The 144179-nt window shown below is 37.2% G+C and overlaps 1 long non-coding RNA gene across 2 annotated transcripts; it reads right to left on the bottom strand.

Annotated features, from left to right (window-relative positions):
- Window positions 1-50906: 50906 nt before the first annotated feature.
- On the bottom strand, window positions 50907-121697 carry LOC102157842 (uncharacterized). Of its 2 annotated transcripts, XR_002343143.2 has the most exons (4): window positions 121459-121697; window positions 121123-121247; window positions 112758-113020; window positions 109931-110931 (listed from the first exon to the last, which is right to left on the bottom strand). It is a non-coding gene; the product is annotated as an uncharacterized LOC102157842 (long non-coding RNA). The 2 variants fall into 2 exon arrangements; XR_014843478.1 differs by lacking the exons at window positions 109931-110931; window positions 112758-113020 and adding an exon at window positions 50907-52889.
- Window positions 121698-144179: the final 22482 nt, after the last annotated feature.

The following is a 144179-nucleotide window of genomic DNA, read 5'->3' as shown; positions in this document are numbered from 1 at the left end:
TTTTGCTTCGAAGTCTTCTATGGATCCTGACTTCTCTCCAAGGAAGAACAGAAAGTGGAGGGGAGAGGATGCTGGAGGGTCTCACCCTGACAATTAGATGTGTCACCTAGAGCATGCCACACTCCACTTTTGCTCACAACCCACAGATCATGACTAGTTATGTGATCTTGCCGTACTGTAAGAGGCAGCAGGGAAGTAAATTCCTCCCAGGTGGTAGGAAGGCAACTGAACTAGATATGGATGAGCACTGGGAGTCTTGGCTACTTATCTATACTAGAAAGTGCAAAATCTGTCTTTTTAAAAATAACTATCTATCTATCTATTTTTACTTACAGGGATGTATTTAAACAGGAAACTACTTAAAAATGAAAAAAAAAAACCAGAAAACTATGCTTCTGCTAATGAAAGTCTTATATTTTACACAAATTCTATTTCTTTTTAACCACGGTGAAATGAAATCATTACAATTTCAAACCAATAATCTATATATCATGTAGATAATGTCCCATGTGTCACTCCCTGGGAAGTATCATTCTAATTTTAAAATAGCCAATATCATTTAGTACTTGGCACCTGTTGGCGCATGTTCTAAGCATTTCACATGTACGGATACATTTGAGTCTCCTAAAAACTCACAAGAAGTAGGTGTTCTTTATTATGCCCACTATAGAGATGAAACATGTGAGACCCAGTATTTTTCCCCAGGTCACACTGGCAGTAAGTAGGCAGAAGAGGAACCCTGCCAGACTGATTCCAGTGAATTCAATTTTCACTTAATCTCCATCGCTTGTATGAACAAGCAGCTGCTCTCTATGAATTCCCAGTACTGACCACACTACCTCATGTTCTACCACCTGAGTTCACTTTTGCTTGCTTATTGAATGGATCAAGAATTTCGATGCCAATATAATGGCAAAGGAATGGCACTAATTTTGTTTTGTGTTGTTTTGTTTTTGTTTTTGTTTTAAGAGGCAGGGGATGCAATGTTTTTCACTGCTCAAAACATTTTAAGTGAAAATAAAAGGTTAGTTAAATTCCAAAACTGTGCTCCCTTTAGGGCACTATATGATCTAAAGAGCTTGTTCAGATCTATCAGCATTTGCCTTGGGAAACAAGCTCTGGATGTGTGTAGCCTTATTCTACTCCCCACATCCTCAGAATGCCAGGCCACAATGACCCCATACCCAGGAGGAGACTTAGCCTTGTGACAGTCACTGCTGCTACTGTTGACATTTTCATTCCATAATTATGAACCTCAGCTCCTTCTTAAGAAGGTTATCTAGATTCTGTGGGACATGACAAGTGGCATAAGACCATGCTACTAACTGCTTGCTTTATCAAGGTAATACCAAAGGGCCAATATAAAGGTCTTTTTAGTTAGTACACATGGAGAATAAACATAAGCAAATACTTATTTAGCTTTTCATCAGTCTGATGAAACAATAATTACATTATTTGTTTTTAAAAATAAAACTGTTGCAATCTTTTATTTATTTATTTATGGCTGCACTCACAGCATGCAGAAGTTTCTACGCCAGGGATCAAACCTGTACCACAGCAGCGACCTGAGCCACAGCAGTGACAATGCTGGATCATTAACCTACTGAGCCACCAGGGAACTCCAATAATAATAGGACTTGACACCAATTTGGGTTTTTTTCCTCTTGGTTTACCCTAAAGGAAAATAGCGTCAATATAATTGGGGGAGGGGAGAAGAGCTCATACTGGGGAATAAGAAGACATTTACTGTTTGCTAGTAGCATAAAATTGTTGTCTCATTTAATCTCAACTACTCTGGCAAACAGATAGCATTATCTCCATTTTAACAAAGAGGAAATTGAGCCTCAGAAAGGTTAAGTAACTTGTTGAAGTTCACGTAGTTGAAAACATCACAAGTCAGTTTTATAGTCTCATCCCATCTAGCTTCTGAAGAAAATACGCTACTCTTTTTGGTTTGAACTGCTAGCAACAAGGAGGAACTAAAAAACAATAAAATGAGATTAAATAAAACAAAAGTAAAGTTACAGAGTTTTAAATTTCAAAAGTTCTTGCCCAAAGTGTTTTCACTAGCAGTGAACCATAAATTCTCTCTTGATTTCTTCCTATTTCCACCACTACATCGTCTATTTGAAATCATGGAAGATCTTTCTAGTCATTCTTAACAGGAGGCCAAAGCCATCCTTCATTTCCCCTTGAAGTTTTTTTTTTTTTTTTTTTTTTTTTTTTTTTTCCCCTTGACTTAGGAATTTTAGGGAAAGGCAAAGGACATGTGGAAATAATAATAATAAAAATGATGGCTAACATTTATTAAGTGCTTACTATGTGCCACAGAATTAGTCATTTAAATCTTTAGTTACACCAAATAAGATTCATTGACATTTCAAATAAAAGTAACCTTTCTTTTCTTTTTAACAACAAGGGCAAAAAAGATATTCTGAAGCACTTCACCTTAATAAAAATAGGATAATGCAGGAAAATGTGATGGAAAGTAGCCAGGAACCGTGTCCATGGCTTGGACTGGTAGTCAAAGAGTATTATTAGATCTCTGTTGCAGAAGTGAGAGGCATGGATGACCCAGTCTAGAATACAGGATAAGGTGAGAAGTAAGGCAGGAATGGAGCATAAAGAGAAACTTGTTTTAAGAAGGGGTAAGATGGAGATGTAATGGGAAGGAAATCCCAAGACCTAAAATCTTATGCTGAGGAATTCTCTCAATTGAGGAATGTTTAAAAGAGTCTCATAGTAGTCATGAGACTACCAGCAACTGAGTGATACAAAATAAACTTCTCTTTTATCTTAAATAGTGGGATTTGATTCTTCATATGTTTTTATGACTTCTGATAAGAAAGATTATGTTTTCATGTAAGCATGTCATAAAGAATTTAAAATGTGCAGGCTTTAACAAGATGCTCAAAAACTGAACGCTCGAGTTTTAATAGATGCTTTGCAAGTAGTAAACCGCAACCCTATATCAGAGGCTTGGAGCCTGCACATGAAAAGAACAGGGTTTGTGGGTGTGAAGTTCTGGAAACTTGTCTTCAGAGAAACTAGCCAGTGATTGATAACTAGGAACATTCTTGAGCAGACTCAATATGAGTTTCAGTAAATTTAAGTATTGAGAGCAAGTTACAAAGTTATGTTCAGTAAAATTAAGTCTTTTGAGAACTAAGCAAAGTTGTGATTCACAGAGTACTAAAAAGAAATTTTTTTGGGGGGAGGGAAGGGCTCATGGGGAAGGATGTTGTTATTCATTTAAAGTGCTTGGTAAAACTACTTTTTACAGCTCACACTGAAGTCTCTTAGAATGTACCTAATTAAAGTTATGTTTAAAATCATTAAAACTATTTACAAACTCTATGATAACTGAGACTGCATTTTTCAGGTTATTAAAAAATGGCTACAATGAAAAATGTATTTAATTAAATAAAACCAAAACTAAAACACGTTAAACCTCAGAGAATTTCCAGATCAAAAATACTACAACAATCAAAGCTGTTTTAAAGGAACACAATATAGTCATGGAAAGATAGCCAAACCCAACTCCTGGAAAGAGTAGAAAGTCCTCTCGTATTCATGTTTGGAAAATGTGGAAAGGGTGCTTGTTTCTTAGTGGTAAATGATATGAAGGAATCAGGTGTTCTAAAGCAAGTATTTATAATGGATGGCACTAAAATCTTGCTCTTTCATAATTTGTTTTTGGCCCCTGTATGGGAAATCACCGGTTTAACAGAGAAACTCCACTCTCCACAATTTCAGGATCTACCCAAGAAACGACCCTATAGAATTCCATCCTACAGTTCATTAGAAGGAAGCCAATGTGTGGAAATTATAACGGTGATGGATGAGTGTGCAAGTGTGGGGTGATGAGGCAATCCTGAGATTAGCAAAGGGATGAAGCAGCCTTGATAAGATAAGAAGGTTCCAAAGATGGAATGGTATAACCAAAGCCAGAAGTCCTGCTGCTGGGTCCATCCATGCTGGGACCTTGGAGGACAAATAAAACAGCTAGAGACACTGCCTAATGAGGAGAAAGGGTGGCAGTATCCCCTGTTGTCCCCTCATTCGACTCTCTGTTTCCCATCAGTGATTTCCTTTGACAAAATGTTACCTAAAGCCAGTTGGCAATGGGGCCTGGGAAATATAGGTTTTTGAGGTCAGATCCTGTGATGGAGGAAAAGACAAAGGAAGGGCAAATGGAAAACGACAGACATATCCTCCTCTTGGAAAATGTGTCTTTGTTGCTGCCAATATTCTTACCCTCCCCTAATTTTTTTTCTTTGAATTATTTTTATTTTTTTCCACTATAGCTAGTTTACAGTGTTCTGTAAATTTTCTACTGTACAGCAAAGTGACCCAGTCACACATACATATATAAAAGTTTTGGTGACAGAGGCTTCATATTGAGAAAACTTCAATATTGATATGCAGATAAAGTGAGAATTCTACTGGAAAATGGTGCCAGAACTCAAATGGGAACCATCAAATATCTTCATAAAGGTCTTTCAATACTCAACATAGAGGAAATCAAGCATCATTCTAATGAAAAAACTTTCTGAGGCCTGGGGCTGAATGGAGAAGATTAATAGCACTTACGTTCTTCAGAACTTTTTTAGGCTTATCTCTTCTGCTATTTTTTGGGAGGGCTGGAGTAAATGTGTGAAAAAGAGACTCTTTAAATATGTTTTTTAAAAACCACCATTTAAAATATATATATATATATTACCACATACTTGTAGGCATGTCAGCACATGAGACAAATTTGTAAACATTAGCTCACTTAATATTTATAATAAAGTGGTGGAAAAGCATCCATAGCCTATTTTACAGATGGTAAAATTGAGTCTTAGAGCTTTAAGTATCATCCCCCAAATAACACATCTGGTAAATGCCAAAGCCAGAGTACAGATCCACGTCTCAAAGACTACGAAGTCTATACACTCAACACTTAGCTTCAGTGCTAATGTATATGCAAAATATTGGTAAATTAGTATTGGATAGAAGTGATTTTTTTAAAAAAGTATATTAACTTGTGTGAGCAGAGGCATCATACTTAATTTTCATGCTTTAAACAGCTTCAGATTCCTTATTTTTTGTTTTGTTTTGTGGTTTTTTAAATTTAATTTTATTTTTATGAGTATAGTTGATTTACAGTGTTGTGTCAACTTCCATTGTAGAGCATAGGGACCCAGTCATATATATATATATATATATATATATATATATATATATATATATATATACACACACACATTCTTTTTTTATACTATCTTCCATCATGTTCTATCCCAAGAGACTGGATATAGTTCCCTGTGCTGTAGTAGGACCTCACTGCTTATTCATTCTAAATGCAATAGTTTGCAGACTCATTTTTGCTTTAATGAAGAGTTTGCCTTTTCAGTCACAGACGTAGGAGTTTGTTGGAGGATTCTCAAAATTATATTTGAGATTATATAGAAAAATCATTTATTTCTCTTGGCAACTAGAGCTAGGTTGAAAAGAGCCAATAGTCTTATCCTTTAGATACACATTATGCACTGGAGAGCTTGGAGGTGTGAATCAATGGCAATATTTGAATATATGTTATTAGAATGAATCCATAGCTTCATTGAAAAAAAATGCTTCTTATTTAATACTTAATGAAAGCTGGTTTAGGAGCCGTTCCATGGATATAGTAAAAATAACTACTTCACCGAAAAAAAAAAAATTTGGCTGAAAACTAGAAAAAAAAAGTGAAGCATTATTTTCTTTATACATTTGTTGAAACAATGTTCTCCTGTACTTCAGGGAAATGACTCCAACTATTATAAGTTCTAAAGGTAAAACTGATATTTCCCAATGGTAGTCTTTCTTAAAGTAGTTCCTTTCTTTTGGGTGATGGTCTCTGGTTGAATATCTGCAAGATATTCCAATGCCTCAAATGATATCCATACTAAGAATGATATATAAAGGCAACTTCCTGTCTCTGTTAAAGTTTCCTTTAGCAATCAAGTATTTGAAACGTCTGAAAAACTGGTTCTTTTCTGGCTATTCAGTTTTTATTACCATCTTTCCTCCATTCTTTAACAAGGTTTCAATTATACTTGTAACATTCTCCACTGTGACATATAATAGAAAAGCAATTGGCCTTTCATTTTGTCTTTCCCCCTCTTTCTTACCATAGTTTTATGATCACATAATAATTTCAGCTATCATTAACTTGTTTTTTGAATGTACAAACTGATATTCTGCTTACTCCTTCCCTAGGGTTGTTCATCTATATTAAACATATAAATACTTTTAAAACAAGCCTAATAAACCCTTAAAGAAATCAAATTGGAACCAATACAGACAAATCACTTGGAAAATTATGTAGGTGTGGTTCGTGTCTAACTTACGGTCATTATGTTAAATCATGATGTCTGGGGCAGCTGGTTGAATTTATATATTAAACATAAATTTTCTAAGTGACACTTTTTCTAATATACTATGATTCTACCTTTCTGAATTTCAAGTCTTATTTCATTAGACTGACTCAAATAGCTACACTAGCAACTCACAAAAATTTTAATCAAATTTAAGGTTTATAGAACATGTCACCAAAAAGATGTAAAAGCTCCATTGTTCTCATTTTTTTGTTCCTGCTATTTAAAATCAAAAGACTTCTACTTGATAGAAATGGAGAGTAAAGGACTGAATGTGAACATATTAGAAATCCAAATATGAACAAAAATTACTTTGTATTCTATTCAAATGACTAGATCATTTTTTTATTAAACTATTGAGAGAGATCGATTTATTTCAGGATACGAACACTTTCTGTGAATATAGATTATAAAACAATTTAATTTTACAAATGAAGTTATTTTGAATTAATATTAATTCAGAGGTTAGATTACCCGTATTATTTTCTGTATAAGACTTCCACAAGTGATTGAAAGTCAATGGGAAAAGGCAATATTTAAGTTGGGAAGAAGAATAATGTAGCTGAGTGGGTGGGAGTTGTGGGAAGCATGAAAATACATCCAACAGAATGGCCATTATTATTATTACTTTACTTATTATTATGGTTTTTGTTGTTCTACCTGCCTTCTAAGGCTGATCCTTTGAAGTGGAAGGCCTTTATTAAGCTAAGCACCTTAATACGTTTGGTTGTGCAATCCTAAAGCAAGGAATCAGAAGAGGTAAGCTGGTCTGCATAGTAGACGGAAAAAGAAGTGAAGAGGAAAAGAGAATGACCTACTTAGTGTAAAATGTGACATCTTCTTATGATTCCCAATCTGCTCTAAATTCTACTAAACTTAGGGAAAAAAAGCTTCTTAGGACTGAATCTATTGCAGAAATGGCTGAGGGGGTTGAGCTATGTGTCTGGACTGGATGTAGGCTACAAAGGCAGATGGAGCCACGAAGACAGAATTCTCCAGAAATAAGAAGGGTTGTGGAAAAGGCTGTGTGGACTTCCAAGCTTTTAAAAATCATATTGGGAGTTCCTGTTGTGTTGTGGCACAGAGCAAATGACTCCGACTAGTATCCAAGAGGATGTGAGTTTGATCCCTGGCCTTGCTCAGTGGGTTGGGGATCTGGCATTGCCAAGAGCTGTGGTGTAGCTGTATTCGATGCGGATCGGATCCTGCATTCCTGTGGCTGTGGTGTAGGCTGGCAGCTGTAGCTCTGATTTTAACCCCTAACCTGGGAACTTCCATATGGTGTGTGGCCCTAAAAAAGCAAAAAAAAATTAAAAATAGTCCTTTCAGCAACTGTGAAGCTAGGAGATTCCAACCAGGAGGACATCGGATCTCATTGTTCTCCCAATCTTTCAACCCTCCCCCAAAGCCCATCGATAAAATGAATTGATCTCAAATAAATAAATAAATAAAAATCATATCTTTTCTAGAGTCCTTAAAGGAAGGGGACCATCACTAAGGTTGTGGTAATTTCCAAGAGGTCTAGAAACTGCCAGCACATGTTTGCAGCATAGCATTCTTTCTGCCTCCTGCATAGTAAATAATCAATATGTATTTGTTAAATGAATATTCCTTCTTCAGCTCAAACTATATCCTTGCAGTAAAAAATTTCAAAAGTAACCAGTACCATTTCTTCCTTTCCCTTCACATCTTTTCTATACCCATCAATCTTTGGCACTTCTTCTCTTGCCTTAAGCAGGTAATGACAACACGCCAAATTATCTGGCTGAAAAATAAAAAGTTCAGTGAGCCGTAGGTTTACTATATTATAAATGAAAATTATAAGAATGCAGTGATTTGAAAAGCATAAAATATTTATTGTTATTAATCAATTGTCAATGTGGTTTTGTAGGCAATGAAATTTATTTTTAATCATTTTCCAGCTCTCTCTGTCTCCTCTCTTGAAATCAATACTAAAAGGATCAGTCAGGCTGTTCAAATTAGTGGAGATTTGAAGCAACTTAGAAAGAACCATGAAAAGGAAACTAAAAACTCCACACCCGCCCACCTGTGTTTCAGCTGCAAAGCTTCCAAGAAGAAAATCAACAGAGAGAAAGAGACCAAAAGACAGAAATGGAAAAAGAAGAAAGATGGTCTATGGAACCGTCCCTTGAATCAGAAATGGGATATCCCCTTGACTCTTTGCCAGGGTGCTGCTGCAAAATTACATTGTTCCCCAGTGCAGTTTTCTTCAGTGAATCAGACTGTATAATCCTAAGTGAAATCACACAGAAAAATCGAAGATTTTAAAACTTTATCATCTCACTAGAAAACTACTGGCTGTTGAGACTGAGCCACTGGTAGCTTCCACCAAGATAACGGTTTTTTTTTAAAAAAAAAACACACATTATCTCTGTCAAATCGTGGACGGTCTAGTCTGTTAGACCATGCACCTCCTCAAAATGAATTATAAAATAATACCAAGGAAGAGAATATTAACATTTCAGCAATGCAATTTCTTGGTCCAGATGGGAAACCACTTGAGCTTAAAATGTAATGAAAAACGAAAAAAAAAGATGTAAAACTCTGTGCATATTATTCAATTCATAACCCGAATTTTCAGATGTGTGCTTCCTTACAATATTTCCAAGTCTAGGGTTTGCTTCAATGATATATTTTAGTAGAACTATGTGGCTGTCCATTAATCCATATGCAAACAATAGGTCATAGGGTAGTGTGAAGTTATTTCTTAAATCTTCTATGTGGAAAAACAGAACGTGAAAGTGCCCTTATCCAGACTAAAGAACAAAGTCTCATCCCTCCAACACATCTGATTATGTAGCTTGTCCTTAACTGCTACAAGGATGATGATTTCACAAGCTTTTGATCCCTGATTCAATGTTCATTTTGCTTATTGTCTAGAATTTTCCTGATACATTTTAAATGATCATACTTTAGACTGGGTTATTACCCTGAACCCATTCCTCAGGCGGCTGGCAGCCCAGAAGAATCTATTCCTAGATTGTTAAATTGTTTGCCCATATCCATATCTGTTTTCTCCAAGTAAATGTTAACTCAAAAAAATTTTTTGGAGATAATGAGATAATTTCAATGGTACAGAAAGTTGCCAAAATAACATGAAAATTTCCCATGTATCCGTCATCCCACTACCCTTTGTGTTACTATCTTTTTTGTTTGTTTGTTTTCTAGGGCCACAGTTGTGACATATGGAAGTTCCCAAGTTAGGGGTCAAATCAGAAGTACAGCAGGTGGCCTAAGCCACAGTGACAGCCAAGCCAGATCCGAGACACTTCTGCGACCTACACCACAGCTCATGGCAATGCTGGATCCTTAACCCACTGAGTGAGACAGGGATGGAGCCTGCATCCTCATGGATACTATTTGGGTTTGTTTCCCGTTTGCACTGAGCCACAATGGGAAGACCATTATGTTAATATCTTATATAACCTCAGGCCATTAGGAAAAACTAATAAATGAATCTTGGTCAAACATATTAATTAAACTAACAGAATTTCTTTTGATTTCACTCATTTCTCTACTAGTGTTCTTTTTCTGTTCTATAATCTAATGCAAGATTCCACATTGTATTTGGTTGTCACGTCTCCTTCTATGCCTCCATTCCATGACAGAAATTTAGCCTTGTCTTTCATAATCTCGATACAGTTGATGAGTACTGGTCAGTTATTTTGTAGAATGGCCCTTGATGTGGGTTGGTGTGGATCGGTTTTATCTTGATTCTATGTACCTAGGCTAAAGGCGCTGGATCAAGGTGTGTGTGCACGTTGTTGATCTATGCCTGCTGATGTCAACCTTGGTTATTTGGTTGAGGAGATTTCAGCCAGGATTCCCTGCTATAAAGTGACGATCTTTCCCTTTGTAACGTCTTAATATTTTGGGGTAGATAATTTAAGACTGCAAATATTCCACTTCTGCTTAATCTTTAGCCCACTAAACTTAGCAGTTTCAGTGGGCTTTGCCTGTAGCAGTTATTATTGTGACGTTTTAATAGTATTTTCTATTTCCCTCATTTGTTCCACATCATTAATTCACATACGTCTCTAAGGAAGTATAATCTCTTGTTGTTTATTTGTTTCCATATGAACACTTTGTTTTATTCTTTAAACCAATATCAACCAATATCACCATTATCTATATTTTCGCTAAAGTTGTTCTTTGTCTGTTGGAAGTTCTTTCAGGTTGACCTCTGTGCCCTTTTGACATGCTTGCATCCTTATATTTCTTCTTTCCTTCATTCCCTTCCCTCCCACCTTCTTTCTCTGTTTTTGTACTGCCATACTTTGTATCACCACAAGATGCTCCAGGCTTATCTTATTTTCCTTACCCCAAATCTGGAATCAACCAGTTCTCTAAGGAGCCCTGATTTTTTTTATTTAAAAATGTTATTTACAAACTAAGATTTGGATGCTAGGTATAGCTCACTGCTCTTGTGGTATTATTACTTCTAGTTCCTTTCAGTGGGCAGGGTAAGGATAATTTTATTTTTTCTTTTTAGGGCTGTACTTACGGTATATGGAAATTCCCAGGCTAGGGGTCCAATTGGAGCTACAGCTGCTGGGCAACAACACAGCCACAGCATCACCAGATCTGAGCTGCTTTTGTGACATACACCACAGCTCACCGCAATGCTAGATACTTAACACACTGAGCAAGGCCAAGGATTGAACCCTCATGGATACCGGTCAGGTTTGTTACTGCTGAGCCACAATGGGAACTCCAAGGATAATTATCATGATTAAATCCAAACAATTAAAACAAATCCATGACTCCATATTGCTACCTCCGATTCCAGTCCCAAAACACAGACCTGATTTTAGCCTTCATCCTTTCCTTAGGTAACTTTTTGGAGGAGGCCATCAAGCAGATGTCTTCGACAGTGGACCCTTAAGCTGCACCCATGAAATAGGAGCCTTCTATCCCTTACCCTGTCCTTGGAATGTATGTAACACCCACTAGGAGTCACTTCGAGGATGCAGCCTTGAGAGAGTAAGGTGCTATTTTGACCACCTGGAGAGTACCCATGACTGAACTTGGCTAAGATCTCTGTATTAACTTAGGAGATTCTGGTAGGTGGCTGTGGAGATCTACTTGTCTTGTGGCCACCCAAGATAAGTCTCAAATGTAAACTTTCTTGCTCTTTAAACCTGCTACCTACCAATCTAGAGTGGTTTGCCTTGTCCTCTGGTCTTCCTTTGTCCTCCATGTAGAGGGGCCAGTTTTGTATTTCATGCAGGAGCTTCCAAGGTTGTAACTTCTTTCTCCAAAAGTGAGTAATCTGTTTTTATTATCAGCAATATATTTACTACTTGTTAAACTCTCATAAGCATAGAAAATAATTTCAGAATTGCCAGCCCATGCCTCTGTGAGAAACACATATACCAATTAAAATATAGGATTTTTCTGACAGTCCTTTTGGTCTTCAGCCTTATATTATCTAATCAAATGCTCTCCTTTCCAAAGTAACTTTGGTCATCTGCATTCTTCCCTCTCCTCTTGAATATGGCTCTGAATTAGTTTTTAATATAGTTAGGTTCACTTGTCAGAGTCTGTTCATTTCTCTGCCCTGTACCTATCAATTAACCTATAGGATTAGTTTTTTATTTGTGTAAAGTAGAATTCCTTCTTCGGAGCATAGCTTGTTTTCCCAGTTTCCTTTTCCCAGCTGTAATGAGTCTTTACCAGTGCCTAAATGGTGAGGTTATTGGTTGCTCTTCTACCTGAAGAATCAGTCTTTGCTTCCATAAGTGAACACTCTTCTTTTTTGCCCTGCCTGCATGACTATTGTTCTCTTCCCCTACTTTTACACCACAATGCAAACTTCCTTAGGTCTCTTTTGATATTTTCTGTGAGCTCACTATGAGTTCATGGAGAAGGAGTTTGCAAAAAGGTATGGCTTCTACCAATTTCTGAAGCACTCAGGTGGTTTCACACAGTAGAGTCAGTCTAATCTCAGCCTTTATCGAATAGCTGAGGGTATCTGTTCTAGAGAAATAGGTGCAAGGGTTGTCTCTCCTTAGATTTTTGCCAGCTTGGCTCTCTGATGGGATCAAAATGAGTTGTGAATTTGAAGTTAATCTGGCTCTTATTGTAAAATTGGGAGTGCTACTGTTCTAGCTTATTATACCCTAGAGCAGAACTGTTCCTTTTATTAAATACTCACACATTAATATATTTCTAATCAATTTGCCTTTAATTAGAAAAATCACTTCCATTTACTTTGAAATCTAAAATGTGCATATGGACATTTAAAAAAAAAAGGGAAAGAAAAACAGTTACAGAAGTGAAAGTTCAATAATTCTGCACACATGGGAGAAAAGAATTGATTTATTTTGTGTCTTAGTCTGGGTTAACTATCATTTAATTATGAGGCAGAGTGAGGAGAATACTTGTAATGGTGGAACTGGAGGTGAGAATGAAATAAGGGTGATTTTAGAATAAGGATGAGAAGATGCTGTTCTGTTACAGGAGACTGAAATCCCAAAAGTCTCTCTGTCTCGACTAATTGTCCTTAGTAACATATAATGCCTGGGATAGGAGAGAAATGTTGTTATTCCCAAGTATCCTCTTTTTTCTTTAGAAGAAGTAAACGTTTTCCAGACTGTGTGTTCATTTTTTTTTTTTTTTCAAGAAACATTTGTTTTCTAACTAACAGCATGCACTATCTTTAATGTTGGGACCACAGAGTGAACAGAATTTACAGCTCAAAGAATAGAATTAAGGGAATATAAATATCAGCTATGTGATAAATGATATAATAGAGTAGTGCATAAGATTTAATGTGGGAAAATGAGAGACACAGTGGTTGAGAAAGTGGATGCCGATGGAGGTTCCTTAGAAAACTAAAAATACAACTACTACATGATCCCGCAATCTCGCTCCTGGGCATATATCTGGAGAAAACTATAATTAGAAAAGATAAATGCACTCCCATGTTCTTATAGCAGTATTTACAGTAGCTAAGACATGGAAGCAACCTAAATGTCCACTGACAGAGAAAGAAATGAAGAAGATACGGTATGTAATATATATACATACACACCACATAATATATATACACACCACAATATTCCATTTTGTGGAAATGGAATATTACTCAGCCATAATGCTATCTGCAGCAACAAACAGAGATTATCATGCTAAATGGAGTAAGTCAGACAAAGACAGACAAATATCAGGTGATGTCACTTACATATGGAATCTGAAAGAAAAGTTACAAAAGAATGCTGTTCATTTACAAAACAGATACAGACTCACAAACAGGGAAAACAAATTGATGGCTATCAAAGGAGGAAGGCAGAGGGAAAGAAAATTAGGAGTTTGGGACTAACATATACACACAACTATATATAAAAGAGATAATCATTGGGGACCTACTGTTAGCACAAGGAACTCTACTCAATATTCTATAATAACCTAAATGGGAAAAGAATCTGAAAAAGAATGGATATATGTATATGTACAACTGAATCACTTTACTATACACCTGAAACATAACTTCGTAAATCAACTACACTCCAATATAAAATAAAAATTAAATGCATTTTTAAAATTTAAAAGAAGAAAAGATATGCTGGAGTTAGGTTTACTAGGTTTGAATTTTGGCTCTATCACTTGCTTAATTATGAGCAACTTAATGAACCTCCTCAGTATCCTCCCCTTAAAATGAGAATAATAATAAATGTCACCTAATAGAGATTTGTGAACAGTCAACATGTTAACATCGGATTGAAACATACAAGATATCAACTCTTTTTGATTTATAAAAGTGGCAATTTTGTATGGTTGAACTTCATGCTCTGTAAGGGTTTAGCACAACGTTAAAAGATGGTGGTGTTGTGTTTTTAATTGTGTCCTCCCTCTCAAAATATGTATCTATATTTTAATACATGTATTTATATATATATATATATGTATATATATATTTAAGCCCTAATCCATGGTGCCTGTGGATGAAACTTTATTTGGAAATAGACTCTTTGCATATATAATCGATGAGGTCATATTGGATTAGCATCAGCCCTAAATGACTGGTGTCTTCGAAAGAGAAAGAAGAGGGAGACATGGATCCAGAGACACAGAGGAGACACCCAGGGAGGAAGGCCGTGTGAAAGTGGAGGCAGAGATTGAAGGGATGCATCTACAAGCCTAAGAACATCCACGATTGCCAGCAACCACTGAACGGTACAAGGAAGCAGGGAAGGATTCTTCTCTACAGCTTTCAGAGGGAGTATGACCCTGCTGAGACGTGTTTTACATCCCTAGATTCCAGAAGCATGAAAGAATAAACTTTGTTTTTTAAACCATCGAGATTGAAATAACTTGTTACATGGCCCTAAGAAACTAATATAGATACAGTTGCTCTTATAGTTAGTGTATCATTGAAATACAGAGGGGAAATGATTCATTTTGTCAGAGAAGCTGCTGCTAAAGAAAGCCTTAAGTGCTGATCACTCAAAAAGAAGGGGGAAAGGCCATGCTAGATGAGGAAATATCATAAACAAATGTGTCAAGAAATATATGTCTACTTCTACACAATTTGATAGGAAAAGTGCAAGCGGACAACAGAAAAGCAATTCTAGGTATCAGTGGTCTTTGATGAACTTCTTATGCTTTGCTAGAAATATGGTCTTTGTGCTATTAACAATAAAATTTCAGAGTCATTTCGAAAATATGAGAGTTATGCGATCTAACTCATATTTTATAGATAGAACTCTGACGGCAATGTGTGCACTAGATGAGGGGTGAGGGAGGCTTCAGAAGGCTATTGAACTTGTCATGGCTTAGGATCATATAGTCCCAGAAGGAGAACAGGCGAAGAAGAAGATAGAAAAACTATTTCAGGTGTAGAATTTATATAATAACAGGCTATTTGAAGTGACTTAGAGGAATAAAACTATGATTATTTCCAGATTTCTGGTGTAGGATATTGGGTAGTCTGAGGTAACATTTACAAAGAGATGGAATTTAAAAGAATGGATTTCTTTAGTAAGAATAACTAGAGAAAAAATTGAAGCTGAGGAAAAGATTCAGGTGCAAATTGTCAACAGCATTTGGATATGCGGATCTGAATATCTGAAGAGAGGTCTTAATTGGAGTTACAGACTTTAGAGTTACTAGCTTTTAGATAAACGTTGAAGAATTGATAGTAGGTGCACTGGCTCACAGTGATTTGCAGAAAAAGAAAGAAGACTGTTGAGTAGAAAAGAGAGACTCTATTCTGAAGACTGAAAAGTAAGAAAAAGAAATTATAGCCTAAGGAAGGGGAGATAATGGAATGGTAAAACCTTAAGGAGACATTTCAAGAGGAGGATTATGTGAAATTCGACAAAGTGGTTGTATCAGTCAGGAGGTGTTGAAGTAATGGAGTGGTAACAACAACAACAACAACAACAACCACCAAATCCAATTTTTTTTATGGCTTAACACAGCAAAAATTGGTTTTTTTCTTCATGTACCACACAGACCACTGGGAGGACAGAGATTAACAAAACCCCTTGGGGACTAGGTTTATGAAAGCTTCCGCTTGACATAGACGTGGAAGATCACTAAAGCAAGGGAAAGGGAACATGATGAATCATGCACTGGCCCTTACAGCTTCCATACATGGCGACACGTTACTTCCACTCACATTTCATTGACCAAGTCACAATGTCTAACACGGCAATGCCAAAGTTACCAAGAAGAAAGTAAAGGATACTTTTACCATGTGCCAAGAAGAAGAAACACAATAGGTTTGTCAAAGTCCTAAAGAAGAGGACTTGGGGAGAGGGGGGAAAAAGATGTGGAAGAGTTACTCCAGGAAGTAAGAAGCACTGGTGGTGGGATACAAGCAAACGAATTGCTGATTGAGACTGAAGGGTGCACTGAGATGGGGGACATCCATTTCTAATGGGCCAGGGTACTAGGTTTATGGGATTTTCTCAACCATTTTCCAGTGACTCTGTCAGAGAAAGAAAGAAAACAGAAAGCTGGATTTGACACAGGCTGGTTACTGATCCAGGAGGTCAGCCAGTGAGTGATGTATGTCTGCCTGTGACAGAACAGTTAACAGAAATGACCACAACTTCTGGCTTCGTTGGAGAAGAAAATAAGGGTATGATGGACAGGTAAGCTAGAAAAATGGGGAGAGGCCAAGGAAATAGAAATCATCATGACAGTGGTGTGGATGTTAACAGATTGTGAAGGTCAAGAAAGATACAAAACTTTTTATAGTTTTGGTTGTTTTAGAGGTGGGCTATTGAAGTGCTCTGCCAAAGGAAAATGAAAGAATTAAGGTACTTAAGGGAAATTAAAAAACATATGACTAATTTCCTAGGATTCCTCAATTCCATCTGAGATCTCCCCTTTCTCAGACCTCGGATTTAGTGTCCTTTTAGGATTGTGTGGTCAACTGTAGACTTTTGTATAAATCAATGTACCTCAATGATCAGAATTCAGGCATTGAAACAAAAGCCATTCGAGTTTGAATTTTGCTCCATTTATTACTGAATTAGCCTGGACAAGTTATTTTATCTCGCTGACCTCTTGTATAAGGCCTCTTGTACTTTTCATGTATATAAGTGGTGATTCCTTCAACAAATATATATTAATTATCCATTTAAGATTGTCTACCATGTGCAAGGCATTCAACTTAGCCTGGAATATAGTGAACTTGCATATATGGCAACTTCGCCTTTATCACTGAAGGCCCAGCTAAAAAATCGGACCCTTAGGTCTCTGATCATATCCACTGTTTGAAGAATCTCTATTACTTTAAGACAGCTATGACCCCCAGATTCAAAAGCTCAATTATGATGGGTCTCAATCAATATTGGCATTTTAGTTTTCTTTTGTCAGTGTTTGATCTAAAGATAAGTATATGGCCCAGTTCAGGTCAATGAGATGTAATTGGCGTTGGCTAGAGGGCTTCTAGGAGACACTTTTCCTGCCTTAAAGAAAGGGACAATAAGAATTGCACTTCTTTTTTATTACCATCCTCTTTATTCAGGTGAGGGTCTGTCACGTGAGAACATGTTGCTAGAGGTACCTTACATATTTTGAAACCACAACGTAAAAGCTAAAAAAAAGTACTAGGTGACCTTTCTTATATTATTGAGTGGTTGGACTAAACACATACATCCAGATTTCATGCAATGCAAAATAATTAAGTGCTTCTGTTATTTACAGCATTTCAAGTTAGATATTCTGAGACATAGTCAAACAAAGGTGAAATGATTCACTCAGTGAGAACAAATAACTCCTCCCTCTGTACCCCTTCAGTGTCTTATCATTTATTTAGTTACTTCTTAATTGCCTTTAGCATCGTGTGTGTATAGGGGCATGTTCTTTGCTAGCTAGACTGTCCACTTCTTTTGCTGTGAACTTTTTTCACAGCAAAAGAAGGTTTTTTTTTCAGTCAGGAATCTTTCCCATCTCATCCACCCAGATCTACAACTTCAAAACAGCAGAAACTGTCTGTATTAGTTTCCTTCCTCATCCATCCTCATGCAGTCCATTTGCAAGACCTATCAGTTATTTCTAAAATGTGTCTAAAATCTGTTACCATCGTCACCCATTGCAAACCATCATCAACGCTGGCCTTAATTAGGGGCAATTGACTCCTAGTAACTGGTAGGTCTCCAATCCCCCTCCAAACCTTTCCCAATAAGGCAGTCAGAATGACTTTTGAAAGTGTAAATTCAATCATATCTCCCACTTCCTAAAATGTGTCTCATAGATTTACATTGTGTCTAAAATAAAATGCAAAATCCTGGCCTTGGGCACAAGGCTCTAATATACTACTCCCTGACTCCAGCTCTCATTTACCGCATTCTATGTCCTCCAGTCACGCCAGCCTCCTTTTTGTTCCTCAAACCCATAGAGCTTTTTCCTGTCACTGTGAATTTGAACTTGCTCATCCTTCCATCTGAACCACTTTCCTAAGTGGTTCCGCAAATAGCTGTCTCCTCATTATAAGGTCTTAGCTCAAGTGGTACCTTCAGAAATTTGTCCTGTGACCACTGATCCACCCACGTGTACTAGGGATTTCCCCTATTCCTGTCCTCTCTCACCATCACTTTACCTGCATTTCCTTTATAGCTCTAGATGCAGGTAATTGAATATTACCTTGCTTATTTCCTTTTGAATTTTTATTGCTTATTGTTTATGTCTCACCCAAGTAGAATGCAACCTCCGTGAGATCGAAGACTTCTCCCCTCTGGTTCCTAATACTGAATCCCAGCATTTAAAACAGTAACTGCTGACTAAGTATTACTTGAATGAATAAAACTTTGTGTAACTCTTTCTCCTCTTTATCCACTCCAGCACGTAACATAGAGACTCATATGTCAGGCCTACTCAATAAATACTTACTTGTTCAATACATGTTTATTGAACATTTTATATGAGAAATTTTGCAGAAGCCACTGAAGATAGACTGATAAAGAAGAAAGAGAATCAAAATTCTGTTTTCCTTCCAACTATGCTTCAAAATATTCAGAAAAAACTTAACCTACTCTCTGTGAGCTGCAGGACCTTGATTTGTGCTGATTTCCAAGGTGTGAATGTAGTTCACATCCAGAACAGCCTTAATTTTTATGCTTCAAATGCTTGTACATCCGTTTTTTCAATGTCAAATGAATCACTACATTTTCAACACTTGATGATCCTTATTATCGTGAAATATTCCACAATTAACAAAAATATTTAGACAACATTCATTTGTAGAATCATAATATAAAGTATTCTCTGTTTTAAAATGAAATATTGCCTAAGGCTAGTTCTTACGAGGAGTCTGTGCTTCCACATTACATATGCATTAATAGTTTGTCTGAACTCGACAACAATTTTTAATTTTTCCTTGGCAATGCAAGTGTTTCTCTTACATTCATGAATCTCAATGATCTCTTCTGGTTGCTGATCTCAAGTCCACAGCTTCTCATCTCTTTTTAGCACTGCTTTTCTTTACAACTGCTGTTAACTCCTTACTTCCAAGACAGTTGTTTCTTTTAACAAACTGCTTGTTCCAACAATGATTCATTTCCTCAGAGAAAAGTAGAAACTGGATGTGGAATAAGCAATGGTGCTGATTTGCCTTCAAATCATGCAATGATGGAAATATGACCATAAATAGTAAGAGAGAACTCAAGGAACATAAAAAGGAAGTCAATTCAAAGGATTCTTGAAGAGTCAACTTAAGATGATTTATATTGAAGGGCAGAGAGATACTTGGGATATGCAGAAAATAAGATAGTGACACATCATCACAGCTTCCCAAGAAAAAATTGGAGCAGATACTGGGCACACTAGTTGTTCTGAAGATTTGCAAATAAAAGAGAGAGAAAGTTGGAAAGCTATAGACCTAAGATAAATAAGGCATACGATAAATCAAAAGTAACAAATATATATATAGTTATATAAGTTCATATACTTCACATGAATGTAAATGTTTTATATGGAGACATGTTCCTTTGTGGCTCAGTGGATTAAGGCTCTGGTCTTGTCACTACAGTGGCCCTGGTTACTGCAGCGGCACAGGTTTGATCCCCATTTCAGGAATTTCCACATGCCAATAGTATGGCCAAAACAAAACAAAAAATAAGGGGACTCACCACAGGTTTAAAATTTTAAAAAGGAGTTCCCTTGTGGCACAGTGGGTTAAGGATCTGGCATTGCCACTGCAGCAGCTCAAGTTGTTGCTGTGGTGTGGGTTTGATCCCTGGCCTAGGAACTTCTGCACGCCACAGGAGTGGCCAAAAAAGGAGAGAAAGGCAAGAGTAGGCTTTATAGACAGTGGTAAAAGCCTCTGGTAGACGAGAGAGAAGGTTTGAGCAATGGCCAAAGTTGGGTAAATTAGTTTGAAAATGACACTGAGGATAAACAAGTTTGAGACAGTTGTAGAGTATGGTTATTTCAAAGAATAAAGCAATTACATGTTTTAAAACTAAATAACTTAAAGCCATAGGAGACATAGCAGAGCAGGATATTAGATCTGGATTCAGTTTAGTTTTATCCATAAACTCTTATTCATCCTTTAAGACCCAGCTCAAATATATCAAGTCTCCTTTGAAACTTTATTAAGGATTATACTGTTGCTCCTGAATCTTTACTCATATGTCTATTACAGAATTTGGGTCCTTGGATTCCCCATGTGACTTTACAGTATTTCTCACTAGTGCAAATAGGATATATTTATTTCACCCATGAATGTTGAGCTTGGCCATTAGACTTCCTTTGGTCAATGAAATGTTAATGGGTGGATGGAACAGGACCAGCATCTTTAAACATACTTGTGCAGTTTGGGTTGGCCTCTTGCATGACTGTGACTTACTATGAAAAGAGAACCTCCCAGTAATCACTCCCCTTTAGCCAGGTGTAAGAATGAAGATACACATGGCAGCCCTGATCCTGATAGGAAGCTTGGAGTCCAGCCTGGCCCAGATGTAGCAAGACAAGGGCAGTTAAACCACAGTTGACTTGGCAGAACTATTAGCATGAAAGTTAATATTTGCTGTTGTAGGCCGCTAACATTTTGAGATCGTTACATGGAAAAAATTATTCAGCATTTTAAACATTCTCACATACAGATTTTTTTTGTTTGTTTCCTATCATATGTGCCTATTGTACTCTGAATCTGTATCTATTATAGTATCTATCAACTGGTAAACTCTTGTGCTCAAACATCTGTCTCTCCTAAAAAAAAGCTTTAAGCAACTCTACTATAAGGACTTAATTTATTGGTGTTTTTATTTCACTGCTCTCCAACTAACCATCCCAAAGCACACAATTGTGTATTTGTAATAGAGCTGCTTTCTACATGTGAATATTCAAAGGGAGAATATCAAACATACTTATAAGACAGACCCCATCTGAGAAGTTTTGAAGCATCCATATCTTATCCATCACATATTATTTTATTTCAAGCTTTGTAATCTCCACTTTAAAAACAGAAAATAAAGCAAGGAAAAGAGTTAAACTATGTGATATCATGAAAAATATTTTCCTGGCATTCATAAAGTTAGGATTGTCAGTTTAAGTGCTAAGTCAATCCTAACTCATTCTCATTTATGGAGGCCTATTAAAAAGCTAACGATTACTCTATTCTAGCCCTATTTTTGCATAACATATTTCTATGTTGCTGAGTAAATTCTATTTAGACATTGGCTTTTGCTCACATGAACTATTTTTGAATAGATAAAAAGCAAAGAAACGAGTTCCCAATTCAGAAGCTTAAATTACTCACATAACTGAATAGCTGTGGATGTAAATACATGTTAGGATGAAAATGCAGAACTTGTCTGTATCATTTAGGAAACCAATTTTATACTGCATCCTGAATGTAGGGTTAGAAAATTACAACAGAATTTGATTTATACCAAAGCGAATAAATTGAAAGTCACAAAACTCTTAAGCCCCCAATTTTCAAGCAGTTTCAAACATGAGTCCATTAGGCTCTTGGCTATGATTTCTGTTTTCTTAGCGCTATAAGACAAAATAATACTTATTGACATAGGACAGTTTAAATACACTATCCAATGAGGTGATCTTACGTTTTGTTAAGTGAAGTAGACATGGTGCTATATAGTTAGATGTCCCCTTTAGACCTACAGGAATTTTCCTCTGAGACTTGCCCTCAACTGAATTGGACATCCTCACTCAAGATCATGTCCTCCTTCCTTGTGGAAGCCTGAATTCAGTGACTGGCTGATGCTGGTATATACATCTGTCTTCAGCCCCAAGTTGGGACCACTCCAAAGGGCCATCTCAGCTTTAGATTTCCAAGAGTCAGATGGAGATCTCCATTGAGACTGCATCAGAGCCCCTGCCTAGAGATACTGTCTTTAGTCTCCCAAGTTGCTGGTCCCAAAAACATACCTTAAAAACTTCTGGGAGTTCCCTTCATGGCACAGTGGTTAACGAATCTGACTAGGAACCATGAGGTTGCGGGTTCGATCTCTGCCCTTGCTCAGTGGGTTAACGATCCGGCGTTGCCGTGAGCTGTGGTGTAGGTTGCAGACGCAGCTCGGATCTCGCGTTGCTGTGGCCCTGGCGTAGGCTGGCGGCTACGTCTCCGATTCGACCCCTAGCCTGGGAACCTCCATATGCCGCGGGAGCGGCCCAAAGAAATAGCAAAAAGCCAAAAATAAAAAAAAATTAAAAAAAAAAAAAACTTCTTTCACATAACCAATGTCTCATTCCTGGGAGCCTGGACTACAATACAAACCAAATCATGCCTAGTACATGCAACCCAACAACATTAACTGAGTTGACTTGAATCACTCTTAATTGGACCGGAGGTGAGGACAAACAAAGATAAGATGGGGAAGCCTTGCCCTTTAAGAGATCATAGTTCTAATAAAGAAATAGAGACATAAACACAGACCTCATAAGATGAGGCAAGAGCTAGAAAAGAGGTTAACTGATCATGACTTCAGGTTTAACTGTTACCTGTGGAAGTGCTATCGACTCCCCCTTACATCGGTTATTACCAAACTACAAGGTCTGGCTTTGCAGTGAAAGTAGAAGTGACATGTTCTAGTTCCAGGCAGAAGCAGTTTTGAGCTGGAGGTTCATTCTTTATCTCTTTATTTCCCAGTTGTAGCAAATTGGAAGTCTCAAGTTGGGATTTCAGCACAATGAGATATAAGTGGTCTGCCTCATAGTTGGCCCTTGCATGGAGGAAAAATAAGCTCTATGATGCATGCAACACCAAGATCAGGAGATAACCTAGCCCATTCTGAACAACAGATGGCTATTTATATATACCCATTTAGTAGGAAGGTAAGAGTTAGAAGGAAGTTCCCAGATCTATGATATTTAAAGTGAGCACTGAGTAAGTGGTAATTGGTTCCTATGTAAAGAAGAGAATTGCTTTATTTATTTATTCATTCATGCATTCTTTCATTTATTTTTAGGAAGAAGAAACAGATTCAAAGTGGAGTGACTGGATTTAGTTGTCAGTATGCAAAGTTCATGTCTGATGATAACACAGGAAGGCCAAATCTAGGGGTGCAAGCCTGGCAGGTGGGAAATGTCACAAAGGAATTTGTGAAAGTTCCTCTCTTTACTTCTTTCAGTTTTTCAGTCATGAGCTGAGCCTCAGTTTGCCCATATGTAAAATTCAGATATTAAATTTAACATGATTCTGTAAGTAGGTAGTAATTTCAGAAGTACACACTCAAAAAAGATTCAAGAGCTGACAATCAACCCTGCATATTTGATTAGAAGAGAGCTTATAAAGCATGGTTATAACTATTATTATATTCTCGGAAAATGAAACATGCCCCATGTTTTATTATATTTTGCTAGTGTGACGTCCCCATGGTTTCTGGCACATTTATGATTTCTATAGGAACAAGTGCAGAAACTGTCTTGGAGATTGACATAGCCCATCTGCTTTAAAATAGCTTGTGCTATAAAATGCCATATTTTTTCCCAACATCCTCTTACACTAAAGCAGATTAAAAAGTTAGTATTATTGAGGAATGATCTTTTGAAATAAATGTCTATGTAGGATCATGAGAAACTTTCTTTAAACAGAAGTAGTTTGCATGTAGAGAATTGGTTAGTTCAAGTTTTCTCCCCAATGTAGCATCATTAGTGCTTGACTAATGGTGCATACCAATTTTGCCTTTAATAATGAGCTAAAAAGGTAATTTACAGCAACACAAGAAAATAAAAAAGAGTACAGGTTCTGCTCCAAGGAGGACATGCTTTTCACTTCAGAATGCTGGCATTCCAGATTGTGATTCCAGTTAGGTTCTGAAGCAACGAGAGACACATGTAAGGGATTTTTAAAAATTCTTATATAGATACAGGGTTTGGGGGAGTAGCGAAGGGTTTCTTTAAAATCTAGTGGGTTTTTATTGTTGTTTATATTTTGATATGCGGTGGTTTTAATCTTTCAGGTAAAAAAAAAAAAAACTCACAACGTCTATGCAGATGAACTGTTTGCATTTCAATGTAAAGTAATGGTGTGAGCAATTTCATTCCATTACTTCCAGCTCCAGTATGTTCACAGTGCCCAGGTTAATGCCTCCCAACAAAACACAAAAGGAACAAAGGCTTCTAATTTGTATAATGGGCTTGAGTGAGATGATAGCTTTCACCTCATGGATGAACACACTAAGCAATTAAAAATTACAACCCAGAAACATACAGTTTGTCAACATCACATGCCACTGTCAAATATACTGAAGAGAAGCAAAATCCTTTTCATTACAGAGATGTCTTGTCAATCTGCAGTTACTAGGAAAACTCATTCATGTTGCATATTTGCTATATCAATAGGTCACATAAATGTTACTGAGTCTGGGTATATTTCCATAGGAATGAAAACAGAAGGACCAGTAAAAAATGAAACTTCTAATTTTTTAAAACCAACGTGTGGCAATTCTATCAGTAATATCAATAGGGTCTGCTCAGATTAAATGCTACCATGATACTTGTAAAAGGAGCAGAGAGATCAAATGCCTGCAGCTGGGCAGTGTATAGAGTGTATAAAATGCCATGTAATCTGCTAAGGCATTTTAATAAGTAAGAATTGGGTACAGTTCACAGTTACTTCAAAGATTAATACTCAAATATTCTGGCAGAGAAATACAAATTAGAGGACTGCTCATATTGTCTTCCCATCTCACTATGTATTTTTCCCATTAAGATGAGTCAGTTATTTGAACACACAGTACATTTGTCTTTGTTTCTCTTTATCAAAAGTATGTTCTACTTCCTGATTTGGAAATCAAAGCATGTATTGTAAATTACCTTAAACAGGAAGATTCAAAATTTGCTGCAAATAATTTCAGACACCACCTAAAACATGTAAGTGTATCTAAATACAACCTGATTAATAATACTTACTAGAAAGCTAGTCCAAGAAAATATTTCAATGACCTCCATGATAAAAATATGCTGTTTCCCAGTATTTTCTTTGTTTGATAAATGTAATAGACATGACAAATATTTTTCACATCATATTAAATAGGTTATTTCTTTATGAACACACACAAGGAAATAAAAAGGAAAGCTCTGCTTAAGTCCTTAGTCTTAACTTGCATGGTTAAACTAGATTTCTTCAGGCTTGCCCATCTAAAACCAATACAGTCCCTTACATTATTAGGACAGCATTTGCTTTTCTTGGAAATAAGTAATCTTATAAAATGCTGGTAGTGGTATTTCTATATGATGTCAAAATATCTGTATATAATTGAAAAAAATTTAGGGACTATGTTAAACTGTTTCTACATTTGACTCATGCAAATATTATTTCATCTTCAGATTCATTCATTCATTTATTCAATTAATATTTATTGAGTGATTATCATTCTAAATGACTGAAGATAGAGGGCAGAACAAAATAAAGTCTGGCCTCACAGAGTTCACATGAAAGAGACTGGAAAAAGTTTTAAATCAAAATTATCTATGGGGGAGTTCCCATCGTGGCACAGCAGAAGCAAATCCGACTAGGAACCACAAGGTTGCGGGTTCGGTCCCTGGCCTCACTCAGTGGGTTAAGGATCCAGCGTTGCTGTGAGCTGTGGTATAGGTCACAGACACAGCTCAGATCTGGCTGTGGTGTAGGCCGGTGGCTACAGTTCGGATTGGACCCCTAGCCTGGGAACCTCCATATGCCTCGGGTGCAGCCCTAAAAAGACAAAAGACAAAAAAAAAAAAAATTATGGAGCTTCCACTGTGGCTCAGTGGGTTAAGAACCTGACATAGTAACTATGAGGATATGGGTTTGATCCCTGACCTTGCTCAGTGGGTTAAGGATCCAGCATTGCTGTGAACTGTGGTATAGGTTGCATATGTGGCTTGGATCCCAAGTTGCTGTGGCTGTGGCATGAACTGGCAGCTGCAGCTCAAATTCTGCCCCTAGCCTGGGAATTTTCATATGCCGCAGGAGCAGCCCTTAAAAGAAAAGAAAAAGACATGCAAATGTAAATAACAAGATACCACTATACACCTATTAGAATGGCTGAAATCTAAGAAAAAGTGACTATACTAATTGCTGGTAAGGAAGCAGAGCAATATTGCTGTTGGGAATGCAAAATGGTACAGCTACTTTGAAAGACAGGCAATTTCTTACAAAGTTGATCATAGTCTTACTACACAATCTGGCATTCAAAACCATAGGTGTTTCACCAAGTGATCTGAAAACACATCCATACAAAAATCAGCATGTGAATATTTAAAGCAGCTTTATTCATAATCACCAAGCATTGGAAACATCCAAGATGTCCTTGAGTAGGCAAACGTATAAACAAATTGTACATCTTGATAATGTAATCTTTTTTTCTGATAGAAAAATGATGAGTTATCAGGTCATTTAAAAATATGGATAAATCTAAGTGAAAGAAGCTAGTCCAAAAAGGTTATGTATCGTATACTTCTATACGACATTCTGGAGAGGGCAAAAGTAGAGCTATGATAAAAAAAAAAAAAAAATCAGTGGTTGCAAGGTATTCAGTAAATGGGGAGAGAGAGTTGAACATGTAAAGCACAAGGAATACTTTTAGGGCAATGAACTGTATCCATTTGTCAAAATCTACAGAACTTTACAGCACAAGGAGTGAAACAATAGATGCAATGCAAAAAAAAAAAAAAAAAAAAATTAGGAGGTCAGGCAGCAAAGGTGGGGAGGAAGAAGGGATACAAAAATAGAATGCAGAATGTGGCAAAATAACCTAACTCTACTACAAATGTATGAGATGACTTTGAAACGGGTTGTGGGAAACGGTCCTGACTTAAGTGACATTAGATATGAGTTGAGTAAAACTAAAAGAAAAAGGAAGTGTACATAATCACCCTACTCTGGTTTATACATTGCTGTCCCAAAGGAGTATGGGTTAAAAATTCTGAAAACACTACATAGGTATATTAGAAATGAACCATTAAATGAATGGATGACAGACTGGGAGTGGCCAGGTTTTTCACTACTGGGGTGGGAAGTTACAGATAAACATTGAGAGAAGGCTAGAAAGATCCATTTGGTAATTTAAGTTGGAGACATCAGCAAGAAACACATATTTAACTTAATATACAGATGGCTACATACAGCATATTTATAGATACAAGTTGACACACACCCATATATTTGTCCCTCTGTCAGCTGAGAGGACCTTATACAAAGAACATCTCAGGAGCAAGGAGCATATATCTATGTCTTAGATGCTGTTTTCCAACACCATTCTCAAATAAAAGGAATCAGGAATCAATGGAGAAAAATAGCTGCTTCCAGGACTGAGACAGGAAATTCAAGGTAAGTCTACAGTATTTATACTACCAGAATCTGAGGAATTACTACAAAACACTGTTTTTTCACTGAGGGGACTCAGAGGACTTCTGAAAGTGCTTCCAAATGACCAAAGCTGGAAAAATTTGTGCAACAGAATAAGTAAAATGATATTGGATTATAACTCAAAGTGTAAGACAAATAACCACGAGTCCATAACAATATGACTAAATCATTAAATAAGAAGAATAGACAAATATCCCTTATAGAATAATTCCAGATAATTCATGTAGATACGCTATCCTTAAAAAAATGAAATATGACTTGCTGATCCTTATGTGTGGGCTACACAGAGTGACTTATTTCCAAAGAAGAAAACATAGAAAGGGGGGAAAAACAACTTTAAAATTTTAAATGGAGCTATTAGACAAGTAGTATCTCAACCAGGTGATCTCATCAATGGTGATAAGCAGTATCTCATAAATCAGGTTGATAATATAGACAGTTGATATGACCTGATGACAATGGCACTTGACCTCTGTGTTTTTCTCCCCAAATCCCATAACTCCAGTCCAATCAGAAAAGAAAATATTAGACCAATTCCAATAGAGGGTTCCCTACAAAATACTTGACCGATACTTCTCAAAACTGTCAAGGTCATCAAAAACAAAGAAAGTCTGAGTAACTGTCACGGCCAACAGGAGCTTAAGGGTACATGGTAAGTAAATACAATGCAATATTCTAGATGGGATCCTGGGATAGAAAAAGGATGTTAAGTGAAAACTACAGAAATCAGAATAAAGTATGGCCTTCAGTTAACAATAATGAAAAAAATTTCCCACTTAATTTCAACATATTCCTCTCATCCTCCCCCTTCTCATGACTCATATGTTCAGAGAACACAAACAGCTGTATACTCAGAGATATCAGAACTCCCAGGGAACTGAGATTTCTCAGGAAACTGATTATTCTGCAGAAAATGAAATCTTTGTAAAATAATCTTCCCTACCTTTTCAAACAGTATATACCCAACTTGATATAATCTTTCCTTGATGACTCAAAGGCTTGATGTCTTTAGGAATAACAATTGTTGGATGATTTACTGAGTTTTGTTTTTGTTTTTGTTTTAGGGCCCATTGTCTTAACTCCAAGTACTTCTGAGACAGAGGCAGCATCGCTTAAAAATTTTTTTACACACATGCAAAGGTACTACTCTCTTTTGTGAGCCTTGCATTGATATGTCCTTAGCTCACCCTAGTCTCCCTTGGTTTTGTATTAAGCTTCCTTCTTACCTTTTGTCTGGTTCTAGGTGTAACTATCTGGCCTGACCTGAGGATTACTACAAAGTTGCATCTTATAACTGGCTCCTCACTTCTACATGTGGCATTCATGGCAGGGGACATACTATGGCATGTCTTTGAGCTGCTTCTATGGGAGCCTTGGTAACTCCTGAGCCCCATTTGTCATGGTTACGGAATCACTGATGCCTTTGCACTGGCTCCTTTTTCTTTCTGGAAGGATCTCCCTTAGGATAATCATATGACATGGTCTCAAATACTTCTTGTGAGAACGGCATTTCTTGATGACTTTATATAAAATAATATCCCCTTCTAACCATTTAATCCTTTTTTCTGCTTTATTTTTATAGCACTTATTACCACTAGATTTGCATATCTATTTGTTTACTTGTTTATTATTTATCTTCCCCATTTGAATGAAGTTCAACAAAGGCAGGCACTATGCCTTTCTTATTCCCTGCTCTAAACGCCATGCTTACAATAGTCCTAATCAGTAAATATCTGTTAAATAAATGAAGATGGAACTTTCTAGGGTCAGAACCTTCCTGCGTGTTTCTGAAAATGTTTGGAAGTTTTGTTTCTTTGCTTTGTCTAATTAACTTCCTCTACTCTCACAGTAGTTACAACCACCATTGATGAATTCAATTTAAATAAACCCTGGTTGAGGGGCTATGATGATCTCAGATAAGGAAGTATCTGAACTGTGTGTATGGACATTATGACATCAGTGTCGGCCACTCAAAGGTCTTAAACTGTCTTGGCCACATTCTGGAGGATTTATGTGAAGTTGCTAAATTTTTATGCTATGAGTCAAAAAATAGTTAACTGCTAATTTAACTTAATCCTGAAGAAAGCATACCTAGTACAGGGATATTCTTGGAACTGAAAAAAAAAAAAAAAACAGTATATTCCAAAGCCAAATGTTATATGCTATTTTTTAAATTTGTGTTTTTTTTTTTAAATCACATATTTATGTCCATCTTCTTTAGAGAATGTAATCAAGAGGAGATTAAATTAACATTGGCAAATGCCACTGATTTTATTTCCCCAAAACACTTTCAAATCATAAGTAATATTCCTAAATCCACAGGAACCACAAGATCACAGATTTTGCTTGAGGCCATACTGCCCCTACAAAAATAATTTTAACAAGCTAAACTGTCACTCAATTTAGAATAGTGCAAAATGCATTTCCTTTTGGCAATAAGCAATATTTTCATTAATAGCCAAGACTGATCATTGTAAAGTTCTTTTATCTTTTTATATAATACTGTGCAGCTCAAGGTAGTATTACAAGGTCAGAATGAATATAAAACCCATCTTTATTCAAAATACATTAACAAAGACAGTAGGAACATTCTGTGCATAGCCCAACAATGAAACACACCAAAATGTCAGAACGGCTTTAATTATGTGAGAGTACCAATTGTTCTTAACACAAATCAAATGTGTAACAAAAGAAATAAAATTACTTTTAGCTTCTTCACACACCTACTTATCTCACAAAATTTAAATCTTCACAGGGCTTGAACTCCTAGCTTTATTCCCCCTCCTTTCCTGGGCACTCTAGGTTTAAAGACTGTTTTTCTCACATTTTTCTCTTTGGAAAGGCCCTCATTTGGCCATTCTCATGAATGTGACTCCATTCTCATGAAAGTGGGTCATATAAACACAGAATGTTTCCTTAGCTGAATTCCTTCCGGTTCCATTGTCCCTTTCTATTTATAATGGCAAAACAACAATAAAAAATCAAATGTGCCCAGGCAGCATCCTCTTTTACTTTAGCTGCACAGCCCCTCCTGTGGGGATAAAGTGACCCAAGATGGCAATGAGCCTCTTGGTTAATTACTTACAGGTGTCGTCTTCTCATGCTCAGATTCAGAATATGGGTCTGATGGAGCCAAAGGATGTTTATAAGAATATGGACATTATCAATTCCAGTTCATGCACCTAAGGAAAACAGAAAATGAGAAGTGATCACACAGAAGTATACATCAGCACAAAACCGTGAAATGCACATATAACTAAGGTTAATATGTGAAGCAGAACAACACTAAGAGAATTCACTTTTAGTTAGGATTTGCTACCCATTTCACAGAAGCGGTTTGCTGTCCACACAGATTTATGCTATGCTGCTATATTCAACTGCCCAGACAAAGACTGTCATTTGTAGTGTCCCCTCCTCTTGCATCTAGGAATGGACATATCACTATTTTTCCAGAATGAAATATGTGTAGAAGTAATGTGGATCTCTTCCAGGTCGGGAGGTTTAAGAAGCAGGTGGACCTTCCATTCACTGGCCGTTTACAAGAGATAAGCTCCCAAGGGGTAATGGAATTACACTAAAGATGGCCCTGGAACCTCCTGAACCACCATGTGAAGAAATGGCAGCCAATCAGGAATACCTCCCACATCATTACTTAAAGGACAAATACACTTCTACAGTAGCTTTAAGCTACTGTAATTTGGGGGTTTGTTTCTTCTAACTGCCAGTGCTAGTCTAATACATACTTTTTTTTTCCCATATCATTTAAGATTTTATTCTGGGTTCAAATCTCACCCTCTCTGTTAACACCTCTCTGTTCTTCAAAGAAGAGCAATCTGAAAATTCCAACTTATGCTGATTTTTCCTTTCCCTCATTTCCCCTGTATTGTCTACACTAAAACCCAGAGGTCCCCAAACCTGGAAAGATATTGAAATCACCTTGGTAAGTTTTTAACAAAAAAGCAATTAAGCCTCACTTGACCCAATGATTTAGATTTTCTGATGATGCAACTTGTGAATATGCATTTTTAAAAGTTCTGCCAGAGGATGTGGCTATACAGCAGATATTAAACAAATAACTTATACAACTCAACAAAAAAGCCAACAATCCAATGGAAAAATGGGCAAAAGACCTGAATAGACCATTCTCCAAGGAAGATATACAGATGGCCAACAAGCACATGAAAAAATGCTCAACATCCCTGATTATAAGAGAAATGCAAATCAAAACTACCATGAGATACCACCTCACACCAGTCAGAATGGCCATCATTAATAAGTCCATAAATAACAAATGCTGGAGGGGGTGTGGAAAAAAGGAACCCTCTTGCACTGTTGGTGGGAATGTAAGCTGGTACAGCCACTCTGGAGAACAGTTTGGAGGTACCTTAGAAATCTATACGTAGAACTACCATATGACCTAGCAATCCCACTCTTGGGCATATATCTGGACAAAACTTTCCTTTAAAAAGACACACACACTTGCATGTTCATTGCAGCTCTATTCACAATAGCCAAGACATGGAAACAATCCAAGTGTCCATCAACAGATGATTGGATTAGGAATATGTGGTATATATACACAATGGAATACTACTCAGCCATAAAAAAGAACAAAATAATGCCATTTCCAGCAACAAGGATGGAATTAGAGACTCTCATACTGAGTGAAGTAAGTCAGAAAGAAAAAGACAAATATCATATGATATCACTTGTATCTGGAGTCTAATATACAGCACAAATGAAACTTTCCAGAGAAAAGAAACTCATGGACTTGGAGAATAGACTTGTGGTTGCCAAGGGGGAGGGGGATGGAGTGGAATGGATGGGGTGCTTGGGGTTAATAGATGCAGACTATTACCTTTGGAATGGATAAGCAATGAGATCCTTCTGTGTAGTACTGGGAACTATGTCTAGTCACTTATGATGGAGCATGATAATGTGTGAAAAAAGAATATATACATGTATATGTAACTGGGTCACCATGCTGTACAGTAGAAAATTGACATAACATTGTAAACCAGCTATAATGGAAAAAAATAAAAACCATTATGTATAAAACAACAACAACAAAATTTAGAATATATTTTATAACTTTTCACTCAATAAACTTGTTCTCTTTTATTTCTTCTTTCATGTCCCCTGACTTCTTAGCAATATATACTTTGAAATAATACCTAAAAAAGTAAAATAAAAAGAAATCTAAAAGTCTTCATATTCCTTTGTTTCTGTGCTTCTCAATATTTCTTTTTTTTTTTTTTTTTTTGTCTTTTTAGGGCTGCACTTGCAGCAGATAGAAGTTCCCAGGCCAGGGGTCTAATCAGAGTTGTGGCCGCTGGCCTAGGCAACAGCCTCAGCAATGCCAGATCTGAGCCACATCTGCAACCTACACCACAGCTCACGTCAATGCCAGATCCTTAACCCACCGAGAGAGGACAGGGATTGAACCTGCATCCTCATGGATGCTAGTCAGATTCATTTCTGCTGAGCCACAACAGGAACTCCAAATCGACAATTTTAAATGAACACATCTTCACCTTTATTCATACTTGTGCACAGATACAGAGTTGCCCATGTGGGAAGCATCTCCTTCTTAAATCAATACTTGGCAAATCTCTTGAGGATGACCACCTGCCTCTGCAGTGCACCTCTCATAGGAGTCCGAAAGGTGAATTTCACATATGTGTCATTTTAAGAAAATTATCTTATCCATACCTTCAAATTTGGTGATAAATAGAAAATATCTAAAATAATTTTATTAATTAGAAGATGAACTGAACTCATGCCCATGCTTTCATGTTTGTCTTCTTCTAGTAAGTGATAATTTCCTGAAAGACAGGATTCTGCCTTAAGCTTTCTAATTTCACTTGTATCTTGCCAGACTTCCCAAGTTTACAGGGACCAAAGGCGTCATGTTTCTCTTCTATTCTCCTCGCTGGTTAATGTAAAGAACTAAACTTCATGTAAAATCCCTTCCTTTAATTTCTTGGAGTCCTTAGGGATGTCTGACGTTGTTATGTTGTGCATTTCTTTGAGAACTTGAAACACCAATGTACTTAACGGCTGAAGAAAGAATCTCCTCTTGGGCACAAAATGGGATCCTTTTTCATTCTCATATATTAGCTCTTCCCATATGTTAAGACTAGACTCCTAGAGGTAGACCAGAAGACCAGTATATGATAGAAACCTTAGAGTTGTCTCTAATTCCCCTCCCATAGGCAATGAACTCCCTCTTTCTAGATCCTTTGGCTTCTACTGTCAAAACCACATACACAAATTAACTCCTCTCTGGCTACTTAACTACAGAAAGAGATGTAAGAGACACCAATGTTTCACCAACAGAATACTAATAAGTAATTCAATTAAATTTACATTTATATTGTTAATAGCAGTGCTTAGTATTATGTCTCTGAGTTATTCACATCGTAAACTATTTTTTTAATGGCACAGGACATGTTTAACAGTAAAGATAAAGGCTTATTTAGTAGTGTTGGCTAGATATCTATAATATAAATATGGGTTTAATTTTACAAATTATTATACTTTTCTATTAAATGTGAACAGAGTACTATTCACGAATCCAATCCTTGAGTTTCTCTATTGGCCATAACCCATATACAACATATGTGTACACTCTTAGAGACAGTCATAACAAGGTTACATTTATTTTTTATTACCTTCAAGTGGGCTACGCCTTTAAAATTATCCTTAAAATATTAATAACTTGATATTTTAATATCAGAGCTTCAATTTTTCTTTGCTCTATGTCCAAATAAGTTTCATTCCATACCGAATTTCTTCAGAGTGTTTCATATGTTTACTAGCCTTATTTTCATTTTCATCAGCTTTATAATGCTTGATATATTTAAAGTTGCAATAACTGAAATTTGGTTTAAATTTTTACGTTAGTTCGTTTCTCATTATCAGTCTTAAGATCTCCCAAAGTCAAATAATAGTTAGGTTGGCTTCCTTTTCTGAGTTAACATGCCTGGTAGTGATTTAACTTTTTTTTCATAAATAACTTCTCTTTTAGGAAAAATATTCTTGTTTCACCACACAAAAATAGGTCAAAACAGAAACCATATTTTTCCCCCCAAGATCATGAAAGGAGAGGCTAATTTCTAGGCTTCTATTTACTAGTTTCTTGTTATACCATTTTAGTAGACTATGTTACATAGGTGACGACATAAATATCACAAATTACTTAGTTTTATTCAATTAGGAAACAGAATTTGGTTGAATGAAGGAAACTTCACTGGCCAAAAACACCATTTTACCAAATATCATCTTAAATACTACAGGCCATTCTTACAATATGACCATTTTCCAACATGTAGCTAAACATTTCTGTTTCCTCATCTTATATTTACTATAATTGTTGGAGTCAGGTCTAATTTTAATAAAAGTGTAAAATCCTCTTCACACTGTCGGTTACAAGATTCTCAGTACATATTAGTTACTATCCCCTATTTCACATTTTAAGAAGGTAAATTACATAATTTTATAACTAAAGTATCCAAATTTTATAATTAAAGTTCAGATCCTTTAAAACAGATGTTATTCATGCAACTGTACCTGTTGAATTTAAGATTTTCTATCACATTTTCTACCAGTTTACTTAACTATTGCTCAGCAATTTACTGTTTTCTTAGTCACTCATCTGCCAGTCAAATGGGGAAATTCTGTATTAAACCAGTAAAGAGCTTTTCTTTGTGGTTTAATAACAGCTGGACACACTAGTTATTTTTAAGCGTTCATGATAGTTGCTATCTGCCCTGGAACACATTGAAAACATAGCTCTGAAGAGAGAACAGCAGAGGCTGTATCTCATGATTCTAATTTAAGGGTAGCCGCACATTTCAGTGGAAATGAAAAATAATTAAAATCTTCCTTCAAAATGGTGAGACTTGTCCTGAGCATGCTATAGCAGATGTGCATAAAACCAAAAATAGTCAATTTCTTCTCAGAAACCTTAAGGATATTTTCAAATGGACAAAGAAAAATATAAAACTGTGAATGAACGTTATATTGAGTCCCATGCATATCATCACATCACCATAAGAATAAATGGATAGAGAGAAAAGTTATAACATTTCAGCTCCTGGGAAAGCCTGCCCCCCAATTTACCTAATATTCAGAGTTGTTGTGACATTCTTGTGATCCGATACATGTGAAAATTCTTTGCAAGCTGTAAAGTACTCTCCACAGGATTAACTGCTCATAGAATATAGGGCATTGAAACATGAATAAAAAGACTTTAGTGACTTTAAAAAACTATGTAACATTTAATAAACATATAAACATATAAAACTCTGACTAGTGATTCTAAACTAAATTCTCAAGACTCATTCAGAATTTTTAAATCAGTTTCAGTCCCAAAGAGCAATTTCAAATAATCCTCTTTGACACACAAAGTCATTACTCCTTTTTATGCAGTACTTTGGAGTTGGGTCTTTAACTATCTTCCTATTTCTTTCACCTCTCTTTAAAATTCTGCTGGCAGCCAACTGCGGCTACAATCAAAGCAATGGGACAGTTCAAGTGTTTGCAACAGCACAGCGTTTTGTTATGCAATTGAAAGATAAATAGGGCTTTATCTTTCCAACTATCCAGCTTTATTTCTGCCAAAGAGTGGTAAAAGTGAAAAGGAAAATATTTGTGGGCACATGGGTGAAAATAATGAGAAATGTAGCAGATACAGATGGTATCGCTCAAGTCAGAGATTTCTTAATTTGGAAATTTTATTTAAATAGGTTGTCTGGCCACTTCCAGCCATACCTTGCAAAGTGGGAGTTCCAAGACTGACCTCCGTTTTGCAGCCCCAGAAATGTGATTTTTGTCATCGCTACTCAAAGAACAGTCTTCTGGGAATTGATTCATGCTAAGTACAACCATCAGATTCTGACCAGAAAGTCACTAAACTATTTACAAAGTATGAATACTTGGGTCTGCTTAGTAGTTATGTTAGCTGCTCAATATATTGCTCCCTCCAGGAGCAAATTTGTAAGAAAATTTAAATTATATCAGAAAGTTACTTGGTAAGCAAGGGAAAGGAACAAATGAAACTCAGTTCAGTCCAATTCTGGCTCTACTATAGTCTAGGTATTGCTGGGCACAGAGTACACTGGGATACGACAAGACTGCACGCGTAGGAGATCAATGAAGTGAGGAACTGAAACCTGAACACATTATTGTATACCAGCCAGCACTCATAGCCGCAAGTGAGTGAAACCAACTATAACTTTTTTTATGCATAATAGTTTATTAAAATAAGAATGAGTTGCCCCAGGAATTGCTAGAAAATGATGTCAGGGCCATGTAAAAAAGTATAATGCCCCAAATGACATAGCAGAACCAGTATGATAAGGACAACTCTGCCACCAGCTTCAACCAGGAAACACTTGGTTTTTTGCCCTCTTTAGACTCACTTGAATGATACACTCCCCCTGCCCCACTGCCATTGTGACCCCAGGAGTTTGAGATGTTTTCTACCAGTAATGCTGAGAGAGTTCCTATGGTCTGTGCAACTATTAGGTCCCTACAACTAATTGGTGAGAGCTAGCTACATCATGTGTTTGCACATCACTTCTAAGGGAGTCTGGGTAAGCAAACATGTGGCATTTTCAACTTCTACAGTACATTAGGCACATTATGTATGTATTTCCTAAGCAGAAGGGGGAAGCTGAACTCTGTGCAACCATTAACAATGGCCAAGGTCTTCTACAATTTCAATATAGTAAGTGAAATATAATAATAGAAGCATACTTTAATTGCCATATGAAGGCAGAAGATACTCATCAGTGAACTGGCAAGATAATTTTCATTGTTATGGCTAAAAACTATGATAATCCTATACATCCACCTCTACTGAAGTCAAGACAAAGCAGCAACAGCAAGAACTGATGTTAATCTAGTACACATGTAGTTCAAAATATTCTTACAAGGAATAAATTATTCTTTCTATTTTGTAAATGCAGATGCCAAACTTCAGTCAGATCAAGCAGTTGTATCCAGATTGGCAACTGATAAGTTAACAGAAAAAGGTGCCAAGATAGGCATGTCTAATTGTAACAAATCTGCTTTTTAATAGTATATCAAATGCACCTTAGGATGTATTTGGTTCTAGTCAAGCAGAATTTATCCAGAATTGATTAGTCAGAGGAACTATCTCATGACAACTAATACATGAGATTGATAATTTTTGATGCTGAATATTAAAATCAAGTACTTAATCAATACGCCCTCGTCTCTGGACAGTATTGAAAAATCTACTGATCTAATCTTACAATTCTTTTTTTTCTAGACACCCTGCGGCTAATGTTTTCTTGAGAGCACATTCTTTTTTTGTCTTTTTTTATTCTTTTAGAGCCGCACCTATGGCACATGGAGGTTCCCAGGCTAGGGGTTGAATTCGAGCAGTAGCCACTGCCCTACACCAGTCACAACAACGTGAGATCAGAGCCTCATCTATGACCTACACCACAGCTCATGACAACACTGGATCCTTAACCCACTGACCAAGGCCAGGGATCAAACCTGCATCCTCATGGATGCTAGTCAGATTTGTTTCCGCTGAGCCATGACGGGAACTCAAAGAGCACAGTCTTTGCTGATGAACACAAATAGTAACTAAGTGGATGATTTCTTTCAATGTTCATCCCATTTCAATAATAAGATATAACTCAGGCACCTGAATTAATCTGGGGTATTTCCCATTTTCCTCTGACCCACGTTTATAAAGTTTATCATATGCTGGGAATGATTCTTGCATGTGGCCAATCTTTCTTTTATGTATTGATTCCTAATAGTTCTAGTTCCAGAAGATAAACGTATTTCTTATTCCTACAAGTGCTTATAGTTGCACTACCCTGCAGCTTCCTATATTGAGAACATATTCTGTGCAAAAACTTGAGACCTGCAGTTTCCATAAACATCCACAAAACTATGCTCCAGAATAAAAGCATATCAACTCTGCCAAAGAACAACAGAATCTTCTGCATGTCAGGTCTCAGATTCCTCCCTGTTCCCTTCTCTGACTTTCTTCCAGAGTGGAGGTGGCCAACTCTCTACGAATTACATTTCCCAAGTTCCCCTTGCCAGTGGCTTCTTGTGGGTTCCAATGAGGGTAGACACTGACAAGAATCTGGAAACTAGGAAAAGGAAAGGAGACAGAATATTTCTTCTCTGACCCTCTTTTGGATTTTTATCTTGGTGATCCCAGATTCTACTAAAGACTCTGATAACACCTCTTTCCCTTTGTTGTTCCAGCTCAAGAAATTTCAGTGGCTTTCAGATGTTGCTAATCTTTAGACTGCCTCATTGTCCTCTATCTGCCTTACTGATCTTTTACCATCTTTGTAAGCAATCTCCATGTTATATTCTCTTCATTCAGCTGCTTGGTATTGGTCCTATTTTTCCATCTGATCTCTGACTGATACTTTTCTCAATAGTATATAAATTGCCAGTGAAAAGAAATATATGAATGTTGAAATTGAAATGAGAAAAAATAAAATAATGATGAAATAACAGATAAATTTTAAAAGTGCATATAAGGAGGAAAAAAAGACCATTGTAAATGACAGATTGAATCTCTTAAATTTTAAAAAGTCCTGTGCCCATGTAATTTGATAATAATAGGCTAAAACTGAGACAAAGTAATAGAAAAAAAAAAAAACCTAGGAAAAATATTTTTGGTTAAAGATCGGCAGCATCAACTAATTCCAGAGGCATATAAGAGCTTAAGACCATAGAGCCTGAAAGAAGAAGTACTTCTGCCTTATGCCATTCCTTAAGCTCAAGGCCCATACAAATCTGCCATCACCAAAATGAGAAGCAAAGCAGCAAGAGAGGATGCTGCTGAGTTTGCTGAAGACTTTTAGATACTTCTCGAGACCAGTAAGGTGAGAAGTCACCTGCCTGGGGGATAACATGGATTGAGGATGATGCGCAATACACTGGATATCAGCAAGGTAGAGAAAGGTATCCTTAGCTTTAAAGATTCAGTGAAGAACTCAGCTTCAAATTTATGGAAATAGTTCCAGAGATTGACTATAAGATTGAACTCCTCCTGGTGACTTAGGTCTTACAGAGTAAAACATTTATGGAAAGGTACTCTTAAGGGATCTCACCCTTCCATTAGAGGAAAATCACAAATGAAATAAGCAATATTAAAATATAAAAGTTCATGTTAAGTATTTTCAGCTTTAAAAATGAAAATTATTGGTATTCTGTGGAATTAGCTTTCATGTTGATTTCTATTTAAGAGAAAATTGGAGGCTGCACAGCATAAGAAATTTGAGAAGTGTTGTGAATGGCATTAGCCAATGGCTCAGCATTCACTTTTGGTTACTACTCTGCCATTTCCTCCTTACCCATGGATATAATATCCTTGAAGTAATAGTTTAAAAAAGAAACAAAATCCAGCCATGCAAAAGGTAAAATTTTAGTAAGATTTTAAAAGTTACAAATGCTATAACACATGGGAAACGTGTGACTAGTCCAGATGTGATTTAGGAGAAAGCTAAGAACCAGGACAAATAGTTCTAGAATATGGGGATTCAAGAGTTTATCAGGGGAAAAGGCACCCAAAAACTGAATTAGGCTGTTTCCTTCACCAACATCAGAGGCTTAAAGAAATTTCTTTTGATGCAACTAGGAATAAAAATAGCAACAGAAATGAATCCTAGATACAAAGAATTTACATATTGAAATTCTTACATGATACAGAGATGGTTTCTGAATCTCAAGATGCTTTATTCACTTGATTCATTTAACTTGTTTTTTTTCTCCTTTGGCCAGACAAGGGCATTTTCTTAATAAATATATGAAAAAAATTTTTTTCAGTTTCAATTGGCTCTTACTCAAAAACTCAAGAAAGTAATGTAACAGAAACTTGCCAAAAGCCAACAAACTAAAGATTTGCAAAGCAAACAAAAAAGTTCTTTCTCATTTCTTTACTAAAAACTCATTGCTTGTCTAACGATGTATAGCCTTCAATACAGCTTCCAGTTTAAACAGCACAGCGTAGTAAGTACAGCACATCGTAACTGCAGAAAGTGCATCAGAGCACTATACACAGTGAGTGTGATGGAAGAGAATAATTCCCTTTGGGATTGCAACTATTTTGACGCTACCTACATCAGGCAAGAACTCTGCTGTTACAGCCACATACTGTGGCTATTGTTAGAAATTCTGACTGTCTGCATTTAGCAACAGGGAATATGAAAACAAACATCGTTCCAACTAAAACAATAGTCAAAGTAACCTTTTCAATTGAATTGTTGCTTGCAATAATGGAATTGTAGTACATACCACTCCATGTATTTGCAATCATTTCAGCTTGCTTTTTTCTCACTGAAACTGCTTTACACATCTTTAACAGCAATCTTTTTTTTTTTTTTTTAAATCAGACTACTTGGCAGTCTTCACAGTTCCCTGGGCGCTTTTATTTATCTTGAAGGTTGTATCTATAATTGACACAAGAAAGCAGAAACTAGGAGAATATAACCAAGCAGATCAGAAGGTGGAGGGGTCCTACTGTGCCGTGGATTCAGGTGCAGGACTTTCTCTAGTGTGAGGTGTCTTGGGACCACTGGCAACACCTGACTGGAACACTGTGGATAACTGTCAGAATTCACAGTGATAGTCTTAGGTTTCCAGGCCAACCTTTCACAAAGACTTGGGTGGTGAGCTTAACAGCAAACCTGGCTTAGCTTTGTTGGCACTTGCTATTTTGAGAAAATACTCAAAGGTCCTTCCTGTCATAAAACACTGGATAGAGGAAAAGCTAGCAGAAGTCCAACTTTAATTTCATGAATTTGCACTTGCAAAAACACATATCTTCACCAAAAATTAAGAAGACTTGGGAATTTGGCTCCAAGCAAAATTCCACTCCTGGGACAGCAGGATTGAATGCAGATTTCTGCTGTGGGCAAAACCTCACTATTATTTCTAGACAATGGGGCTTTCTGTAGTGAAAATGGTGGCGCTCTGCACATAGAATGGCCACCAGCCAGTTCCCAGTTTTCTCCAGTGAATTTGCCAGATTGGCTAAGGGAGAGAATATTTTCACACAGACTGGTAATATGTCTGATGAAACTTGGGGGGAAAATTAATCCAGTTAACTTTAAAAAAAAAAAAAAACTAAGGATCTGAATACTCAGAAAAAAAATTTATATGTATAAATTACTTTCAAGGCATAGAGGCGAGGCCTAACTTTTCTCTGCAATCTGGAGGAAAACCAACCTCTAGTAAGCTCTGCGTGTATTTAATGTCCTCCGGGTAATATAGCTCAGTGCTTCTCTCACTTGATTGATATGAGTCACCTGAGGGTCTTGTTCAACTTCAAATTCTAACGCTGGAGGGAGACCTGAGATTCCACATTTTAACAAGCCCTACATGATGTGGGCATGGCTGGTCTGCCCATTACACTTTGAGTAGCATCCTTATCTTTTTTTTTTTTTTTTTTTTTTGGCTATACCCACAGTATGTGGAAGTTCCTGGCCCAGGGACTGAACCTGCACCACAGCAGTGACCCACAATGCTGCAGTGACCACACCAGATCCTCAACCTGATGTGCCACAAAGCAACTCAAGTCTGTCCTTATCTTCACCTGCGGGGGAAACATTCCAAGACCTCCAGTGCTGCCTGAAATCACAGACAGAACCAAACCCTATATATACTAGGTTGGTTGTTTGTTTTTTTTTTTCCTGTTCTTATGTACCTCTGATAAAGTTTAATTTGACACAGTAAGAGATTAACAAGTAGTAATAAAACAATTATGACAATATACTGTAATAAACATTATAGGAATGTGCTCTCTCAAAATATTTTATTGCTCAAATTTAATGCCTTTTCCACATTAACTAAATACCACACTGTGGCTGTAATTTTGCAGTTTTGAGTTGTGCCAGCAAAACTGGCACAAATTTATTTTTTCTTCTTCACAATTCCATGGATAGAAGATTCATTCTTACTGTAGATCTTAGCAACTTCGGTGTATGATTTTTTTCTTTCCTTGTTGAGAACTTTCACATTTTTACCTAAAGAAACACTTTACAGCTTCTCTTTGGCATATCTGAATTTGCCGGCATCACTTCTTTGTGCTTTGGGGCCATTATTAAGTAAAATAAGGGTTACGTGGACACAAGCACTGCAATACATACTTTGATAGTTGATCTGACAACTGAGATATCTACTAAGTGAATAATGGAAGGGATAATACATAGGACAAAGGGATGATTCATGTCATGGTGGGAGAAGGATGGAGGTGGAGGAGGATGGTGGGAGATTTCATCATACTACTCAGAAAAGCATGCCATTTAAAACTTATGAATTGCTTATTTCTGGAATTTTCCATTTAATGTTTTCAGGCCAAGGTTGACCACAGGTAACTGAAACCACCGTGGGAAGTGCAACCACAGATAAGAGAGGGACTACTGTACCCTTAATCAACTAAAGAAGATAATTGACTGAAAAGTGATGTTACTGGAGAAGGTACTTATGTACCATGGACCACGATTCAGCAATAAAAAGACAAGTACTATCAATACACACAAGTTGAATGGATTTCCATGGAATTACACTGAGTGAAAAAAAAGCCAATCCCAAAAGCTTACACACTAGGACTCCATTTATATAACTTTTTTTTTAAGAACACACTTTTAGAAATGGAAGACAAATGAGGGGTTGTCAAGGGTTAAGAGTGATGGTGGGTGCAATTATATGCAGGTACTGAATTAGAAACTAGAGGTATACAGATGCACCAGGAGACTGGCATAATAGAATGTCCCAGTCTCATAGATGACAAAAGTATAATTCAGACTCTTGCTGCTGTTAAACAACCAAATTATCTTTAAGGAATACCCAATTAATCTTATTTCCAATTCACTCTTCATTCTACCACTTAACATAATTTATATGATAGACCCAGCTCTATTGCAATGTGAAACATTTTCAAATTTCAAATTTTGTGAAATTTACTTAAAACAGATCAAAATGTATTCATCTAAAATGTAACTCAAGTTTCTAAATCTAGCACGTATTTTAAATTTGTAAAGGTATATCCTAATAAAAAATAATCATTTATAATCTCGCATAGAATCCTCCTTAGAGATCAGGTAACAGTTATCCCAGCATCCCTTGCAAAGGTGTTTTGTCATAAATTTCCCACCTTAAATGTACCTCCAGACTGTCACAAGGGTGGGTATGTCAGATAGTATTGTTTACGTCCACAGAGATATTTTTCTCTTCCCTTCTAGCAGTATCTCAATCTATTCTGGTAGCAAAGTGTTCATCCCCAGAAGATTAAGTCAGGCAAGGCAGTCTGTGCTGAAAGCTTCCATCTACCCATCCAAATCTATTCTCCCTACTTCCTCACGCTGTTCTCTACCCCATAGATTGACCCCCATGACCTCTGTGGAATATCAATGGATTCTTTAATCATCTGGCTTTGAGTTGGAGTTAGCCAATAGGCTAGCTGGCAGTCAGGCAAGGGAGATGAGTAAGGCTGGGGTATTTTCTTCTCTGGTCTTTGTGAGTTGCTATGTGCTGGCTGTGACACACAGCCAAAGATTATAACTCCAGTTACATGTGACAGAAGGTTATAACTCCAGTCAGTTGGTCCTTCCACATGACCCTCTTTGTCTTCCGTTTCAATAACCATTTCTTCCACCTTTTCTTTCTCCTTCAGGGAAAGATGAGAGTCGAACATCCTTTACTCTTACAAGCCCCCAAGGAAGGCACAACCCTTTGTGGTTTCCCTACACCATTCATATCTTTGATTCATATGTGTTTGTTTTTGCCTTGTCAGTTATTCATTTTCTCAGCCTCCCTTCAGCTAGGAGTGGTTAGGTGATCCTGTTTCTCCAATGAATACATGAAGACATCAGCTATAAAGGTTAGGAAATAGGCTTACTCCTGGATAAAAGACATAGCAGCATTAGTATAGTAGCTTGTCTCTTTTCCTCTCATCTTAATTTAGATGTTTGGGGTAGTATATGATACATGGAATGACAAATCTGTAACTATGAAGTATCAACCTGAGAATAAAAGCCAGCACGCAAAGGACGGCAAAGGGGAGAAGGATGTCAAAGAGTCTAGGCTTAGATGACATCATTGATCTACAGAACTGCCTTTAACTGACTGCATTTAGACTTCTTGATGAAGATGCAATAAACATCCTTAGGGATTAAATGTGTATTAATCAGGTTTTCTTTATTGGTAACTATATCATTCCTAACTGCTAGAGTAGTTTATCTTTATTGCAAATATAATCTTGCCATTTTCCTGGTTAACACATCCCAGTGGTTCATCATCATCTACAGAAGAACCTCCCAGCATAGTTTGCAAAGTCTTCTATGCCTTTACCCTTGACAGCATCTCCACCCTGGTGTGTTTCACCTTCCAAGTTACACTGCCCATTCCGATCTTCTGGAGTTCCTCAGGACAGGGCATGGCATGTCTAGCCTCCGTGTCTTTGTTTGTGTTGACTGCTCTCCCATGTGCATCTTTCCTATCTTCTTTATCTCTTCTGCATCTTTGAAGAATATACTGAACAGAATAAGCCATAATTTTAAATTACAGAGAATGGAAATCTATTCCAGATTACTCAAGAAGTAGGACTGATGGAACCAATTATGAGAAGTTTGTAGAAAGCTGTGAGAAGAGACTTAGGAAGTGAACAGGAAGAAGAGAAATTAAGAGCCAGAAACAACAAAGCTCCGGTGAAATATGAATCCAGTGAGGCTTTCTACACCCTTTCTGAGGAATAGACACCTCAGTTTACATCACAACTAGCTGTGGTACCTCAATGTGCTGCTCTTGCGGCCCTTTGATATAAGAATGAAGACTCCGTGGTCTTTTCATCTTTGTCTCACCAACTTCCAGTTCCAAATTTAGGGAAGATGCATCTGATTGGCTGAGGCTTGGTCAAGGGCCGATTCCCTAACCAAGTGTATCTAGTGATTATATTTGTTTTGGAGGGAGGTATCAAATTAAGAAACATATATCAAGACATGTGCCTGCTGTAAGAAGAGGAAGGGTTCAGTTGACTTGTTGAAAAGCATGATACGAGCTCAATATAATTTCAATTAAATGCACTAAGTACAATAATTGATATACAAATGGATTCAACTGGAATACAGGATAAGTAGCTACACCCAGACCAAAGTTGTGCAATAGATAATGAGCAATGTATGTAGATTATTATTTCCTAGTAGCTACATTTAAAAAGTACACAAAACCAATTAATTTTAGTAATATATTGAACCTAATAAATTCAAAATATTTTTTCAGCATTTAATCCAAACGAAATTATTAATGAGATATTTTTACCTTACTTTTCATTATAGATTCATTGGAATTCAGTGTGTATTTTGCACATATAGCACATCCCAATGGGGCTATTAGCCCTGTTTCAAATGCTCAAGAGCCACATGTGACTAGTAGCCATCATATTGGATAGTGGAGACCTAGACAAACCAGCAGGTAGGAGGGGAGGAGTGGTGATAAATCATCTACCCAGGAGGTAACCATGCATATTTTATATTTGACTTTAGAACACCAGGCAGACCTTGTTAATTATTGTTTTGCCCTGGCTTAGAAAGCCATCTAATGTGATGCACTTAGCACTCTGCTTGGAGCTATGAGAGATAAAGAAGATAGAAGGTCAAAGTAACTGAGTTGGGAGACAGAGCAGGATTTTGGTAGCTTTGTCATTTAAATTGTTGAATTTCAGGTGCTTGACCAGTGCTATCAGAATGCTAGGTTTAAGTTCTGATGGCATTTGCATTTCGGTTTAGGCGGGGGAAATGATGAGGTTTACTAATGAGAGAGTGCAGAGGTGGGAAAGAAGGTCAGTGATGAGTCCCTAAGGTGCATCAACATTTAAGATTAGAGAAGAAGAGGATTGAAAATCGTGAGCATTTTGGTAAAAAGAATGTGGAATAACTAGTTTCTTAGCAGTCAAGGGTCTCATTTGCAAAATTATCTTATTCTTGGAAAGATGACTGGATTTGAGGTCATTTCCCAATACATATGCATAGTTCCACTAAAAATTCAACTTCTTTTTTTTTTTTTTTCTTTTTAGGGCTGTACCTGAGGCATATAGAAGTTCCCTGGCTAGGGGTCAAATCGGAGTTGCACCTGACAGCCTATGCCAGAGCCACAGAAACACCTGATCCAAGCCGCAGCTTGTGGCAATGCTGGATCTTTAACAAACTGAGGGAGGACAGGGATCAAATCCGCATCTTCCCAGACACTATATTAGGTTCTTAACCCACTCTGCCACAACAAGAACTCCTCGACCTTTTTTTTTTAAACTTTAATTATCTACTCTATAATAACTTATTTGTTCTTAGTCAGTTCCCATTCCCATTTCACACAGAATTTCTCCTGAAACTTTTTTTAAAACTCAATGAATTTTATTATATTTACAGTTGTACAACCATTATCACAACCTAACTTTACAACATTTCCAACCCAGACTCCCAGACCGTCCCTCCCTCCCAACCTGTTCCCTTTGGTAACCATAAGCTTTCCAAAGTCTGTGAGTCAGTTTCTGTTCTGCAAATAAGTTCATTGTATTCTTTTTTTAGATTCCCCGTGGAAGTGATAGCATATAACCTTTGTGTCTCACTGTCTGACTAATTTCACTTAACATGATGAGTTTCCAGGTCCATCTATGTTGCTGCAAATGCCATTATTTCATTCCTTTTTATGGCTAATATTCTATTGTGTACATGTACCACATCTTCTTTATCTACTGCTCTGTCAATGGACATTTAGGTTGTTTCCATGTCTTGGCTATTGTATATAGAACTGCAATGAACACTGGGGTACATGTATCTTTTTGAGTCATGGTTTTCTCTGGATAGATGCCCAAGAGTGGGGTTGCCGGATCAAATGGTAATTCTATTTTTAGTTTTTTGAGAAATATCCATACTGTTTTCCATAGTGGTTGCACCAATTTACATTCCCACCAACAGTATATGAGGGTTCCCTTTTCTCTACGCCCTCTCCAGCATTTATTGTTTGTAGACTTTTTTGATGATGGCCATTCTGGCTGGTATAAGGTGATACCTCATAGTAGTTTTGATTTGCATTTCTCTAATAATTAGTGATGTTGAACATCTTTTCAAGTGTTTTTGGCCATCTGTATTCTCCTGAAACTTTATCAGTTTCTTTCCACCTTTAACCTACTACTTCCCTCCTGCTCAATCACTAGCTGCTCTTGCCTTCCACATCAAAGAAAAGATAGAAACTTTCAGGCTGAGATCCCTCTTCTTTAACACCTTCCCACACACAAATTATTTCAATCCATATCCATCCTTCCTTTGTTGGCATATGGAAGAGCCTAATAAATAATACCACGTTTCTTCCACTGTGTGGACCCCACCAGCTTGGAGCCAATTGAGAGACAGACCCAGGTGTTAGGCAGAGTGCAAAAATCATCTCAATTAATGACCAAACTGCTAGGGAATGTAGTTTAGGATTGTGGCAAGTTGGGTTTGAAGTCTCCATCTGTCATATTTTCTTCTTCATTTGTAATCAGGTTTCTAAAAACTATTTCTACTTCCTCAAGCCCCAAACACCTCTCCATTCAAAGCAATGTGGCTTTTGATCCAACTATTCTCGTGATGCTCTTTTTACAGATGTTACCATTTACACCACCCCCCCATAGCTTACACCCTGGAAGACTTGCTCAGCCTTACCTTTCACTATTGAAAGTTTCACATAGTTGGCCACTCCCTCCTTTATGCAACTCCCTTCTAGATTTTTCTTCAAATTTTCTTGGCTGTCTTTTCTAAGCTTCCTTGGGCTCCTCTTTCTCTAGCTATCTTGTAAATATTTGCATTTCTTAGAAATTTATCTCCCACTCTTTTCTATATTATTTGCTTCTATCTTCACAAATCTCCCCAAGATTTCCATCACTATTTCCACGTTACTTTGAATCCCAGCCTTTGTACTGCCTATTTCAGCTACAGTCTTCAGAGTGATCTTTCTACAAACCAGTTGTGATTATGCTTAAACTTTTCTTTGGCTACTGGTGCAAACATTTGTATCCAACTCCTCATATTTTCTTGGGGCAGAATATAAACTAGCATAACACTTCCGGCTAATCTCTACCACCTCTCTCCGTATTAGTAGAGAAGAAGAGTGGTTTAATTTTTCCACTTAATTTTGACAAAGGCACTGGTCTTGAAAGAGTTGGCACGTTCTGAATCATTGTCTGACTTTGGAGAGGGTGGCTATTCTGCCACATGATGAGGCGCTGCCTCTATGGGAGAGTCACAGTTTTGGAAAAAGTGTGGTTCAGGAGAGAATTAAAAGATACCAACTCTAAGTTCATGATCTGCAGACTAGTTTTTATCCATAGGAAAGATATCTATTTCATGTCCATTGTCCTGACTTCTGACTCTTTAACAGATTGACTACTTTGATAGGTAAGCTACATTTTTATCTATAGAAAACAAAACCAAATGGAGATCATTGAGGGGAATTCTAATTTCCCATTATTTCCAAATTGAGAAACTTCCTTTACACATTACTTCCAATCTTTCTCTACATCCTTATTCTCCAAAGAAGGAACACTGATTTACTTTAGGTGAGTTTGGCAGAACAGACTGGACATGGATGGTATTGCCTCTTCTGGGACTTCAGGATCCACCTACCTCCACAAATGGAATCTTCTAACCTGCTGTTCCCCATACAGAGAGAGACCTATCCTTGTGTAATGTGGGATGTATTTTTACCTTAGCAATGTTAACAAATCTATTCAACCATACAAGTAACCTTCTTTATAGTGTTTCTCAATAATAAAATTCATGTTTTTATATTCATCTGATTCTTTTATCGCTCTCTCAATGAGTTCCAAATTCAGCCAGAAAAGGAATATTACTATTGGATTCTTACAAATACTCAAAATTTCCCATATATTTATATTTCTTAACAGGAAGTATGAGACCATCTTCCCTCTCTCCCCCACCATGATCTATGACATGGGATAATATACAATTCAACAGTTATTGAACACCTATTAATTGGCCACTCTGCCTGGTTTTAGAGATAGAAGATAAATGAAATGTGGTCCATGCCTTCCAGGAGTTCACAGCTCAGCAGTATAAGTTTGTGCTGCCAATTACGGGTTTGGGGTATAGTTCCACGGTATAAGAGAACTCATCAAAAGCTGGACTCAATTATGATCATTGCCATAGTGCCTAAATTGATAAGGATGGGAGGACAAGAAATGAGGTGAGCTCCATAGTCATATGGCCATGAAGACGGGGATAAATGAGACAGAGAAAATGAGAATAAGATACAACACATCATAACCTAGTTAACATCAGAAAGAAGATGATAAAAATGCATAGGAATTTGCAACTGAGCACCAGTGAGAAGTATATAGACATTTGTATTCAGTAGAAGCTTATAACATCAACAGAATCATAGCAAGCTGTACTCCTGTTATAGACTGATTGAATGAGACAATATTGATTACTTTAGCCATGACTCAGGCCATTTTATAAGCCACAGAAAGATATGTGTCCTCTTTCCACACAGAAAAAGACAGTGGAAAGAGTGGAGACAGTATCATACAAAATGAATAAGTTCTGGTAACTCAACCTAAAATTTCTCCTACTATTAAAATTTGGTCTCAAAGAAAATGGTGACTCTAAGATGTAGAGGTCTTTGTCCTACTGTGTTCACTTAAAAACAGTGTGAAACAGTTGGCATGATATGCCCCAAAACTATTTTCAGGCGTCAAAACAAAAGCCACTTTACAGAAGGTTCACTGGATCCTGGGAAACATGTATAAGTACTTTTGCATTAATTTCAGTAGAGTTAATTCTTCTAAATCTCTTTGTACCTCATTTTCACAAATTCTAATTTCACTCATGTAAAAAAAATAATCAAAACAGGTGATATGATTTTTTTCTGTGTTTTAAATTTTAAAAGTCCCATCTGTCACTAATTACACATTTATTTCATTATGCAGTACTGTAAAAATAATTACTTGAGGTTTTTTGTTGACAATTTAGAGTTTAAAGTAAATACTAATTATTTTTGTTAGAACTGTGTATTAAATTAAATAATTCACTGTGAGACATTTTTGGGGCTTCAAATAATTTTATTGGAACCACATAAGACAGCAATTATATAATTAGTGACACATCTGCCAATCTTATAAGTCCATCTTATAAAATCTGAAGACATTTTTTTCCTTTTCATTTCTCCTTTTTTTAGAAACAGAGACAGATACTTCATGTGCACTCTCCAGTATTTTGTAATGATGTATGTGGCCTGTCCGGCCAGCTGGTCTGCACAGTCTCTCTATCAAAGTAACAAAGATTCTAAGCAATTAACTAGCTCATGGCTATCATGGCCTTGAGTTGAAGAAAATTTATCTAGATAACTGCCATGCTTTCTACTTTAAGTAAATTCTTTTAGAAATCAAAATATCTTCCCCCAACTCCAACCAGAAGTTGCTACAAGTTCCATTTGGAACGTGTGCTAATAATAATATTTTCTGGAATAATAACAACAGGTTTGGATTTAATTAAATATGTTGCTCACTGAAGCATCTGTTTTAAACATTAATGAATGGCAGCTCCTATGGGATATCCAAATGGAAGTGTTTTCACTCCATAACACTATCCTAAAGTGTGTTTTGGAATTTTCAAATCATTAGTTGGTCTTTGTTTTGAGAGACTTATCCAGGATAAAAAAGCAGTCTTTCCTCAAATCATATTGATAGATGGAAACCATTCAGGGAAAGACAATCAATCACAAAAGCAGTCTCTGAAAAGCTGTTATGCAATCCACAGTATTAAGAGTCAAGTTTTCCTTCCTGTTCACACGTAACTCCCATTATCATTCATGAGAGTTAGTCTGTTATCAAGAAAAGGACACATCCCTTCCCAATTAGGCTAAGCTGCTTTGGGCAGAAGCCATTAAAAACAGCAGACATGGAACTCCAGGGACTCTAACTAATCTTGCAAGAATTGGAAGCCACCTTTGAAATAACTATTATTAACCTGGTTTGCTAGGAAACATTATGTGAATAGAAATTTTCTGACTCCATGGCTTGTTCACCACTCAAAGAAAAGCATATGAGTAGGAATTTTTTGTAAAATGGCACTATTCTTATCACTCTTTATTAAAAGTAAGTTGCTAGACTTAAGTTCCATAAAGGCAGTTTCAATGTATTGCTTATCAATCAATCTCTCCTCCCCACATAGAACAGTACTAGGCAAATAAGTACATGAAGATATTTGTTGAATAAAGGATTAAGACAGACATGGTCAGCATGCATCAATTGAGGCTCTCCTTGATGCTAGATTCCACCAGTGATTGAGGATACAAGATTGTATATATATAGTATAGTATATATACAAAAAGAGAAAAAAAAAAAAGAGAAATTCTGCTGTCAAAGGGTTCACAATCTCTCAGATAACAGACACCTAATTATTTGTTACACTGCGATTATAATAATGCTATGATAAAGGAATTCTTAGAATTCTACTACAGCACAGATTTACATGAGGTTACTGGAGGCATGGCACATGACATCTTAAACAGTTTGATCTGCAAAGAAATGTTAAGGTCTTACTGAAATTTATATCACTCAGACAATTTGAATTAACCAGATATGAAATGTTCTAAGTATGATCATCAGAATCGGTATCCTCATTTTGAAAAATACATTTTCAAAAGAATGAAAGAAGACTTTAATTATATACTTGACAAAAAAACTGCTAGGCTATTTATGAACTCTTTGGGAGCATGATAGGTTGATGCCTTGGGCAGAGAATAAAGAATTATGCTAGAAGTCACATGTACTAAACTGAGAACGCCATGTATAGATATCTTTAGTCACACTTGGGGAATGTTTATGATTTATAGCATCTTCTCCAGAAAAGACAGTGATATATCAAACACGATCTCACAGTTTTCAAAGCATTGGATACTCACAATTTCAACCAATGGCAAGAGGACTCGTACTGGATTTTCTGACAAATAGGTATTTAATAAGATACCTTCCATTGAGTTATGACTGATTGTCACAGGGGGAACTCAGAGGATTGTTTCTATACCAATCTAAGGGCCTCATACACTGCTGGATTCATTGTGGTAAAGTGGGTCCAGAGCATTCCTTGAAGGAAAGACGCACGTATGCATAAACTCAGATTCATCATCTGTAAAATGAAAGCGTTGAATTACTTACAAGGTTCCCTTCCTTACACCTCCCTTTTTTTCCCACTTCCCTTTCTTTTCTCCTGAAGTTCAAGGGTCAACAAGTTGGGTTCATTGTGTCTACCTTCCATATGTTTCCATAATCCCATCTTTTATTTTTCTTCCTATCCTCCTGAACACTGAGGAGTCCCTTGAGGTCAGATACTTTATCCTATGAATCTTTGTATTTCTATGTCTAGTAACAGATTCAGGCACATACAAGATGTTCAATGAGTATGGACTAAACGAGGGAATAAACTGGGTAACATCTATACAACAAAGAAACTGCTTGAGTTTCTTTGAGTGATTCCAAAGCAATATATCATCTCCCATCTCCACGTATCATCTGCTCTATTCAGGAGACAAGGCCTTTTCACATGTAGCGGCAAAGAATACAAACTTGTTCATTTAATCCTCACAACAACTATAATGCCACAAAAATGATAACAATAGCACCTGGCATTTGTGGAGGACTTATTTTATGCCCAGCATCTTAATCGGATTATTTTATCTAATCCTCACAACAATTATGGTGTAGATACTAATGTTATCTCTATTCTTTAAGTGCAGAAACATGGACTTAAGAGTCATTTAGTAACTTGCCCTAAGCCTCATAGCTGAGCCAAGATTTGAAAACAGGTGTTTGATTACAGAACCATATTTTCAACCTCTGCTATAGAAAAAAAGAGGGTCTATTCTAAGTATTAAATAAACACACACACACACACACACACACACACACACACACACACACACAAACACACACACACAGATTCCCTATGGAGTAAGCTCTTCAGTGGCCATGTTTTGTAACTCAGAGCAGTTCCCTGTCTGCCAAGGTTATTGCACCAGTGCTAGATGCCTGATCCAAGAGCAACCAATACAGACTGGCCAGCATCTGCAAATTGCCTGGTACCAAAACTCTGATCTCTATAGCCAATATTAATTAATTAAATCAATGAAATTCACTTATTAAGAATCTTATAGACAGAGATAGAGCAATTAGAAGGCAAAAATGGAGGAAAGCTGGCAGCAAAGGCCTGTAGCCAACACAATCAATGAGAAAGTAGAGAAGAGGATGAGGTAGCTGGTTGGCACTGAGATTAGAATTGGAAAGACAGAAAAGCAAAAACACAGCATGACTGACCCATATTATCAATAACGTATGAGTAAGTAGCAGCATAGTCCTATAGCAACAGCTATAGATAAATTGTAAACCAGAGCAATGCTGGATCTCAAAGAATCTTTTAGTCGCTGAAGAAACTGTTCCACTTTCAAGCCCCTAGAGAAACTGGTCTTCCTTTAGGACTGAATCAGAACAGTGTCCTTGGGTTTCTGTAATACTTAGATGTATGGCTTAGTTGTCTGCAGTCTTATTATTACCTGTTATTATTTCCTATTGCTATGGTTACAAACTATCACCAACTTAGTGGTTTAAACCAACAGAAACTTACAATCTCACAGCTCTGGAGGTCAAAAAGCAAAATATGGACCTCCATTGGCTAAAATCAAAGCGTCAATGAGGCTGTTGCTTCTGCAGGCTCTTGAGCAAAATTTGTTTCCTTGACCTTCCCAGCTTCTAAAGGTGGCTCACATTTCACGGCTCATGGCCTCTTCCTGCTTCTTCAAAGCCAGCAGGAAAGCATCTTCAAACCTCGCTGACACGGACCCTCTTGCATCTGTCTTTCACTTGTTAGAACCTTTATGACTATGCTGAGTCCATGCAGAAAATCCTGAATGGTCTCCCCATCTCAAAGTCAACTGATGAGCAATTTTATTCCATTTAAATCACCTCTAAGTTGCCTTTATTAAGAAGGTAGCCTTAATTCCCCTTTGCCATGCACTATCACATATTTACAGTTTCTGCGGCTTAGGATGTAGACATTCATAAGGGAGGAAAGTTTTTTATGCCTACTACACCACTTATATGCTAAAAATAAACTTTATGTTATTTGAGAAAAACTTGAGTGACTTATAACCAATGGATGATATTTCACTCGTTTGACCAGGGCTTCTGTTGCAGCTAAGAATGTCTTGAGTTATAGGATTTCAATTCCACATATTTAATTAGTACTATCTTTCTGTCTGGTTTGCCTTTTTTTTTTTTCTCTTGCTTATTTCCCTCTTGCTCTCCTAATCCTTTACTGTGGAAATTCAACTCAATCAGGGCAAATACTATTATGCAAGGCAGCAAGAAACGGGTGATAACAGGATAAGAGATGGAAGCAATGTCCAAGGGAGCACAGAACTGTGGATGGGGGATGATCTTAGAAGGTGTCACAAAGGAGGAGATGGTATTTAAGTTAGACTATGCTGGTGGGCCATCTACATGGAGAAGACCCATACTAGACAGAGGATTAATGCTAGACAGAAATTATACCTAGGTCTTCTGATTTCTATTCCATTGTTCTTGGTAAGTGTTTCCTTATCTATGATGGTTTGGGTATACCAAGGGCATATCTGTTCAATGAACAGAGTGAATAAAAGAACAGAAGAATTAAATAAATGAATGAGTGAACTGGAGTTCCTGTTGTGGCTCAGCAAAAAGCAATTTGACTAGTATCCATGAGGACTCAGGTTTGATCTCTGGCCTTGCTCAGTGGGTTAAGGATCCGGCATTGCCATGAGGTTGCAGATGCAGCTCGGATCTCGCACTGCTGTGGCTGTGGTGTAGGCCAGCAGTTACAGCTCTGATCTGACCCCTAGCCTGGGAATCTCCATATGCCACAGGTGCGGCCCTAAAAAGACAAAAAAAAAAAAAAAAAAAGATGAGTGAATGAATAGAATATGATGGAAGGCTCAAAGCAGTTGTAAAATATGGATTAAAGCAGGTTCATTCTAACAAAAAGTGAGTGAGAGATCTGGATTTGTGGGTCCCATTCGGCCATGAAATCAAATTTCTAAATGTATTTTAATTAATATCATATGCCTCATTTTTAAAATAAATTGTGAATAATAATTACCTACTTATTTTATAGAATTTCAAGTACAAAATAATACACTACATGAAAGTGCTTTTAAAGGTGAAAAAAATGGTGGATAAGATAGGTAAAAGATAGATGAACATAGAATTTAGAATGTTTCATCTTAATCATTAATTTTATCAGTTTTAGGTTACTTTATTTTTACTTTGTCCTTGATGGCATTAAAACCATTTTCACACGTATTCCTTAACATGAATTCACTAAAGATGAATAAAGTCAATGTGGAGACCAAGGACCTGAAAATAAAGTTAGTTACTGAGGAAATCACGGCAGATTCACCAAGACCAGTGAGGTATGTTTAAAAGGTAATTCTAAGATCTTTCTTTAAGAAATTTATCATTGATCATTAATATAATTCTTTTCATAGCACTATTTCTGTATTATTTTATTTATTTGTTGATTTATTTATTGGCTGCAGCATGCAACAGTTTGATGTGGGTGTCTTGGTTCCCAGACCAGGGATTGAACCTAAGCCGCAGTAGTGAAAGCACTGAGTTCTAACCACTAGACCACTAGGGAACTCCCAAGCACTTGCTATTTTCTATGAGATATATTATCATTACATTATTATGCTGACTCTAATATGACAATTAATACCAATAGCAACATTTATTAAGCACTTTCTAAAGAGCAGGTACAAAGCTAATCACTGTATATTAATTCACATATTTTTTATGAAAATCCTGAGAAGTATGGGCTATGGGCTATTATTAGTATTTTACAGATGATCCAGTAAGTGACCAAAGTGAATTGTGAATGAAAGACTGTAACTCCAGAGGCCATGCTCCCTCCACTGAGACATAATAACAACAATAATGATTGTCATCATTATCATTGTCATTATCATCATTGTCACAAAAATAAGAGTTAACTTTAATTATATTGCCATCTACTCTCTCTATATTCTCTCTCATGCTCAGAGGTTCCTGCAAGAGTTGTCATACTGTTTCACAAATAATTTAGTAGAGATTCAAAGAAGTAAAGTTAGCTGCCCAAAGTCTCACAGTCAACAATAGATTCAGGGGCAAATTCAGGTCCGTCATTTCACCAGGTCAATATGCTTCTCAAAATGTTCCATGTTGCTTTATTAGTTTCAGCAAATTTGTTTATTAATTTGAGCAAAGAGCTGAATGTCAGATCTGTTGGCCAGAGCTTTGTCAATCTGGCTTCATGACTCTATTCCAGTGAATTTTAAAATGATTATTTTCTGAATATTTCAGAATCACGCGCAAAATACTTAGAGCTTTATTAAGTAATAGTTTAAAATTAATGTCTGGTAAATAATTTTAAACTATCACTGTGAAGGTTGATCTGATTAAAGACAGCCAAGTAATCCTCTGATTTTATGTTCATTTTTTTTTCCCCTAGTTGTAACACAGGATCTAGGAACTGGCATCAATCAAGTTTTCTTTATGTTTTGAAATAGTAATTGGTGGTATCTCCCTGCCCAGAATTATCAGGAAAATTCTTGTTTGTCATGAAATGAATTTCTTTCCTCTTACATAAATTAATTGCTATATTTACCTTCACAATGTCTAAACTAAAATAATATAGGTAACACATTACCTCTTTTTTAGTGTGATATTTGCATTAGTTTTATCATAAAGAGGATGGCTTTTGGCTCCAACCACTGCTCTACCATTTACTAATCTGAGTCCAGTTATTTTTCATCTCTACGGGCTGATGTCTTCTGTTATGAGCATCATCATGCTCATAGGATTATTGACACCATTAAAAAAGATAATGGATGTAGAATGCTCAGTAATGTACTTGACACATGGTAGATAGACGGATCTCTAAAATCATTATTTGTAAACTCATTTTTTATCTCTTTTTATTTCATTAAGTTAGTCTCCATTTTCCTTGGCATTAAACTATTCTTCCTTCATTCTTCCCATCTGATTAAATGGCATCTCCATCCATTAGAATGTTCAAGCCGGAACCTAGTCATTTTTTATAAACACTGTGACCACCTTCTAGATAAAATCCATCATGTATCTTACAATCCTATCTCCAAAATGTAACTGATTCTATTCACATGTATCCATCTCCATTGCCATCACCAAACAAAATAGCAGTATTTCAATAAAGCTTTTTAATAAAACATTAAATGTTAATACAAAATTTACACAGTGTGCCAAATGTACTCTATTTTTCTAAATAATCAGAGAGATCTGCATAGTAATCTCTTATAGTTACAAGGTAATAAGTGTTTCAAAGAGTAAACTTCATTATACATATATTTATAAATTTATGTATATATATATCCTTTTCAAATATATTAGGCATCAGACTTATAGAATCTTGACTATAATCTATGCTGTACTTAGCCCTACTTAAATGAAACTGAATAGTGCTTAATTTTTGCAGCACTTGACCTTAAATAAAGCAAAAGCCTTAGACTGAACTGTTTTCTGTGGCTATGCTTTTGGTCTTTTAAGCATCTATCAAAAGTGCATTTAATTACTGTAACATGGGTTGTATTTATATAAAGGTTCAAAATGATTTGCATATTTTAGAATGGAGGAATACACAATTCTATAATAAAAAGAAACCAACCCAAACGATGGTTTATCTTTGATCTTAAACCCCATTTCTACAATTTTTTTTTAAAGGAAGGATCAGCTAAGGTAGCCATTGTATTTTTACTGCTTTCTCTTGTTCCTGAATTCTTGTAGATTCTTATTAACTAGAGGTTATCTACAGATATGAAGATCAAATTCAAATACTCTTAAACAACTATAAGGAGCTCTTGTGAATACAGATCTTATAAATACAGCTCTTTGGAACTTCTGACACTGGTCTTTCTGGAAGTTATAGGCCTAGAATAACTAAGTGGTAAAGAAATGAGACATGTTCTGTAACTAGAACAAAGTGATGATATAATAGATTTTAAGAGAAGCTTTATTATATAGAAGTCTTCCTAGTAATGGAAGAGTTATGGTTTCCCATCAAATTCCCCCACAAACTTCAAAGAAGTCTTTGTTGATTTAGTTACAATACACTCTTTATGTGGGATAATCTAGTACAACAAAAGCCTTAAACTAACCGAGTCACTGGAGTGTTTAAGCTTCTAGAGGAGACAAAATTATACCTCATTTGGATCCTAAAAGTTGCTGGCTAAAAAATGAATGGGCAGTCTGAAAGTTTGAACTGAGTTTGTTTTGATAAAATAAGTGAGTTTAGGGAACTGGTGGGAAATGACAATGGGATGGAAAGTAGGAATAGGAATTGGAGAAAAAGAGTCCTTCCAGAGGACGTGTTGTGAGAGCTGAAAGAACTGGATAGAAATGGCATCTCCCTCTTTTTCCTCCTTTCTTTGCCGTTAAACTCTCCCCCCTTGCTTTGTCCATGTTATTCCCCACTTGACAATGATCCCTCTTTCTTTTAATCTTCAGGATTCTTTTTCTCAGACCTTATCAGCTTCTGATACTCTTAACTTGGCTTTTCCTTATTCCCTCTGTCACTTCATCTGTTTCCCTCTCTAAAATGCACACATTTTATATTTGTTGAAAAGAAAGTTTTATAATCCTAGTTTTAAGGTCAGCAAATTAGACTGGCTTTCTGATGTTTTTTATTCTTGTTCTTCAGAATTAAAATCAAATGATGCTTCTTACATACATTCCTGCACAGGTTTTGTGTGCATTAGTGTTCCACCATAGAAAAATACATTACACGATCTTGTGCTAAATCTCTGGTTTGCACTTAAGTTATTTTTTATATTAAGTAGATGACCCCTTTCATCCCCCTCCTCCAAAAATAAATTTTCAAAAAGCTAGCTGATTTAATTAAAATTTTTCAAGCAGTGACTTTGTGTAATAGACAAGATACCCTTAGGAAAAACTCTATAACTGGAGGTGGGAGTAAATGATTAGCTTTTATCTTTATTTATGATTATTATGGTTTTTGTTTTAGAACTTTTAAAAGGAATTGCTCAGTAACATGTTTGTGAATGATTAAATAAATATATAAATGAAGGCAAAATATTCTAATATAAACATGATAAACTTATATCCCTTCATAAAGACCAAAAAATAAAATAGAAAAAGCGAAGCAATATTTTTCTCGACAGAAAGAATAAGAATTATTATCAAGTATAGTAGGTTATAAAATTTCCCAATATTTATAGTTCCTCCACACGAGTAATTTCATAACTGTTTTTTTTTTTCCTCCAATGGATTCTCTGGTTCAATGTAAAAAAAAGGTAATTCTATAATGTATGTATATCTTTATGTATATTTCTATAAATATATATACATGCATACTTTAACTACAGATATCTATCTATGTATCTATCTACCTATCTGTGGTTTAACAAGGGACTTTAAAGAATCAACATTATCAGAGATCCCATTGTGGCTCTGTGGTATCAAACCTGACTAGTATCCATGAGGTTGCATGTTTGATCCCTGGCCCCACTCAGTGGGTTAAGGATCCACTGTTGTCATGAGCTGTGGGGTAGGTTGCAAACACGGCTTGGATCTGGGGTTGCTGTGGCTGGCAGCTGCACCTCGGATTTGACCCCAAGCCTGGGAACTTCCATATGCAGCAGGTGCAGCCCTAAAAAACATTAAAAAAAAAAAAAAGAATCAGCATTATCACCAGTGATTGGGGTGAAGGAAGAGGGGTTTTGCAGTTATAAAAATTATTTTGGAAAATTTTCTCTCTCAGAGATTAGAAGATACCTTCAGGTGAAGATGCCAGAATGCTTATAAGAATGAAGAGGAAAAGAGTAGAAAAAGTGGCATGTGTAAATTCAGAAAATTCTGAGTTATTCTTATAACTTCTGATTGATATTACTGGTAGATAGTGTTAAGTAGAAGAAGTCACTAATAAATCCACTAATCAATCAAATAGCTCAAGACTTCTTAAACACTCAACTTCTCAAAGTTGAAGGAGATTTGATAATGAGACTCTGATGATATGATCTTAACCATTTAGGTACAGCTCACACTCCCAGTTTATGGGTGTGACCCAGTTCTAAGCAAAGAAATACAATGCATGATTTACATAAATACATATTTACTAAACAATTTTTAAATTCCAGAATATCACGTTTACTGAGCCCTAGGAGAGAGTCCCATCCATTTTAATAAGATTTGTGGAATCTAGCTTCCCAATTTATAACCACAGATCCAGTTAGTTGGAAGTGATATTCATCTTTCAATCATTTGCTTGTCAACATTATAAGGCTAGTACTAGCAATTAAATATTGTGCCAATGTCTCAAGCATCTAGGCTGGTGGACCATTAATGCAACAAATACTTATAAATAGGAGATTAGCTCAACTACAACTGCAACAATGCAGATGAGATATGGTGATGGCCTGAGTAAGTGGGGTGATATGGGAGGGTGAAAGAAATACCTAAATATTTTGAAAACAGAGACAGCAGGTTTTAGTGATGGTCCAGTGGGAGAGAAAAGGTTGAGGATGACTCCAAATAAATGGAAAGGATGAAGGAGAAGGTTTTAGGAATTTAGATGGGGCAGGGATTCAGTCTTTAAAAAATTTATTATAAAATGCTGATTAGACATTAAAGTTAGAGATGGTAGGCAGATAGCTGGATACAAGTATCTGGAGGGAAGGGGAGAAATATGAGCTGGATATACTCATTTGGAAGTCCTCAGACACAGGATGGCATGTAAAGCCATAAAACTGGATAACAAGGGTCTGATTCTGCAATGGCAGCATAAATCTACCACAATTCAACTTTTTTTCTGAGTACAACTAAAAACTCTTAAAAATGCTACAGCCAACCACCTGAGGACAATAAAAAGTATACAAAAGCAGGCAGAATACCAAAAAGCCTCAAAAGTTGGAGAAGCAAATATATGGAAATGAGCAAAGTAAACAGATCCTAAGGGCTATGCGTGATAATATTTTCCAACCTATCATGTGTGATAAAAGGCCATAGAGAAAGGAGAAAGAGATGAAAGAAGAAAAAAACTGAAATAAGGGCGGAAAACTCCCCAAGTTTGGTAAAACACATACATCTACAGATTTTATTTTATTGATTTACTTTTTTGCTTTTTAGGGCCACACCCACAGCATATGGAAGTTCCCAGGCTAAGGGCTGAATGCGAGTTGCAGCTTCTGACCTACGCCACAGCCACACCAACGCAGAATCCGAGCGGTGTCTGTGACCTACACCACAGCTCACAGCAAGGCCAGATCCTTAACCCATTGAGCAAGGGTAGGAATTAAACTTGCATCCTCATGGATATGGGTTCATTAACACTGAGCCATGATGGGACCTCCCCATTTACAGATTTTAAAAGTTCAGCAAATCTTAAAGAGTATAAACTCAAAGAAAACTATGCTTGGATATATCATAATCTAACTGTTGAAAATCAAAGGTCAAGAAATAAATAAAACCAGGAATACCAGGAACATTTTCAAACTAATTAAAGGAAAGCTAGAAAAATTTACAGCTAATGGTAAAAAAAATTGGGTATTTTCCTCCCCGATATCTAGAACAAAACATGAATGCTCATATTACCACTTCTACTAAACACTGGACTGGCAGTCCTAGCCATTGCAAGAAAATAAGAAAGAAAAATTCAAATCATAAAGATCAGAAATTAAGAAGTAAAATTTTATTTGCAGATGATATAATTTTTTAAAATAGAAAATCACAAGGAATCTTCAAAACAAAATCTCAAATGGTAAATGAAAATAGAAAGTTCACAAGATACAAGGTTAATATGCAAAAGTAAAATACATTTTAGTATGCATATTAGGCAATGAAGATTGGAAACTATAATTACAAAAATAATAAAATTTACTATTAATGTCAAAAAATAACTTGCTGCATATTTAGGAATAAGTCTAATTAAAGATATCTATGATCTCTACATGAAAAACAAATTGCTGGAGAAAAATAAAATTAAAGATGGCTTAAATAAATGGAAATATATACCATATTCCTAATTTGGAAAATTCAAAATTGGTAAGATTGCAATTCTCTCAAAATTTGTATTGGAGTCAACACAATACCAGTCAGAAGCCCAACAGGCTTTAAAAAAAGTGACGAAATATTCTAAAACATATATGAAAATCCAAGTTTAGAAACAATAAAAAAAACTTTATTTCAAGGCTTATTATGAAGTTATCATAATCAGGACAGTAATGGAATAGAATAAAATCCAGAAAAAAACACCTATATTAATTGAGTTATATTTAGTCAATTCAACTGGGGAAAAAAAGACTTTCTACAAATCTTGCTGAATCAGGAGCTTGAGTCGTGGCTCAGTGGTTAACAAATCTGACTAGGAACCATAAGATTGCATGTTCGATCCCTGGCCTTGCTCAGTGAGTTAAGGATCCAGCATTGCCGTGAGCTGTGGTGTAGGTTGCAGACGCGGCTCTGATCCCAAGTTGATGTGGCTCTGGCATAGGCTGGCGGCTATAGCTCTGATTAGACCTCTAGCCTGGGAACCTCCATATGCCGCAGAAACGGCCCTGGAAGTGGCAAAAAGAAAAAAAAAAAAAAAATCCTGCTGAATCAACTGGCTATCCATATGAGGAAAAAAAGTGAACACTGACCCTTATCTCAAATCATATGCAAAAATTTACTCCAAATGGACATTAGGTCTAATGTAAACCTAAACAGAAGCACTGTGGATCAGCAGTAAAGAACCTGGCTAGTATCCACAAGGACGTGGGTTAAGGATCCAGCATTGGCCTCACTCAGTGGGTTAAGGATCCAGCATTGTCATGAGCTGTGGTGGTAGGTTGCAGATGTGGCTTGGATCTGGCGTTGCTGTGGCTGTGGTGTAGGCCAGCAGCTGCAGCTCAAATTTGATAAATTGATAAATTGGACTTCCTTAAAATTAAAAGCTTTATCCTATGAAACATGTCATTAATAAAATTAAAATATAAGCCACCAAATGAGGAAAAATATTCATATCACTATATCAGACAAAGGATTTGTTTCACAAGTACACAAGAAATTCATACTTCAGTCAGAAATAAACCAAACCAAACAAAGCAACAAACAAAATATGCAAATGGAAAAAGATTTAAACAGAGATTCACATAAGTGAATGACAAAGAAGCCCATGGAAAGGAGTACAATCTCCCTAGTCATCAGAGAAATGCAAATTAAAACCACAACTATAAATCACCATAACCCATTAAAATAGTTAATTTTTTTAAATGACCACATAAAGCAGGAGTAAACCTTTTTTATTGTTTGTTTGTTGCTATTGCAGTATTATAGTCTTCAGTAGCCATATGGTCTTTTTTTTAAGATTTTTATTTTTTCTATTATACTTGATTTACAATGTTCTGTCAATTTCTTCTGTATAGCAAAGTAACCCAGTCACACATGTATACATACATACATTTTCTCACATTATCCTCCATCACATTCCATCGCAAGTGATTAGATAATAGTTCCATGTGCTATACAGCAGGATCTCATTGCTTATCTACTCCAAATGCAATAGTTTGCACCTATCAGTCCCAAATTCCCTGTGCATTCCCCTCCCCCTTGGCAACCACAAGTCTGTTCTCCAAGTCCTTGACTTTGTTTCTTTCTTACTTATTTATTTATCCACTGTACAGCATGGGGACCAAGTTACACATACATGTATACGTATTTTTTCCTCCCATTGTTGTGTTGCAGTGTGAGTATCTAGACATAGTTCTCAATGCTACACAGAAGGATCTCATTGTAAATTCATTCCAAGAGCAATACTGTGCATCTGTTAACCCCAAACTCCCGATCCCTCCCACTCCCTCTCCCCCTGGGCAGCCACAAGTCTATTCTCCAAGTCCATAAGTTTCTTTTCTCTGGAAATGTTCATTTGTGCTGTATATTAGATTCCAGTTATAAGTGATATCATATGGTATTTGTCTTTCTCTTTCTGACTTATTTCACTCAGTATGAGAGTCTCTAGTTCCATCCATGTTGCTGTAAATGGCATTATGTCATTCTTTTTTATGGCTGAGTAGTATTCCATTGTGTATATATACCACTTCTTCCTAATCCAATTGTCTGTCAATGGACATTTGGGTTGTTTCCATATCTTGGCTATTGTGAATAGTGCTGCAATGAATATGCAAGTGATGTGTCTTTTTTAAGGAAAGTTTTTTCCAGATATATGCCCAAGAGTGGGATTGCTGGGTCATATGGTAGTTCTACGTATAGATTTCTAAGGTACCTCCATACTGTTCTCCATAGTGGCTGTACCAGCTTACATTCCCACCAACAGTGCAGGAGGGTTCCCTTTTTTCCACACCCTCTCCAGCATTTGTTATTTGTGGACTTTTTAATGATGGCCATTCTTACTGGTGTGAGATGGTATCTCATGGTAGTTTTAATTTGTATTTCTCTAATGATAAGAGATGTTGAGCATTTTTTCATGTGCTTGTTGGCCATCTGTATCTTCCTTGGAGAATGGTCTATTCAGGTCTTTTGCCCATTTTTCCATTGGGTGGTTGGCTTTTTTGCTGTTGAGTTGTTGAAGTTGCTTGTACATTCTAGAGATTAAGCCCTTGTCCATTACATCATTTAAAATTATTTTCTCCCATTCTGTAAGTTGTCTTTTTGTTTTATTTTTGGTTTCCTTTGCTGTGCAAAAGCTTGTCAGTTTGATTTGTTTCTTTTCTGTAGATAGGTTCATTTGTGCCAGATTCCATGTATTAGATTCCAGATATAAGTGATTTCACATGGTATTTGTCTTTCTCTTTCTGACTTACTTCACTAAGTATGAGAATCTCTAGTTCTATCCACGTTGCTGCAAATGGCATTATTTTGTTCTTTTTTACGGCTGAGTAGTATTCCATTGTGAATATATACCACATCTTCTTAATCCATTCATCTGTCAATGGACATTTAGGCTGTTTCCATGTCTTGGCTATTTTGAATAGTGCTGCAATGAACATAGGGGTACATGTATCTTTTTCAATGAAAGTTTTGTCCAGATATATGCCCAGGAGTGGGATTGTGGGGTCATAACCATAAGTCCATAGGACCGTTATCAAAACTGTTTAACTCTGCAGTTATAGCATGAAAGCAACCATAGATTATAAGAAAAAGAATGCACCTAGCTCTATTATTTACAAAAACAAGCAGAAAGCTGGACTGAATTCTTGGGGCACAGTTTGTCCTAATATAAAGTCTTAGTATGGACATATGCAACTAGAATCCTTACACACTGATGACAGGAATATAAAATGGTACTTGTCGCTGTCACTTTGGAAAGTAGTTGGGCAATTTCTTAAAAACTTTAGCACACATCTAACAAAACCAGTCATTTTACACCTAAGAATTAACCTGAGAGAAATGAAATCATATGTTCAGACAAAGACTTATGTACAAACGTTTGTAGCATGTTTATCTGTAATAACTCTAAACTAGAAACAGCCCAACAACAGAGAAGTGAATAAATTATGGCATTCCCATACAATGGTATGGGTGCAAATGATTGCTCAGCAATAAATGGCAACAAATTATTAATACATACAACTACATGGGTGAATTTCAAAATCATTTTGAGTGAAAGAAGCCAGGCCAAAAAAAGGGGAGGGAAACGTACTGTATTGTTCCCTGTACATATAAAACTCTAGAAAATGCAAATTACTCTTTAGTGACAGAAATCAGATCAATGATTCCCTATGAACTGGAGTGAAAGAATTCAAAGACTGCAAAGGGAAATAAGGAAATTTTTGAGGAGGAATGGAAATGTTTCTTACTTGGATAGTGATCATTTCATAGGTGTATACATAGGTCAAAACGTAAATTGTACAATTTAAATACCTGCAGTTTATTATATTTTAATTGAACTTTTCAAATGTTTTAAAAAGAAAAAAAAATGAATGTAATCACCAAGGAAACATGAGTAGATAAAGGAAGCAAAAGTTTCCAGGCAAACTCCAGTACTGAGATGTGGAGATGAGGAACAGCAAACAAAGGGGACTGAAAAGGAACAGCCAGTAAGGTAAGAGGAAATCTAGGAATGAGTGAGGGGTTTGAAACTCAAGGGTTACAAATGTATCAGTGCAAAGAGTGTTATCAAGTGAATACTGATGTTGAGTCAAGTAAGATAAGGGCTGAAAATTACCATAGAATTTACTAACATGGACACTGATGCAGACAATGAAAAAATAATTCAGGTAGGAAAGTGGAGGAGTTTCGTGATAAAGGAGAGCAGAGAAATAGGGTGATAGCTGAGGGATGTGGGTGTCAAAGAGAAATTCAGTTAGTTCATTTATTATTTTTCCAAAGAGGAGGAACCAGAGTACATTTGCATGTTGATAAGAATGAGGGAGAGTAGGAGTTCCCGTCGTGGCGCAGTGGTTAACGAATCCGACTAGGAATCATGAGGTTGCGGGTTCGGTCCCTGCCCTTGCTCAGTGGGTTAACAATCCGGCGTTGCCCTGAGCTGTGGTGTAGGTTGCAGACGCGGCTCGGATCCCGCGTTTGCTGTGGCTCTGGCGTAGGCCGGTGGCTACAGCTCCGATTCAACCCCTAGCCTGGGAACCTCCATATGCTGCGGGAGCGGCCCAAGAAATAGCAACAACAACAACAACAAAAAGACAAAAAAAAAAGACAAAAAAAAAAAAAAGAATGAGGGAGAGTAGATGGATATTGATGTGATATCCATGAGTAGATGAGAGAGAATAAATATTGTGTACACAGGGAAGGGATGACATTGACTATAACCTCAGAGTTCACTGAAAGAGAAGGTAGAGTATTTAAGAATAGGTACTGGTACGTAGATACATTTGGTGATGGGAATTTGTAGAACAGTGGTTCTCGGTTCTCTGTATTAGAATCACCTGAATAGTATTCTAAACTTTTAATGCCTAGGTTCCTGTTAGGAATACCTTGAGTTTCTTATTTAATTAGTTTGGGTTGTAGACTAGGTATTTTTCCTTTGGTTTTGTCTTTGTGTTTTTAGTATGAAGGAGATTCTAGGGTGCATCCCAGATTGAGAACCACTGTAACATGGAAATCTTCTTATGACGGCTCCAGTGCTTTTCAATGAAATAAGAAGTGAAGTCTTCAGCTAGGAGGAAGTATTGTAGTTTCAGGTGATACGCAAAAGACACAAACCCAATTTCAACGAGGCAACTACAAGTGACATGAGGTCCTGATGCAGTGTGAGAGAGATTAAGGCAGAACTGCATCAGAACAAGGCTTCAGAAAGCAATGTGGAGGCAGGGAGGGAAAGGTGAAGACAGCATTTATAGGAGAAACAGAGCAAGGAGTAGAACTAAAGGGGATGTGTGACAAAGCTAGGTTGTAGAGATGCAATAGAGCTCTTGGAAGGAACAGGGAATAGTGGAAGGAGTCAGAAATACAGGATTATTATTGTAGCTACACAGCTTGAGGAACACTCGACACTTGTCACTGGAGTTACATTTCTTAATATGGAGAATCAGAGTTGTAGTTAAACTACACAATGCCTAGTAAAACATCCACAACAAAAGGCTAGGCTAGAAAGGTTTGAAAGAGTTTCTTGGGGATCACACAATTTTTCCATGCCAGTCTAAAACACTTGGCCTCTTCTTTTTAGGAAGTGACCCGTTGAGGGGTTTCAAATAGAAATTTGACATGGTCAAATGATGTTTACAGAAGCTTCATCTGGAGGTGGCATGAAGGAAAAGATTGCGGTGAGTAAGGAAATTATTGTTTATCTAGAAGTGAGGCAATGAGTCTGCAGCAAAGTGGTGGCAGTGGGAATGGAAAGGAAATGATGGATACAAGTTAAATTTTAGAGTAAAATCCAACTAATTGGATGACTAATTGGATAGAGAGAGCAAGGAGTCAAGAATGACTCAGTTTCATGCTTAGTTGACCGGGCAATGGTGACAGAATGAATAAGACTCAGAGGTCAGGATGGAAGTTGGGAGGAGGAGCTAAATTTAGGCAGAAAAAATGATGAATTTGTTTTTTGACACAGTTGTGGTTTTGTTAGCTATGGACATGCCAATAAAACGCCCATTGGGCAGACGGATACTTGGAGCTGAGCTCTAAGCACAGTAGAAGACATGGCCAGAAGATGGAAATTGATGATTAGCCACCAAGGACTTAATGGTTATAGTAATAAGAATAAAATCCCCCTAGAGAGCACACTGAGAAAAGCCGAGAGTTAAGAGGGAACTGCTGGGCCTGGCATTAACCCTTTTGTAGGTGGAGTGTGAGTTGGAGGGAGGGATTCCAGCAGATAAGCTGGTGTGGAAAGAGGCTACTCTGAGGACTTCAGAAAGTGGCTGTTGAGAAACTTAATTGGATTTTTTTTTTTTTTTCCCGCTTTTTAGGACTAAGCCTGCTGCATATGAAGTTCCTGGGCTAGGGGTCAAATCAGAGCTGCAGCTTCTGGCCTACACCATAGCCACAGCAACACCAGATCCAAGCTGGGTTTGTAAGCTACACCGCAGCTCACAGAAACACTAGATCCTTAACCTACCAAACAAGCCATGGATCAAACCTTCATCTTTATGGATACTCGTCAGGCTTGTTACCGCTGAGCCACAACGGAAACTTCCAATTGGAAATATTTTGATATTTTAACAACTTGCTTAGCTATATCTGTCTTGAAGACTGAATGTCAAGCCCAAGTATAAAACTTGATCTTAAGTATTAGCTTATAACAAATAAAGGGACATCCGAGTCATTCTTTCTGGAATTTCTACCATTAAGGGCCAAGGCAGCTGTGCTGAAAGCAGCAATGAAGTGTTTATCAGGTAGTACTGTGGTGTGGTGAGGATCAAACCTTGGCATTTCCAACAAGCACCCCAGATGATTCCAAAGCATTGTGGCATTGTGGCATGTCAGCAGTAACATGTGTGCTGTTTTTAAACAGATTTGCCTTCCAAAGCCAATCAAACAATATCTGAATCCAGGTTGACCCCTGAGGAGTATTTACCACACACCAGAAGCCCCAGTAAGGGCCACCTTACTAAGACAATAAAAGTCTTACTAAGATAATAACAGTTTCACAATCAAAGTATCTGATTGGTGGACCAATTTCTGTGAGACAAACATATTACTGCAAATACAAGCCAGGGAAACAACAGATCAGGCTGCCTCTGTTTCCAGGTTAATCTTTTCCCTGGTTGGAGGCATTCAATTTCCCACAGGCCATTTTTGTGAAGGGAGGACAACCATTCTGGAGACTGCACCCCTATTTTTACAGAAGGTCTAATTAAAACACAAATTAAATCCAGGTCCTAAAAAAGATAGGAATAAATACTATTCTTCATATCAAAAGCGTGCAGATGTTCTGTAGCTTTATGTAGTCTGAGTCAATTTCAGTGGAAATAAAAACACTGAGAGTGTCATAGAAATAACATTCGCTAAGGGAAAGTTGAGCTGGCAAGACTGATCTAATTCTGATAAAAAAAAATATATTGGTTTGAATTTACAGGCTAAGACGGTTATAAACCACTCTGTGATCTGCCGTGTTTTGCCTTAGTGGTAGTTTTGTAACTTAGAGAAGACTCAACCCTGTGACTGAATAAATAGTCTGAATCACTAAGCAGGTCCAAGCTAGGATGTGTTGGCAAAATACATGTGCAGTGGAACACATGGGCTGTATCTGCCGTGCACACTCACCCATGGGATCTGAGAACTGAATAACAGCACATCCCACAATATGTCTGCAAATGCCAGGAAAGCCTCTTAGAATCAACCAATACCACCTACAAGGGAGGCCGACCTTCTAAAGGATTTAGAATCTTCAGAATGCTGTTCCCAAGGTGCCAATAGCTTATTGGCTCCAACTGAATTAAAGCGGAATTGCATGCATGGTGTTGACTTTAGCTCCATTTCCAATCTCCTTAGATAGAAGTGTGCTTATGAGATACTGGGAAGATGAACTTCCCCAAAAGTGGACAACCAGTGGCCTGTTGGTTTTTGTTGCAAAAACTGAAGGTGTGGAAAAATCTTCCTCCCCGCCACCTCCAATATCTTGCTCCATTTAACAGATGATAAAAATCAGTTTTGTTCATTCTAGCATGAGCAAAGAAAACAGGAAAAGTGCATTGTTATAAAGCAGGTTTCAACAGATATGGACCACTATCCTGGAACCCTGGAATTATGCTGAAATGAGATTGGAGCCCTGGGACTCTGTTATAGGTGAAAGAGTATTACTGAAAGAGTGTTACATTAATATTCTCCTCGACCTTGTAGCACAGAAAAGAATTTTATACCCCCTTTCACCCTTGAGTAGGAGGCAGGTTTCTATAGCAGACAGGGTTTCTTAGATTTCTGTTAGATTCTGACAATGTGACAGAACCTTATAGGGAAAAGAAAATTAAGATAATTCCTGTGTAAACCTTTACGATCCAACGTACATCTATAATGCATGGAATCTATTCAATCAGATAAGAAGCTATCCTAAGAATGGCAGTCTGGAGAGTATACACCCTGCAAGGTGGGAAACTACCCCAAGGTAACAAATATTTGTCATGTGGGCCACCAGTATTCCATAGCAGTTACCATCAATTGATTATGGCACTCTCTTCCACTCAGCTTGGATGAGCCACAGAATTCTTTTTGGCAGAGCATCCAAGAAAGTCATTTGGTAAACAAAATGAAACCCATTTTTTTTTATGAGAATATAGCTGATTTAGTGTCTTGTGTCGATTTCTGCTATACAACATAGTGACCCAGTCATATATATCATAGATATATATATACACATTTTTTTTTCTCATATTATTTTCCATCATGGTCTATCCTAAGAGATTGGATATAGTTCCCTGTGCTTCGTGGTAGGATCTCATTGCTTATCCACTCCAAATGCAATAGTTTGCATGGACCAACCCCAAACTCCCTATCCATCCCACTTCCTCTCCCCTCCCCCTTGGCAACCACAAGTCTGTTCTCTATGTCCACGGGTCTGAAACCCATGTTTTATCTTCAGTCTAACATATTTTGTAAACAACTTGTAGGGAAGGCACTTTCCTAGCATCTTTCCCTAATTCTTTTCCACACAGATATTAATTAAATGAAATAATTCTTTCACATAGCTCCTTCATTCACTTATTCATTCAGCCTGTTATTGAGCATCTCCTATATGCCAGGGACTATTACGTTTTGAGGACATAGCAAGAGCAAAGCAAACAAAAATTTCCCACTCTATAGGAGCTTACATGCTAATGTTCATGAAGTTAGGAAAGTGAAGCCAATTGATATTTAAGGTTACACTGGCCTCTTCTAATTTATTAAAGTGGCCACCCATTAACAAAGCCATCCTAGAAGCTACCAGTCATAGCATTGCATGATCAGTTTTTACTCTGTATCCAAATATAATCTGACACATGGTTAGGACATTCTCTGTGTTACACAAAATGATAACAACCAGTAACCAACCAGTAGTTCAAGTATTTGACTATGATTAGTATTATATTTATAGCCTATCCAAGCCCCTCTTGTGTCCAGGTTGTTGCGAGTTTGGGAGTTTATGGAAGGGTGGCACTTGGGAGATTATGGAAGGGTGGCACTTGGGAGTACAGAATGAGACCAGAGTAAGTATAAAGGCAATTATTCCAATAATGTAGCACCTGAAATTTATAACTAGGAAATAAATTTAGGATTCACGATTATCTGCATCTTCTAATTAGTATGTTTTCAATTACTGCAAGGTGACTTTTGTTCAACTGGGTTCCCGCCGTCTCTCTGACCATGCAAAATATTGGTTCCTCCCTTGCAGCTGATCACAAGGGGCTGAAAGGAATGGTTCTGCTACATAGTTCAGTACACCAGCTAGATATATTGCAACCATGTAATGGTGCTGAATGTTTACATTTCTGCCTAGCAAGGTTGCCCTTGGTCTGGCTTTCATCTTTCTCATATATCTCATTGTTCTTTTAGGGTAAGAAATACTTGACAGCTTTATCAAAAAAGGCTGACAGTCCTGAATCAAGAATTTTACATTTTAATGTCATTCCAAGTTCTTTAAAGGAGAGAAAAATTCTCTCCCCAGCATAAAAATATTTTCACACAGAGAAAATGCTTCTGATCAGTTCAAATAGCCAGAATTGTTCCTTTGAAGCCCTGAATGTGTATGCAAAAGAAATCCCATATAAAGAGAAGTGGTTTCCCTTAGAAAATTAATCATCTTGTAAACGAAATGCTTTTGAGTTTGGTTGGCTTGGAGAAATTTCCTTTCATTGGAGTAATTTAAATCTGGATATTTTTCTCATGAAATTAAAAAATGACTTTCTAGATTTTCTTTATGACTAAGTTTTTGTCTGAGATGGGATATTTGTGTATTCCGAGGTAACCACATCCTTACAGAGTGAAAATATTTGGATTTCCTAGCAAAAACATGCTACTTTGTATTTGTTGAATTAACATTCCATTTAAAATACATTATTGGAGTTCCCTGGTAGCCTAGCAGTTAAGGACTCAATGTTGTCACTGCCATGACTCAGGTTTGATCCCTGGCCTGGGAACTTAAGCATGCCACAGGCTTCATGACTGATGTATTTTCGTCTAGACTTACACATAACTTGTGGAAGTTTGAATTCAACAAGTTGCTTGCTTGACCAGTATAAAATAAATTTGTGACTTTTAAAATACATATCCTCACTTGTTTAAAAGGAGAACATGAAATTTTGAAAATTATAAAGCAATAAAAAAACGTGCAATCTAATGTAAGCAGATTGCCATCAAAACAGTTCCCTTTTTAGGATGGGAATTTAAAGTGTTAGTAAGTTATTATTATTATTGTTATTATTTTGCTCAATACATACTTAATTATTTCTATGTCCAGTGTTTCTGTAGAAACTTGTGGCTACATTAAGAAGGATATGACTTGAGTTTCCTGGGGAGAAGTCTGGAGAAAAGAGGGGAAGATGCAGAGACAGTGTGATAGAAACAAAGCCACAAGCTGAAACCTGGCTCATCTTCACTGGCCTTTCTACAGCCAACGCTCCAGGTCCAGAGGAAAGATCCAGCCTCTGGCTTCTCCACTTGAATTCCTCTGATGGCTCAGATCCCCTTTTCATCTTCATGAATTCCCACATGCACCCCACAGTTTTAGCATCATGCTGAGGGTGAGTAAGTGTTTGACAAATGGCAGCTATTTTTATTGCATGATACCATATATTTATGGAAACAAAAAAAAAAATGGAAAAAAGGAAACTTAAGGTATCAGCCATTTATCTCCAGTACTGCATTTTACCCCCCTACCTCTCTCCCTGTCCAACCCCTGCTCAGACAACCTCTCCCTGTCAGGAGTCGGGTGACTCTGGAGATGAGAAGACAGAGCAGAGCTGTAAGGGAGCCTGGAGACGGTGAGTGCTACCTGAATCTAGTTAGAGCTCAAGGCACCCTCCATGTAGACTTTGTAACCCCTAGTACCAACAAATCCCTCTCTTGAAAATTTTTGGCTGGGGCTGTGGCATGCCAGGGATCAAAGCTGAGCCATAGCCGTGAGGACACCAAATCCTGAACCGCTAGGCCACCAGGGAACTCTTTGTTTTTATTTTAAATAGTACGCTAAGTCAGGTCTCTTTCTTTCACCACAGAAAGAGTCCTAACACAACTATAATTGCTGATCTTGGTTTTGTTTTTTGTTGATTCTTTTTTAAACAGCCAGAATTCTTAAAATGAAATCCCTCTTCTCAAATATTTATCCAATAAGAATTATCTTTTGATCAACGTAAATTCCATGGCTTTTGGTTTATTATTTTGTTTTTGTTGTTATTTTTGTTCTTTGATAAAGACTGAAGCCAAGTCAAGACAGATAAATAAACATGGAAAAAATAAAAAAATTAGGTCAGAATATAAGAAAGCTAGAACCGGATTATTTCATAAAGTAGCAAGGTCATTCCTTCATGAAGGATTAGGTAAATGCATAATTAAAATTATAAAATATGATTGATTCAGTTATTTCATACAAATCCAGAGTATGGTTTCTAGGCATAGGATTCTATATACCTACCATAATTCATAAGAATGAGTTTTCTAGGGCAAAAATTCTGTGGGAGCATAATAACCAGTGATTTCAAAATTATGTCCTCAGTATAGCCATGAGGCTGACTTAATTTTATGACTTGTGCGTATATGCATGCATGGCCTGTGTGTGTATACCAACTACTTCTTATCTGATATTTTTCATCCTACAGCTCTATCTCCTTACCCCTTTACAAAGACAGTCATATGTGGATCATTCTGAACATTATATATATTTCTGTTCTTAATAATGTAAGGCATTTATGGAAGTGTAGCATAAGGAAACTTCTAATTTTGAAAGATACACAGAACGTGGTCATTTGTATATGTATACATTTCCATTACAGATTTAGGTCATCTGCAGCCATCTGTTTGTTTGTTTTTTTATTTTATTTTGCCATCTGTGTCAAAATTATAGAGTTAACAAATTTTACTAATGCATATGGATATTCAACCAAAATGTGGAGAAAGCTGAATTAAAAAAAATTTTTTTAATGTCCGGAAAAGAACTACAAGGAGTAACAATACTGATAGAAAGAAAATAAGAAAGGAGAAATGGAATTCAGAATGTACTATATTATTAGGTCTAGGATTTTTTTTTTTTTTTTTTATTAGGGCCACACCCTCAGCATATGGAAGTTCGAAGGCTAGGGGTCAAATCCAAGCTACACCTGCTGGCCTACACCACAGCCACAGCCCAGGATCCAAGCCATGTCTGCGACCTACACCACAGCTCCTGGCAATGCCCGGATCCTTAACCCACTGAGCAAGGCCTGGGATTGAACCTACATCCTCATGGATGCTAGTCAGATTTGTTTCCACTGAGCCACAACGGGAACTCCTTTTTTTGTTTGTTTCGTTTTTAGTTTCAAATAATAAAAGACAATCCAGAATAACCTCAGCAAAAAAAGTTGCTTTTATTTTTCTGAAAAAGTATTTTTTTCACAGAGAAGGTACATTAAGAGACCCTAAAATGAGGATTAACCAATCCCTGATAAGGGGAGGCCCCAGGGTTGCTTCAGGGACCTACCAGTGGTGTTCATGAGATATCTCTTTAATAACAACAATGGCAGCTGTAATAATCTTAAGAACTTCATATCTATTGAATATGCAGTATGTTACACTTTAAATAAATTCCCTTATGTACATTTCATAGTAGTTCTATGCTCACATTACTTTCTCCTATGTTCCAAATAAAAAAACTAAAGACAAAGAGCTTTAATAAATTTCCCGAGACTATGTTGCTAGTCAGTGGCAGAGCAAGGCACTGAATTTACTCAAGCTGGTATGAGAGCCCAAGTACTTAAACAGCAGGATTTCATGACCCCCCTTCAACAATCCCCAGGTTCTGGGGTTCACTTCAAAATTAGGAGGAAGGGATGCTTACGGCTCTAGCTTGGAGCAGGTATCTCATCTGGACCACTTCCTCAGACAAAGGGCTATGGTTACCATATAGAAGAAGGGCCCCTTTGTGTTTTGGGAGAGTTGAGAACAGCTGAGCAGCCATGCCAAGAGCGCCTCTAGTGTATCCATCCTACCTCCATTCAATCTCCCCAGTCCCACGTGACTGCTCCCTTCCCAGAAACCCAGCACTTTGTCCCCTTCTTAATGTCTCTCAGCAAACTCTGCCTTGTGTTATAGTGATGACCTTGTCCATCGACACCTCTAGAAAATTCTGGATGCAGAGAGTTTGCCTCCCTTTTAGATATCCCCTGCTGAGTCTACGAGCTACTGGCCCATCGTAGACCATTTAAAGATCAGTTGTTGGATTTCAAAAGTGACTGACTGGCAAATGAAATGGGAAGAATGCCACACCCTCTCCAATCATAAACAAAGACCAGGGAGCACATGGACGAAGGCAAACCGAGGGAAAAAAAAAAAAGTAGAGAGTAGAATATGATCTATGCATCCATTTTAAAATCAGCACATGAAAATGACATTATTTTTAGCTTCAGTTTCATGATTCAGCCTTTCCAGTGTAAATAATTTATAAGAGAAGCGAGACAAATATCAGGTTTGTGGGAAATGTAAATTAATTTCCATCTAAAATTAGAAGAACGCCTCCCTCCCCTGGATGGATGACAAGGGGACAAAAAGGGCAAAAGGAATCTGAAGAAAACACAGTGGAGAAACCACAGAACCACAGAACCTAGCAGGCTGATGGCCTTTTGATATAAGAAATAGAAGAGTCAAATGTTCAGAGTGGCCAGAGCTTTTCACAGAAAGACAAACAACACAGGGCAAGAAAACGGACAGAAAGAGGACATTGAATTTATGATATATTTGCTTTGTAGACCTGGTTTGAGGTTAAAGTGAAAATTAGACATAGATTGTATTCAGGCATCCAAATCTTCCATTCTGTGCCCTTGGGGGCCCTCTGGCACTGCCTCCAACCTTTGTACCCAGTAGCCTTCTGGTCCCCAACTTTCCCCCTATTCTCAAGGGAAGATGGGATCAGGTGTCTCTCATTGATATGCTAGTACAAAGAAGTCAGTCTGGATGTTACAGCTTCCTTAAATGTGAAAGGAAAAGTTTAATCTCTGTTCAAGAAATTCCAACAGCAGCAGGTAACTGGGCATATTTCAAAGGCACAGGATTCCTGAATCAGATACTGTGTAAAGCTGACCCTCCCTTGAGGAGAATTCTTAAGGAAGAGGCTTATTCTCTGCTAAATTCTCCTTTGCAGAGAAAGAACACGGTCCCATGGGGGATGGGATATTTTGATGCTGCTTAGCCACTAAATACTGCATGAGCGTGGGTAAAATACTCAACTACTAAGCCTAACTGTTTGCTTTTTATGCCTCAGCTTCTCTTCCTCCATGAAGTACAGTGCAGAAAGGAAAAACAAAACAGTACAGAGTTCCCTGGTGGTCTGCAACTTAAGGATTCAGTGTTGTCATTGCTGTGGCTCTGGTTAATGCCACCAGGGGGTTCAGTCCCTGGCCTGGGAACTTTTGTATGCCAAGGATGCAGCCCCCCCACCCCTCCAAAAAAAACCCCACAAAAAACAAAAAACTACTGCCTGGGGATATCGTAAGAATGGCTATGTGTAATTGCCTAGCTCAGTTAGGATGTGCTCATTAAACGGTCGTTATCACTTTTATCTACACTACTACTGATGTCATTTTTTGTTACATCTGGTGAGGGATATCCAGAGGGGAATATCAGAAACTCAGAGTGGATGTCTGTGTTGAGATGTGGGCTGGAAACATATGAACTTACATTAATGTATGTATGTATATATATAAAAGCTAAAAAAAGAAGAAATTAAGTTTTACTAATATTTTAAGTATGGATAGACTCTCACATTCTCAATCTCTGTATTGCTGCTCACTCACCACATAGGAAGGATCACCCTGTGTACCCTGGGACAGAAGGGGGCATCCACAGTGTTGAGAGGTTACTATGGCCCTGCTTTGTTCGCCAGCTATGTATTGCAATTATTTATGAATTAAGTTATTTCATTTTCAAGAACAATTTACAAAACAAACAAGCGGCTTGACAGAATAGCCTGAAAAGAAACTATGAACTGAATTTGGTATTAAAAGTGCAAAACTTCAAGAAAATGACATATTCTTTATATGATCTCCTTGTCTGCCACATTGTCATTGAAACACTAATAGTTAATAAGAAGGCAGAGGCAAAAAAAAAAAAATTGTCCGTTGGAAATTGATATTCGTTATCATTAACAATGCACCAGTAATAAGCAAAATGGCTGTCATCTCTTCCTTCAATTTTTCTATTGCTCTGACTGTATTTCATTTATGTCTAAATAAATATTTGAATGTTAGAGGTGTGTACTTGAAAATTTTTTAGGAGGCAACACTTAATGAAAAATGTTTGGAAACCACTCTGCTAAGTCCAAGAGTCTCCTGCCTTTCCAGGATTTTTAACTTAATGGCAGGAAGAGAAAAACAACTGTAGTTGAAGCTGGGAAAAATTTTAAATATGATTATTTTATTCCCAGGTAAAAAAGCAATCATTAATATTTTATTTGAATTCATTATTAAACACAGTAAACACCCTAAAAGTATAACATTTTGTTATCCCATCTTCTCGAACTTAGTCCTTTAGGTCTAGTTCCCAAAGGTATCACAAAATCCTTTAATCCTTCTGCCCATCTTATGTCAGAGCCACTGGGAAGCTTTCCAGAGCCCAGGAGAATCTGAGATCTCAAAGCCTGAATTTATCTCTAGAAAATAAAGGAAATAGCACTGAAAAATAAAAGTCATCTTCATAAAAGTGTATCAGGACAGGAGATCGGTCCCTTAATCTTAAAACTCTTCTTTATTCTTAGATACATATCTCTAACGGGAGATTGATGGACTGAGTGAACCATCTACATCTGTATCTATAGAGTGGGTCCTATCTTACTCCCTACAATGCTACTTCCAGAAAAATTTATTTATTCTCTAAGAAAGCTCATCAGCTTCGCACCTTTTGTGTTTTGTGTCCATGTGCCCTCAGGTTAATGGAAGTGATGTTGTTCAATAAAAATAAGATACACTGGTATCTTCATTCTGAGGCATCACTTTTCTCTACTGAATAAGCATCCAAATTGATATCATATTCTAAAAAGGCTTTCACACTTCCTGGTTCTTCTCAGTGAGGCTTTAAAATTCTCTTCAGCCAAATCTAGATTCTGGAAACCACAGAAAACTCTCTTTACCTGGACAGACTTTTTGAAGCAAGGATGCCCTTCTAATTCTACTCTGTAGTTGATGGATTCTGAGATGGGAATTTGTGCATCTACATGTCTCTCTGTGAGCCTGGGAGTTACCATGAGTAAAATAAGCATCATCATATCAAAATGCCCACGTTTTTGAGAGAAGTCCAGAGCGACCAAACATCGCCTGGTGCCGCAGAGTCCTTGGGGAAAAGGCAGGCAGGACATTCGCCTAAGATTGCTATCAGTGTTCGTTTCCAAATTCTGGAGCTACACTGAGTTTACTCCTTTTCAAAATTTGTTCAATAAGTGCTTACAGGGCTGGTATGGGCTCCTTTGTTTTTCCTGGTCACCATGGAGCTGCTAGTTTCAATCACAGCGCATCAGAGCAACTGGGAAAGAAGAGAGAGTGCCAGAACCCACTGGCAGTCTTTGGAGAAGCTGAAGAGTGAGTAGCAGGAAACAGTAAACCAAAAACCATAGCTGCCAATAAATGACCTAGACACTGTTTTCTTGGCATTTCTGTTTGAGTTCTTCATGGCCAAGCAAATCAAGACGAAGGCAGCGGTGGGGGGAGATAGAGTTCTCTCAAGGATTTATAGAGGTGAGTCTTTTTGCTATAATGTGAGTGACATTCTTCTATAAGAAGTTCAGTTCCGGCAGAATAGCAGAGATGGATCAGAGTTTGGATTCTGAATCATTTAGGCTAGGCACGTGGATCAAACTTCACAAATCTCAGTTTCTTATCTGTAAAATGGGTATAGTAATATCTACCTAAAGAAATTCTTTACTAAGGTATTTAAATTGATAAGCACAGTGCCAGGCTTATAGGCACCACTAGTAAGTGACCACAGATTTTTTTTTCCCCAACACCTGCAGCATGTGGAAGTTCCTGGGCCAGGGATGGAACCTGTGCCACAGCAGTGACAACAACGAATCCTTAACATGTTGTGCCATTAGGGGAACTCCAGATTTTGTTATTCTAGCCCTTATAAATGAGAGTATTCAACATTAAAACAAAAGTGTACAACAGGATAATAATTTCATGCTGAGTTTTAAGGCTTTCTCTATATTTCACTCTATAGTTGAGAAGACATGCCACTTTAGAAAAAAAAAAAAAAAAGGCCATATGATGTTTCACAGTATTTAAATTTCCGAGCCTGTGAAACGCCAGCACTATCTAATTTTAGTAGCTGCTAAGTTTTATACATCTTGCTTTGCTTGGTTGGAAATCAAATGCTTTCCTTGACAATAATCGTTTTTACAAACACACTGTCTGAAAGGCAATACATGTATATTTTTAGAGGATCACTTTAAAGCATGATTGATTTAACTCCCCCTGTGTTCCAAAGTAGATACTGCTCCACCCCTAAACTGTATGATCCGGCTAGGATTAAAGATAGAAAATCTCCTGAACAATATATCAAAATTCATAAAGCTACAGGAGAGAAAAGTCACCCCAGTAATTTGGGAAATTCTGAGCCAAAACACTTTCTGGCTAGTCTTTTCTCCTGTAGAAACAGCTCCCCTTCTTAATCATCATATGCTTCTATTGTTAGTTATTCTCTCTCTGAGCTCACCCAGAGCTGCTATCAGTGGGTTTTAATCCCATCCTCTCTTTTGAAAACTTTGTTTCCCTAGAACTAGAGGCTTATTTTCCTGCTATTGAAGTTCCTGCGTGTCACTGAAGTATGCCGGCTCAGGGACTTAAAAGCTGATCCTTTCTTTATCATGGTTAAATTCTTGATAAGCAGAGAAAGGTTTTGACATTCAAACTGGCCCATTCTGGAACGTTTTAAAGGAAATGCTCACTCCAGTCTTTTATTAAAACGCAAACAAAAGATTCTGGATTTAATAATATGAAACAGAAAAATGATTCCCCTTACCCAGAACTTTTTAGCTGCCTTGTTCAGATATGGTCAGATGGCAGGCGCTGGGGGTGAGGAAGGAAAGGGGAGAGGTGGCGGCTTGTTCTATTGAATCTCTGGAAATCCAGGTACCTCTTTTGACTCTGATTCCTCAATAGAATGATCAGAGGGAGGTCTGGCAGGGCAATTCTTGGACCTGTCTAGTATATACAGTGTAAATGAAAGTGTCCTTCCATATGGAACACAATTACCAGGGCCATTGTGAATTCAATGATTCCAAGGCACTCTGTCTCCCAATGGACTCTGTTCTTTTTCTTTTTTTCCTCTCTCTCCTCTACCGCCCCCCCAAATATTCCTGAGCATGAGGAGCAGAGGACATAGACTGATAAACAGATGCATCAAAGACAAGGAGGGTAGGGGACTGATGTTCCATCCATCACTTTTCTTTTTCCTTCTTTCTTTCTTTCTTTTTTTTTTTTTTTTTGTCTTTTGTCTTTTGTTTTTTTAGGGCGACAGCCCCGGCACATGGAGGTTCCCAGGCTAGGGGGTCTAATCGGAGCTACAGCTGCCAGCATACACCAGAGCCACAGCAATGCCAGATGTGAGCCGCATCTGCGACCTACACCACAGCTCATGGCAACGCCGGATCCTTAACCTACTGAGAGAGGCCGGGGGTCGAACCAGCAACCTCATGGTTCCTAGTGGGATTCATTTCCACTGCGCCACGATGGGAACACCCTCATCATTTCAGTCTACTATTTTATCACCCAGATAAGAGAATTCAAAAATTTCTCATCCCAAGGATATTCTCTTTCATTCAACAAAAGGAATATAAGAGACTTTTACAGCAAAACAAAAACTATGTGTTTCTATGAACTGAAAATCTACCTAAAGGAGTGGTGAGAGAGAAAGCTCATCTACAGTAGCCACCTGATTTCACAAAAAAAAAAAAAAAAAAAAAAATTCCTCTTTGAAGGCACTCTGGCTGGGTAACACAGTAGAATCTCTACTTAACTGCCAGACTTAAAATGGAATAAGAACAAAGGTAACAGTTCCAAACTCTGAAGTGTTATTGCTAGGAGACTTAAAAATAATCACAGTAATAATAAAAGGAATGAGTAATCAAGTCATTAGCTGTTTCATAACTCTATAGTGCAATCCACATGTGCAAAACTGCCACCCTCTCTTGCTAATTCTGACCACTCTGATGTTTCAAAGGCCCGTTTATTCATGAAGCTCCCTCGGTGGCCAAACTACTATCACTTGCAGATATCTCCCCACTTTTGTTTCTAGCATTTCAATCGTATTCAGGATGTCCAACATATAAACAGAGAAGGTTGGTGTTTGGATCAAGGTAGCTTAATTGTAATCCTGCTTTCTAAGTCTTGCCCATTTTCTTTTTCATTTATTCTAACAAAATGAGACAGTTGGGTACTGCCTGTTGTGTGTATTCTCCTTTTTTCTTTCTTTCTTTCTTTTTGAGTTGTAGATACAGTGCTTGATTGTATTAAAAGCAAAGGAGAAAGTCCTTTGGGTTTCATTTGAAATTGCACGATTAAAACAAGCTTACAAACATCTTTTTCCCTCTACCCGATCCTCTTGCTTTTATTGTGAAGACTACAATAAAATAAAAACACAAATGTAAAGAATTATTGGTTTAGATGTTTTGGGTCTTTCTTTCAAGCTATCTTTTGATGTTTGCCTCTAGAACTCCAATGTTGCAGCCACCACGGCTTGAAGTATTTCCCCCACTGCTTGTGCCATTTCAAACATTCTCTTAGTATTAAAACAAATCAGAATCAGGAGGTATCTAATTGTGCTGGTTTTGATTTTGTTAATACAAAGTGAAAGATTAAAATGGAGCAGTAACAGCAAAAACATTTCTTAAAGCGGCCGTCACGGCAAACCATTAGAAGGCAAGGAAGCTGAAAAAACCAAAGCCTTGAAAACTTTATAATAACCAAACCAAAAGAAAAAAAAATCAGGAAAGTACAATCATTACAGAGGTTGTTTCATAACCACTTTATAAAAATGTTACTATTTGGCAAAAGGCACTACTGTGAAGGTTTTCAAATAAATCATAACTGCTTCCCCCTGTAACATTTACAAGTTTACATATTACATTTGTCACTTTTGGTGGCAGTTGGCCTGTTCTGTAGTGGTCTGGGTGCTTCTCCAACATGCCTCTTCTGTTTTGTTTTCTTCACATTTTGCGTGATTTCAGATTCACAGTTACTCCCAAACTTATCCTCCAGCACTCCCTTTTTGCAGTTCCTTCATCATTCTGCCTGCGGGACAAGTCTTAGGTGTCTCTGTCTCTCTCCCCCTCTCCAGCCCCCAGACCCTTAATGGAGTCTTGGATTGAGCATCACATGAACTAAAGGGATCTCAAGAGTCACTCTGACCTGCTCTTTAAGCTACATAGTACTTCCTTTTTGTCCTAGTGATTATTACTTCAAATCTCACTTTACACAGTTGCTAGGGGTGCTAGTATGAATAGATCGAACTTGCCCTGTTCAATGCTTGCCAAAATAAATCTCTAATAGAAACTGAATCAAAATCTCCATTTCCCTCACCATCTTAATTTCCAAAATTCTGGGACCTTAGGCCATCCTCATTCTCTCTAGTGATCATTCTGTCTTACCCTAAGAAGTGGGGGATGAGCAGCCGTGCAAAGTAGTGGAAGTCTTGCCATGACTTGCTGAGCACATGGATTGTACCCACTGGCAGAAAGTTAAGAAGGATGAGTCCCCTTCAATACACTTTGCTTCCTTTTCAAACTCCTTTTGAGAAAATGTAAGTGATCCCTGGTAAGCTGAATCCGCTTCACACCTTGGCTTGAAATAATCACCTACCATTCTCTGGGACAAATTTTTCAAACCCCAAATTGGAACATGTGGTTAGACCACAGAAAATTGCACATTTGGACTAGTCGCTATAATTAGCACCTATTATGCATTCAATCACAAGTGTATTCATTTAACGAACAGGACAAAGAAGGCTTGAATCAAGTTTCGAAGAGGAAACAGGAGTTGGTCAGACAGACAAGTGGAAGAAAAGTATTTAGAGGAAAAGGAACAAAAAACTATGAAGAGAGAGGTGTGGGAGTGTGGGCGACATTTAGAAAGCTACAGGAAGCTGCTTATTATAAGATTGCCAAGGGCTGTAGGATGAATGTCAGGAGAAGAAGCTGAATACATAGGCAAAACCATCAAAGGCTTTGTGTGTTGAGCTAATGAATTCAAAATTTCATCCAGCAGGAGAGTGGATGAAGGATTTTGAGCAGAGGAGTGAGATGTTCAGATTTGCAAGCCTGGAAGCAAAAGCACGTGGGAAGCCACTGTAAAAGAGAAATGACAGATCCTGAGTGTCCCAACTAAGACTGTGAGAGTGGGAGAGATAGGGCAGGCAGTTTGGGGAAACATTAGAAGGAGAGAACTGGCAGAACTCAGGGGCTCATAAAATATGAGCAATGAGAGAGAGTCCTCGGTTTTCTTGAGGCATTTCGTCATCAATGGAGGAAATGTTGACCCTATTGGTAAAGCTGCCTCTCCACTAATGTGGCAGATCCATTTCTCTCTTGTAGTCAAGGACTTTCCTACTTTGAGTACACATCCTCTCTCTCTTTACTTTTTCTCTCTTTACTGAATAATTCCTATCAACATAAAAACATGGCACAATAGCTCTTACCTTATTAAAAAAAAAACAAAAACAAAACTCTTCGACTCCACTTTCCTCCCCAAGCACTGTCTGATTTCTCTCCTCCTTTTATAGACAAATATCTTGTGTGAGTTGTCCAAACTGCTCATTTTCTTACTGTCCAATTTCTGTCAAACTCACTCCACACAAGCTTTTGCCCCCAGTGTGTCATTCAAACTTCTCTTGCCAAGTGTCCGGTAAAAATAACTTTTCTTCTATCCTCCTGGGCACACCTGGAGAAAGGATATGCAGGGTTCAGTGTGGTCTTGCTCAGGGGTCTGTAGTATTTATACTCTGGCATCTGCAGCAGTGGTGAAGGGCCATCTAGGGCAGGGCGGGGAAGTATACATTCCTAGTTCTCCCTAGCTTTCTGTGTGAGGCGACAAAGCAGGTTGCTGAAACCTGAGACAAGTTTTCCTACAAAGAGATGTAATCACTGGCTGTTAGCAAACTGTATCTAGTCACTTATGATGGAGCATGATAATGTGAGAAAAAATAATGTATATATGTATGCGTAACTGGGTCACCTTGCTGTACAGTAGAAAACTGACAGAACACTGTAAACCAGCTATAATGGAAAAAAATAAAAATCATTATATTAAAAAAAAAAAACAGTGTTCACAAAAACGGCCTGGGGAAGGGGTACCCAAAGTGTGGTCCCCAAACCAGCAGGATTGCCATTGCCTGGAAAGTCATTGTAAATGGAGATGCTCTGCCCCCACCCCTCAAATTACAAGCTCTCCACGTGATTCTGATATACATGAAAATTTCAGAACCACTTCATAAAATCTTTGTGAGAAAGAAAATTACACTCTCCCTCTTGGACAAATATGGAGATTCCAAGAAATTTCTGATCCCATTATATTGACCATGATAGTCTGACTCCACATTTACTAATGCAAACTTTAAAATCAAAATTATAACATGGATGAATTTTTATTGAGAAAATATCTTCTGCAGTAGTCCATATCATACCAATTTATTACCTGATGAATTTTTTATACATTACACTTTAGTCTTTTCCTATTGATTTAAACATTAACATCACTGGAATTAATACAATTTACTCTGTTACTTTTATAAAGGAGCTTCAATTTGTCAATTAAAAATGTATTTTATCCACTTCAAACGTTTATGGTCATACATGTAGCCACTTAGAAATTTGTTTTGGGGCCATTATCTTGATGACGTCAGTTATCTTCCAGACCAAATTTTGCAAACCTACATTTTGCCAACAAGAGTCATTTTGTCAGTAAATTTTTCCTCAGTAGCAAATTTTACAGTGAGAAGTTTTAACTATCACCTTTTTTGTTTCTGTTGGTTATTTCTATAAGTTGTAAGTTGTATAAAATACTATGTTTATCCTTATTTCTCAGTTAATCCATTAAAAAAAAACAAAGTAAATTGTTATCAAGGATTACATTATTACCCTATTTTCAAAATTCCCAAATTATCATAAATTATTTTCAAGGCATGCAGTTTTCCCTTAACCTCTTACCCTTGAGATTACCTCAAATGTGTGCTCCTAATTTCTTCCAGAATGAATCTAGTAGATTTTATAAATGCAGAATGTGGGAAGCTGAGCTCTCAGAATTCTGCTGGCCTAAAACAATGTGGAGCGTCAACAAAGTGGTTTTACCCCTGTTGTTTGCTGAGTGCAAATAACAAACAGATTTACTATATGGAGGAAACAAGGGGATTACTGAATTTTCCACAACGTATGCACCCAATCTCACAGTTTCTCTCTCTCTCTCTCTCTCTCTCTCTCTCTCTGCTTTGTTCTAACTACTATACCAATAATGGAACAAAGACCAGTAGTGGACAAATGTGTAGGAGCTTGGTCAAGATCTTTGACTCTGTTATAGAGCCCAGACATGCAAACCCATCTTTTCATCCTCCTGAGCATACTACATGGCCCTGCCCTCCTCCACAATTTTCTGGGCACATGTGACTCACTTATCTTAAAGAAATATGAGGACAAGTGAGATATATCGCTTTCACAAGTGAGATATATGTTCTCTTCCCCTAGCTCACTGACATGGAGACAATCTAGGGCGATGTCAAGAGTTATGTGTTTCAAATGGCAGAACAAGAAGAAGAAAGAAATCCCAGGCTTCTGAATCACTGCTTAAAGGAAAGTTGTGCCAACAAGAATACCCAGTTTAGAATACTATACTAATGAGGAAAGCAATTGCACTGTTTTAAATTATTGAGACTTCAGTGTTTTTTTGTTACAACACCCAGCATTAACCAAACTAACTCTGGGAGAGGTCATGAAATAGTAGGGTCAAAACACCATGGTATGAAAAAGAAAAGAGAAGTTTGTGGATACTAATCACTGGCTTAAGGCAAGCCAGCCATTCCAGTAGAATTCAAAGTTCCTCTAGCTCCAGTGTCCAAACTAAAGTATTGCACAGAAAAAATATTCAAAGATTTGCAATTTATAAAAACATGAATGTGTGCTCCACTGTTTATACAACAGTGAGTAAAAGTACAAGCTGTAAAAAGTCCCAACTGCTACATCATTTTCATACACAGACACACACCACCCCTGCCAAGTCCATGCACTGCTGCCTGTCGGCAGGTTGTACTGAGACGAGAGCTCCAGACCTCAAGCCATCACCGAGTCCTAATACAAGCTACCTGTTGTATTATTAAACTCACAGAAGTTTCTGCTCAGCAAGCCATGAAAATAAAGGTTTACAGGCATTCGTTTAGGAGGAATATCAAATTAAATATTTACAAGTTATTTACAAGAAAATAGTTATTCAGCTTTAGTGGTGAGACTCTTAGCAATGGAGGGCTTAACTTGTATTATAAGTAAAAATTATCTTCTAAGACATTGATAGCCACTTATGACCAAGGATGACTCAGAACCCAAATTCATTGTAAGGCAAGATATAGTTTAACCTTATGCATCTTTTAATTCCACATCACGGGCTCCCATAAATGTCGTGGCTATCGCTTAAAGGTGAATTTTGAATGATCAAGAGACCTGCAAATAGTACAGACAAAAATGTTATTTCTTGCCATTGTTTGCATTTGGTAAAACATAATATTAATTTAACTGCAGATTTAGTATAATTCTCCACCTCACCCTACCCAGCTCCCAACATCAACCATCCTGATATAGAGTATTCAACTGCACAGTGGAGGCACTTGTTATACCCTTGGTCTTTGGGAATAATAGGATATAGAGAGACAGTTGTTGAGAGCATGAACTCCAGATCAGACTGAGTCCAAATACCTCTCCTGCCACTTGCTAGCCAGGTGGTTTTAACAAAGCATTAGTCTGCTATGGGTCTATGCATGACTCAAACAAGTCTAATAAGTCCAGCAAGATTTTTGTAGACATTGACAAGTTAATTATAAAATGTATATAGAAAGATAAACGGTCTAGAACAGCTAAAACAATTTTTAGAAACAAGAGTAAAGTTGGAGGAATCGCTCTTCCTGATGTTAATGCTTACTCTATAGCTATAGTAAACAAGAAAATATGGTAGAGGGGTTGACATGTAAAACAGAATAGAGATCCAGAAATAGATCCATCTGAGTATGGCCAACTAATTTTTAACAAAGTTGCCAAAGTTATTCAATGAACAAAGAACAGCCTTTTCAACAGATGGTGCTGGAACAATTGGACATCCATAGGCAAAAACGATTAATCTAAAAATTCAATCTAAATCTCTTTTAAAAAAATTAACTTAAAACCTATCACAGACTTAAATGTAAAATGTAAAATTATAGAAAGAAATTGGAGAAAAATCCTTAGGACTGAGAGCTAGACAAAGAGATTTTAGTCTTCATCCCCAAAGGATGATTCATGAAAGAATTGATAATTTGGACTTAACAAAATTAAAATACTTTGCTTTGCAAAAAACCTGTGACATGGACAATAAGAAAAGATACAGATTGTGAGAAGATATTTGCAAAAAGCAGTATCTAACAAAGGACAGGCATGTAGAACATATTAAGAACTTTTAAAACTCAGCAGTTTAATAAAACTCCAATTAGAAACAAGGCAAAGACACAAAAATACATTTCCCTGAAAATGCGTACAGATGGCTGATAAGCACATTAAAAAGTATTCAATGTCATTAGCCATTAGAGAAATCTGAATTAAAATCACAATGACATATCACTACACAGTTATTAAAAGGGCTAAAACCTAAGAAATGATAAACACCAAATACTAGCAAAAACGCTATGGGGTTCCCGTCGTGGCTCAGTGATTAACGAATCTGACTGGGAACCATGAGGTTGTGGGTTTGATCCCTGGCCTCGCCCAGTGGGTTAAGGATCTGGCACTGCCATGAGCTGTGGTCGAAGATGCAGCTCGGATCTGGCGTTGCTATGGCTCTTGCATAGGCTGGTGGCTACAGCTCCAATTGGACCCCTAACCTGGAAACCTCCCTATGCCACGGGAGCAGCCCTAGAAAAGACAAAAAAAAAAAAAAAAAAAAAAAAAAAAAAAACCTATGTAATTGGATCTTTAAACACTGCTGATGGAATGTGAAATGATATAGCCACTTTTCAAAAGAGTATGACAATTATTTACAAGACTAAATATACAATAACTATATGTCTCAGTAGTTGCAATTTTGTTCATTTATCCCAGAGAAATGAAGATGTACATCCACACAAAATCTGTCCACAGCAGCTCTATTCATAATTGTCCCAAACTGGAAACAACAAAAATGCCCTTTAATGGGTAAGTAGTTCAACTGTGGTACATTCATACCATGGAATATTACTCAGCAATACAGGAAAAAATTAGTGACACATGCAACAGCTTGGGTAGAACACTAGGGAATTATGCGAGGTGAGAAAAGTAAATCTCAAAAGGTTACATCCTGTATGATTTATATAACATATTTGAAATAACACAGTAATAGAGTTATTTTGGTTGCCAAGACTTGGAGGTTGGGGAATGAAAGGGATGAGTGTGGCTGCAGTTGTGTTTCTTGATTGCTTCTAGTCATATGATTCTGCACACATGATACAGTCACATAGAACTATACACGTAGAACACACACACACACACAAGTGCATGAAAAACTGATGGAATCAGAGCAAATTCTGTGGACTCTATTAATGTCAATTTCCTAGTTTTGAGATTGTACTATAGTCACCAATGGGGAAAACTGAAAGAAGGACAAACAGAATCCCCATACATTTTTTTTTGGTAACTTCCTGTGAAACGTTAATCATTTCAAAGTAAAAGTATTAAAACTATATTGATTGAATTTCCATAAAAGGTACAAAGGGATTTGACTTAAAGCAAGAAAAATCCAGTGCTCTGTGGAGTATTATCTGAGGGGTTCAAGGGGTGCTGCCTGAGAATAAAAGTGGCTGAGGCTTCATTGCAGAAGCTGTACTTTGGCTTAAGCTATTGTCCCTAGTTAAGTGCTGATCTGCTGAATATATTTAGTTGTTAACATCCCAATATGAATTTATGAGATCCTTTCTGAGAACCAGTTCTGATTTTCTCTTACTCTCTCTCACTTTCTCTATTTCTCTCTAAACTCACCCTCTTTTTAAACAAAGGGAAGGGAGAAATTCCAATATTTATAGAATCTTTGTAATCTTTACATATATATATATATATGCATACATGTATAATATTTATATTCATATATTTTTAAACTTATAATTGTATGGAATTCCTGTTGTGGTGCAGTGGAAACAAATCTGACTAGTAACCATGAGGTTGCAGGTTTGATCTCTGGCTTTGCTCAGTGGGTTAAGGATCCAGTGTTGCCATGGGTTGTGGTGCAGGTTGCAGGTACGGTTCGGATCCTGTGTTCCTGTGGCTGTGGCGTAGGCACGCAGCTGAAGGTCCAATTCAACCCCTAGCCTGGGAACCTCCAAATGCCACTAGTGCGGCCCTAAAAAAAAAAAAACAAAAAAAGAAGGCAATCAATCAATAAATAAACTTATAATTGTAGTGTATATATATGCACATATATATACATATAATCTTTATAGTCATATGTTTTATTCTTAAAATTATAATATATACACACACACATACACACATATATATGTACAATCATTATATTCATATATTTTGCCCTAACATCATATTACTATCCTGGATTGAGTTCATTTTCTATAAGGAAAATATTTAAATGTTTCAATATCAAATATATATCTAAGTACTTTGAAATTCAAGACTTTACACTGGAGTTTTTGCTTGAGAAACCAGTTATTAAACAGGAAGGACTGAGTTGCTAATGTCACGTCTTTGTATATTGTGAACTGTTGATACTTTTGAAGGAGTAAGTTTTTGTCAACAGTCTGTTAATGACTGTTTAAGTGGTTAAAAGTAAGCTGTCATACTTGAGAAGATATGTGTTGACAAAAGCAGGGAGTTTGCTACTGTCTCCAGTAATATTATCATTTTATCACTTACATTTTATGAAACGTGTGCCTCACCTTAAAAAAGTGAGCTATATTTCATTCATTTAAATCTAAAAGAAATACCTGAATCCTTTAATATCTTCATCCTAACACTTTACTATCATGTCATGATATGCAGCCTCCCAAAAACTGCCCCAGAAGACAAAGGCCAAATTTACTGAAAGCCAATGTAAACAGGTGTGTCTACCACATTGTATTTGGGGGGGGAAAAAAAAAAACATGTTATCTACCTAGTTGTGAAATTTCTACATCACTGTTTAATCCTATCCACACTGATTTATAATGCTCTGGTTTCCTCATCCATCAAGAGGGATGGGCGTCCAAGATGAATGGCCTCCTCTTATTTTAAAGAAAACTTCCCACTCATACATCTCTTCCTTGAGACTCTCAGATGGCACTCTGAAAGATGTTCCTGTTTAACAGGTCTGTAGCACCTTTCTCTGTGGTTCATTCAATGACCTGCATCCTCCAGGATTTGGCTATTCATCTTCCAAGCCAAATCTTTGTGGGAGTTAAAGCAAAACTGTCTCTTACGTTCAGCCCTCATAAATGAACAATACTTGTTTTGTCTCTTCTGAGTATTTAAAAGTGAAACAAAACAAAAATCAGGATCACCTGGCATGATATTAACAACAATTTCTCACTTAAAAAGAGACAAATTGGTAGAGTTGGAAGGAAGAGAGCTGAGAATTAAGAAAAAGACTCCCAGCCTCGCCCCTTTCCAGGCTGGAGCTTCCCTCAGCTACCACGTGGCATGGGAGAGACCCAGAAGATGCAACATGTCCCTGTGGGGAATTTAGATTGAGCTGGGAATGCTGCCTGGGAGGTCCCCAGGGCACTGAAGGCCAAATCACTCTGGAGCAGAGGGCTGCAGAGTGGAAAAGTCCAGAGATGGAACAGTCACAAATTGAGTTCATATCTGCAGGGCTGGTGCAGTCAGCAGGAGGAGTGGACAGGCTGCAGGGGCAGCGGCTCTGCACCACTCATACCTAGAGGGAAGACTTGATGTGTCAGTGGTGAGCAGAGCAAGGTCAAAGGCAGACTCTTAAAGACCAGGTCAGTAAAAGATAGGGAGGACTGGAGGACGCTGGGGGCCCCTGGTATCATGTGGTATGTTAGGCTTGCAGAACTAGGACCGATAAGATCTGGAACCACGGGAGGAAGAAGAAGCAGGAGAGCAAAACTCCACAAAGCTACCTGCCCTAAAAGACTAGCTTAACCTTCAAGTGACAGAATGAAACTGAAAGGGATAAAATTATCCCCAAGTAGAATTAGAGGCTCATGAGCAAGATGTTGTATTTTTACCTACTAACACTATAAGTATAATTTTTAAAGCTTTACTAACCCCTTGGTGGGATTTTGGACCTCAAGGAACCAGTAAGTAAGTTTTGCCAAAAGTGTGGGGTTTAGATTTTAACGACTTGGTTTCAGGTTCTGTATATTTGTATGATATCTCCTTTCCACTAAACTTACTTCATTCAAGAAGCTGCTTAAAAATCATCTCTTCAAAGAGGCTTTGCCAGCCCACTCTGTCGAAAACAGCCCATCTCCATCCTCCCTCTCTTCCTATCCTGCTTCTTCTTCTTATGAGCATGTACTACCATATGGCATTTCGTTATGTTATTGTCTCTCTTCCCTACTAGATTGTAAACTCCGTGAGGGTAGGAATTTGGTTAATTTGTTTACTATTGTTCCAATGTCACATAGTAGTTGTTCACTAAATGCATGTTGAGTAATTAATGAATCCAAGGTATGTTACCCCACTTTGCTCTTGCTTTCTCGGTTATACATTGGTGCTGATATTAATGTTGATTCATCAGAATTGAAGAATAAATGAGAGTACCTATAAAGGTGCCCCCATGAATTATAAATCCATAATAACTGGCAATTAAGTGTTTTAATGAAAATCATGAAAATGCTTGACTTGGAAGCCTTCAAATGACACCAGCAAAATCCAAAATGTTTATCCGCTGTGCCCACGCAAAAGCAAGTTTTGCTAACTGCAAGGTGTCCACTCCCTCCTTACTCTGGATTAGCAATAAGAATGTAGCCAGATTTTACTGCCATTGCTTTAAGAATAAAAGTCAAACTCCTGACTAATGGTAAGATCTTGAATAATCCAAAATTTTCTGTTTCTTGAACAGTCCAAGCTTTTTCACCCATAGAGATGTTAAAACCTCTTCTACTTGGAAAAGCTTCTTAAAGAGCTTCACAAGACTGGTCCCTTTCATCATCCAGGGTTCGACTCAAACCTTAATCTCCTCAAATGATTCTTTCCTGATCACCTTGTGCAGAGTAGCCCTCCACAGCCATCAACACACATACCAATTTACTGAAGTCATTCTCTTTTCCAGAGCCCTGTGTTATTTTTGTTACTTTAGATCAAAACTTTAGATTTTTTTATGGCACTTAAAATTTTTAAGCACTTAAGTCTCTTGGTGTCCTATATCAAAGGGAGTTCTTTAACATAAAGAAGGTTCTTTATTAAAGTTTTAGTTAGTACTTTGAGTTTAATCTCTAACTTTTATGAAATAACTGCTACTGAGTGCTGGCTTTTTTGTATTATAAATAATTATTTTTTTAAAAAATTATTATCCCTTACAAGAGTTTAAGTGACAAGTTCACAAATCTATGAAATAATTTATTTTGCTTTTCATGGGAGCAAATTCAGTTTTTTTCTCTCTAACATGAAAAGAAAAGAAACATTTCAAAATATTCTAGATATAAAAATTAATATATTGAGGTCTTAAAGTAGCCTGCAGAATAAACCTGTAAACCCTTTTATCTTCAGCTAATTATATGTGCTAGTATCTGACATAGAAATAGTTTGATAGATCAGAAAGACTACTGAACGGCTTCTTCATTCAATAAATATTTATTGAGTGCATACTTTACGGCAGTCACAGGATGAGTAAAACAGATGTTGGTGTACTCTTATTGCTTACTATCTCAAAAGAGACACATACTAAACCAACATATATGCAGAAAATATATAATTTATTATTATAAGAAGAAGATAAATGGGAAAAAAAGAACAGAGAAAAAGAATAATAAATATAAACATAATTTATGGGGAAGGATAAATTAGGAGTTTGGACTTAACATTTATATGCTACTATATATAGAATACATAACCAACAAGGACCTACTCTATAACACAGGGAACTCTGCTAAATATTCTATAATAATCTATATGGGAACAGACTCTGAAGAAGAATGGATATATGTAAATACATAACAGAATCTCTTTGCTGCACACCTGAAACTAACACAACACTGTAAATCAACTCTACTCCAATAAAATTTTTAAAAAATTTAAACATAATTTAAATCAAGGATAATATTTCAAGTGAGTCCTGAAAGATGATTTGAATTAAAATGATTAGAATTAATGATCTAATCATTAACATGATTAGAATTAAACTGACAAAGAGTCTGCATAAGGCATGCAAGGCAAAGAGAACTGTATGATTCCAACTATGTGATATATTATAAAAGGCAAAACTATGGAGAGAGTAAAAACATCAGTGGTCACCAGGATTTAGTGGAGAGGGAGAGATGAAGACTCTTAGGAAGGGCACAGAAGATTTTTTGGCCAGTGAAACTACCCCGTAGTATACTATAATGGTGGATACAAAAAATGGTGAATTTATCCAAACCAGGGTCACCAGTGTAAACCCTGAACTTTGGGCGATAATGATGTGTCAATGTAGCTTCATCAATTATCAAAAAGTACCACTCTGGGAGTTCCCATCGTGGCGCAGTGGTTAACGAATCCGACTAGGAACCATGAGGTTGCGGGTTTGGTCCCTGCCCTTGCTCAGTGGGTTAGCGATCCGGCGTTGCCGTGAACTGTGGTGTAGATCGCAGACGCGGCTCGGATCCCACGTTGCTGCGGCTCTGGTGTAGGCTGGCAGCTACAGCTCTGATTCGACCCCTAGCCTGGGAACCTCCATATGCCGCAGGAGCAGCCAAAGAAATAGCAAAAAGACAAAAAAAAAAAAAAAAAAAAAGTACCACTCTGGTGAGAAGGCTAATGATGGAAACTATGCATGTGTACGGGCAGGGGGTATATGGGAACTCTATACAGAACCACTCAATTTTTCTATGAACCTAAAGATGCTTTGAGAAATAAAGTCCATTAAAATCAGGTTATGAAAAAAACACAGTATAATGCTATATAAACAGCATCAAGGCTGCAGGTAATGTTTTGGCAGTATTTATGAGACTAACCTCATAGACAATAATTATAAACTCTGAAAAATATAAAAAACTGTTTATTACAATGAAGAGTCATCATAAGCAGACAGAAACTGGAAGAGATTTGACCTTTGAAAGCAGAGAAACATACTGAAAGATTTCCATATTTGCACAATGATTCTCCTAAAGGTAAAGAATAAATCTTTTAAAACATCTTTGATGTTAGGGAAACCCAGTTACACAAGACGAACAATAAGAAAGACAGATAACTTCTCCTCATCAGACACAATGGAAGGCAGAATATAGTGGGATAGCAACTTCACAGTGATGAGAGTTTTTTTGGTTCTTTTTTTCATTTCTATCAAACAAGAATGTATACCCAATAAAAATATCTTTTAAAACTTAAATTGAAATAAAGATGCTTTGAGAAAAACAAAGTCGAAATACTGTTGCTAGCACATTTGTACTAATAAATAATAAAGCAAGGTCTTAGGATAAAATAAATAAAACCTGATGGAAATTTAGACGAAAATTTAAAAACATTGTAAGTGGTAAATATGTGGTTAAACATTATAGATTATTTTTCTTTTATTTATTAAATTATTTTAATGCCAACTTACTATTAAAATGAAAATAAATTTTAATAGATTTAAGAGATTTTAATAGTTAGAAGTAAAATATATAAAATTAGTAGCTCAAAGTGTGAAAGGGATGTGAATAAAAAAACTGTTGTAATTTCTTATAATAAAGTAATATAATATTGATACAAGATAGAATGTGGTAATCAAAAATGCATAAATTATTCATGAAAGGATCACTAAAAACATAATACAGGAGTTCCCGTCGTGGCGCAGTGGTTAACGAATCCGACTAGGAACCATGAGGTTGCGGGTTTGGTCCCTGCCCTTGCACAGTGGGTTAACGATCCGGCGTTGCCGTGAGCTGTGGTGTAGGTTGCAGACGCAGCTCGGATCCCGCGTTGCTGTGGCTCTGGTGTAGGCCGGTGGCTACAGCTCCGATTCAATCCCTAGCCTGGGAACCTCCATATGCCGCAGGAGCGGCCCAAGAAATAGCAACAACAACAACAACAACAAAAGACAAAAAGACAAAAAAAAAAAAAAAAAAAATACAAAAATTACTGGTAAAAGTCAATAGAAGATGATTGAAATACTAAAATATGGCAGGTTAATTCAAAATGAGATAGAAATGAGTAACAATGGAAAAAGAACTACTTCTGCTACAAAAAATTCAAGATTATAGGCAAAAATCATATCCATACCTATGTTAAATGGGTAATGTCTCCATTTAATAGGCAAAGATGGTTACAGCACTTCAAACATACAGGAATCAACTCTATGAGACTTAGGAAAGGTATATTTTCATTTTTTTTAATTTTATTCAAGTATAGTCGATTTACAATGTCATGATAGTTTCCACTATACAACAAAGTGGCTTAGCTATGTCTATACACACATGCATTCTCTTTCAGATTTTTTCCCTCATAGATTATCATGGAATACTGGGTAAATTGTCTGTGCTAGATAGCAGGTCCCCATTGGTCGATTATTCCATATCTCAGTGTGCATATGCCAATCCCAAACCCCTAGTCCACCCCTCCCTAACCTGTCCCCTTTGATAACCATAAGTTTTCTAAAGTCTGTGGGTCATGTTTTTGTTCTGCAAATAAGTTTATTTGTATACTTTTTTTAATGATTCCACATATAAATGATATTATGTTTGCCTTTCACTGTCTAACTTCACTTAGTATGATGATCTCTAGGTCCTTCCATGTAGCTGCAAAAAGCATTATTTCATTCTTTTTTATGGCTGAGTAATATTCCATTGTATATATGTACCATATCTTCTTTATCCGTTCCTCTGTTGTTGGACATTTAGGTTGGTTGCTTCCATGTCTTGGCTATTGTAGATAGTGCTACAATCAACATTGGGAGTGCATGTGTCTTTTCAAATTACAGTTTTCTCCAAATAGATGCCCAAGAGTGGGACTGCTGTTTTTTTAAGGAACTTCCATAATGTTTTCCATAATGGTTGCACCAATTTACATTCCCATCAACAGTGTAAAAAGGTTCCTTTTCTCTGCACTCTTTCCAGCATTTATTGTTTGTAGACTTTCTGATGATGGCCATTCTGGCTGGTATAAGGTAATATCTCATGGTAGTCTTGATTTGCATTTCTCTAATAATTAGCAATGTTGAGCATCTTTTCGTGTGTGTGTGTGTGTGTGTGTGTGTGTGTGTGTGTGTGTGTTTGGCCATCTGTATTCCTTCTTCAGAGAAATGTCTATGCTACATCTTCTGCCCATTTGTTGATTGGGTTGTTTGTTTTTTTTTTGATATTGGGCTGCAGGAGGTTTTGTGTATTTTTGAGATTAATCTCTTGTCAGTCATTTCCTCTGCAGATAGTTTCTCCCATTCTGTGGGTTGTCTTTTCATTTTGTTTATGGTTTTCTATGCTGTGCAAAAATTTTTAAGTATAAAGACACAAACCAGTTTGAAGTAGAGGTAGAAAACAGTATACCAAGTAAATAGTAAGCATAAAAACTTGTGTGGCTATGTCAGTGTCACAAAAGAAGTAATCTGAAGCAAAATTATGATCAGAGATAAAAAGGTGATTGCATAATAAGGGATCAGTTTGTCAAAAATATAGGGCAATCCTATGTATGTATACATCTGCTAGCCAAGCTTTAAAATACATGAAGCACAAACTGACATAACAAAATGGAAAGCTACAAATCCACAACCATAACTGAAGACTTTAATAACCCCTTTTTAGTGAATGATAGAAGTAAACAAAAATCAGTAAAAATATAGAAGATTTGAACAAACCAATTCAACCTAATTGATAACCAGCAGAATATGCATATATACATGCATATATAATGGCTTAATTACCAAGGGAAACTATATCAAGTCACAAAACATATCAATGTTTTTTAATTATAGAGATTATTGAATAATAATGATAGCACATCAATGTTTGTGGAATTAAGCTAAGCCATTCATAGAAGGACAAAATTCACCAACCATTCATGTAAAAACTTCTGAGTAATTAAGACTAGAAGCAAACATCCTTAATTGTGAGCGTTTTTTGAAAAACTAGCGTTAACATTATATTCATGGTGAAAAAAACGAATGTGTTCTTCCTAAGACTGTGAACAAGCAAAGATCTCTGTACTTATATTCAACATTGTGCAGGAAGCCTTAATCAGCGCAATAGGGCAAACAAAACAAAAAGGCATCCAAATTTAAAAGCGAGAAGTATTTCTTTAATTTGTAGAAAACATGACTGTTCATGTAAAAAATCCTAAGGAATCAGCAGAACTAATAATAAATTTAGCAAGCTTGCAGATACAAGGTCTGATTCTAAGACTTACCATAAAATTGCAATAATTAAAACAATGGCATGAGCAGAGACAAATACATTAATGAAACAGAACATAAAATTAGAAATAGATCCATACTTATATGATCAATTGATATTCGACCAAGGTGCCAAGGTTATTCAAATGGAGAGAACAAACTTTTCAACAAAGGGTATTGGTATTATAACAACTGCACAGCCACCAAAAAACCCCAAACAAACCAAAAAAAAAAAAAAAAAAAAAAAAAAAACCCTCAACTTCCATCTGATTTGAGATGAATGAGAGAACTAAATATAAAAGCTAAAATACATAGGAAAGCATCTCTCTGATAGTTGAGATAAGCAAAAAATCCTTTCAGAGAACAAAAAAAAAAAAAGAGTAAAAACAGCAAAAAAAAAAAAACCACTAAATTTTAAAGAATTTATCAATTTAAGTCTATGTACACTAAAATTGCTGTTATTCTCTGAAAATAAGTAATCAGTTTTTTCTCTTAATGTTTGATTTACAGAAACTTGTATAACTGAATGTTGACTGGGACTTTCTGTACTGTGCAGGAATTTTAGTTAAACGCCAACTGTAAAAAAAGAAAAAAAGAAAAGAAAAGCTCCATATTTCAAGGTTAGAGAGCTAGTTAGGGCCCCTGACTCCTGAGAACATACCCTTTCTATCCTACCTAAGTCAATATAACATGAATACTGAGAGAACTGAAGCGGGGTGAGATTTCTGGAGGCTAAACTACAAAAGAACCCGTCATAAAGGGAAGAAGTCTCTGCAAGGAGGACCCACATGCTATTCTGTGGCTGAAGAGCATGGCTCATTCTGTGGAGCCCTAGAGTGGAGCTTGGAAAGACAGTTCTCAGAAGAGCATGAAAAATTAGGAGTCGAGCATACCATTGTTCTCAGAACTTCCCATCCCATGTGGGAAAAGAGAGGGACAGTTCCAGTGTCCCCGGACATTGGAAGGCACGATTGAATAAAACACTCCCACTTACTTGTTGCCTGGGCCTACTGCCTGGCCCCTTCCAACTAAATTTGAAAGGACTGTACTGTAGCCTAGGCAGTAAAAAAACCAAAGTGCACACCGTCTCCGCACTCTGCAGCCCACCGAGGGAACAAGAAAGGACCATGCTGACTTCAATGGAACTACTTGAGAAGATACTTGAAGGGAAGAATCTGCTTATTCTGATGCCCAACAGGAAGAAAACATTGGGCTTATACCTCTGGAACAGCTAAGGGCACACATGCTGCCCCTCTGAGGGAGAAGTTGGAGGGGATTGAGTGAAACAAGAAAGCCACAAACCATTCCCACAGACAGTCTCTACATAGGCCACATCAACATCAGAGGCTGCCAGGAACAGAAGAAAGGACACTTCCCCACCCCCCCATATGAAGTCATTCCCATGCAAAAACCTTTGCCAGAATTATGCTTTCTTCCTGCCACCAGTATTGGAAAAGCTAGCGCCTCCCCTAAAAGGGAGAAGAATGAGGTGTGAGACCACTTTCCCTCCTCTCAAGTAGCCATGCTATGGAGAGAACCATGGAAGGAAGCTCAAGATTTTTTTTTTTTAGAAAAATGAAAGGTTCTTAAGTAAAGATAAGTGAGTATTAAATATTAAATGAGATTATCCTATAACCCAAATGACTGAGACAATTTTAAACTGGGCCACTAAATGCAACTATTCAGAAGGATACTGGACAGAAATGAAACCATTTCATATTTACACGCTAATGAGTAGATGCTTCAATAAACCTGTTACATACCCCACGGTCATTTCATAATAAAATATGTGTGGACTTTATTTTATTATAAAATCAAATTATGATCAAATAAATTTGGTATTATTTAAACTAGAAGTTAAGATATAGCTCAGACTGTTTTGATATATATTAAATGGGAGTTTCTTCAAATCATCATTTGGCTAGTAATGTGAGTTATACAAATAATTCTTTTTCTGGTGAGATATTTCTTCATATAGAAGATTCTAATCTTCACATAGAAAATTCTAAGAGTTAGCTGAAAAATTTAGAGATGCTATTTTTGTGTGTATCTCCAAATAAACTCTATGAAAATAACTTTAAAAAGATATTCATTTGCAATAATTATACTTGAATCCTCCATAAGGAATAATTTAGTTCCATGAAGGTTGGCTTTTTTGATCATTTTCAAATGGAATCTTTTATTTAAACTAGAATCCATCAAACTCATCATGAATATTGAGATTGATTTCTGAGGCCACAAACCTAAATAGCAATTCTGCTATAATTCTTAGAGAGTTGAAGTGTACTTTGCCTTTCAATATATAAGCTTTATTGTGTATCTAAAACTAAAATCATAATCAAAGGGAAAACTGAATTATTTTCTCTATTATATAATAAATTTTACAGTTAAATCTAAAGTTAAAGAAGCTCCCAAATCTTAAGTGTTATGAACAAGCTTCAGAAAGTAAGATTGTCCAGACATTAAGAGAGATGAGTAAATGAACTCTTAAATTAAGAATAAAAAATTGATTTGCCTGGGCTCATTGTCAAGTGTGAAATGATCAACAGCTGTAAATGAGCAGATGAGCCTGTGTTTCATATATCTGGATAAAAGTAGGAGACCTAGATTGTGTCTGTTTCTATATGTTTGGCAAAATATGCTTATGACATCATATTTACAAAGTCTTCCAGGTAAGCCTAATGCCAAGAATTTGTTTCCTTAATGGACAGAGACACAAAAACATACTCTACTTGGGATTCTATTTGTGGAGAAGTTCTGCCTAGAAATTATCTTTCACAAAATGGTTCTATAATTGCTCTTCTGTAACCTATGTTAACAGAATTTATAGCTAGGTAATGCCAAAACTGGATGAAAAGTAAAACAAGTTAGTCATCTGGATAGTTAGTGTTAGCATCATGAGGACAAAAGTTGAGGTCTACACTGGTAAGAAATCAAAGTCCAATCTGGCCCTAGAGTGAATAGCCACGTAGGTATTATACTGCTGAAGGATGTATATTTTCATAAACTTACTTAGATTACATATGCTCCCCCTCATGCCGCTCCTGGTTTATTTGTCTCTTTTTGTCTCCCTACTCTTTCCTGTCTGCTACAGTACATTAAGAGTTTTTATGCCTCTGTCGGTTCAAACTGCAGTTTGATCCCTCTATCCATCACACAGAAAGAAAAGTTTGCATCACTGTACACTGAGCTAGTAAGACAACTCAGTTTGGTCTTACCATAAATTTTGAAATAGTAATAAGGGGAGGAAAAAGCTGTCATTATCTGGAGGGGTACCCTAATTGAAATCTCTGTTTTACTTGGTCTCTCAGCTCTTATTTCCTATACGACATTCAGAAATACAGACAAGAGTAGCCCAATTTTATTCTAAATCCAAACTTTTCCAGCAGCATGTCTCACTAAACAGTTTAGCATCCTATGCCCTATTAGGAAAGTACACTTAGTTGGTTTGTCCCTTGACTGAAAAAGTATTTTTCCTTTCTCAGAGCCAGTCTCAGGAGGAACAAGCCTAGAGCGATAAGAAGGGGAAGTGGGCACTGCCTGGTCATTCAGGGCAGCAGGATTGATCCTGGGAATCAAAAACGGACAGGGGCCCTCTCCGGAACCTCCTCATATCTAAAGGAAATATGAAATCTAACACTGGCCCCACAAACTCACAAAGCCAGGCCAATGATCTATTTTTTGTAGCACTTCAAGCATTAGATGGATTTTTTTTAATTGGACCTTGTTATTTATCCCTTATATATACAATATTTTGTATTAGATGAATTTTAATCATGGTTATTATTCACATCCTTGGACCACTTTGATATTTGTTCCTGAAATTACTGAAGGTTTTTAACACTTTTTTGTGTGAGGGTTTATGGTTTGTTTAATTAATGACACTGATTTTTTTTTTTGGTTGGGATCCCCCTTTTATGGCCACTTCCACAGCATGCAGAAGATCCTGGGCCAGGGATTGAACACATGCCACAGCTATCTATAACCAGAGCTGCAGCAGTGACAACGATGGATCCTTAACCCACAGGAACTCCTTTTCTTCCCCTTTTTTATATATCAGCACAGTTCTTAAAAAACAGTATGTCCTTGTTTAAAAAACAAAACAAAACAAAAAAACGAATTTCTAAATTTAAAAAATTCAGTTAAAAAGTGAGGTGATGATAATTTCAGTAGTTCAGTCATCAGTTTATGATATCTCAATTATCCAAAGGTAAGAGATAAACAAGTAAATATAAAGCATGGCCATTTTTCTTCTTTCTATTCAACCCTGCTGGGATAATTAGCATTCATGCCTCATTTTTAACTACTACAGAATGGCATCATTCAGATTAATACAGTTTTGGATTCCTGAGCCACAATATTAATTGTCATGTGGTTTGGGGAGGAAAGAATAGCTGTATTGATAAAAATCTGTAGGAATTTCAACTTCTACCAAAAGTGTTAATAAATTATAGTAACTCAAGCATCTAGTATTAGTTAGGGAAAAACCATTAACTAGAAAGTTTCATTCTTCTTAGAATGAAGTAATTCAGAAAAAATAGCTAAATGATGTGGTACAGGAATGGTATTTGTCTGGAACAACCTAGCAGTTACACCTCAAAGTTCGGAAATTATTTCTAGTAAGGCTTCCAGAAAGAAGATGTCACCTTTCACTTTCCCAAACTAGACTGGAAAAAAGGAAGAATAGCAGGGGAAGCCAAAGTCTGTTCATTTATTAATCATGCTTTATTATATTTGCTTTGTTTTGAATAAACTTACTATCTCAAAACATCCCTATCTTGATGGGTGTAAAAAACCTGGTGAGTCATCACAACAAAGTGACCTCAGCTCAGGAATCAAAAAGAGACAGGGTTTAAAGGATAAACCACATTCTGCAAACAATTTCTTTAAAGGCAGTTCCCTTCAGAAAAGCAACATTAATATGTTTTTCTCCTTGCAAAAAAGATGGAAAAGAGAATCCATTTCAACAAATGTCTATTTCAACAGCAAAAGCCCTGCACTAAGGTCTGGTTTAAAATACAAACGAAAATATTGTCAAGATACCCAGAACAACCTATTTTACCAGCAGACCAACAGCTAAGAATGAAAGACTTATCACGCTCCTGCTAACATCTTATTTTAAAATTTGAGTGGTTTTTTCCTTCCCACGAAATAATGTGCACTAATTAAAGCCAGCAAGTCTCTGATTAGTATGAAAATGTTACTCTATTATTAAATTAAGAGTAATAATGCCTTCTGTGCATGTATTAGGCTAAAACCTGAAGGATTCTTAAAAGAGGTTTTTTTGCATGTAGATTAAAGACTTCATCAGTATGAAGACTAGGAAAAGGATGATAAGAACAGCGGACCTTTTGAAATGGTGAGGACAGTTTGCTTACTTGAGAAACTGGCAAGGCATATTCACTCAGAAAAAAAAGTTTGGCAGATTTAGCAACAACAGCCTTGAGACTCAGGATGTGCCTGGCAAGGAAGTCATTCAATCCCATTCTTTAACTGTTTTATTTAATAATTAAACTCAATACAACTAGTCAATTGCTAATCCCAAATTTCAAGCCCTCTTAGCCTAGCCCTTAGCCATATTATTGATTCCTGCTGACCTTCAGAAACTATTTAGGAACTAATGTATCCAGCAGCTTTGGATAGTCACTGAAAGTCTGTTGAACTGGATGGTCTGTCTTTTGGTCCTGTATGAATAACTTTAAGATATCCATAAAGTAAATACTTAAGAGTAAACCATTATGTTAGAAAGAAGCTGTGCACATTTTCTCATGGAACAATTAACTCATTTTCCTTGATGGCACTTTCAGAGCATCATGTACCTTCCTAACAGCTCATGTAATAATTATAATTTTACACGCATTTGTACAGTCAGTCATGGCTCTATCATAACTGCATAGCACAGTATTCGGCACATTATGAGTATACAATATGTTGTTCAATAGATAAATGAATGGATAATCAAGCAGATTATTTTGAGCAAAGAAATATTCTTCTACCAAATTGTAAGACATTAAATTTGCACATGTTCACTTTATCAAAAATTTCACTAGATTTCACATATATGGAATCTCTGCACACCTACGGGGCTTTCATTTTCCTTTGACTTGTCCTTGACCTAAAAGTTAACTAAGCAAATTGATTGTGTGAGCAAGTTTCCAGGAAGTGTAAACAATATTTCATAGAATGCTCAACTTAGGAAGGTCAAAATCCTTTCAACTTACTTGGAAGGCATCAAACTGAATTTAAATACTATGCTATCTATTCACTACACTTTAATTCATAAATCTGTAGGTTATTTCCAGATAACCCTTCTGCAGAAGTTACCTCTAGTTATTCTGTAAGGTCAAGAGCAGTAATGTTGCATTTCAAGAAGCACCTTTCGCTGAATGGCCTTTTCTTGAATTAGGGAAGTTTTTATGCATATTTATTTAGGCACATGAAAATAACTCTCAAAGCAGGAGGGAAAAGAATAATCATGGTCTGTTGATAAGTACAATCTGGGTCAAATGGATTCAAGCCCTACATTTTGAGTTTCTGGGAAATAGTACATTAAAAATGAACCTGGACAGAGTTCCCACCATGGCACTGTGTATTAAGTACCCAATTACAGTGGCTCAGGTTGCTACCGAGGTATGGGATTGATACCAGGCCTGGCCTCATGGGTTAAAGGATCCAGCATTGCTGTAGTGAGGCGTGGGGTAGGTCAAAGCTGTGGCTCAGATTCAGTCCCTGGCCCGGGGAACTTCCGCAAAGAAAAATAAATGAATGAAATAGATAAATTAATAAAAATGAAGCTGGACCCAGAATGGTCCAAACGAGAAATTGTTCTATAGATCAGAACTGCACAGTGTGGCCATCAATGGGAAGCTTTACAAAAATTTAGAGGCGCTATCCAGACTCAGAAGTTCTGCAATAAGGCTTAGGAACCTATGTTTGAACAATCTTTTAAGTGTTGGAGTTTAAAAATTGCTGCACTAAAGCACTGGTTTCCAAAGTGGCATGTCCTTTCCTGAAGGATATGTACCAACAAGCAAACAAAAAAAGACTAGAATTTGTTTAATTAAAAAAAAAAAAAAGGAGGAGGAAGAAATACATCAGTTTTCAATTTCCATTTGAATAAATATTTTACAGTATTTTACATAGAAGTACAAGTATATAACAGAAAAATAAATGAATATGCATTGTAGGATGCCAAAATGATTTTACTTATGGAGCAGGCAATCAAAAGTTTGAAGACCTGAGATCCAGAGAATAGCATCTAATCAATCTTTTGAATACAGTCCCTTGTAGCTGTGTAAAAATACCTTCAAATGTTTTCTTTCTTGGTCCCTGACCCACCTCAAAAAAAAAAAAAAAAAAAAAAAAACAAATAAAACAAAAACCTAAGAATTTGGCGTGGATGACTAGGATTTTGTGACTTTGCCTTTAAAGATAAAATGAAAACTATTCAACAAGTACATGGTAAGCATGGTTTTCCATGGAAGGTGTCAGGAAGGTTTTTGAAGGTGTGCTTCTGAAGGAAGTACCTATGGTCAGTCTAAATAGAGTCAGGTGGTTGAAAACAAATAAAGGATTAGGCACTTAAGGGAAAAAAAACAAACAATGGAAGTAAACAAGGGTTTAGACTCTGCCTGTCCGATGTCTAGGAACAATTAGTTTGGAGAGCTGCAGGGACATCTGCAAACATAAAGTAGGTGGAGCAAGCCTATAAGCATCAGATTTAGTAGTCCGGGATGCGATCCGGTAACAAAGAACCCAGTAACTGGGTGAAATTGACTTCAGCTGTCCTCATGCAGTGAGCATGGGTCTTGATTTGAAGCCTAGGGAAAAATGTCTTGAAAGCCTGCCGAGTATGATCTTCTCTTTGTTATTTTTTCCCCTCTGTCTGTCTTGTGTTGTACTCTGCCTTCGATTTAAGAAAAAAAAATAAATAAAAAGAGGCCTGTAATTGAATTAAGAACAGGGAGTCCCAAACTGCACAGTTCTTCACGTGAGACCAAAAGATTTGGTTTTGATCTTAGAGTAACCAGATGCCTCACTTTTAACAGAGTCCCCTGACTTCACACACACAAATCCTCACCCAGTCCACAAAAAATCCTATATAACAAAATTAAGGGGGAGGGAGTGGGTCGAAATAGCAAATTCTCCCTCCCCCCTTTTTTTCCAAGTGTGGGAAAAGAAACAGTCCCTTCTCTGGTCTAAACATAAGTTTGCTTGATTTGTGATAGATCAGAGAGAGTCAGAATATTGAATATAAGCACAGAAAGACTAATAAATAAGTAAAATTTGGATAGGTTTGGGCATACATTAATTTCTTTTTTTTTTTTTTTTTTTTTGTCTTTTTGCTATTTCTTTGGGTCGCTCCCGCGGCATATGGAGGTTCCCAGGCCAGGGATCGAATCGGAGCTGTAGCCACTGGCCTATGCCAGAGCCATAGCAACTCAGGATCCGAGCCGCGTCTGCAACCTACACCACAGCTCACGAGCAAGGGCAGGGACCAAACCCGCAACCTCATGGTTCCTAGTCGGATTCGTTATCCACTGCGCCACGACGGGAACTCCTAATTTCTATTTTTTTGTAAAATGAGAAAAAAATCCTGCCAATCATTGGGATGTTGTTCAAATACACAAATATTTTATATTAAATGGATATCTGGCTCACTTTTTGTCAGGATTAAGGATTTACGTGGTCCTTCTTTTCAGTATAAGATTTTTCAGTAATTATTTACTACAGAGAACTTAGTTCACGTGAATGCTTATCCAAATGCAGTATGACAATTATTTTATTTTTTGTAGGCCATTGTGCTCACTTAAAGATTATATAATAGTGGAGGAAAAAAAAAAACCACAAAACTTCCCTTTTTGACCATGTCCATGGCATAAGAAAGTTCCATGGGTCAGGGATCAAACTCAAGCCACAGAAGTGACCCAAGCTGCTACAGTGACAGCACCAGATCTCTTTAACCCACTGAGCCACAAGAGGACTCAAAAAAACACTTCTTGAAGAGCAAAGTGTCTTTGACTTAATATAGTGTTTGCTTTACCACTTTATCACTTTGCAAGTTGATGGTGAAGATTCCAAACAAGTCACTCCCAAAAGAATTATTTTTTAAAATAGTCCTATCTTTCATTTTCTCCTTTTATCTTTCCCCCTCTCTCTCTTTCTGTCCCCCCTCCATCACTCAAAGTAATAAACCCAAGGGTCCAGCAATAAGAAAGCTCTTGTTCAAATCTCCAAGAATAACAGACACACAGACAGGGAAATGTGCCCAGGGGTCTAGAGAAACAAAAGTGGACAACACAAAAAGAATTTCCATCCTTTCTCTTTATTCTCCAAAGGTTTTCCTAGTAAATGTGTTGCAAGCCGGGGTGGGGGGCGGTGGCGGGGGGGGTCACAGACCTTTATTAGCAATTGCTAAAAACTTATCTTGAAGGCACAGCTGATCTCTGGTAATTGTGCATGGCTTCTGAACCAATGTTTCATGGGTGTAAAATCAGATGAAATATGTTTATGAGGTTTTGACCCAGATATTCCCTTCTATGTTTTGCCAAGATGTTATATGCTTGGCTCTTTTACCATATTTGCTTATATAAATAAAATGAGGTTAAGTGTAGACTTGACACTGAAACATGCTATAATTGTACTCTATCAAAATACCACACGTGGAACTTAGCTGTGTGTCTGTGTGTGTGTATTCTTTCCTATATATAGCTTCATTTGTTTTCTGAGATCAAGCTTACGCAACTTGAAGTGGAGTACTTGTCATTATGCAGCAAATTTCATCTGATATACCAAATTTCAAAACTAAAATTCACTCATAAACACCAAATGGTCCAAGCTACTGTCAGTGACTAGCCACCTTAAAAGAACATTTCAGTTTTAAATCTCTTTGACAAAAGCTGTCATTAAGATTCAAGACTTAAAGATTTTTTAATGAAATGATGTGTAATACACAAAAGATCCTAAAAAAATAATTCCAATAGTAGCTTCAGCCATGTTTCCTTCATACTTTCTGCCACTACAATCTATTCTATATTCTCTCTCGTTCATCCAATGGGGTGTCTATAGTCTATTCTTTTAGTGATCTTTTTTTTTCCTAGCCTCATAGGCATTTTCACCTGAGAGCAGATAGTAATTTTGCAAATGGTGGTCAAATGTCTACTTTGCACTATTTCATGTTCATGTATTACAGAGTAATGCTTAAACTCAATACAATTTCCTAAAACCCCTGGATCTTAAGTACTATTCATCTGCTCATACCAATGTAATATTTGGGCAAGATATTTGGTATATATCTTTAATAAACTGTGACAGAACAAAATTTCCAAAGCCATTTATAGGCAGAAGATTGCAAATCCTCAATTTGATGACTACGAAAATACAAACTCTTGTGTATAAAGAACATAAAGCTGAGCCAAGGCTGGATCAGAGATTAGCACTCTGCTCATGAAGACTGTTATCAGCACTGAAGGGGCTTGGAGTAAACCACTTCGTCTCTTCTCTGTCTTTATAGAACAGATTAATTAGTTACTTGCTTACTTTCCACTTCACGTTGTGATGTATAAATCTGGCCTAATGGTGTAATGTCTTGTGAATATGAATGTAACTGAAAAAAGTCAACAGGGAAGCAAAATCCAGCCCTTCTTCCTCTTCTGAGGTTTTCTATCTGGCTCCAGCTCCTACAGCACCACCGTGAATGTTACTTCCTCTAGACGGCTTGGACCATAATTAAAGATATTATTAGATAACTAATATAGATTTCATTCTTGGAAAAAAATTTAAATACACATAAATAAATGAATAGAATATGAACTTCCTCAACAAGCGATAATTTCGTACTCTTTATTGACATAGATCATTTCCATTTTTTTTCTGTAATTTAACATCACTTAAAAATTGTTGCAAATTTTTCATTGTATGGGTGTCAATATTTATTGCACTAATCCCCTGTTTTAATATTTAGATTAGTTGCCTTTTTCACTATTCAAATCAACCTACAATGAACAACCTGATGGGAAGTTGTGGAACAACTTGTGGACATTTTTGATTGCTATGAAGACAAATTCAACCGAATGAAAAAGATTTGGCATGCTGGAATTTTCTTCCACAAAGTTTGTACCAATTTACCTTCCCAATAGTGGTGTTTAGGGGCATCTGTTTCCCTGTCTCTTTGGTTAATAATGTTAGAAAATTAAACAAGAAACATAAACATTATAGTAAGCCAGTTCTTTTGCTCAGAATCAAATCACATGGGAAACTTTTTAGGTTAGACTGGTTCTGGCAAATATAAGAAGAAAATTTCAGGACAGGAATTCCCACAAGCTGGGGGAATTAGGAACACTACGGGTAGAGCCCAGGACGTGGTCTTCCACTTGGGTTGAAAAAGGAAGACTCAGAGGGGAAAACACGCAGGGTTTAGACATCACCAAAGACAGTGGCCTCAGAGCTGAGAAAAAAATTGCTCTTTTCAACAACTGCTACTAACAGGAGAAAAACTATATCTTACACTAGGGCCCTCCCATCAAATAGCAAATACAGGAATGATGGCGATAGGAGAGGGGGCAGGTGAGTTGTCAGGCAGATTGGTTTGCAGCCAGATGTCTGCCGCTGTGTTTCCAACTCCTCCACATTTTCCTTTACTCTTCAAAGAGCAAGACATAGATCCGAATGCCATGTACCGTAAAAGAGTCCCAAGGTTACACCATCTCTGTGAGAGTTCTTAGGGGATTGTAGTTTTCCTTTCCATTCACTCTTTTTTTTTGGCTTGGCCTTTGCCTTGGTGGCTATGGTTCCTCTCATGGTTCTGTATCATTTCATCCCATTTATCTATTCAGAATGACTTCAAAATTAGGCTTTTACAGGAAGCTTAATACAAAAGGAGTATTAAAGCACGTCAATATTGAAAACAAGCTAATGTTAATATTAATTTTCAATTACCTAAACATTCATCCATGAATTTTCACTATGTTTTTTTGTTTGTTTGTTTTTTTCCACTGACTGAACAGGTGATATACTGAGAGAGATCTTGAGGGCTGTAGAAGAGTTAGCAGAGATCTGGAAAAGTGGCATTGCAGTCAGGGGTGTTTCAGGCGTGAGAGGCTGCAACATGGTGGGAGAGCCAATGATAGTAGCCATGTTTGTAGGCTGCACTAGATGAGGCTGGAAATCCAGCAAGGAAGGCAAATAACAAACTATGTGTGCCATGCCAAGTATTCGGAATGCATTCTGAAGATGGGGATTTCCTGGAAGGTTTCCAGAAGGGTATGACGTGATTAGATTCTTGCATTTAAAAAGTGCATTCTACAGGTAGATGGAAGATGCTGCCGTCAGAATTTGACTGGAAGTAAAATGATTTATAAGGAAGCTATTAACACAGCCCCAGCCACAGCCTCTAAACTAGAACTGTAACAGCAGGGATGTGGAGAACAACTTGAGAGGTATTTGAGAGGACGAATTGATGGGCCCTGATCCTGTCATAAAGAAATATGAAAGATTATAAAAAAAATTGTTGTCTAAAATTTCCAGCTCAATGCCTTTAGAAATAGCTAGCAATTTGCAAGTTCCTTATGTAAGCCAGATTTTTGCATTTAAAAACATTTATTTAGAAAAATGATCAAGAAAGAAGGCGCTTCTTCTTTAGATGTCTGTTGATATGTATGATGAAGTTTGAGAGAATCAAAATCATTCCTTCTGGCTTTTTTTTTTTTTTTTTGTAGTTTGTGTCCTTTAAACTGAATCCAGATCTAACAATTTCAGGCTATTATTGTAAGAGGGAAAGCATAAAAGCATTTTGCCAAAGCCACCCAAAACTATACATCTTTTAGGAGATCTACCACTAAGCAAGCAAGAGAGAGAAAATCAGAGAGCAATGCTTTTAAGATGAGAGACAAAGAAACAGATCAAACATTTTGGGTTGAGGTTAGTGCTGTCAGCTCCTTCAAATACTTGACTTGCATTAGAAAGATCTGTAGTAGAGACTGGAAGGCAGAACTGGGTTCTAAATTTGGAACCCGAGTAGGAAATTATTCTAGTTATGTGATTAATTTATGCAAAAGTAGAATCATACCAGCTCATAGCCCAGGCTGGAAACTGAGTCCCTTTGTAAGCCTTTAGAGTTTCTAACATTAGTTTGCAAGTTATCCAATCACCCCTCCTCTGGTGAGTGATTCTGTAAACCCGAGTCAGACATCACCTTCACATAGACCTTGCCTAGGAGCTGGTTCTTTTCTTCAGCTGGTATATGGTTTCTGCCTTTTATTTAATGTTTCCAAGATATGTTTCAAAATGGAGGAGACATAATTTCCTGGGCCTGAATGTGAACAAAACAGCAACCATACTAACTAGTCCTATGGGCTTCTAGTTAAGAGCCTTAAAAATTTATAATCTTGACCTCAGTTCTCCTTGTAGCAAACGAACACCTGTGAGTATCTACATGAGAACATCATTGCATTTTGGCTGTTCTTTGAATCCCAGTGTAAATCTATCGCTAAATTTCATCAATTTCAGGCTTTTGATGCAGGTCCAAGGACACACAAAAACTTCTAAAAACTACTGGAGAAGTGAAACAGTGGCTACTAGCCATGGTTCTCTTGCCACAGTAATGTGTTGTACTTTGTTCTTTCAGTTCTTAGGCTCTGAAGAGTATCTGGAGTGCTCCAGAAAAAACACCTCACACCTCAACTCTTACTTACCAGAGTTTCATATAATATGCATGTACTCTTTTTCCTCTCCTTCTTTTTTCTTTGCTGCACTTGCAGCATGCAGAAGTTCCTGGACCAGGGACAGAACCTGCGCTACAGCAGCGATCCATGCTGCTGCAGTCTTAAGACCAGATCCTTAACACACTGAGCCGCCAGAGAACTTCCAAGGACAATCTTCTGTATTTATGTAGCACACACATCTCTTAAGGAGTCGTTTGGGATTTTTTCTTTAATAACTTTAGATGAAGTATAATCTATAAAAATATCAAATCACACACAAGAAAGAAGAGAAGACAGAGCTCTCTCTGTATCCATAATGTGAGGACACAGCGAGAAGGCAGTTATCTGTAAGCCAGGAAGAGTTTTCTCAGCAGGAACGGAACTGGTCGGCACCCTGAGTTTGGACTTCTCAAATACCACAACTATGAGAAAACAAATTTTTTGTTGTTTTTGAAGACAAAAGTTTGTTTCCTTGTACAAAGGTTTTACATTTTATGTTCACTTTAAGCATTTTTCTGTTTTTCATCATAGGAATTTTCTTTGAAACTGTTAAAAGGGTTTTAGTATCTGTTCTCTTGAAATACACATTAATAGAGAATTACTGAAAAGAAACACTATAATTAGATTGCCATATAAACTCAGTTAGCTAAATCATTCCATACTCTTCTGAAACAAGATAATATTCTTGTTATAGCAGTGTTTTTATAGATACATATATAAAGGTAAAGGGGCCACACCAGCACATGCTATCACACATCTGGTGTTTACCCGATGACCCGGTCTGGTCTCTAGGACATGAAGAAAGATGGGAATGGTGGTGGTCATGTTCAAACTCCCTTCCTTCTCCTTCCTCTCCCTTCCTTTTCATTCTCTCTTCCCCTCTTCTGCAAGACTCTTAAATATTCCATTCAGGCAAGGGAACTACTAAAGGTCCTCGAGTAATTGCTATTCATTTTCCCACACTCACGTGCAAAGCCGTCTGCAACACCGCAGCCTTGCTTTACGGCTGCCCAACGTGTTCAAAAGACAGTGCTTCTCTTGGTACCTGCTGAAGAATCGCTGACTCCTTTAACCTCACAATTCTGTTTCTCAACAATTTTTAAAATAAAATGAATAGAAATAAAATAATATGAATTCTGTGTGTAGTAGGTGCTGAGGAAATATGATGAGCAATACTTCCTCATCTTGACATTCTTCAGCCCACACAGATACTGTCTATATGGCAGGCCTTCCGATTTATAGGATGGAAACCTGAAAGGGCTGAGCACCCATCACAGTGGGTACCCAATGGCTAACTTTTCCATTGGTTGTTACAGCTTTGTATGTTCTCATCTCTGCACCAGAGGCTGAAATCTTTGAGCTCCAATGACAGGTTTACACTGGGACTCAAAGGGCCTCATGTCCCTGCTCTGACATCTAAGGAAGCAGCAGCATTGGTTGTTCATTAGAATAAAGCATAGAAAAACATAACTGGGAAAGCAGGAATGCCTGAAATATCTGCATGAGAAGCAGCACCAGTACTTCGAAGAGAAACTAATGTGAAAACAAGGCCAGGCAGGAGGTGGGGGTGGGGAAACTGATTAACAAAAACAGTTTGGGGACACTTTGGGAAAGCATAGCACCCTGAGGGAAATTGATAAATATAAAGAATTTTTGAGATCTGTGGCTGCACATCATGTATCATAATCCTCCATCTGCCAAATTTAAGGGGCCCCAGTAAAATGTTAATTGTTTACAATGATAGGATTTTATTTCTTCTGATGGCAACCCTGTACTGAGTATTGCTTGTGGGGTGGCATGATTTTTTTTAGGGACTTTATTCTTGCTTCTACATTGCCTTTGAATTGTTTGCTAAGTATTTTGAGTAGATCTGTTTATTTCTTTTATATAAATTCAAATCATTCAAGTGTTATACTTCTTTCCTAACTTGTATACACAGTGCCAGGCACATTGAGTTATCCATAACAACTGCTTTTTTGTTTGTTTGTTTTGGTGGTTCTCACTTTTCTTTTGAGAAGGACCCTTTTCCCCACTCAGTGTTGCCTTGGTGGGAATATAAATCCAAATAAGCCTTGCCACATCTGATGCTTCCCATGCCGTGCCCTGGTGGGCAACATGGCCTTAACAGTTTCCTTTCCTTAGAGCCTTTTCCTTATAAAGCTTGTAAAGCTTTGAGATGGAAATCATTTTTTAAAGCCTCTTGCCAGTTTTACAACCCAAGACTATCTTTCTCTAGGACCTGGGAATCATCCTTTTGAAATATAATCATCGAGAAAGATAGAACCCTCATCTTCAGTCTCTGTGGGAAGGTAGGATACTAACTTTGGTGGTAGCATTGCTCCAAGCTGTAAATTACCTCCTGTCAGGAAGGTAGGAGAAACTTTCCGTTCCTTTTGGGTAAAGCCAATTAGCAAGCACAGATAAGCTACATCTACTCTTCATCCCACCCCTCAAAAACCCTACTCCTCTTGTGTTTCAGCAGAGTTGAGGTCTGACCAAGTTTTCTCCTCTCTCCCCTCCTGCAACAGCCTTGAATAAAGTTTCCCCTGTCTGTTTAGTTTTGTGCTGTGCAATTTTTACTGTGACACTGGGCTCATCGGATACTTTGTTTCCCCTGGGAATCTGGATCCTGAATAGAGTAATATAAGGACATAAATCTTGTAGAAATGAGATAATATAACGGCAGCAACTTGAAGACCCAACCCTTTTGGTTCTTTCTCCCTAGATCTCTGGACCCATCCTCATTCACTATCCTTTTAATCATGTGAGTTGCCCCATATCCTTCCAATGAGTTCTGTTCTTGCTGCCTGGAAATTGTTTAGAAACTATGCCCACTGAGGAAGGTGGGTTATTTATACTAATCCTCACAAAACCTCTGTTAGGTAATGAGTATGGGTCCAATATTAAAAAGGATTTAAGGTTTTTCAAAGTTTATTGTTTTTACAAAGGTCACCAATTAATAAAAGCAGGATTTTTTTATTTTAATTTTTATTTCTTCATATATATTTTTTTCTACTGCACAGCATGGTGACCCAGTTACACATACATGTATACATTCTTTTTTCTGGCAAAGGACCTGAATAGACATTTCTCCAAAGCAGAATTCTTCAAGTATACTCTTCACAGAAATTTGTCATTAAAACTCACAAATACAGACACCCCTACGATTGCAGAGGACAAATTTACCTCCACTGTAGAGTTTTGCTTTGTTTGCTTTGTTTAATAAATGTCTCCCCTCTGTCCTTCCCACACTCCTCATAATAACTTTTGTAAAATGTTAGTATCTCTCAGGACACCTCTTAGTCTGTCAATGGGTCCAACTATGTTAGTCAGTGGGACTTTTTCTTTCCCTAAAAGTTTTAATATATGCAGACGTGCTTGAGAGAGAGGGAAATACTTAGCTCTGATGACTCATGCCTTGGTCAATATCGATTTTGTTTACATTTCAATGGAGGGGATTATGCTTCATCTCCATACTTGCCCTGAATTTCTGCAACTGCAAACTCATCTCTTTCCAAACTCATCTTCATCACCATCTAATCAAGAACCTTTACCATCTTTCTTTTCATCCAAAGAAGCAGAGGGTTTCAAGTCTTATGACACAGCTCCGTATTCCATGTTAAACAGTATTAGGACTTTAACAGACACGGCCTCTATTCTGCCAAATAGTTCATCTCTTCCTTTCCCTGCCTGCTTCCCCTCACATACCATGTTCTCTTTCATTTTGCTAATTCTATTCATTTAGTTTGAAAGTCTACTTTGATGCTCTCTATGCTGCATTAAGGATCCCAGCAATTAGATCATCCTTTATAGATCCATTTCTTTCTTGAACTTTAATTGTATTCCTGGTCAGCACAATTTATCCATCAATTTTTCTCTAATTGGTCGAAAGTTCACTTATCTTGTCTCTTTAAGAACTGGGTCATAATGTGGTATATTCCTGGTGAGCTGATGAATAAAAAGATTTGAAGTCCTTAATCAGTGATTGTTTTCTTTAGAAAGAACTAGGTAATGAGCTATAAAGGCATTAACCAAATGCCTAAATCTAATGTATATCTAACAATGCTATAAACTATAGTATACTTTACATTTTATTGAAGTATATTGATTTACAGTGTTGTGATAATTTCTGTTGCACAACAAAGTGATTCAGTTACACATATACAATATGCTTTTGAGAAAGTTTTTCTTCAGATTGAATAGGAGGACAAACTAAAGAGAATTCTCTTTAAAGACACCTGAATTCCCCAACGCTTATAATATATCGGTGACAACCCTGGGTAGTAGTGATTATTAACCATCCAGGCAACAGAAAGAAGTTAAGGAACTTGCCCAAGCTCAAATAGGTAATATAGTATTGGGAACGAAATACGAGTCTATTACACGGTACATCCACATTCTTGCTTCCACCTGTGGTAGGCAGAATATTGGACCTCGAAACGCCCACACCCTAATTATCAGAAAGTGTGACTACATACATGGCAAAGGGCAATTAAGGTAGCAAATGAAATTAAGTTGCTGATTAGCTGACCTTAGACTGGGGAGGTTATTCTGGATTAACCAGACAGGCCCAGTGTAATCACAAAGGTCCTTAACTGGTAGAAGAGGAAGACAGAAGAGTCAGTGTCAAAGTGATGGGTTCCAAGAAAGACTCAACGAGATGTCTCTGGCTTTGAAGATGGAAGGGAACTAAGAGACAAGTAATGTGGTGGGCAGCCCCTAGAATCTGGAAAAAAAAAAAAGAAAATGGATTTTCCCCTGGATCCTCCAGAGATCCTACAGCCCTCCCACACCTTGATTTTACCCTAGTGAACCTCATTTTGGACTTCTGATCTCCAGAACTGTAAAATAATCAATTAATGTGACTATAACCTGCTAAATTTGGAATAATCTGTTTAAACAGCAAAAGAAAATTAATATGCTACCTAAACTAATATTTTAAATATTTCAATGGTTTAAGAGTTGTTAACTAATCATAAAGGTATATGATTTTGATCCCAAAAGATTCTGAAGGTGTAGTTAAACCACAGGGAAGCTATATTCAGGATGTTTACTGTCTCTCTTGGAAAGAAATTCATTTTATGTTAGAGAATACTTCACTTCTTCAAGAATAGTAGGAGGCTGAGGCAAAGTGAAACACCATCCTGAGGCAATGAGAACATCTGAAATATCCACTTCCGGTTCATATGGATGAATTTGCTCTCATTCAACAATTATCAATTCCTAAATTTAATAGTCCCTAACAATTAGAGATAGGAGTACCTTTTAATGCAATACACATTGTCTTCCAGAAAGCTTCTAAAAGTTACCAATTTATAGCTAATATAATGAGGGAAGGTAATACAGGCATATGAACAGATTCTCCTAAGTTATACAGTTAATTACATAGACTAGGCTCTGTCTCATTCAAATTAAAATAGCTGTACATAAACTTATAGACCTCCCAGAATACCCCAAGTGAGGTTATATAATAACCCTAAATCATTTAAATTACTAATCCAACAAATATTCAACTAACACACATTACATAGTCTATATTATACCAGGTAATTGAGACACATCAGAGATTCACTGTACTTCCTAGAAAATTATTTTTCTTGAGAATTTAAAAAAGGATTTTGTTTAAACTTAACTCCTAACTCAAACAGTGTTTCAAGCTCCATAATCCTGACCCTAAATTCTATTCTATTTGTTATACTTAAATGTCTGACATAGTGATTCAAAAAAGTGATTCAGAAAGGGGTTGGATTTTAGACACAAGCACCTACTAGCTGGGACACTGGGCAAGCTGCTAAAAACAAGTGTTAATTTTCTTTCTATAAAGTGGTTGTAATAATCTTTATTCCATAGAATTCTATGGAAGTTTTAAGCAAAATTAATACATTATGTATATAGCATCTGACATTGTATATATCAAGTATACAATAATGACCATTATTGTCATTATACTTAATAGCATATATATATATCAAGCATACAATAATGATATATATCAAGTATACTATATATTTGTATATATCAAGTATATATACAATAATGATCAAGTACATATCAAGTATACAATACTGATCATTATTGCTATTACACCTGTTATGTTGTTGTTATTTGCCTACTATAGGCCTGAGAAACAAAAAAAAAAAACATAAATCCTAAAATATAGAGGTAATTCTACTATGATATTTATTGACCTTGCTGATTGGTAGTTTATCTGCACCTACAATTACAACATACCAATTGATTGCGAATGAGTCGAGTTTGCTTGTGTTTCCCTAAATCTAAGCAGTCTGATCATGCTAGTCACTGAAAAGCGTGTCTACTGGCAAATGGGGATCAGAGGAGGAAACATCGCCTTAGAGACATTCAACAGCAAAGCTGTTTCTTCTACCCATTCCTAGCAAAGACTCATCACAGTAACACCTAACCTTGCCTTAGAGTTAAGGCCAGGTATCCACAAATCCAGGGAAAGATAACCAGTTTTGCAACAAATCCAACAATATGGAGCATAATTTGGGCAGCTAGATTGTTTCCATAGCTTAAAAAAAAAAAAAAAACCTATAGCAATTTTGAGAAGGATCTGGGATCATCTTTCTAAGCAATTGAAAAGAAAAAAAATGTATCTGACACCTACATGTCATTAACTCATGTAATTAATAAAATTAATTAATTATGCATCTATACCTAAATCAAGACTTCTTATTATCTACCTATATAATCTTATTTCTATGTTTCCCCTCTATTCAGTTCTAAATAGTATTTTTTGTGATATTGAAATAAAGCAGTTTTGTTTCCATGTACATATTTTTTAATTGGGCAAATGATTATTAGAAATATTTCATTTTCATTGACAAGTATACTTCTTTCTTTTTAACATTTTAGAAATTAGGCACAGAAATACAAACATTTATCATCCTTTGGCTGGGATGCCACAGCTCCCCATTGGGACCCAATAAATAGCCCCTTAATGTTTATTTGATCAATAAACAATTAAGTTGGGATCCAAAGGTCAACAAACATACAGGCAAAAATCCACGACTGTGTTGCTCTGATTGGGAACCAGCCATTCAGCCTAGATGCATACACTTCCCCGCTGAAAGCAGGCACTTTGCACATAAGCCACACACTGTGTTGATCTGAGAAACTCTGAGCTGAAATCCCAGTTGACAAAGCACACCTGCAGTGGCTCAGTCTTTCAACACATCTCCTCCGGACACTAACCAGGTAGGGAAGTGGGTAGGGTGGGCCAAGGTGGGAGGTGAGCCTCCAGCCCCTAGAGTATATCTCCACCTTCACAGCATGAGAATGATTTAACACAAATCCACCCAGCATCTTGGAGTAAATCATTTCCATCTCCCACGTTGCCACTATCAAGCCAAAAATGTGGTATTTGACGTTGTGGACATATATTGAAGACAACGATATTTTCAAACAAAAGTTCCTGAGTAAAATGTGTAAGATGACAGAAGAATGTTTTCATTCAAAGTCATTCCTTCTTTTCCTTTTTTTTCCCCCTTTTGTAAATAAAGGAGACTTTATATTTGTACTGTCTAGCAGAACTTTCTACAATGATGGAAATGATCCATATCCAAGCTGTTCATTACAGTAGCCACTAGCCACGTATAACTAACAAAAAATGTCTAATGGGACCAAAAAACTGAATTTTCAATGCATTTACATTTAATTAGTCATATATTATTAGTGGCAACTCCATTAAATAACACAGCTCTAGATATTTATGACAGCATTTCACATTTTGAAATTTCAGGTTAATGAGAATTCACCAAATTATAACATTCTGGCAAATTAAATAAAAATTGATGTAAGGAATGAGAAGGGCAAAATCATTATTTCAGCTGCAAATAATGTAAGTTTTCAGTGCAAAATGTAAGCTCATTCGTTTTTTTTTTTTTCTTTTTTTTTTTTTTTCCCTTTCAGGGCCACACTTGCAGCATATGGAAGTTCCCAGGCTAGGGGCTGAATTGGAACTGTAGCTACCAGCCTACACCACAGCAACAGCAACTCAGGATTCGAGCTGCATCTGTGACCTACACCACAGCTCACCACAATGCTGGATCCTTAACCCACTGAGCAAGGCCAGGGATCAAACCTGCATACTCGTGGATCCTAGTTGGGTTCGTTACCACTGAGCCACAACAGAACTCCTATGTGTTTCTTAAGTACAAACTTTTCTTGGGGCAACTGTAAATATTTTGTTCTGGTCAACTGTCTACAGTATTTTGATCAACTGGAAGTTACTAGATACCATGGATTTCCAGTTTGCAAATGATGCTACCCAATAATATATACAGTTCTTATAAAAAATACCCTCTAAGGGTAAAACTAGCAAAAATAAAAATACCTTGGTTTTGCTCATCTGTTTCATATGATGGGAACAAGAAAGCTTCTTTGCTACTCTACTCAAAATAACACTCCATCAAAATGATGTAAAATGGTTTTTCTGCTTATTCCCCTCAAAATAACACCCTGAAATAAGGAGAAAAGAAAAGAGAGTCAGCCTTCACCACCAAAGCAAATGAGGCCTTAGTAACCCTTATCCTAAGACTATAACGATACAAATTATGGGTGGGAGGGAGGGGAGAGAGGTCTGAGAGCAGGCAAGTCAACCCAGTATTCCCACAGGGAAGGTGGGGAGAGGGAAGGGAGGCTAGGCCAAAGTAGAATTTTGCTTATTTACCTCTAGACGCCCAGAAGGTCTCAGGAATTAGAGGCTGTAGGTATCACTGAGATCAGAAGTCAGGTTGGAGATGGCAAAACTGAGGGACTGTCTAAGAGCACGAGAAGTTATGCCATGCGGTGACAGACTTCTCACTCACCTCCACGCGAAAGCAGTGGTTCTCAAACTGCAGTCCCCGGTGCCTCACATCTTGCAGCTTTTTGGGACTGTGTTGTCTCCAACCTCACCCCAGTCCTACTGAAGCTTTGGAGGTGAGGCCCACTTATCTGTGGTTAAACAAGCCTTCCAGGTGATTCTGCTATCTGCTAATGGCTGAAAACCACTGCTCTAGGGTAACTGAACCAGAGAAACTCTAGCCTCTTTAGCCCAGCCACAAGGCTGTCATTTAAATTCAATACTGAAGACAAAGAAAAAAAGTGAAAATATTTTCTGGAAGATTTCAGTTTCATAAAAGCAGTAGTCACACAGCCCTTCACAGAACACCGAAGGATCCCCTACTAATAAAGCCAATTACCCCAGAGAAAACTAACCAATTCAAAAGTTGTGGGCTACCTGATTGCCCTACAAGTCCACAGCACTAATCAATTAGGCTTTAAGTGCCTGATTTTAGATCTGATTGGATAGACAAGGAAGATCAGCTATTCCAGGAAAATTTATCACAAACATCAAAACGAACAGAAAAATGAGCCTCTTGAGGGAAGCAAATGCTGTAGTGACCCGAAGAAAACCTCAAAAACATGTAATTGATGATCTTCAAAAGAGAAAAAAGAAAATGCTGCATCAAGGAAATAAAAAATATCATAGCATACACAAGATACAATTGTAGAAAAAATTATAGCTGAAACTTAAAAATGTGATCACTGAAATTAGTAATTCAATAGAAGATGTAATAGAAAATTAAATCAAGAACTCTCTCAATAAAACAGAAAGTGGACAATAGCAAAGAAAAATTAATTAGGATTTACCCAGAATATCCAATATCTAACAAATAGGAGCTCAAATAAGAATGGAAAATGATGGTAATGGGAAAGAGGAAAATTTCAAAGCAAGCATGTAAGGAAATTTCTTAGAACCAAAAGACATAACCCTCTTCCTGAACATCCAGCCTAATAAATGAGAAAAAAAGTCACATCACCATAAAGTCTCAGAATATTAGAAATTTTTTAAAAGCTGTGATCATTTCCAGAGATGAAAAACCTGGTCACTTACACAAACTAGGGAATCAGATTAGCATCTTCCTCCTCAAGAGCAATATTAGAAAATAAAATATATTGGAACAATGTATAAAAAATTCCTAATGAAATGAAGTTCAATCTAAAATGTGCCAGCCAGTCAGTCCACCAAGCAAGAGACTAAAAAACAACAATTTCAAATGTGCAAAAAGGTCAAAAGAATTTTCTTCCTGTGTAAACTTTCTTGGGGAAACTACTGGAGAATTCATCCCAATCTGGGTTCTAGAGCAAGATTCCCAAAAGTGTAAGGTAGAAATGCATGATATTTTCATGGAAAAATCACAAATTTTCCCTTCAGTCAGACTCTATTGATGGGGGTTTGCACAGGTTCAAAGAGAGGGGCCATGGATTCAGCTTCTCAATGGAAGAGTATAAAGATTCTTTTAAATAAAGACAAAAGAAAAGGAAAAAAAAATGTAGGGGACAGGAGTTATTGTTGCAGTTCCCTGACTTTTTAGAAATGAAGATTTGGTAACAGGAGTATGAGGAAACCAACATGGACTGTACAAAGAATTTTTACTAACTCATCCTTTTTTAATAGAGTCTCTAAAAAAAGGATGCAGTATCTAGGTAACACATATATGGATTGACGTACTCTTAGATATAGCATTTGACTGACTTTGAACCACCCTCTAATGAAAGAGTCCGCTGTGAAAAGAAGGTAGGAGCTAAGCTTTAGCACTGTGCTCCTAGAAGACACAGGCACACACACACACTCACTCTCTCTTTTGTTGCTGCGCCAGCTTATCATTTTGTAATTTATGCACTCTATTTAAGAAATGTTGATTGAGCTCCTACTATGTGCCAAGGTTATGTGAGACAAAAATGAGTCTGTGTGTTTGAAAAGGAGCTTTAGACTGACCATATTTTCAGAGTCACAAATTAGAATATGTAGTCTAAAGTAAGATTTCTCCCTAATTTGTTAATGTATTTGTATCAAAACTTATATAACACCTAAACATATCTACCTATTGAAATGGATTTATGGAAAAGAACACAATTACAGAAAATTACAACTCTCCCAATAAATAGGGCTGTCATATTTATCAAAGTTATAGCACATATGAGTTAAATTTGAATTTCAAATAAAACAGGACTAATTTTTTAGTCTAAGTTCCTCCCATGCAACTTTAGGGATACACTTATACTAAAATTTATTCATCGTTTCTCTGAAGTTTAAATTCAACTGGGCATCTTGCATTTCCTTTGGCAACCCTACCGGTAAACTTAGACTGTATGGTCAACCTAGATGGTGTGGTCATAATGAAGCAAACGTATTATTAATGTACTCTGGGAATTACAAAGAAGAAAAATACCAAAGGTACTGAGTTTTGCTTATTCTGGTCTGCTACAAAATGAACTGTATGTAGATTAGAGTTAGCTTAATGCAGTTAAAGGACAGTTGTCCGAATCAATAAAATTATTTTTCAGGTCGATTTAGTTCTAAAGCAACAACGCAAGGAAAATCTGTCTGTGTAGCTTTTTCTAATCCATGAGGCAAATTAATAATAAGATCTAGGGTCATGAGGCAACAACTAACAGCATTCTCAATTCCAGGCATAAAGATTATTTGCACTGTCTTCCAAGATCTTACTTTTAAAGCTTGAAGAGACCATTTGGATCAACAGACCCCCACTTCTCTGTATATGAAGTGAATGATCATTGTTGCTTTATTTTCCTGACTTATAAAGTTGAGCCAATGCATTAAGTGAAAAAATTGGGAAAAAGAATTCCAGGTTAGAAAAGTGACCAAGGACTTGAAATCAATTACAGCCATATTCTCTCTCTTGTAATCAGAAATACCCCAGGCTCAGAAAACTGTCTTACATCTCTGCATAAACTGAAGCAGTGAAAAATTTCAGCAAATAGTAATTTTCTGGATTTACTACATGACAGAAGCATCAGTGACTGGCTAAATAATGCAAGGCATACAAAATTAATACAAATCTACTATAGGCCTGCTCATCATAGAAATAGGAATGGCTGCTGCCCCATCACAATTTTTTATGTCTTCTGAGCTGGGAAAATAGAAAGTCTTATCGTGTTTATTGACAATCTGACAACCCTCTGAGATGTAGTATGAGTCATTCCCATACTTGGAAAAGGGAAGCATCTATCTCCTTTCAAGGTATTGATGGCAAGCATGAAGTCTTACTTGGGATGTTTTTAGTTCCCTTTGAATTAACAGTAGCATTTAAATTCTAAATCAAGCAATTCAAGAATGTAGGGGTCCAAAGCGATTGCACCTATGGCAAGACCAAGGCAAAAATTCAACTCTTGGTCATGTGAAGTTCAATAGCAACTGTGCCTTCTGCAAAGGCAAATCTCCCTAATTACCAGGGCCCACCCGACTGAAAGAGTGGTGGGTTATAAATATTGCAAAAATTATTGTAAAATGAATATAGATACATGAGAAGGAGACAGATATAGAGACAAAAAGAGCGAGACAGAAAGTTTGTTAAGTGTATATATAGGAGAGAAGAGATGAAAATTTTACAAGTTTTTGAAATTTCTTCACTTTTATTTTTTATTTTTATTTTTTTATTTTTTTTGCTTTTTAGGGCCACACTCGTGGCATAGGGAGGTTCCCAGGCTAGGGGTCAAATCGGGACTACAGCTGCCGGCCTACACCACAGCCACAGCAACGCAGGATCCAAGCCTCATCTACAAACTACACCACAGCTCACGGCAATGCTGGATCCTTAACCTACTGGGTGAGGCCTGGGATCGAACCTACAACTTCATGGTTCCTAGTTGGATTCACTTCCGCTGTGCCACAATGGGAACTCCATGAACTTTCTTTACTTTCTTATTTCAGTGTTTTTCTCCTGGATTCTAGGTAATTCACGGAGGAAAAACAAAACAAAACAAAAAACCCCAAACAAATGAAAACAGAAAGAGCCCAGAAAGACTAACTTTCCCTACTGTAGAAATCCTAGTAAGCTATGGACTCAGAAAACACTAATTTTAAAAGGTTGGAAGAAGGAGGAAGAAGGAAGAGAATCAGAGTTGTGAGAGGTCTGGGGGAGTCTGACTAGACTGAGGTCAGAAACTAGGGGCAATTGTTAGGTTTTTTGGAATGAGCCTTCCATAGAGGCTGTTATGGACGTTTTGTTTGCTGTTATGCAATGTATTACTCATTTGGCATTTTTCAAGAGAGCTTTATACTGGTTACCAAAATAAATGAATAGATGCCACATGGGTTTTTCAGAAGAGGGCAAAGAGAAAGCAGCAGCATAGATAATAAGGTCAAAGAAGAATGTGTCACAATATCAAATTGTGGGAAATCAAGTCTCCTAACAAAATCATTGATAGATATTAGATGCATCAGATTCAGCAAAACCTTGAGAGAAGAGAGCCACGAAAATAAATACAGTACATACATTTAAACTTGGTAATATATTCACATTCCTCTGAAGAAGCTAAAACACTTGTTTATCTTCTTCTCCTTCTTTTGGAGTAATTTTCTTTAGGCATATGTTTTAGCATTCAACTTTCCTACTAAACTCTGATGCTCCCCACAGTTTACAGAAAAGTCTAATTTCTTAGCATAGTATTCCAAGTCTCCTATAAGCTTACCCTAATATCTCTTTCTAGGCTTTTTTTTCCTGTTGTATCTACTCAAGCCCATATTGGTAGACTTCTTTTCTGATTCTTTATCTATGTTTATCACATCCTTCCTGCAATATCCTTTCTGAAAGGAATGGGTTTAAATCTGGGCTCCATTACATCTTAGCTGGGATGGTTTAGACATTACTTCATGTCTCAAATTCTCCTTGGTAAAACAGATCTAATAGTAATGTCTACACCATAGATACTCTGTAAATATTAAAAGACAATGCATGTAAAAGACTTAGCACAAGGCATAGCTCAATATCTGGCTATTTTTTCCTGTAAGTTGCATGCATCTTTTTTCAGCCTCATGGAATCTTTCCCGATCTGGATCTTACCTACAATTGAAATGATTCTTTCCATCCTCTGGACCCCCAGAGCACTATGAATATACTTTTTAGGCATTTTCTACATTCAAACTTGTTTTTTAAGGAGGTGGGACATATTTATCTTCCCACTAAAACTACAAACTTAATTTTTGTTGGGGCTACATCATATTTATCACAGTGCTTGCATAACAGAACATATGTTGAGACTGGCATAATGCTAGCCATGGGTCGAAAAAAGTCAATTAGTCCTGCACCCCAATGTTCACAGCAGCATTACTTAAAATTGTCAAGATATGGAAACAACCTGTCTAGAAAATGGATAAAGAAGATGTGACGCACACACATAATGGAATACTACCCAGCCATAAAAAGAATGAAATTTTTCCCTTTGGAACAACATGAATGAATTGGAGGGAATTAAACTAAGTGAAATAAGTCAGACAGAAAAAAAAACAAATACTGTGTGATATCTATGGAATCTAAAAAATACAACAAACTAATGAATATAACAAAAAAGAAATAAACTCACAGATACAGAGAACAAACTAGCGATTATCAGTGGGGAGAGAGAGGAGATGGGCAATAAAGGGGTAGAGAATTAAGTGGTACAAACTATTACATATAAAACTATTATGTATAGGCTACGAGGGTATATTGTACAACACAGGGAATACAGCCAATATTTTATAATAACTATAAATGGGGTATAACCTTTTAAAATTGTGAAACACTATACTGTACACCTGCAACTTATGTAATGTTGTCCGTCAACATACCTCAATAAAAAACTAGTCATAGAGAAAGGGGGGAAAAGTTAATTAATCCTCATCTCTGCCCTCAACAAGCTTCTAGTCTAATGAAGAAATTCAGCCTTACAGATCATCCTCTATAAATGTTTGTTGAATTAAATGCAGTCTGTTTTCCAGTGTTTACTTTTTAAAGAAGTTCTACAAATCCCAACCAGATCCTTGCCTCAGGTTGTTGACCAAGAAGCAGAGGCTAAGATAGGGAGTATCACGCAAATGATTTAAAGCGGGAGCACCCCTCGGGAGAACAGCTAAGGATGGGCTGGGATGGTAAAAGAAGTCTAGTCATCTGACTGCATGGGGAGCTCTGGAGCCAAAATTGTTCTACAGAGGTCGTCTTGCCCAGCAGCAAGGGAACTTGAATGTGCACCCCCTGCAACCCCCTTCGATCCAATAAACTTGCTCATGGCTGGATTTGGAGGAAAGCCCCTATACCTTCCTGGCATTTCCATCCTAGACAGGTCTCATCATCTGAGTGAGAGCTTCCAGAAAAGGATGCAGGAATGAGCAAAGCAAAACAAAACAAAACAAAAAAAGATAAACTAAAGAAAGGAAAATGTAGAGAAAAGAATAAGGTGTTGTGCATATGGAACTTCACATAATTCCTGGGGAAAGATGACTTTTATCAATGATCTGGACATTTGGAAAAGAGATTTGTTTTCCCCCTATTTTCCACTGGAGAGAGCATTGTTTCTTGGAGACAAGGAGCTTCAGAAACATCAAGTAGTTCAAAGTTGCTGATGTTCCAGAGGGTTTGAAGACAAAAGGTAATTTATGTGCTAAGGGAAGCAAGGGAAAGCTGCTGAACATGTGCTAATTGGCTCAGAAAAGACGAAACTCTGCGTATTTTAAATATATCTCATCTACTGGGTCTCCTAACTGCATGAAGGTAGGAAGTTTCAGGGACGGAAAAGCAGTGTCCCAGTAGAAAGGCTCAGTTTCTGGGGATTTAGGTATTTTCCCTCCTCATCTTCCCATTTTAGTATTACTGAGGGTAAAATGCAGCTCCCACCAACAAGAGGCTTAGGAAGATTTCTTTTTGGTTTGCTTGTTTTCATGTTTTTAATATCCATAGGGTCTGGGGTTTATTGAGTGGAACTCCTATTGTAATTCATTAGAGCTATTCCAGATTCTCAGCATCTAGAGCAGCCAAGAATCTTGTGGTTTTCTCTCAGTTGTCCCACCACGCACTTCTGGGGACCAACATGATAAAAGGCAAAAAAGCAAAAAGGAAAATCCTTTACATGTCGTTTTAAAAAATCAATTACAGAAGGACAGGAAGAGAAATACATGGCTTGACTACACTTCCTAGGGAAAAATAAAAGGCCTGGGGCTTCAGACCACAAGTTCAATAAAAGCCATGAGTATAATGCTACTGTTTTAAAAGCTAATGCAAACTTAGGCTGCAATGACAGAAACAGCATTTCTAAAGCAAAAAAAAAAAAAAAAAAATGATAGTTTCGGGGTTTTCTGCCCTTCTCAGGCCACATCTGGCTTATTGTATTCTCAGGATGGAGGAGAATGTCCAGAGGAGAAAAGCCAGAATGGTGAAACATCTGGAAACTAAGTCAAATTACTGGCTGAAAGAACTAGAGATTTTTGCCCTGAAGGGAGGGGAGATGTGAGGTGGAAATTAGAAGAGACAGAGTAGCCTTCCTCAAATAGAAAAGTTGCACTGGGGAAAAAAAAAACAGAGGTTTATTTTATCTGATATAATATAAAACAGCATTGTTCAGAATAAGGGAGAATGGGGCAATATTATAGAGAGGACTTGCTATCAGGAAGGTTGAGGCTTGCTATCGGGAAGAACTGTAACAATTATAAATGCCCAACAATGGCTGGATTAAATCAAACGTACTGAGTTTCCTATTACTGAAGGTATTCAAACACAAGCTGAATGATAGTATGACAGGATCATAACATGGTAAGAAATTTTCTCCAGTGGGAAAGAGGTTGGACTCAAAATCTATAAGGAATCTGAGGGTGAAATAGGGATTTAATAGCTGAGTATGTTGGGGCGAAGTCAGGGGGGTTCATCATTGTTCTTCTTGCAATTTAAATTTAGTGTACATTACATATTAAATGCAGTCTGGGAGCAATACAGAGAAGATTACTCTTTGATCAAGTATTTTTTAACATTGTTGACTTTCTTTGCACTGATTTTCTGCAACCTTTTTTCTAAACATAGTTTTACTCTCATTGACATGTAATGAACCTGATATTACCATAAAACTATGAATTTTAGAATTCATATTTGTGCCCTAGATTTTAGTTCCCAGCATAATTTTTCTGTTGGAAGAATGTTTAAATTACATCTGAAGTCACAATATATCAAGGTCATGGCATTGTTTGCATAAATAGCTGACTTTATCACCATGGATGAGCTGATCAGTGCAGTTGAATCAACCAATTTGGGCAAACAATCTGACTGAATTTCTTAAACAATCCAATCATCAAATATTTATTTATCTCTTCCTGTGTGCAAGAAACTATAGGGAGACCAAGCTCTGATGAAATGGCTGGATAAATACTGCAACATAAGAGCATGCAAAAAATAAATTCAAACCAAAAGTATTAATAACTAGCATGAAACAACAATAAATCTGCCATAGGGCAATAGAGAACCAATTAGAAAATTACTACTTAATGTGTCCAGGAATTTCATTGGATATAAGCACCTTTAGAATAGGATGGTTAAATTAGACTTTAAAAAGGAAATGAAGTTTGTGATGGGATCTGAAAAATAGATGACATTTCAATGGGCAAAAGGAATGGCATTCCAAGTACAATGGTGTGAGAGAAAAAAGGGACAGTGGTAAAAAAACTTCAAGGCATATTTAAGAAAACAGAATAGTTTGGTTGAAGGCAAAGGTGTTTAGGAGGCATTGTAAAACAGTGGTTAAGAAAATAGCTTAAGGGGAGTTCGCTGTTGGTTGATAGGTTAGAACTCTGCACCTTCACCACTGTAGCCCAGGTTCAGTCCCTGATCTGGGAACTGAGATTCCACATCAAGCCACTTCATGCTAAGGAAAAAAAAAAAAAAAAAAAAAAAAAAAATGGGAGGAGTTAAGGAATTCCCTGGTAGCCTAGTGGTTAAGGACTCCACATTGTTACTGCTGTGGCTCAGGTTACTGCTGTGGCTCAGGTTTAATTCCTGGTCCAGGAACTTCTGCATGCCATGTAGGTTAAGCCCTGGGTATAAATTCTATCTCTATGACCATGTAACCTTGTGTGAGCTATTCATATCTACCTGAGTGTCTTCCTTGTGTAAAAAATGGAAATAATAATATCTACTTCCTGGTTGTTATAAGGATCAAATTAAATTAAGTAGCTAAAGCACTTAACATGGTATATGGCAGACTGAATACTTCACATGTTGAAGTATTCACATGTTGAAATCCTAAATTATCAAGGTGATTATATTACAACATGGAATTTTGGGGAGGAGATTAGGTCATGAATCATGGATGGGATTAGTGCCCTTATAAAAGAGGCTCAATCAAACTCCCTTAGCCCTCCTAACATGTGAGGTCATAGCAAAAAGGCCATCTAAGGAAGTGGGTCCTCACCAGAAACTGAACCTCCTAATGCCATGATTTTGGAATTCACAGCTCTAGTATTAAATGTCTGTTGTTCACAAACCATTGGTCTATGGTATTTTTTTATACTCGTCCAAACAGATTAAGACAATTTGTGCTAATATTAAGATTATTCAAGGAGTTCCCATCATGGTGCAGCGGAAACGAATCCAACTAGGGACCATGATGTTGCTGGTTCGATCCCTGGCCTTGCTCAGTGGGTTAAGGATCCAGCATTGCCATGAGCTGTACTATAGGTTGTAGACGCGGCTCAGATCTGGTGTGGCTGTGGCTGTGGCTCTGGCGTAGGCCAGCAGCTGTAGCTCCGATCGGACCCCTAACCTGGGAACCCCCATATGCCACAGGTGCGGCCATCAAAAGACAAAAGAAAAAAAAAGATTATGCAAGAAAGTAAAGTATGAAATAAAGTCAGAAGAGGGATGTAGCCCATGGGTTTGAGGTTGAAACTATTACTGAAAGGCAATGAACAAGAGAGGAGAAGCTGGACAGTGATGTTTTAGAAAGATGCATTAGATAGCTTTGCAAGAATTTGATTGGTGGAAAGGACTAGAGTTGGGTGAGGAATAAACTACAGGCAGAGCAAGTGATAGGAAGATATTGACAAGGTGCATATTTGACATTGGCAGTGCCTGGATAGCAGTGGGTGTGTCAAGTCAGAAAGCAAAGCAAAAATACAATCAAAAGATATAGAGAGACCATCTAGACATGGGAAAAATCAGACTTTTGAATCAAAGTTGATGGCCCAGTTTATACCTTGAAAATTGAGAATGTCGGAAGTAGCAGTAGAAACTGTGAAGTTAGGATGAGGGCAAGACTGGGAAGGAAAATGGGGATTTCAGTGTTATATCTATAAAATTAGAGGTGACATCAAAACACACATATACAAATGACCTTTAGAAACCCATATATTTTTTTGCCTATATTTGCCTTAGATTTTTGGTAAAACTGGAGAACTTGTTGATCACATGATACACTCTTTTACACAATAATATGCATTATTGTTTTGATCTAAATAAAAACACTGGGACACGCTGCAGAAGAGGCTTGCGGCAGATTAAAAATGAAACCACCTCAATGGCAGCTTCAGAGGCCTGGATGTTTCTCTACAAGGTTACTGACTGTGAGATGTGAAAAACGGCATGAAAAAGCCCGCTCCATCTAGTTGGCAAATAAAAGGAACTCACATATCTTTCTGTGGGATAATTAATACAGATCACATCGAAAAGAGTCCTTTAAATTGTCCAGTTTAAAGAGAGAGGTGACGGAAAGTCTTCTCTGTTCTGGAAAAATTTTAAAAAGGAAAGAGTTTTAAAAGAAAGACTCCAGTGTATATGCTTCTAATTACACTGTTATGAACAAATGTTTTATAAATAAAAACAGAAGTTTGTGAAAATGTCCCAAATACTGAGGATGTATACAGTGCCTGGCAAATGTGGAATTTTTTTTTTTAAATAGAGAATAATTTAACAGAGACATTAACATCTAAGAATAAGTTGTTTTGTTAAAATAATTACTTTGAAAATTTACTTACAGCACAAAATAGTAAATATTGAAAATATTATTTATGAATATTATCCATCTCTCATTGAAGTTAAAAGATTTATATTTTTTTCTGATGGATCAAAGTTTAACATCTACAAATCAAGAAAAAATACATAAGTCCTTTCTTGAAAATACACTATATGAGAGAGATTATACTCTAATGTTTTTAAATTTTATGCTTGATTTGATTGATAACATATGAAGGGGTTACAAAAAGAAAGATGTTTTTAAGTAGTTGCTTCCTAGCCTCTCCTTTAAATAAGCAGATGAACTGTGGGACTTTAAACAAAAATTTCATTAGTGATGTATTAAAATATATGAAAAATCATTACCTAGGTAGGCAAAATTGAAACTACACTACTTCAACAATTATTATTTTTTAATACTTGACATTTGGTCTCTGTCGGCAGATGGGAAATGATGAATATATTCAGAGTCAAATTACAGGAGAGGCAATAATTTATATTACCTGAGTGGTAAAACACTGCTGGATTTCAATTAGTCTATCATAGGCAGTCTCAATCATTTTTTTCTCCTGCTTTTGCTTCTTGAACAGTACTACTATAAATGCAACGTTCCTGGTAACACCATTAGAGGTTGGGTATCACCCTAATACTTCATCGAGTTTCCAAAGACAGCAGAAAATAAAAGGCGAAACTGTAAATGCAAGAAGGTAGAACACGTTTTTCAAAATGAAACAATCCTTGCTTTGTTTGTGCAATGTTTAAGGAGAAGGAAAAGGATGACTTTTCAGGGGCATTTTCCAGCATGGTAATACATTTTGAAAGGCTGTTTTTTAATTAAAACCAACCAAAGCAAACAAATTAATAAATTCAAAGTTAGGCATGTGTAATCTGACAGTACAGTGACCTTGGGGGGTCACATTAATATTTTCAAAGAGATAGAGCACAATATGACTTTAGCAGCTTTGGGGACAGAAACTTTGAAACCATGGTGGATTGGAAGAATTATTCGAATCTGATGAATCAATTTTGAAATTCTCAGTAAGTCTTAGTATAAATTCAAGTGCTAAATGGGAGAAGCTCACAGTGAAAAATCACAGCAAAGGAGAGAGTTTGTTCAGGATTTCAAGTATCAGGCACAAAAGAAATTTCTTTATGAAATTGCCAGTGTTCACATATGCAAGCACTCTCTCTCTCACACACACACACACACACACACACACACACCTGGGAAGTGAGATGGAAGGTAGGATGGGAAAGGGAGCTTCTCATAGCCACTAATCCATTCTCCTTTGAACAGCCAACAGCTCTGCTGTCAGAGAAGCTTGCACTAATGCCTCAGGAAAATCAGAAGGTCTTGCTAGGCAAAGAAAGAAAGAAAGGAGGTTTAAAAAGTCTCTAAGAAGCATAGGAGATCCAATTCTTTCTTTGGAACAGTGAAAAGGGCTTATACCTCACATCTAACAACAGTAGGTAGGTTCACTGATTTTTCAATGTCCTGGTGACAATTCTGAATCATTGGAGCTTTGCTTTTTGCGGGTTTTTTGTAAATTTCATGACAATTACCATGAACAGTTTTCATGAAATTCAGGGCCCACCTATTCAGCAGATTCCTTGTCACCAAGATCACTGTTAATGTAGGATGAGGGAGGTATCAATACATAGAATACTTTGGAAGATTACTCACCAACCAAGCAATTGCGTGGCAAAATGGCACATTTTAATCTGGTAAGCAGAATATTTGTCCCATGTACAAAGTCAGGTAAAGGGGTCACCAGGAAGGAAATGTGGAATACACAGCAATTAATATACCCTTGTGACACTTATTTCTAGCTTCTAATATAATACTTATAGTAAAAATTAAAATAATTTTGATACATACATGTTTTCTCTCCCAGGTGGGCAATGTGCTATTTAATAGAACATATCCAGGACTACAGTACAGTCAGATGTATGTGTGCTCACTTCACTGCTTTACTACATCCTAGTTGTGCATCTTTGTAAGTTTTTTTTTTTAAACATCTTAATATGCCTATTTGTTTACAATAAATGCAAATGCTCACCTTGAAGGGTGTTTGTGAAGATTAGAGATAAGAGACATCAACAACTAGGATCACAGCCCGGTCACAAATTCGTAACAGATTTAATGCTATGATTCCTAAGAAAACCATAGGCAATCTTTAAATCAATATTCTGAGGTATATTTAACTATCTACCTCACCTAACACCTACCATAACAGCAGCAGGTCCATATCATCTCAGTATAATTGTATGTGTCCAGCATTGATTGAGACAGGACCAAAAAAATGAGCAACAAAGCAAGAGCAGAAAGAAGGAGCAGCTTTGAATAACTAGGGAAAACTATTCTCTTCTTGGTCCTATGAAAGTAGTTCATAAACCAGGACTCCCCCTTCTTCCCTAGGGTCTAGATGAGCATTGTCTAGTAGAACTTTCCAAGACGAAGGAAACATTCTATATCTCCACTGTCCCATATGGCAGCCAGTAGCCACACATATCTATTGAGCCCTTGCAATGTGGCTAGTGTGACTGAGGAACTGAATCCTAGTTTTACTTAACTTGAAGAGATTTAAATTTAAAAAGGCACTTACACCTAGAAGCCATTGCATTAGATGGTGCAAGTCTAGATGTTAGGAACACACGGAAATACGTAAGATACAGAGTAAATGCTATGGTGACCCAGGCAAACTTGGGTAGCTCAGACAATCTCCTGGGTTGACAATTATTTTTTAAGTTAAAGCTGTCATTGGTGGCCTCTGCTCCAACTCTTGGGTGACTTATTTCTGCTTCTGCTATTTTGTCTAATTTTAACTTGTGGCTCAATTCCCTCCTCTTGAAGCCAAGAATTGACTTGCCTAGGTTTCTTAGGGCACTGCATCCATAAAAGTGGGCAGAGCTCTTTCCCCATTGGTTTAACATTTCTTAGTAGGCTCCCAAAAAGACATTCTTCTTTCAGTTTCTTTCATTATTCTTTGTGTGTGTGTGTCTGTCTGTCTGTCTGTGTGTGTACCAATACATTATTATTCTAATACATGCTACAGTATATATTTCTATGTAACTATACTATTATAACTCATGACTAAATTTTCTGTTACTTACAACCAACTCTCTCACGAAGGTTGGAGTTCCCCGGACTGAGAAAATCCTCATAGTAGTACCACATAGCACCACATCCCAAAATCTTTTTCTTTCCCCCCACTGAAGCAATAGGAAACCTAAGTGCCCACACCAGAAATGATAGATGCTGCTTATGGATTATGGCACTCTTTCCCACCGGGTCTTTCTAGAGCCTCTGAATCCTCCTGAATACAACCCTAAAAAGTAACAGCCACTTGTTTTGTTTTTGCTACATGATATGACATACATTTACTTTCAGGGGCACATTTTCTTTTTTACCCCAGAAGGAGTCCCTCACTTTATAAGATTATAAAGTTTGAGGCGTAAGGTGACCTTTGTCCTCATTGTTCAAGAGTCCAGGTTCTGGGAAACAATGGTAAGTATGACAGGACTTCTTCCAGGAGGCCCTTTGGGTGTGTATGAATACACAACTTTTGGCAGCCTCCTCTGGCATGGCAGAGCTTCACACACAAATTAGTTAGGACATCCTCTTGGACTTGACCTGACTAACCGAGAAATCCTAAATATTAAAAACCCTGCCAAACACAGGTTAAAAAAGTCCCTTACTGACCCTTGGCTAATGACTAGATAGTTCATCTTGACTCTTAAGAAGTTAGATTTTTTTTTTTTTTTTCCCTAGCAGGATCCTGCTCCATTCAAGTGGCCATTTTAGAAATGAATTTCAGATGCTACTTGCAGTTCAGAAGCCAGTTCAGAAACTTTCTGGCGACCCAATTTAAAAGCTAAATTTGAAGGATGGAATTAAACTACTTTAAACTTTTATCCCCATATGTCTTATAATTAAATACATTGGTCTCGATGTTGCCATGCATTTGGATATGAACAACAAAAAGAAAGAATAAAATCAAAGCTACATGTGATCAATGAATTTCTGGGTCTGTATACCGATCTTTTGTGTTTCAGTTAGAGATAGGAGTATCACAAAGCACACAGGACTCCCACAAACACTCTGCAGACCTGTGTTTCACTGTTCTAGAATCTAGGAAGAAGAGAGAGAACTAAGAAAGAAGAACACGGAAAAGGGAAAGACGATAATAATGATGTTGCCTCTGAATGCTTCTGTCCTTTCTACGCTTTTTAAAAATTGCTCCCCAAATCATTAGCTCACAGTTAGTCATTCATTTTTGTTGTGATTTTATCACTTGCCCTTGTTAGTTGTGAATATTGCACAATTAGCACATTTCTGAAAGCCCCGATGGCCATGTCCTCAAGCTTCCTCCTCAGTTCCTGGAATTTATGCCATAGGACCTCAGCCCTATTTCTGTCTGTGGTTTTGATTCCGGCTCAGATTCTGACTACAGAGACATCCCCTCTCCTTGGCGAATACCTTTTTCTCCCTGTGGTGGTGTTTCCAGTCCAGCTTGAGGAGTCATAAAGTGCTATTAAAACAGTCATCCCTCTTAGCCTGTCCCTCGGTCGTCATCACACAGTATCGCTATTGTCCAGGGGCTGGAGGCCGAGGCTGAAGCTGAATCGGAAAGTTGGTTTTAGGATTCCTGCAGGGCCAGGGAAAATAAATCCCTCAGCGAGAATATGGCTTGGCGTCAAGCAGCTGTAGAACCGGTCCGTGAACAGGGTCCAGGGGCAGATAATTTGGGTGAGTGTACATGGCTACCAGACCTCAGTTTCATTTGACTAATATGTTCTTTTCCATCCAACTGAATGGATGACCACAGTGTCAAATAAATAATGCGTTGCCACATTGGGCCCAACAAGAAAAATACTGGGTATCAATAAGCAAGTGGAAGCCCACATGAAAGCCCAACTGTGTTTGAGAAAAACAGGACTGAGCCCTCAGGTACCTTGAAGCGCAGACATGCGTCTTGTCAAAATGTTCTAGGAGCCAAGTGTGTGGAGTTCCCGCTGCTGTGACAACACTCTAGCGTCTGAAGCTCATCCAACATGGCCACAGACCCAAATTAAACCTGAGGTATTTGTGAAGGCAGCCACAAAGGTGGGACAATGGTTCATCACCCAATTCAGAATGTATTCAGTCAATGTTCATTGAATGCCTCCTGGTTGCCAGGCACAGAGGGGGCCTCTGGGGCTGGCAGGGAGAATAACAAGGGTGGAGAAGAAATAAAAAGTGAACAAGGCACAAACTCTTGGCTCATGTTCAGGTGGAAGACACAAACACTCACAGAAGATTCTTATATCAGGCAACAAAGGATTATAATAGGTATACAACTGCTAAGGAGCAAGAGGTAAGAATAGGTCGGTCTGCTAGGAAACAGCATGGGGGACGTTTTCATGAAGTGGTGGCATTTGGGCTCTGCCTGAAAATAGGCTGATCCAATGCAAATGCTACTTTCAGAACGTATGAAATATACATTACAAATCATGAGAGATCCCCCCAAACCCTTCTCAGTCTGTAACACACATCAGCGTCAACGGCGTTATGTAACTTTGTTAGAAGAATAAGAAAAATAAGACAGGAATAATAACCACTGTCTTACGCATTTTACACATGCCGGTTAACTGGATTCTCATGAGATTTCCATGCTGTAGGTATTATCTTTGCTTTAGAATAGTGGGAATGAGGCACAGAGAAGTTAAAAATTGCCTAAGGTCAGGCTGTAAGGTCAAACAAGGTGCTAAATGCTTCAGGCTGGTTCTCACAGCAGCCTTTGCACTGAGCTGTGTGTGGTTGTTTCAGAGTAAGGAAGGTGAGAGGGTAAGGACTGTAAACTTAGACAAGCTTAGTCTCCTCTCAGAAAGATGTTTCAAATGGAAGACTAAGTATAGCTATTTGTCCGGTGGCAGGGAAATACATGTGTGGTATATTTAGAGAAGGCAAATGAAATACGGTACATATCAAGGGGTTTGATATTAACTCTCTAGAAATGCAGAGACACTCATGAAAATAACATTATTGGAAATTATATATATATATATATATATATATATATATATATATATATATATATTTACATGCTCTGGTGGCACCTGGATGCAATGGCGGTGGGGAAAAGGGTACTAAGAAAGACTGCTTAATGACTGTTGAAATGATCTCAGTCAAGGTGGTGGCACTGACTAAGGGGGAGACATTTGAAAGATATTCTGGAGGTAGAATCAAGAGGATTTGATCACTGATCTGGCAAGAGATCTATGGTCTAGTGAGAGAAATAAAAGCTAACTCCAAGATTTCTCACTCTGCCCACCATGCAGGAATATGCTTGGGGCCACCTACCAAAATAGGAAAAGTAGAATTGGTAGGTTTGATGGAAAAAAATTAATTGGTTTCAGTATAAGTATGAGGGGGGCTACTAAGAGGAAAATGTCTATTAGGTAACTCAACATAGAATTCTAGAATGATCCACCACCCTATTTCTTTCCTATTTTGCTCAGTGGTTTAGAGAGGAAACACCAGGTCAAGCCCTGTCCTTCAATATACAATTCTAGAATGAGCCTCTACCCTATTTCATTGCCTAGCATTCGGGGACATTCCTTGGTGGAATACTACTACTGTAGCTGGCATATCTTTATAGGGCTGACTTGGTGACAGATGCTTCTAACAATCACATATTAATCTTTACCACATGCTTAAACTGAAGGCACTCTGTTAACCCAATGTCTCAGATGAAGAAACTGCAGCACAGAGAGTATAAGTCATCTTTCCAATGCGGCACAGCCAGAGGAGTTCCAGAGAGAAATTCTTCCCTCCCTAAGCAGCATTTGCCATGTCCACGATTTCAGGCTTCTGTGACTGCATTTCCCTTTCTGAAAGTGTTGCTACCTCTTCTGGAATTGGGGAGAAGAGAGAGGCTGAGGATGCACGTGTAGGTGAGGGCCTGCCACATTGTGACATTCCTACCCTTTGACCTTGATAAAACTTAGTACCCTTGTTCTTGACTTGAAAGTTCTGCAGGACAGATCATCTCCCCGAACTTCCTTTTCCCTCTCTATAGTATGGAGTGATAACAGTTCTTGCTTACTAAGATGGTTGAGAGGATTAAATAGGTTCATACATCTAACATAGGTACATATTCCAGAAATGTGAACTAAGATGATGACATTCAAGACAAGGAGAATGAGGGGAAGGATGACTACCTATTTATCGCTACACTATTTTGCTCAGTGGTTTTAGCAAACACCAGGTCAAGCCCTGTCCTTCAAAACCACAATCACAGAGAGAGAGAGAAAGAGAGGGTAAATTATTGCTGGTGACCCAGATTTAGAATCTAGAGGTCTCTGACCTATGCATTTTGGGAAATAAGGGGCGGGGGCAAGACTGTGGTGGCAAATTGAGAAGCAAGAGAAAGGACCTTTTGTCTGGATCCAGGCAGCTGGCAAAGCGCCTTATCCCTGAGTTAGCCTCCAATAGCACCAAAAGAGATACAGGGAATGAGACTTTTCGAGATGATGGGGTTAAAGGACATAGAAACCCAACACTCTGGTCCTTAGGTGGACCTGTTCAGGTACCAACAAGAGCCTGGACTGGGTCCTATAAGGGGAGAAATTCTAGGGGACCAGCCCAAGTGCAGGACAGTCTTTGTTCGGACGTTTAAAACTGAGGAGGAAAAATGCTGGAAACATAAAAGACCAACTTGGACCATCTGGTTCTGTAACAGTCCCCCATCAACACGTCCTCACTTGATGAGGCCAATATAATAAATGAGGATAGATGCGTTTCGCTCCTGTCAACAGCCATACGAGAGGAAAGATAAGAGAAGCTTTAGAAATCGTAGAGATCTTTTGGCTTTAGCTATTCCAGAGGCAATTAGTTCCATATGGGAAGCAAATCCACGAGGATAGATTTAACTATCAATTCTGTAGCTGCTTATCATGAGGCAGTATATTCTGTAACACACGCACAAAAGCCGGATCCTGTTTCTGCGACACCTGCTTTCACCCTCACCAGGCAGCAATGAATTAGCCTTAGGTCTCTGACACTTCATGTGTCAACTCATTTTAAAGAAATGAATTAATTATCCCTGGAATTGATAGGAATAATAATAAAATGCTTTTTAAAACAAGCCAAATTGGGGCAATGCAATTTGCATGCAACTCTAAAATGCTTAAAACACAACATAATAAGTCCAAACATATCCCCTTCTGCCGTGGTAAACAGCTAAGTGAGCCACTGAAAGAGGCTTTCAAACTTTCAGATGTTCTGTGATGGAACTTACAGTGGGTAATTCTGAAGAAAAGAAATAAGACAACGGATCATTCATCCCTCCACGCTCCTACAAGTTTTCCCTTATAAGCATCCTGGTTTTATCCATTCTTCTATTTTGAGAGAGTTAAGAAAAAGGGAGGGTGAGGGGTGAAAGATAACAAAATAAGGAAGAAATGAAGGGTGATAAGAGGATAGGGAAATCACTGGAGAGAAAAAAAGAAAAACAGAAAAGAGAAAGAGGAAGAGAGAAAAATCTAACACCCCTCCTCACTCCTTCCATTCTTTCAAGGTCGGTTCCTTTTTAATAACTGCACACTCATGTGCACGGTGAGGAAAGGGGGACTGAGCGATGGCAGCAGGAGCTGGCCTGGACAGGTCACACAAAGCCAAGGAACCTCAAAGACTCAGAAGATTTCTGAAAAGACCCATAGGATAAACCCATGGCCTTCAGGATTTGGCAAAGAAAATTCAACCCATTATTCAAACATTTTGTGCTAAGCGAAGTGCAGTGCATTTTGTTAGGCAGTTCCCCCTTAATTTCCAAACCCATGTGTATTTCCAAGGGAATGTGATCCATATGTTTCTAATTCATTTACATTTAAATCATCATAATGCTGTTTTGCTGAGCTATTTGATGTCCAAGAAGCCTATGAGGCCTTTTACAAGCCCTTTTAAAGGCTTTCTCCTTTGAACCTGCAAGTCATGGTTTTCCTGTACAGAATGTGAATTAAAATAAAGAAAGGTTACAGTTTCTCTTCGAACTAAATTCTTCTGTATTTAAATGGATAATAATAATGACAACCATTAAAATAATGTGATCTCTGAGGCAACCTTACATATAAATTTAGAAAAATCTATCAGTTGGAAAAAAAAATTGTTCCAACTTTTCCAATGCAACAGCCACAAATAGTAATGGCTGGATTCTACTCTGTTTGCAGATTACATTTAAAATATTATTTGCTTTTTTAACCCTGGGATTTTTCTAAAGCCCAACCTAATTTTCTTCAGACTTTGAACACATTCATGGATACTTACTGTGACTACCCTATATTTTTAAAAGAAGTTTTGAATGTCTTTGTGCTCAAATCACCTAAGTCCTCAATAAATTTAGGAAGCACCAGACTACTGAATTGCTCTTTAAAAAGTAATAATCACAATATTATCCACCATGTATTTAGTAGATGGATATGGGCTAGGCACTGTGCTCAATGCTTTATATTTGCAACACTTCCTAACTTAATATTTGAAACAATGGCAATATTAAGTTTATCGTGATTGCTACCCATTTCACAGATGCAGAAACTAAGGCACAAAATATTGGGACATTATTTGATTTAAGGAAACTTGTTCAACTTCACACTGCCAGCAATCAGAAGAACAGACATCTAGGGTTAGCAATTACTATTTGTACAGCTTCCAGAAGGGTTGCTCTTAAAACAGGAGGAGTAAAACACCGTATCAACTTCTTTTGCTCATTGAGTTTCTACTATCTTCTAGCTACTGTGCTAAGAGCAGTGGAAAACAAAAGCAAGCAAAACATCATCCTCTTACTAAAAGAGCTCTGAGTTTAGTGGTCTGATAATATGTAATTGTCGATGCAGTGTGATTGTGTCCTACAATTAGAGACTGGAGGTTAGTGTGTGTAGAATTATGTTGGGAGATGAGGTTCAGGGTTCATTTTGAAGAATCAAGAACACACATAAATAATTTAGGCTTAAACGTGTCCCATGGGCTTAATATCCATTGGTTTCTTCTTCTATAATGCTTGGAATTTGCTGAAGGCAAGGACCAAGTGTTTTGTTTTCTTGGAAGAGAACTCTGGAGAGCAGTGCAAAGAATGAATTCGGAGACATCTAAGATGAGGAGGCCAGCTAGAAGGCTGTTTCGATAATCTAGTAATGGATGGATGGAAGGCAGGGGATTGGGGAAAATAATTACAGAGAACCCTATGCTGCACATTTTCTAAAAAATTATGAAACACTTGCCCTTTTAAACAAAAAAGAAAAGCTCATTTTGCTATATTTGCTGAAAACTCAAATTTCTCTCTCACTTCCCAGTGTAATGTCTGTGCACCCGCAGACATACACATTCGGCCATCGATACTAAACACTAGCTTAATGATCATGTGAGCAGAAATGCTTTTTTCTGGATTACCATTTCAACTCAAGAATGATTTTACACTGGGCTTTGTTTTTCTCCATTGATACTAAGAAAATGATCTAATGTAATGACTTTTCAAGAAAAAAAGAGAAAAGTAAGAACTTCCAAATAGAAAAGGATCAAAATTATGCATATAAAATAGTTTTTCTCCATTCCATTGGTGGCCCATCATTATCAACACCAGCATTATATATATTGAGTATGCAAAGTCATCAGAAAATTGAGAGATCCCAAAATATCTGTCCATCTAAACATATCCCCTCACTTGCTAGTTTGGATTATTCTTAAAAGCCATAGTTTAGTATTTAAAAAAAAAAAAAGTCTTTGTTATTTGGGGCCTGGGGTTAGAGGGGTCAAGGGGAATTTTCATTAATGTCTTAACCTTCCTTGATTGGCACTTGTGACAAATGAGGTAAATGAATTAACTACATGTAATCCAGTATCTTAGACCTCTTTTTCCTCTCTTCCCAAAGTTTCCCATTTGGCACCACTGCATTATTGCAATATTTGCATTTGTTCATTTCCTGTTACCACCCCTACTATAACCCTCTCACCTGAATCCTGGTTCTCAACTTCTAATCCTGTCCTGTTACCATCCCTTCTCCACACAACCCCACAGAATAATTACTTACAAAAATAAGAAAAATGATGTCACTTAAAGCCTTTCAATGGAATGGCATATCATTGCTTCTCATATTTATAAAAGTGAAATTTTGTGATCCAGCTCCAGCCCAGCCACAAGCTACCTCACTGGCTTCTCCCCTGTGAATGAACTCCAGCCACCTCTGCTGTCCTGCTCAGCTTGCCTCCTTAGGCTTGGGTCTCATCTCATCTCATCTCAGATGTCACCTCTTCAGGATGACCTCTCCTGACTCCAGATGAAGCACTGAGGGTGAAGACCCATATGTGGGAGTGAGATCAACAACAGTCATAACCAGAATGTGTTAAATACATACACATGTGTGTGCACGTGTGCACACACACACATACACACACATACTAGGGAAGAGAAAAACAGAGTTCAATGACACTCTCGCTTCAGTGAACAATCAGTATATTACTCCTGGATTGGAATATCAAATATATGTCTTGGGGGTCACTGTCAAGTAAATGGTAAGTTTACAGCCCCCAACAAACCTGCCCACAAACTCCATCACCATTGCTTTGTTTCCTTCACTGCCCTTCTCACAATCTGAAATGGGG

The sequence above is a fragment of the Sus scrofa genome, chromosome 4 (genome assembly GCF_054392235.1).
Source record: "Sus scrofa isolate SSC_HxYL_T2T_F1_AM1 chromosome 4, Sscrofa_HxYL_maternal_Yorkshire_Landrace_v2.0, whole genome shotgun sequence".
Lineage (NCBI taxonomy): Eukaryota > Metazoa > Chordata > Mammalia > Artiodactyla > Suidae > Sus > Sus scrofa.
This window is presented reverse-complemented; position numbering and strand designations above follow the sequence as displayed.